Raw genomic sequence first — 144179 nt, forward strand, 5'->3', positions numbered from 1 at the left:
GGTGGCAGGTGAGAAAGCCTGCTATGAAGAGGAAAAGTCTCCCAGGTTTCCGGTGGCAGCCTCACTTCCTCTGCCTTCTACCTCCCGCACCAAGCACAAAGTCTGCGCTCTCTCCAGGTAGTCCCATCCCCAGCTAGAGAGAGAGAGGAAATGGCAGAAGGGAAGGAGCCGGGTAGTGAGATAGTAAGGTTATTTCTCACCTTCCAGATCACCTTGGAAGGATCCTGGAAGTGCTTAGGGAAAGATAATACGTTTCACATGAACAAGCAAGCTACATTCAACTACGATTTAATATTCATCTAGGCTAATGATTTAAATACACTTTGCATTTTAATCTTTAAAGGTCTAAAATATAATTTCAAAGACATGGGAATGTATTCCTGTTTTTATAAATGAGTAATGGGCCATGGCCTGACTTTGGTTTTAATTTTAGGTCCTCAAAGCTAATACCTTGGTTTCTACAGTCTAGACATAAATAGGGGATGGTGGGAATTAATATGGAGCACATGGCAGATAAATACCACACTGATTGTTTAGTCAAAAGAGGTACATACATAATACTGTACTAACAAATCCTATCGGCTGGTTACCATGGCATCTCCTCAGTCTGTGCACATCAACTCTGACGTCGAGACAAGGAAAGCACCGGCCATCAGGCTTCTCAGTATCCCTGTCACTGGCACACGACTGTACACACAAATGCACATTTTTACTAAAATTATTTTGAAATTTTAGGAATTATTTCTTTTCATAAGTATATTTAACCTTTTAGAACCATAATTCCATAAGTCGATTTAAGCAATGATTTCTATCAGATATTTTTCTAATGTGTAAAACAGTCTATCCTACCTCCAATCGGTGCCCATTACACCAACTGATAACATGCTCATTAAAACACTCACAATACAGTACCAATGAATCCAGAAGTCAGAAAAACCCTGTTAAAATTACCAGGAAAGCTTTTATACATTCTATTTACTTTATTGTCTACACAAAATCAGAAATTTGGTGTGTTTCTGGCTACTGGAGTAAAACACACTACAGACCAAAGGGAACAAAGGTGAGCAGAAGAAACGCCCGAGGGCTGCCTATGAGAGGCCCCATCATCTCAGACATCCTGGGTATCCCATGACACCGGAGCACGTCAGAATCACCCACTTTCATAGCTTAGGTCATTCAACAGACTTGAGGTTTAGGTTATTATCTAGGATCCAGGCTTGAACTTTGCAAAAAGTTACAAAATGCAGAAGAAACTAAAACACTGGAACTAAAAACACCAAATGAAGCAACCAACAAAATACTTCCGGTATGAACCAAACTGCTACCCTTTCACGTAGCTCGAAGTCCACTGTGCGTGTCTGGGCCGGCTACACAGCATCCATGGCTTCACGGCTGCCTGCCACTAAGACAGCTTTGAGTTCTCGAGTTCAGCTTCCAGATACGATGCTGTAACAGTCTCTTCCCAGTTCCTGGGAGTACCAAAGCTGTTTGGGAGAGAAAATGGCTCCTGTGGAGATAAAGGCTCCATTTCCCATTTGTGCTATTCCAAGGATGATTAAAAAAATAGGAAATTTGCAATTCATATAAAAGGGAAACTTCAAAGGCAATCCAGTCAGGCGGAGGTATGTCTGGCATTAAATAATAGAGTCTGATTGTTTTTTGAAGATCCTGGAGGAGCTTGACAGCAGAGAGTTCTGGTTCTCCAGCATCTTCTCCATCTTCTCCCCTCCAGGGCTTCTACTCACCTCTCTCTGTTTCTTACTGTGGATCCACGGGATTAAACAGAGCACAATGCCTCCAACAAAGGGAGGGATTCCAGCAAGATAAAAGGCCACATTATAGGAGCCCAGCTTGTCATGAAGTAACCCTGGAAACGGAGACAGCAGCTGTCACTAGGAGAGAACAGGTTTGGCTCCCAGGTCAGTCAACAGGCTTGGAATGTAAACCTTTTCCTGATATGAGGAAAGAAAAAAATATCTACCTAAAATTTTACTACAGAACACAGGTCATACCAAAATATCACCTGTGGAAAGATTTTGAAGCTAAGATTTGGCATTCCCAAAGCCCCTCAGAGGCCACCAAGGATATGCAAATACTTGGTGTAATGGCCCTTGTTTCAGCTGAAGGTGGGCGGAACAACCAGATCAAAGGTTCTAAAACATCTACACCTCAGTTTGATCTTATTTGATTTTAACATGAAGCTAACTTAAACTCTAATACAATAAGATGAAAAGTTATAAATCCAAGAGTTGGGATAAAAAAAGAGACTCAAAAATTGTGTGTGTGTGTGTGTGTGTGTGTGTGTGTGCGCGCGCGCGTGCATACACGCATGCTGGGCAGCAGTGGCATACACCTTTAATCCCAGCACTCAGAAGGCAGAGAAAGGCAGGCAGATCTCTGATTCTGAAGCCAGCCTGCTCTATGGAGTGAGTTCTAGGACAGTCAGGACTACACAGAGAACCCTGTTTCAGAGAAAAAAAATGTATATGGGTTTTTGTCCAAATGTTTGGCTCCAAATGCCTGCCTGGCATGCAAGGAAGACTCTGGATTTAGAGACAGTTGCTCGCCATGTGGGTTCTGAGAAAAGGTCCTTTGGAAAAGCAGTCAGGGCTCTTAACTACTGACCCATCTCTCTAGTCCAAAAGAGAGATTTTTAAATATATTTGAGAAAGATAATAAGGCTTGCCCATCCTTGGGAAGAAAGTATAAAAATGTGTATCTGGCCAGGCCTGGCAACACATGATTTTAACCCCAGCACTTGGAAGGGAGAGGCATATGGACCTCTAAGTTTAAAACCATCCTAGACTACAGAGAAAGTTCTAGTGAACATAGAAAGACCATGCCTCAAAATAAACAGAAAGCCCAAAAGTGGTGTCTGGCACTTGATAAATTCTTGGGCTCTGCTTCTGGAAAAATATTATTTTACTTCTAAACTTTCTTAAAAAAAAAATCCGGGACTACAAGTTCTAAATTTTTTTCAGTGTTTGAACTTTTACTGTGAAATGTCAAGTTATGTAAAATATCCAGGGACATATGTCTAACTTCATTTAATGGACAGCTAAGGATGTATCCAGTGGCACACCTACATACATACAAATAAATGAACATATACAGTTATATGGATCTAAACATAAAATACACAGCCTCTTTAAATATGCAATATTCCTGTCTTCAGAATCCAAACGTCTCACATTTCATCCAGTGAATACTAATAAACAGGATTTTACTGCGATACTATGATGACCCCTGAACCACTGAGGAAATGGGAGTGGTAATTCTGTCGAGCTGCTCATGCAATATTCTTCCTACTTCAGAAATCTCCTGCTACCCGCCCCACTCTTGGTCTCTGAACTAATAAACTACTGGTCCTACTAAAGCAACATTATTCCCACTGAAATGCTGGTGCTTGACTGTATATCTGAAACCTCCCAAGCAAAGCTAAGTGAACAGTGTACTACCTGAGAAAAGAGGAAGGATTGGAGGCTCCTATAGGGATTGCCACCATTAGAACTTAAACTCTATTGCATCTGTTCCATAGTAACTCTTGCTTCCTTGATTCTGGACCAGCAATGTGGTTCCAGATGTAAGAATGAATTAAGCTGAATTTTCACTGAGCCACTATGTCAAACACAGGTGACAGTATATAATGGAAATTTTACCCTAATTGTATTGAAAACTGGTACCCAAGTAAGACATCACATCATCACTTATAAGGCTTCTAAACGTAGAATTCACCTAACATAAAGGTAGCCATTTAAATGTGAACAATAGAGTGTCCCTAGCATGTTTCAGAATCACTATCATGTATCAGTGTCCCTAGTATGTATCAGTGTTCCTAATATGTATCAGTGTCCCTAGCATGTACCAGTGTTCCTAGCATGTATCAGTGTCCCTAGTATGTATCAGTGTCCCTAGCATGTATCAGTGTTCCTAGTATGTATCAGTGTTCCTAGTATGTATCAGTGTCCCTAGCATGTATCAGTGTCCCTAGCATGTATCAGTGTCACTATCTTATTACTTTTATGGCTGAATAATACTTATCCCTATCCAATGCATGGATGATATATTATTGGTTTTGTTTACATTTTGATTATTAACTGACTGGAGTTAAGTCTCATTATATAACCCCAGTACTCCTGGGACTCACTATGTAGACCAGGCTGGTCTTGAACTTGAGATTACAGGTGTGTACCACCATGCCCAGCCACATTGTTTTCATATTCATGGACAACCATGTTCTTCCCACTACATTAACTTTTCTTCAACCATTTCTCAGGGGGTATGCTTCTTAAGTAAAAGTACTATATGCTTAGAAATCTATCAGAATCTTCATTTTTATGTTTCCATTTGTCTAACATAAATTAACAGAACTGGAAAAATTGAATAAAAGAATATTTATCAATAAAAGAATATATTTAGTACATTCCATGTCCAAGTTCAATGTCCAGAACTCACTTCCCAACAAGTAATATTTGTGGGGAATGTAGCTCAGAGGTAAGTGCTTGTTTAGCATGTACAAAGCCTTACCTAGGCTTAATATATACGCACACACACATGCCTGCAGAGTGCCCCCCAATAAACATTTTAAACCTACTATCAACATATAGTCTTATTGAAAATGAGAGAGAGAAAACGCACAGTAACTATTAATATGTTAAATATATTTCACAAAGAGGTTTAGGACCCAAAGTAGAAAACGCTATGAATTAGCAAAATTACTATAGAATTGTTTGATTTACCTGCAACTGGAGGACCCACAGTCATGGGTATAGACATGAATCCAAGAAGAAATCCAATGGCTTGGGAAGCATCCTGAGGACCAACTAGTTCAAAGGCAATGGGAGCCATGATAGAAATGAAACATCCATCGAAGAGGCCCATGACCAGGCAGACAGCAATGAGGGCCCCAAAGACGCTGCACAGCGGAATCATCATGGACATCAGGCCAATGAAGAAAAAGGAGAGCACCTAGGACAGAAGACTTCATGTCAACACTGCTTTGAGGAAAGAGACCCTCTCCTTCCTCTTGATCCGACAGAATCTGTTGGGAGCTATGGATCACTGGCCCCTTGACTTTCTTGCCTCAGACCCTTAGCCTGCTGGAGTGATCTAAGCAAAACAACTTGTTTATCTTTGCCTGCAGCAGCTCTGAGCACCAGATCTTGACGGCAGCTGGTGGGTCTGCAGCTGAAAAACCCCGAGAGCTGGGGCGTGGCCAGAGCCCTATATAACCTTTCCCTCAGCACAATAAACTTGGCAGTCTTGTATCAAGGATGACCCATTTCCTCGTGTCTCTGTCTCTGTCTCTGTCTCTGTCTCTCTCTCTCTCTCTCTCTCTCTCTCTCTCTCTCTCTGTGTGTGTGTGTGTGTGTGTGTGTGTGTGTGTGTGTGTGTGTGATTTTAAGTCTCCAGGCCAGTTAGTTCCTGGCTCGCGTAACCGGCCCTGTTGTGCGGGTGCTATATGACCGTCAGTTTTTACAAGAATCAACTTTTCCGAGAGCCTCTTGTATTTTCTTACTATTTTGTCAGGGAACAAGAATGTAACCATTTTATACAGCAACCTTCCTTCCCAGCCTACACATTCTTTAGACAGAATCTATATATGCTTTACATCTTTGGACTAGATATTATGAGGTTTAGTAAGGTCAATACTGGCAGCCCGCATTTACTCATCGAGTACTCGATTACTTTTTAACCCATGACGTCATTACACTTTCTAAATAAATATTATAGATCATGTCTGAGCACTGAAGCATTAAAGTTCAGAATATTTATTTTGAGTCACCAAACATCTTAAGGTTAGGGTAGTTAATTCAACCAAACCCCCGATTTTGCCTGCCATTTAGTAAGTATTACGCTACACAGAGATTTACACACTGAATAAGGCGTGATTCTTCCTCTTAGGTTCTGGAGAGAAGAACATTTAAATAAAAAGGACAAGTGAAATATTTTAGAGGATGCCATAGTCACAAGTGTAAAATACAGTGGGGAGAGAACACATAGTAACCTCTCAAGAAATAATTAAAGCTGCATAACTGGCTGGGTGTGATGGTTTTATTCAGAATTTCACAAATGGAGGCAGGAGAACCAACAGTTTAAGGCCAGTCTAATATATATTGAGAGCCTGTCTCAAAACTAAAACAAAGAATCAGAGAGACAGCTCAGCAAGTACAGGTTCTTGCTGCCGAAGCTGAGAACCTGAGTTCCAGGCCCAGGACCCTACGGTGAAAGGAGAGGAACAGTTCCTCAAAGTTGCTGTCAGACCCAGAAAACCCTGAATGAACAAGCAGAAGAAAGTTTCTGTGTACAGTATAGCTTACCAAGCTCCAGACACTGCTCTAACCACTTTACCTGGGCTGCTCCACTGCCGAGCTTAGAGCTCTGTGAGTACAAAGCTATCCCCGTTTTACACGCAGACAATGGTGCCGGGGAACACATTCGAGGCCCATAGACAGAGCCAGCCCAGAACTTGTGGTCCATACGGGCAGCAGCTCAGAGTGGACAGCAGAGATAAGAGTCTCCTCTCTTCTGAATTCCCTAGGCCCCACACAGGCATGCTTATGGATACAACTGCTCTAGTTTGCTTCTGCTGCTGTGGTAAACTCCATGACCAAAGCAACTAGGGGAGGAAAGGGTTCAATGGCTTACACTCCAGGTAACACCAACGTGAGAAACAAATCGTTCTGGTCCAGCTTCAGTATGAGGTGCATTTAAAGCTCATCAAAGAGTTACAGAAGAACAGGAGGCACTGGGCTTCTCACCCCGAGGTACTACCTGCTTGCCTGAGAACACTCAGAGCTGGCAAGTTGTGGGCAGTCTACTATGTGGCTAAGCCCCAGAAGATTCACTAGCTAAGGCTTTGTGTCCTGAATCAATAGAATGGGGAATTTGGGCAAGAGGCTATGCTAGAAGAATGTGAGGTTGTGGGTCTCAGCTGACATAAAAAGAGAACAGGGATTTCTCAAGGTCAGGGAGCTTAAGACACTGTCTTGTACAGCTATGGTGTCCTTTGCTGCAGAATGTTGTATTATAAAATGGCTTTATTTTCACTAGAACTCTCTTGAATTTGTTGTTATAAAATGAAGACCGTGTTTCCTATACTAAGAGAAGCCAAGTGGGAACTCAAGCATGAACCTGGAGTCAGGAACCAAAGCTGAGGGCAGCTGAATGCTGCTTACTGACTGGCTCTCCTCTGCAAGCCCACTGGTATATACAGTGGGCTGGGCCCTCCCATGCCAATCATTAATTAGAAATTAATCAAGAAATTACAGAGGCATTTTCTCAGCTGAGAGTTCTTTTCCCTAAATGACTCTAGTTTATATTAAGTTGACATAAAAACTAACCAACACAACCAGGCTCTAGCCCTCTACGATCCTGAACAAGCAAAAGACATGCTTATTCTTGAGACAAATAGAAACAAAATGTGGAAATAAAACGTCTAAAAGGTAACAAGTAGGCAAAGAGTTAAGGAGTTATTTTTAGTCAAAAAGTTAACCAGGCGTTGTCACGATGTGATGCCTCTGCTATATTAAGAAGTACTGAGAAATGACACCAGGAGCCAGCCAACATCACAGACTTCCCATCCCCCAGAACAGTGAGCTAAATAAAATCTCTAGTCTCTCCTAAGAAGGGGGAAGACAAGGTAAAGCACCGGGAGAGACAAAACCTACTAACCATAGTTACAGATATATTTTTGTTCTGTTGGTAACTATGAGAGGAGATAAACATGAACAGTCTCAGAAACATTCACAATCAAACAAACTCCAGGAAATCTAAACTACTTAATTAAATCTTGCTTTCTTGTGCGTGGCTTGGCTGAAACAGATCGTGCCATAAACCCCAGGCTGGTCTTGAACTCACAATCCTACTGCTTTCAACTCCTGAGTGCTAAGGGTTATAGGTGAGAATTATCATGCCTGGTTTAAATTTGGTGCCCTTCACTGATAAAATCACAGACCAGATTTCCAGCCCCCTCACCATAATTATAAAGAAAGGACACACATACACACGTACCTTGTCTCTCTTCCTATTTTGTTCAATACAAATTTCTGTCAAGAAAGCCAGCTCTGGGGGTTAAACTCACCACACTGACAGCTAGTGAGTACTTGGCACTTGATAGCTTCATTCAGTATCAGGCACAAACTGGATTTTGCTTAATAACAAATGCTTTCATGGAACAATTAATTTAATATAATAAGATCCAGGCACTTTAATTTTGTTTGTCTGCTTGTTTGTTAAAGTATTTCTGTACACCTAGGGCATGTCTCAATCTTTTCCTAACCACAAGGCCCTCTTCAGTTTAAACTATAGTAATTTATGTTCTTTCTTTCTCAGTTATTTGAAAAGATTTATTATTGTTGTTGCTCTTTTAAGATATAGTACAGCAATATATCCTCAAACTCAAAATCCCCCTACCCCAACATTTTGAGTACAGGATGACAGACATGCACTGATATGCCTACCTTAAGACATATTAACTTGGAACTAGGGAGACAGTCAGAGCACTGGTTAAGAGCACTGACCGCTCTTCCAGAAGACCTGGGTTCTGTACACACACGGCCGCTAACAACAGCCTGTGACTCCAGCTGCAGGGGATCTGACACTGTCTCTGGGTTCTGCAGCTCCAGGCACATATGTGGCACACAGATAAGCATGCAGGGAAAACACCCATACATACAAAATGAAAAAAAATCATTTAATTAGAAAGTTTTTTATTTTCCTTTGAGGATTGAACCCTTAAGTTCATTCACACAGACAGCTTATTCTTTACGCATTTCAGAAAAATAGTTTCTTTTACCTTATTTATTTATTTATTTATTTATTATGTATACAATATTCTGTCTGTGTGTATGGCCAGAAGAGGGCACCAGACCTCATTACAGATGGTTGTGAGCCACCATGTGGTTGCTGGGAATTGAACTCAGGACCTTTGGAAGAGCAGGCAATGCTCTTAACCACTGAGCCATCTCTCCAGTCCTCTTTTACCTTATTTGTATTGAAGGAAGATTCTTGGGAAGAAGTTGCCCCCACAGAACCTTCATGGCCCACTGACTTATTAGAACTTCAACGATGTTGAAGAGTTCAGAATATTACAAGTCCAGAATCAAATTATCTTGGGCCATCTTTAGCCCATCAGTAGCCATTTTCTGCCCACTTTGTGTGTGAGCTAACATCCTTGTGGCCATTGGGAAAGTGCTCTTCAGTGTGGCAGTACCACCAACCAAACGGCTGAGTTCCATCACAGCGCCTAAGCCTCCTACTTCCTCACTTCGCTTTAACACACTTACCTAATGTTTCTACCAATGCATTTGAAAAGTACCTCGATTCAAGGCTCTGTCACTATATAAACCTCGCCAAATGGTCACCACTTTAGAGCACAGTATTTGGAGTAACCTAATCTATGTTCTGGAGCCATGGTCACTCACACTTGGCTCCAGAATAAACTCTTACTTTCTTTGAGGTGAGAGCTGTGTTTTGCATCCAGCATAGCTGCAATGATGGGAAACAAGGCCGTTTTCCAGTACGTTTTACCCCCGGCTGGTCAGAACATCACTGCTGTGAGGAATAAACACTGTCCCTTATAAACTGGGATACCTGGGCCACACATGAGGACCACTGCTTCCTCATCACTTCCAGATAAATACCAGATATACAGATCAAATATTGATCTGTCAATTCCAGAACCCAGTTTGAAAGATAATGTTCCATTACATAATCTTTTTCTTTTTTTTCCTAAGCACAGCAGTTCTGCGGCAACAACATAGGCCCTTCCTACTCAAGACATTGGACTCAAGAGGAAAGCCAGGGTACACCTGAATAAGCATAAGGAATTTTTGGAGGCAGAAACATAACTGGGCATGGTTGAATTCCAATGTTACCGCCAATATACCTATTTAACATAATAACATAACTTTCTCAGCTTCAAGTCCTGGGCAACTTGCACTAAATGAATGGAATGACGAGGCCACGGGACTTGAGGGCTGGATTCTTCTGAAGCATGCAGAGCCTGTAGTGCTTCACAGGAGAGGGAGAGCTTGGCTTTCTCCTCAGAACTGGGCACATTCACAGCAGTGCAGTCTACATGAGACTGTGGTGCTTCTGAGTCCTCATTTAGACTGGGGATATTAAGTATTTGGCTACTACCTTAAAGTAGTCGGTAAAGTCCATATCTTCATGTAAAATGCTAGTAGTCAATGAAATGAACAGCAAAGCAAAGTAGCACTGACCAGTTCAGTCTTTACAACAGAAGACAACATTTACACATGAAGAGGGTATGGACATCATTCTAATTACATATGTAACCCATGAACTTATTCCCCTAGCCATTCATATTTTAGAGAAATGTCCACAGTAAAGCATGACAGGCTTTCTTCAATCCCTCAGGCCCTCAGCTTATACTGTGCTTCAGAATGACCACTCAACAGTCCCAGGGCATGCGTCCACATGCATGTGGACACATTTCTACATATGGATATGATGTCCATACGAGGGACTAGAAGTTAGATAAATTCCATGGTAGGCAGATATATGGAAGAGGGATTGGATCTAGGTAATAAAGGTGGTGAACTTCCAAGATGGTTGGTCTTCCTCAGCCTCCAGACCTGAGACAAAATTCTGACATCAGACAAAGACCTGGAGGCCCCTTTATCCCCTTCCTCCCCAGAAGGGCCTCAGCTGATGGACTGGCTCAAGAATTTCAAGGCAGATCAGGACATGTTTACACAACAATTGTGGGCCAATCAGCCACCGACCCTAAATTAAGGAAGGAAGACCCTTCATAGACTTAAAACCCCATCCTTGGATGGAGTGTGGTTAGTGGCTCCTAACAGCCACAGGATACACAAATGTGTGTTCTTGACTGCCTTTGTTGAAGCAGTCACCCCTTCTGACACTTAGCAGGTGCTCAAACACCTCTCCATCTGGATGAACAAACTTAGACAGCAGCCATGGTGGTACACATCTGTAATCCAAGTACTAGAAAGTCTGAGGCAGGAGGACTACAGTGAGTTTGAGGATACCTTGAGCTGCGTAGTAAATTGAAGACTTAGCAAAGACCCTGTCTCAAAAATAACAAGCTACCACCACACCCAACAATCTGGACAGAACCAAAACACAAGGTAAGCCACAAAACAGCAGGTGTCCTCTCCCACACTTTCATGTCCTTCCCTGTAAAACACGCACACACAGGTAAGCCACAAAACAGCAGGTGTCCTCTCCCACACTTTCATGTCCTTCCCTGTAAAACACACACACACAATCTATAGTGACCTTAAATTGATAACCATTCTCCAACAAAGAAAAGCCTCTAGGCTCTGAAGTCCTGGATAACTGGCCCCTCCCAGCTTTCCAGCTTCTTCCATGTCAGTCTCCTTTGTCCAAACACTCCCAGATTTTCCCAGCTATAACCCTGCTCTAGGAACTCAGGAACCCTGTCTATTCTGTTTGTGTCACTCTACCTGGGCTAATACCTAAGAACGCAGAAGTACTCAGAATTGTTTTTACAAAATGAAAACTGAAAGTCGTCAATACAACCGATATCCAGAAGAGGGCACCTTGACATTAGAAATCAAAACTAACTAGTCAGCTAAAAGCTAGATAAATAGATCTACAATGAAGTATTATAAAAGGTGGAATGATTATCACATAATAAATAAATACTTTCATTGTTGAACTTGAGACAGGGTCTTGCTCTGAAGCCCAAGCTGGCTTCATGCTTGTGACAAGCCTACATCATAAGTATTGGATTACAGATGTGGGTTACCATGCCCAGTGGTAATCTGGTGTGTGTGTGTGTGTGTGTGTGTGTGTGTGTGTGTGTGTGTGTGGTGAAGGGGATACATGCTGCAGAACACATGTGGAGGTCAAAAGACAACTTAGAGTACCATTCTTTCCTTCTACTATTCTGGGCATCAAACTCAGGCTTTTGAGGCACACAGCCTTATGCAGGGAGCTATTTTGAAGACCCTACTTTTTTTTGAGACAGGGTTTCTCTATGTAGCCCTGACTGTCCTGGAATTCACTATGTAGACCAGGCTGGCATTGAACTCAGATATCTGCCTGCCTCTGCCTTCCAAGTGTCGGGATTAAAGGAGTGGACCCCTATGTCTAGCTTGGCTCTACATTTTATAAAGGAGTACATAAACATTAACAAGGGTCTCATTTTACTCCCAGCACTGGTGGGAGGATAAGAAGCACCAGTTACTGTTTCCCCTTACTTCTAGTTGTATAACAGGTTCTGGCCTGGACCCCACAGTTCCTCTTCTTAAGTGTTCCCATCTGTAAGAAGAGGTAAAGAACTATACCTTCCTTGAAGGGCTGGTCCCAGGACTGGAGATGGTGCATGTGGAACCCAGTTCATCATCTAGCTCATCAAAGTGTTCAGTAAACAGTGCTTGCCATTTCTTATAGCCAACTAAATGGAAGTTCCTTTATCTGTAATAAACTTGTTCCACATAGTTTCCTGTTCCCAAATTTCACCTCTTTTATGAGCCTCCATCTATAGGGGATGGAGAGGGTAGAGGACCTGCCAGTAAGCCTCCATCTATAGGGACCGAGAGTGTAGAGGACCTGTCAGTAAGCCTCCATCTATAGGGAATGGTGAGTGTAGAGGACCTGCCAGTAAGCCTCCATCTATAGGGAAGGAGAGTGTAGAGGATCTGCAGGTAAGACTCCATCTATAGGGATGGAGAGTGTAGAGTACCTGCCAGTAAGCCTCCATCTATAGGGAAGGAGAGTATAGAGGACCTGCAGGTAAGACTCCGTCTATAGGGAAGGAGAGTGTAGAGTACCTGCAGGTAAACCTTCTTCAGTCCGGGCACATAGTCTGCAATGCGGCCAAAGAGAAGGCGTCCAACTCCAGAAGTGATGCCAATGCACATGAAAAGCACCTCCTTGTTCTTCTCATCCTGGAATCTTTCCTTTACATGGTTCATCTGCAAGTCAAGGAAAGAAACCATGCTGAATAAGGTAGGGAAACCTCACACTGTCTGAGATATGCACCATTAAACATCAGGTGTGGTTTTTCTCTACAGTTACTCCAACTTCCCTTCAAGATCAAAATTAAAAGATTTTAAAGCATCTCCTGCGATGATTTTCAAGACCATATAAAGAAAATCTACCGTGATTTAGCTTGCATGGAAGGAATGAGTTTTGAGGGTGGTGGCACACGTCTGTAAACCCAGTCCTCAAACACTAGGGCAGGATTGGGAATGTAAGGCCAGCCTGGGCTACAGAGTACAGCTCAGGGCAACCTGGATCATGCAGTGTACCTGGACTCAGAAAACCGAAAGCTTTGTTTAAAAATGAGCTATTCCTATACTTATTCTTCAGTAAACAGATCAGCACACACTAACAATAAGCCAATCATCAAAGAACAGAGGCCTGGAACACTACCTGTCCCCTAGAAGGGAACTAAAGGACATCTTTGGGGTCCTATTCCTTCCGGGGGACCAGAACAAAACTGATGCCCTTGAAATAAGTTCTACCAGAGCTTCCTGGATGAAAGTGTAAGGTTCCTGTGTGACATGCCAACAGATATAGATAAGCAAACGGTTTATAGTGGTCAAATCTCTTAGACCTCCAGATCCAAGTACTGATTCTAACCTATCAATCCCTGTGGCTGAATTATTTTTTTAGGATCTCAGTTTGTCTATAAAATGGAAACAGTGGCAGCATCTCTCTCTCAAGGGTGGTTATAAGGATTAAGAAAAATGTCTACATAGAGAATTTAAGAGTTAGGGTGTACTTAAGCCCCGGTCAAGCTTGTGTGAGGTCCTAGGTTCAAGCACCGCCTTAGAGGAATGACTGGTATACAGTTAATGATCAAATATTAATGTCGGCCATCCTTTTTTACAAAGGATCTTTTGAATGCTGGCTATGCTGAAGAGAAGATGGGGGTGGGGGAATAAAGGGTCTTTGCCTCCACGTAAAGCCTAGTAGAAACAGTGTCTCCAGTGACTCTGGACCACAGACAGGCAGCAAGCAGAGTTTGACTTTCCCATAACCACCCTAGCATGCAGTGGAGTTCTAGGAGACTGCAAGCAAATTTCCCACCAAGCTCAGCAGTCCAAGTAACTAATATGGCAGTGGGGGTCTTTTTTAGATGGCAGATCCCTCCTTAAGATACTTCCACTTAACTTGCTTTTTCTACTTTCCATTTTTAAAATCCAGTTGTCTATTTTTACACTACCTCATCTCTTTTCAATAAAAATCAGTAATTGGGGCTGGAGAGATGGCTCAGCAGTTAAGAGCACTGCTTGCTTTTCCAGAGGACTTGGGTTTGATTTCCAGCAGCAACATGGCAGTTTAGAGCTGTGTCTAACTCCAGTCCCAGGTGATTGACAGCCTCTTCTGGCCTCTGTAGGCATGCATATAGTGCACAGGCATACATGGAAGCAAAACACTCATACATATAACAATAAATAACTAAAATTTTTTAATTAAAAACGGTGATTTTTTTTCTAACTTCTCTTTTCACGCTGCTTCAGAATAATCTTCCTAAATAGGACTTTAATCTCACCAATCCTGTCTTCAAAAGTTGCTTGTTACTGCATTTTATACTCTGTCTGGTATTTAAAGCTCTCTATAATCTGTCACTAATCTATTTTTGTATGTTTATTAACTACTGATCCTTGGCTCTCAAGTAGAGAATTCTAGTCTGCTGAGGCTGTAAAAAGCGAAGCAGATGCGTGTAGAGAAAAGGCACACATTCCAGAGGACTGTTACTCCCCATGTTCTTGGATGCTTCCTCCCAGGCCTTTTATATAAAACCTGGGGCTTGTGTAGAAATGTTGGCACCTAACGTAAATTTAGAAGACTGTGTGATCCAACGCTACCCAAGCCAGACAGAACATGGCTGCAAACTGCATCAGACCAGCTTTGATCTCGGTCTTAATCCCGTTCAGTTCAGCAGGGAAGCTGTGTTCAAAGGTGGACTGTGTATGCTAGTATGTTCCCTCCCCTCCACTGCATTGAGCAACTGAGCACTAAAATATGCCAAGTCTAAGCTGAGATTTGCTATGAGCACAAACAGGCAGAGAACCAGAAGACATCAGGGAGAGGAAGGCATGCAAAGTAGCCTAATATTGCGTGTCTGTTGAAACAATACTTCAGCCATACAGCCAAGTACTAATTTCATTCCTTTTTTGCTTTTTCTTTTACTACAACAAGCAAAAAAAAAAACTTTTCTAGTTTAAAGCACAAAGTAGTTTAGATTGTATTTCTTAAAGAGTTCACTGGTGGCGGCAAGCACACAACAGGCGCTGAAGGCACCGGGAGCTAGCAGAGAAAGAAGCTCGTTCTGGAGGAAGAGGGCCAATGTAAGACAGATGTGCTAGAGTGGGGTGCATTAGAAAGCACCCATCCTCGCGGAGGAGCGAAGCCAGGGCCTCAGTCTGCTAGGCATGTGCTGTGCCTGGCTACATGGACAGCTGTCATAGCTTTCATAGAGACACACTTTACTTGTAAGACTGAATCCATCCGTTATCCTTCTGATGAAAGTAAGAATACTAGCCTGATATACTTCTATCATTCTTTGAGGTTTTTACCTTCCCCCATCTATTTTGTAATGTTTATAAGAAATAATAAGGGAAATATTTGAGGTTTTTTTTTTTTGAAAGAGGCTAGGTAACACAAGTCTGAATATGCTAGAAGTGGACAGAACACCAGATGCATACAAAATACATTCATATTTTGTACAATGAATATACACTAGTCATTTTTAAATAAATTGGTGAAATTAAAAGTATACCTAATTGGAAACTTAGCTCTTTAATAATAAAGGACACTACTACATCAAATTTGTGTCACTGACACTTAAATAAAGCAAAAATATCAACTTCTAAAATTTCCTCTATACATGCTCTAACAAAACTTCAAAATAAAAGCATTATTTTGAAAGTATTAGCTGAGGAAGTGTGTAGGACAGGTGAGCCCACTCTGTGGATGCTGGGTCTCAGGGTTCTTCCTCACGGAGAAAGCAGTACCAAGCAGGCTTGGCCTGAGCCTCGGATGACGGCTGTGTGGCTTATGGAGTTAGGCCATCTCTCCTCTCTGGGTACCGGGTGTGTGGCTTATGGAGTTATGTCATCTCTCCTCTCTGGGTACCAGGATGTGCTGCTTCACACAAAGCACAGCATGGGGCAAAGTGCTGTTTCTAATACTCATGTGGGCAGAGACTAGACACCGGGACAGATACTTTCATATTTAACCAAGCTCCTCATTTATTAATCAAGCAGAAAGCTTATACTGGAGCCTAGTGTTTATCCAGGGGAATATTATTTTTAGCTCAGCTGTTTAAAATTAACTTTATTGGGAACGAGAGGTGTAAGTTCAGAGATAGAACAGACTTGATTTGTAACACCAATAAGTATTCTTTTAAAGGGTCTCACTATGTGGCACAGATTGACACTTCAAACTTCCATTCCTGCTATCTTGGCCAAACTTGGCTTAAAACATTAAAAAAAAAAAATATTGTGTGAATGTGTATAGGGGTGCACACATACCACAGCGTATGTGTGGAGGTCAGAGGACAACTTTCAAAACTAAGTTCTCTCCTACCACCATGTGGGTTCTGGGGATGGAATTCAGGCCATCAGGCTTGGTGGCAAGTGCCTTTACCTGCTGAGCCATCAATTTCCTGGACTCCACACTGGGCTTTAGCTTTAGACTTCATCAGAATGCATAGAGATTTTTAGGGAAGAAGCATATCTTTATTGAGAGAGATCTCAAGTTTAATCTGGAAGCATCTTAAACATCGCATGCTCATAAACATTGTTCCATCATTCAAGCAACAACAGCTTTGGCTGACCACAGAGGCTGTTTTCACGGTGTGTGAAACTTACTGTTTGATATCCAAAGATAACCGAGAACTCACATCCTAGACTATGAGCTCATTCTACATCTGTGAGTCAACAGGACCAAGTACTTCAGTTTCCCCTTCCCCTAACCACCTTCAACTAAATGGTGGACTTTTCCTAGAATAGAAGACATTCTTCTACTCAGACAACTTAAGGCAAAATAGATCCCATCTTCTCTGAAGAGGTCAAGAGCAGCAGTCTGTGAAAATCACTCCTCTCACTAGAGTAGCCTCTGCTCTGGCACCCTTCCCCACACCTCTCCTGCAGGGGAGTCACAGTACAAGACATGGAGACAGGGCACCTGACACAGAAAACATTTAGTCATGAATGAACTAAATGGATAGCCGCTGGACAACCCAGTAGCGCTACGGTGAAATACAGTAGCTGTGCACACCAGCAAACACAAATGTCATGGGCCAAAAGGGTCCAAACAGCTTCCTCATCTGCACTACTCAGCTATGAAACGAGACCACTAGCAATCACTGACCTTCCTCCACACACACACACACACACACACACACGCGCGCGCGCACGTGCGCGCGCGCACTTTTAAGGGCTCAAGTGCCTTTTGCCTATAATCTTCCATATAATGACTATATGACATGTCACACAAAGATGATAAAATAGCGTATATAATTTAGACTATATTTTGCTGAAGAATAAAGACAGGAATGACTGGAGACCTTCCAAACAGAAAAAAACAATTTGGACAGCAGACTTGAACAACTGACTGGATCACCACAAAGTGGGAGGTAAGGAAACACGAGAAAGCTCCAGTGCTGCACTGCAGGCTGCGAGAGTGAAAAAATTATCTTTGCATACACAGAAAGACAATTAAAACAAAAACAAATTCTCCAATTTTTATCATTTACAGTTGTTGCTCCTCAATGTGCTCTCCGGAATTAATAAAGAGATTTTGATCACCTGTCACAAAATGTCTTGTCTGTGGCAATTGTGATTCCTTGGTCATCTATCTGCCCTTGCTCTTTGAGATATACACCATCAAACTGGAAAGAATCCGTAAGCATGTACATTCACTTAATTTCTAGAATAAATTACTTGCAGGGGAGAGGACCCGTATCTGTGGTTTCCACGGCATTAAAACTTGGCTTATAATGACTCTGGAATTCAAACTGACTTTGACTCCCTATTCCCTAATAGGGATCCTATTTCTCCTCACTGGATCCACACCAAAGAGTAGCAGTATGTTCCTGCTGCTTCTTGTTTGCATGTGGTTGAGAATAATTTCTGAAAATATATTCACCCTGCAGGACATGGAGGCTCATGCCTGCATCTCAGCATTCAGGAGGGACAGAGGCAGGAGAACTGCCACCTCTTCATGGCCAGCTCTGTCTACTTAGTGAATTTCAGGCCAGTCATGGATATAGTCCTTGTATTAAAAACCCAGAGTGAGGGACTGAAGAGATAGCTCAGCAGTTAAGAGCTCCCTTAACTCTTGTTAACTCACGTGGTTCAGTCCCCGGCACCCACATGGAGGCTCACAACTATCAATAACTCCAGTTTCAGGGCATCTGACGCCCTCTTCTGACCACTCAGGCACAAGGTTGTATAAGTACAACAAGATGTGCTTAGCATACATGTAAGAAAACATGCATACCGTAAAATAAGAGAATCTACCAAATAGACAAAAAATTTAAACTTAAAAACAATAACATATGTGTGTCTATCTCCATCCAAAATGTGAGAAAGATATCCCGTAACTTTAGAAGACCATTCAGTTTATTTTCTTCTTAGCTGTATTTGGCAGGAAGGGGAGGCAAGGTTTAACTGTCTATATGGTCCAAGCTATCTTTACACTGGAATTCTTCTGCCTCCCAAGTTCTATGCTTATAGCCTGCACTACTTCTTTAACAGGCAAAGCCAAAGAAAGAGCCTGGCCCCTTTAAAAGACAAAACAAAACAAGGTGCACCTTTGAGAGGAAGTAGAAAGCCTTCTGGAGTTGTCAATAGTTAATCTCAGAATCAGTCACAAAGCAAAACCTCCTGCTACGCTTTGCTTCAGAGCTGGATTATCAGAATCTGGATGGGTAAACTTAGGGCTTCCTTTGGCAAACTTGTTTTCTCTATCTCTGGTCTCGCTCTTTTTAAAAAGGAAATTTAAAAGTAAATTAAAAGGAAGTTTGGCAAGAGCACTACATACCAGCCAGCCAAGTGACGTGGCTGCAAAGGTGGCCCTCGGTTAACTGCACAAGTCTATGTTGCTAAAATTAAGCCTTTTATGCCAAAACACGGAACTGAAACATGATGAACAGAATGGAGCTGATAAGTCACAAAATGTCACGTTGGGTCTGTCAAATCAGAGCAGCTATACTTTGAGATTAACATGAAGAGGTGCTGAGAGGGAGAGGCGTCCATGCTTGCTGCATGTTTAAGGTCCACCGTCTCTAGGTTGCCCAGGAGGGATTTTCAGATTCAGAGTACGTACTGCCTCCTCAGCAGCTGGCTGGGATGGAAGTTGACCTTTGGCCTACCGGACTCTAGTAGGCATCTCTGCTGATTCTGTTTGTTTTCTTAAACAACCGCTCTTTCCATTTCATTAAGACGGGTTTCCATGGTATTGATAATGACACAGCACCATTAAGACCGGAAAACAACTGGGTGGGTGGGAGGGGAACCTTTCTGGAATAAATATTACTTAATAGCCAGCCACCAGTGGGTAAAAAAAGGAGGGGTTGCTTTTAAATCTAATTTTGAAAACCTTTTCTAAAGAAAAAAAAATTTAAAAGCATTTGCTATTTTCCCCTGGTAGTCTTTAAAAAAATAATTTTCTGTGTGTTAAAAAATATATATAAATAATAAAAATTACATAATATATCTAACACATATTTGCATATGTGTATAATACTGTACACATTATACATGATACTGTGTACACTTCTTTGACAGCTTCACTTAGATAAGATCAAGATTTAGTAAAATTCTGGTTGAATTCCTAACTGAAACCAATTTGGACTTAGATGTTAACTAGTCTTTAATTTTGAGGATATAGCTCACTGGGGACTACTTGTTCAGCATTCGAAATCCAAATGGTTCCATCTCCAGCACTGCAGGGAAATGATGAATACCCTTGGATTGAAGACTTCCTGAATTTTAGAATTTTAAAGATTTTCATCTTAAAATAGAAAATAGACTAGGATTTTTGAATAATCTGAAATTGTTCTCTGACAATTGATACTCTGTTAATATTTATGCCATGCATTTTGAAAGTTACCAAAAACAAACAAATAAGAACTCTTGCTGAATGTGGTCACAGACACTGTAGCCCTGTGCTCAGAGGAGAGGCAGTGGGATGTGGAGGGCCAGGTTACCCTGGGCTGTGCAGCAGCAACCCTGGGCTGTGCAGCAAGCCCTTGTCTCCGAGGAAGACACTACACAGTTTCCAGCTCTCTGTGAACACTGAAAGGTGTTTAATACATCGATCCAGAGAGGGTCATTGATCCCACCCAGCTCTGATTTTGATTCTGAAGTTTCTTTCTCGGTGCCCATTCTCAGCACATCAGATTCGCACCCTTGGATTCCGTGTTCCTAGCTAGTGTACAAGAACACAATAGGCTGTGAGTTAAGATGCCGCTAATCTGTGAAAGAAGGTGGCCTGCCTCCATGGTGACTATCAAGATGGCAGCAGGCCCAGCCAGGCTATGAGGAGTGCTCCAAGAAGACAGAACAGCTACAAAGACTGCAGACAGGGATCTGGTGGTGTCCCAGGCTCTTGGGGCGTCACATGTTTCCACACTTCACATGGAGAGGGGAGAGGAGTATGCTCTTTCAATCTATTCTTGGATGACCTGGTGATAAAATCTCTTACTGACTTAACAAATCAATCAGTATGGGTTATGGGACCTTTAATCAATAGTGGAATCACAAGAATTTGGAAAAATAGTCCAAAGCGAACAAACACAACAAAAGCTGGTCAGATGGTTAGATTTTAGAAGTGAAGACAGGCTGCACCTTAAAATTGGAAAGGATAAAAGCAGAACTCGTTGCCCAAGTCCCTGGGATTTAGGGCAGCAGTATCTTTACTTATTTGATGATCCTGGCAATGACATCAATAAGCAAGTTTATCACATAAATCCTCCAGATTAGTTCTATTTCTCCTTGAACAGTACAAGATTTATAAATACTGTTAGCTTATTAAAATATTACTTAGTTAAGGCTTTCTTGGCTGGGAAAAATAAAGAAATTGGAAATTAGTTCTCATTGGGTGAACTGGTTTTTAATTTGTTTCATTGGTTTGTTTGGTTTGGCTTGGCTTGTTTTGGGTCTCACTATGTATCCAAGGCTGGCTTTGACTTTGTGATCCTCCTGCCTCAGCATCCCAGGTACTGAGACTACAGGCATGTGACATCATTAACTGCTTTTGAGGAATATTTTGTTTTCCCAACTGGAAACAAAAGGTTAGCTCTCCTCACCTTCCTGTCTCCCCCTGCGCTGCTCTAGAAATTACTGCTATGTCTCCTATTTATGATTTGACTCTCTAGGGATGTCTAGAGGAATAGCCTTTGTCCTTTGTGTCCGGCTGGTTTCTCTGAGCATGATGCCATCAAGTTTCATGTATGCTGTAGAATATCACTAAATATTACCTTTTAAACTTTTCTCTGATGTCAGAGGTTCACTCTTTCATTCTTTTAACCCTGATTAGGGCCTGGGAGGGTAACTGGCCTGCTTGAGGCCCTGGGTTCCATTCCCAGCACCTATAATCTCAGCTCAGGAGGTAGAGACAGAAAGGTTGGGAACTGGAGGGAATCTCCTGCTACCCAGTTCCAGACCAGGTTGAGATACAAGAGACCTTGTCTCAATAATAGCATGAAAAAAAAAATGTAAAGGCAATTAACTCATAGGAGAAAAGGCAGTAGCGGGTCTGCCATGCAGCCTGGGTGCATCACGGCATTGCTGTGAAGATGAACATGGTGCATGGCTTACACAGTGTCTCTGGGAGAGGAGGGTGGAACCAGGTACTGGGATTCCTAGTCAGGAGCAATTCTAACCCCAGGTTCAGGGAAGGCCTGGGCTGAAGAGGGGAGAAAGGAGACACTGAGAAACACAACTATGCTTAGGACACCAACAGGAAGTTAACAATTTTCCTGAGGAAAACTTGTAAGGACAAAGCCTGGGCTTGTGAAAAGACAACCATGTGCTCACACAAACAGAAAATAATTACATAGTTGAAGCCCTAGATTTATACTGAAGACATTACAATGAATACCAGTTGAACCATTAATGTATAGCAGCATTCAGTTATCTGGAGGTTGTGAGGTTTTATTTTAAAGACACAGTTTTACTATGTGACCTTGAACCCATGACCCCCATCTTGACTTTTTGAGTACGGGAATTGGGGGCGTGTGCCAACACATATGTTGCTGTAAGGCAACATTTTTTTTATTCAATTTTTTGTTTGTTTGCTTTCAAGACAGGGTTTCTCTGTGTAACAAAGGAACAAATTACAAACTGAGTTCTGGTATACAAAGTGAGTCTCTTAGTGTCCTGTAACTTGCTTTGTAGACCAGGCTGGCCTGGAGCTTATAGAGATTCATCCGACTCTCCTCCCAAATGATGGGATAAAGGCATGTACCACCACCATCTGGCAATGGCAACACTTTAAATTGCTCAGTTGTATGCTTGGGCCAAGAGGAGCACAGGCATCTTAGCCCACTTGCGTGTCTACAGTCACCCTGGGGATGCAGGAGAGGAAAGGTGCAAGGCCCAGGGGATAGTACTTCACTTGAATAAGACTCTATGTCTCTTGTCATATATATATATGATATATATGACAAGAAATGCATTCATTATTGTTGTGTTGCATTATGTGTGGGAGGTGTACAGACTACAGCACACACGTGAGGTCACAGTACCACTCTGAAGCAGTACTTCTAACTGTCCACCTTTATATTTGGTCATCGGGTTGGTGTGGCAAGCACCTTAACTCTCCGAGCCATCTTACCAGTACCATTTGTAAATCTTTAAAATGCTCTAAAGTTGGAACTAATCTATAGCTTACTAACTTCTTTCTCTTTAAGACAGAGATAAAAGGTTTAATACCTTGAGAGTGTGTGCGTTACATATAAAAAAAATAAAGAAAAAAATCTAGAGTATTATTAAAATGTAAAGTCATCCTAAACAGAGATAGTCATAGGACTCATATTTCAGCAGTGCAACAAGCCTATATTTAAGTTCAACCTGAAATCTACCTAAAATAAATTAGTATAAGAATGTGTTAGGCAGGGGTCTGCTGCACCTAATGGGAGATTCTGACCTAGAGGTGCGGACATCTATTCTCCCTTACCTCTTCCTTCTTTTCCACTTCCCTACTTGCTATGAAAGTCCTCAGGATACTTTTGTAGACAAATCTAGTTTTCACCAGACATACCCATACTTACATTAATACAATGGACAATCAAGGACGGAACAAAACTGCACTACCGCAGTGTTTCTACTTCGGTTCGGATTAGATAGTTTAAAACACTTGTAGATTCCTTTTTTCCCAACAAATTTTAAAGCTTTTAGATGTCGGGGCCTATTTCCTAGGAATAATTTCATGCCAGAGCAATTCATGCAATAGTTCTAAAAACTACTATAGAAAAACCTGTAAATATTGATTTAGGGCAAACCACAATTTGGGGCACATGGCAAACTTGTCCTGCCTCGCCAATAGTAGCCAGTCAGTTTTAATTCTTGCATTTACTTATTTTTTTTTTAAAGACAGGATCTGACGTGGCCCAACCTGGCCTTGAACCCCTGACTCCTGCTTCCACCTCCCAAGTGCTGGGAAAACATGCACACCCGCCTAGTAACAGGTCTGCTTTTATCTATTTGCAAGCAATACGTTTTCTAGATTCTTCATTTACTAATCATGCCTTTCCTTCCTACCAATTTTTAATTTTCTTTTCTGTGCATTATTTTATTTTTTGAAATACTTTTCTGTTGTTTTGTTTGCTTTTCTCTGTGTAGCAGCCCTGGTTGTCCTAAAATTCATTTTGTAGACCAGGTTGGCCTCGAACTCACAAAGATTTGCCTGCCTCTGCCTCCCAAGTGCTGGGATTAAAGGGGTGTGCCACCATCTGTGGTGATATTTTGTTTGTGAGCTAACAAATAAAGCTTGCCTGAAGATCAGAGAAGCAAGCAGCCAGCCACTAGTTCTTACCTATATCCCATCTCTACAAATCCTTAGACTAAAATGCCTGAGCTCCTGTCTCCTCCCTCCTCATAGTCCTCTCTCTGCCCGGCCATATCCCTTCCTGCTCCACCTCCCTAGTGCTGGGGTTAAAGGTGTTAGTGCCACCACCACCTGGCTCTGTTTCTCTTTTAGACTGGATCAATCTCGGTGACCTTGAACTCACAGAGATCAGTCTGCCTCTGCCTCCCAAGCGCTGGGATTAAGGGTGTGCCACCACTGCCTGGCCTCCATGGCTAACTAGTGGCTGGTCCTGCACTCTGATCTTCAGGCAAGCTTTATTTGTTAGATCACAAACAAAATATCACCGCAACCACCCCTTGGTAAGTGTTTTGTGGACATTTATTAACTTCACCATTAATAAATCACGGCAGGCAAAGGAGTAAAGACTCTGTTCTTTCCGAGCAGGAGAGTAGAAGAGAGTTGGCGACACTGCCTGTGTCGTTAAACTAAAAGAACGGGCAAAGCGGCACTAACCTGAAAGCCAAAGCACAGCAGATGTGGAGATCTGAAGGGAAATAAACGCAAGGTTAGAAAGGCCAGAAAAGCAAAGAAGGCACAGACGCCACTGCAGGAACAAGACAAGAGGCCATCCACATAATCACCAACAAAAACTGAGCAAAACTAGAGGATTTTCCAGAGAGTTCACATATATGGAGAAGAGCTAATGTAGGTAAGATTTTGAAATTTCAACATTCAGGTTTTTAATATAATACACCAGAAAAAAAATTAAGTTGAATAAAAGGTTTTAATTATTGTCTGGTTTTAAAGACAGACTACAGATATACTGTCCTAGGCTTTGCAAGTCCTCTGAATACAAACACAACACACAGAATGTGCTGTCGCCTCACACGAGGTCTCTGAGCAACACTGGAGCTACCTCCATTAGAGACACTGCAGCCATTCACACTTGGGATCCCCACACCCGTGTGCTCGCGGCACACAACAGGCACGCTCTATTTGTTCAACGCATGAGTGCTTGAATCTGTTGAACCAACTTGTAATTAAAACCAGGTCACACGAGACAAGGGCAAATGACACTGGCAGAACGGAAAACCGTCCTAGTGCAGAATAGAGCCTTGCAACCTGTGGGCAAAGGGAAACTTCTCTGCACCTCGAAGTCCTGTCACTAGTGAGAGAAGCAGCTAGCATTCTACCCTCACAACGGCACTACCTGGGCACAGTCGGGCGTGGTGGCCTGCAACTTTAATCCCAGTAGTTGGAGAGATGGGGGATCTCTGGGAGTTGGAGGCTAGCCTCAGTTACACAGTGAGTTGAAGGACAGCCAGGAATTCATAGAAAAACTCTGACTTAAAAAAACAAAACAAAAAGGAAAGAAGAGGGAGGAAGAAGAGAGGGAGGGAGTAAGAAACAGAGGGAGGGAGGGAGGGAGGGAGGGAGGGAGGGAGGGAAGGAAGGAAGGAAGGAAGGAAGAAGTGGAGGAGAACGAAAAGAAGCTGCAACACAATCAGTCCTGGCATGCAGAGACTACTAGTTTAAAAGGATTCTGCTAGGTCAGCAAGATGGCTCAGTGGTAAAAAGTGCTTGTGACTACAGGTGGTCCCCTGAACCCACCGTGGAAAGAGAAAAGCACCTTTCAAAAGTTGTCCTCTAGCCTGCACATGCATGGTGCGAGCATGCAACACAAACACACACACACACACACACACACACACACACACAGATGAAGAATGAACAACAAAGCAAACAACTAAAATAGAAGGGTGCTACTGTGAGCCTTGTGTTCCCTGGAAAAATCTATCACACAGCAACCTGAGTTCTGAGTATATCCAGGAGAAATGAACAAGGCACCTGCTGCTAGCAGCACTGAGACCTGGACCTCCGACTGTGCTGGCCAGTGAAGGGTGGATGTACACTTCACTCCTGATAGCTCCACTTCCACGCCATGAGCATTTACACCTCAGGCTACAAAAAGGTTCTATTTTTCCCCATAGGTTTAAACAAAAAAAGCCACTACACTTGGTTCCATTACTTCTATGAAACTTTTGGCAAGTAGTTTAGCTCTCTGTGCCTCTGTTCCTTTTCCTGCCTTAACACAGCAGCTGCAGTGGTGGCAGCATACACTTATACAGCCTGGACAATTTCTGTCCCTCCTATACCACTGCTATGCATTTCTGACAAGCATTTAAAGATTTCATTTGAATTCCACACACTTCAGAATACCTGGCTTAATTTGTGGCTATACAGGCACTAGCGTGGCAACCCTGAGCACATCATCTCACCAACCCGGTTCTGTGGCCAAGTGGAAGCTCTGATGCTGTGCACACATTTCAACAGGGTGGAAACCAAATGTGAATAGAAACAGGGACGTAAAAACAGAAATGTGGAAAAACAGTATCAATCAATGTTACATTTGTTTAAAGAGACCATTGGCTTACAGCAAATCCTTGCATGGCTCTGAGAACAGACTAGCAGAATTAACTAAATTGTGCTCTGAAGCCTAGATGCCACAGCTGTTCTGCCATGTTATGCCAAGAATGCGTTCAACTGACGTGGTTGCAGATAGCTGGATTGCATAACTGTCCATGCTTCAAATTTATACCTCCAAATTGAGCTGTTCTCCAGTGTGTTATGAAAGAATGTAAAGTTACTGTTTATAAGTGAGCTGCCAAGGAGGGCAGGATAGAAAGATACAACGGGGAAAGAAGGGAGAGAGACACAGTGGAAAAGAGACAACCAGGGGCTAACAGCTTTTAAACTTCTGTTGGGTGTCAACGATTCACTAGGGCTCAACTCCAGAGGAAGGCCCGTTTCCCTTCTGTCCTGTACTCCTGTCTGTAACTTAGGAGATAAGGCTAAACTGGCATAAACATGTTTTCAGTCTAAGCAACCTTAGCACCCCAGTAAAGCTGGCAAAAGCCAGTTACCAAGCAGAGTCTTGCAAAGGAGAGATGCTTCAAACTAAGATTTCTATCCCTATTCATCCTACATCAAAACAATTCATTTTCAGTTTATATAAAAATATGAAAAGACCCTTACCTTATAAGCACAATTTAGGTTCGTAAAACTTGAATGAGTTTTGATACTCTCTGAAGGATTTGAGGGATGAAATCTGTTATTATCCAGAAGCGTGCTACATTTTACCAAATGAAGCCTGATATATTTAAATACAAATAAAGAAAACAAAAACCCTGGTGAAATCAGCCAGTTATTCCCCAGCTAACTCTACACTAATCCTGTAGGCCCTTTGCTTCAGGCAGTGGCCTTGGGTAAATGGATGTGACTCTAAACTGTGGCCATGTACGTTTTTATAATTTTTTAACAATAGTCTCTTGTTAATCAAATTTACTCTATTATCTTACTGTAAATTTGTATGTGCCTACTTTTTGTTTTGTTATGGTTGACATTTTTTGTAAAAAAAATGAAAAAAACCAAAATTGAACATAAAGTATTATAGTTCATAGTCTGCTTGCTTGTGGTGGATATGACAAGTAACTTGATATTGATCTAATTTTCTCATATTCAATGACCTGCCCATCAGAAGAGAAGATCTAGGGGTCAGGAATAAGGTCACGTGGGTCCTCTTATTCCTGTCACTTTAGAACAAGAACTGGTTCCTTTCAGTGTCCTCTCTAGCTAAAGACCATGTCCCAGCACTAGGACAGCTAACCATTGCGAGAACAAAAATCTGCAGGGCAAATGAAGCAGTCACATAGTGTGGCTGGAAAGGGCAGCTCCAGGCTGCTTCACTGAACAAACATGGGTTTTATCACATGTTTGACTCCCAGTTCAAATCTCAATTCTGAGCCTAACTCAGTGAACGTCCCCAAAGAAGCACAGCTTTATAGACGCACTTCCTCAGTTCGATGCTCTTACTGCGTTCATTGTGCTTGCTGTATGTATTATGAAAACATTCGATACAATCCATTCTTCATGCCCTGAATCTCCCTCTAGGAGAACCACAAGGAGATTAAAGACTGCTTGTTTCCCCTGCTTGCATAGCTCTGCACCACATGATCTGACTGGAGCTGAGTGGTCAGAACCGCTGGGCCCCTAAGTCTCCCAGTCATGCGATGCCAGTAGCACACCCTGGTAACATTTGGCACTATCTGAATCAAAAAGTAGCTTTTAAAGAACTTCATGTCCCATTTATGGTCTTGTTTGTCCTGAAAGTTGATTCTAGTTTGAAAGTACAACTTGTTTATTCCCAATTACGAGTGGACTTAGGAATCCACTTAATTGCCTGGTAAGCAGGCAAATGATCTACCATTACTCTTACAGCACATAAATGGGACATCTCTTCCAGGTCAAAGTTTCTATTGGAACTATCTGCCACAAAACCAGTCCATTTATATATTACCATATATTAACACACTTTTCTTCAAAAAAGAAAAAAAAAAGACTAATGCTAGTTGTCCATGATCCATGCCTGTAACCCCTATATTTGGAAGGATAAACTAGGAAGATTAAGAATTTGAAACCAAGTCAGACATGGTGTCACATAAATAATTCCAGCTCTCAGGAGGCAAAGACAGGCAAGTTGGAGGCCAGCCTGGTCTACAAAGTGAGTTCCAGGACAGCCAGGGCTCTGTAGAAAGACTTGCCTCAAACAAACTACCTTAAACCAGCCGGTGCTACATGGTAAGATCTTGTCTCAAAACATTTTGTAATGTAGCTAATAATGATATATTACAGATTTTCTACATATAAGTCAATCGTCTTCATAAAAATTTTGTGACTTTAGCTTTAGCTAAAAACAACTCAGCCGAATGACCAGTGTTTTAGATTCAAAGAAAACTGGTCCTGAACTGCTGGGTTTCAGAGTGAGGAGTAGTGAGAGATGATGACAACAACGAAATTAAATTGTCGTCTTCATACTCAGGACGGACTAGTTCACACCAGTAACAAGAGCTACAAAACCACTGCCATCAGACTGACACGGCCCAGGTTATGCTGATCTGTGGCCAAGATCTATTCTTACAGACACCATCTCTGGCTCTGTGAGAGTCTCAGCAGGCCTGATGACACGGCTCCTTTAGAGACAGAAATGTCTTGCGGTATCTTGTAGTTCCAGCACAGACATATAAAGTGAGAATTGGAGCACAGGCGCCACCTCTCCTCTCCCATGAAATGACAATACTGGTAGTTACTTCATTATTCTGAGGTTTTTGGAGTTTGAGCTCATTTGGTAAATACTAAATGGATATCATTATGACATGGATGTAAAGGAGTTTAAAGACCCGAATGGTACAGCTTTAAATACTATGTGTCTCCCCTTAGACTTATACATAACATAACTCATCAGCCAGCCAATATGTGAGCACCTGCTGTGTGCTAGACACCATGCTATTTGCTTTGAGATCTATCATCAAACAAAACAGAAAAAGACCCTAACTTCATAGAATCTAGCAAAATATATAGATGTACAATAATAAAAATAAAATAGTTTAGAAACTATTAAATGCTATTTTAAAAAAGAAAAGAGGGCCGGGCGGTGGTGGCGCACGCCTTTAATCCCAGCACTCGGGAGGCAGAGGCAGGCGGATCTCTGTGAGTTCGAGACCAGCCTGGTCTACAGAGCTAGTTCCAGGACAGGCTCCAAAGCCACAGAGAAACCCTGTCTCGAAAAACCAAAATAAAAAAAAAAAATTTAAAAAAACAAATAAATAAATAAAAAAGAAAAGAGTGGGTGTGCGGAAGTTTGGGGATGCTGGGTAGGGGAGAAATCGTCACCTGTGGCTGCTTTACTGCCCTATACGCAGGTAAGTGGGAAGGTGAAAGATGCAGGAACTCAGTGAGCCTGGCAGGCAGGTCAGGAGAGACCCCAGTGGCAGGCAAAGCCAAATCATGGAGAACCTTGCAAGCCACTTTAAGGTCATTAGATTTTTTTTATTCCTTTTAGGATTACATATGACGTATATTTTTAATCAAAAAAGGAAAACTGAGTGAATTGTAGGCATACTAAAACTATCCCTTGGAGGTAAAAAGCTAAAAGGAATTTTTATCAAAAATCCCTCATTTAAAACACTGCATCAGAATTAACTTCTTATAAATTCCCTCTAGTTAACACAGAAAGCAGGAAGTACAACATATTAACCAGAGACTTTGTAGTATGCAGTGGACCAGAATGTTAATCCTGCAACTACTGCCCTCATGGGCATTGAAAACACTTGTTAATTCTCCTATAATAAACATCCAAGATCCAATCTCAAACCACTATTAGCATTCTGTTATGAAAAGCACAGCCACGCTAATGTCAACACACAAATATAATCCAGCACCTATAAAAAGTGGAATTAGTGGCAGCTCATTGCCTTATGCGAACTTAATTAACTTGGCAATCCATGACAGAGGAGTTAAAACATTTTTAGGACCTATGTAACAGACAGCTCAAAACGATAAAAGTGTAAGAACCATCTGTGCATCGAGTGGGCGAAAACACTGATGAAGCAAATGGAATGGCAGGGCCACGGGATGGCGCAGTAGTGAAGGTGCTGGCGGTTTGAGTGCAACTCAGGAGGCCACAGATAAAGAACTAATTCTTCCAAGTTGTCCTTTGACCTCTACACAAAGGTGGCCCGGGCGAGACAGTGAAGAGTGGCCAGATTCCAGATGCACTCTGAAAGGCAAGTCACCAGGGCTCCCTGACTCTATCAGGGGTGTGATGTACAAGGTGGGGCTAAAGAACAATGGGGTTTGAGGCCTGACTCTCTGCAAGGATAAAGTGACCATCTCCTGAGATAAGCGCAGTAAGGGGCAGAGCAAGTTTGGGGTGGCTATTCATATTAAGTCTGGAACAGCCAATAGTCATGCAAATGGAGATATTTAAGTGAGTGAGTGCACCTACAGCTCTGGTGAAAATTCACCAAAGGGCCTGGGCTAGAGATACCAGAGTCGTGTGTATTGTCTGAACTCAGGAGACTAGAAGAAAATACTCGTGGACATGGATAAAAAGGACCAAAATATAAGGCTTGGGACATGGGGTAGGGCGGGGAGAAGCCCAGCAAAGAAACTTTGAAATGACAAGATAGGAAGTGATGGGGAATATTAGAAGGATGAGAAGCTAACCAAGAAACAGCTCTCAACCAAAGAAACTGGTTCCTTAGACATTAACATATCCTTAATCTGATCCATGAGACTTGTGTCCATATAGTGAGACTATATGTGGATAGGTTTAAAAGAGAGGTTACTGATTATTCCCTTTTCAAAAAGTCAACTGCAAGCAATCATGGTGGCACAGACCTGTATCCCTGTACTTGAGAGGTGGAAGCATTGGGACCAGAAGTTTAAGGTCAACCTGAGCTACATTTAAAGTTTGAGGCCACCCTAAGCTACATGAAATCCCCTATACACACATCAAAATACAAAAAAAAAAATTTAAATTTCCAAAGTTACTCTGAGAATAAACATATACATTCTTTTTCAAATCATGGACAGAGCCATGAGAACACGCGTTACACTTCTAAAGTTTAAAGAAAACCAAACTGAAAAGTTCAACACCCAAATTGATCAAAACCCCAGTTTTAACAAAACACTTCAAGCTCAGGGCCCAGCATCAACACTTTCTCTACTTCTCTAAGCATAAAATGTCTGTCTCCTGTGAATCTGTGGACCAGGAGTTACCGTGGTTTATTTCACTCACTTCACAGCTTTATGGTGAGAGCCAGATGAAGTGAAATGCAAAATTGGTTAACTGATACATTGCAAACCTTGTTGCCAGAAACTGCCCATTTCTCTGCGTGTTTTCATCTTTTGGTACCAAAAAGAATTAGAAAAGAAAATAAGAAAAGCTGGGCTTAGTGACACACCCCTGTAACTTGGGAGGCAAAGAAGGAAGATTCACAAAGGCTAGCCTGAGCTACACGTCTCAAAACGGAGAGGAGGGGGGATACACAGTAATTATGTTCGTGACTGAGAAGGGGTAGGCTGGTAACACTGATTCTTTCTCAACAGACCCATAGCCAACAGAAACTAACTCAGTGGTTTTAGAGACAATGTAAGAACGAAAAGGACGATCAGATCAGGTTTTATCTACTATGAACGCCGCACGGCTCAGGTGACTATCCCTAGTCCTTCCCCGTTCCCTCCTACCTCCAGCCCGGCTGCAAGAGCACAGTATGGAGAATTCAGAAATCAAAATTATTCTTTTATCCAGACATGCTCCTCAGCTCTCATCACCACACCTTGGCTTGGTTACTTTCTGAACGTGCACTGGGAACTACAAAGGACTCCTGGCATCGTTATTAGCTGACCCTCTAGACCCAGTCATTTCATCAGCCACTGCTACTTTTACCAGAACTTTGTAGATATCCCTACATAGGCTAGAAGCTTTAAAAAAAAAAATCCAAGTCTTCACATGTAGTTAGTACATACACAAAAGAAAAACCAAAGTAAATTTCATTTTTGTATTTATTTTCCACCACAAGCAGTAAAGAAGAAAAAGAGGAGGAAGAAACAGAGCTCCTCTGAGGACATTTTCCTAAGTGTGAATCCCTCAACGCTGCTTATTTTCATTGCAGCATAAATAGGCTGAATTTTAACATTAAAGGAAGCAACATTAACTGCTTGAGCACTTGAAATCCTAATTTCCCATAAAACTTTAAGGCTCTTCTCTCATTTAAAACTTCCCTATCGGTTCTCCAATTCTTCTCTCAAGAGAATTCCTGTTTTCCCAGAAGTATCCCACAAACGGATAGAATGTTTCTTTGTGTCCGTCACTGGCATTTTGTTAAGCATTTAATTTCTGCATCCATCTATTGAAATTTATTAATATTAACAAGGTCGTTACACTAGCTTTATCCCTGAGTAAGATCAGCACGCTACTTTTAGATCTTTCTTGGACACTTCTTTTGGGGAGGATTCACACTGGCCGCAGTGGAGGTCAGAGGGCAACCTTCATGAGTGGGTTCCCTCCTCCCACCAAGTGGGTTCCAGGCTTCAGACTCAGGCTGCCGGGCGTGACAGCAAGTGCCTTTCACTACCGAGCCATCTTACCCATATCAAATACCTTACCTTGATATGACTCCTTCCAAGGTAGCAATTGTCCTTTCAAAATTGCTTTTGTTGGGGACTTCAAAATGCTGAAGCACACCATCAGAGTCTCTGTTTAGCAGTCTGATGGGGAAACTGTCCTTGTTTGAATGACCTTAATTCCCAGAGTCTGGGGTCCCAACCAGGACAATGCCTAAGGCCGACTTCAGCCTGACCTGTCTTGCTCCTCACATTTATCTACAGACAGAGCCAAAGATGCATACTCACCAAGTGGACATAAGGCACAAAGTATCCAAAGAGTGCGAGTGGAATTCCCGCGGCCCACACTGCATACGCTGTCACCTTGAAGATGGCAAAATTGAAAAATTTCTTTGGAGGACTAAACTTCCTCCGGGAAAAGAAGGAGAGCCTGCTGCCCTCACTCTCTTTCTCTTTGGTACTGGGAACAAGAGGTCGGTAAGTAAAGCCAGCCAGGAAGAGCACAAACATGAAGATGCAGAGGACTCTCAGAGTGTAAAAGAGGCCCACGCTGTTGGTCAGGTTCCCTAAAAGCAAAGGGAGCAAAATTGTGAAGACACTGCTGCCGGCCGTGACGATGCCATTAACTAGTCCCAGGCGCTTCTTGAAGTAGTGTCCCAAGATAACCAATGAAGGCTGGTATGCAAAGGAGCAGCCGCAGGCAAATATGATTCCATAGGTAAGATACAGAGGCTCGATGGAGCTGCATAAAGAGGAGACAGACAGAAAGCGGCTTTAATCTTCTGCATGGTGCGTAGTAGAATAACACCTCGTATAGGGGCTGGAGACACAGCTCAGCAGTCCAGAGCATCTGCTGTTCTTGCCTGACTCGGCTCCCAGCACCCACAAGGCAGCTCACAACCACTGTGACTCCAATCCCAGGGGTTCTGATGGCTTCTTCTGGCCTCTGTGGGTACTGGGTATGCACATGGTATATGTATTTAAACATTCATACACATGAAACAAAATTAATCCTTAAAAGGAACTCCCTTAGTAAAAACAGATCTTACCAACACGTTTTCTAAAATAAAAAAACAAAAATGGGAAAGGCTTAATAAACCAGGAATATAGCAATAAGTTATTTTAACGTAATCTAAATGTGTGAAAAAATGACCATTAAGGTCATAGTGACTCTGCTCGCCTTTGCCTGCCAAGGATTTCTGGTGAACCATACATAGCGCTGAGTAAGAACTATGTTCTCCACAGCTCAGAAACAAAGACAGCTGCTAGGAAGGGACAATAAAATCTTGTTCGAATCACAATTTAACTATGTACACACATTTTTATGGCCTTTTCCCAGGTGCTTACTAAGCAATACAGCGGAAGAAAAAACTGGTGCTGTCTCATCAGTGTCTTATCAGGAGTATTTGCATGAGATCACAGTTTTGCTCCCGCCACCCCAGCCCCCACCCCCGCTGTCCTAGAGCCGTCAGCCAACCTTTGCCCTGGATTGCGTGGTTCCCAGCATTGTGCAAGATAAGAAGAAATCATATTCAGATTGCATTAAGACTGAATTAAGTGTGCTCAGCACTGATTCCAGTCTGCAAGCTTTTTAAGTAACTTACTACTTACGTCGCAAAAGAATAAAAAGAATACAAGGAGTTTTAATTTAATCAAATAACTGCACATCTCTTAGGAAGGTGAAGGATTGTGTGCTTGGAGACAATTGTGGTAAGGACTGAAAGGAAACAAGTTAAAAGTTGTCTTCTTTTTCTTTCTTTCTTACTTTTTTTTTCGAAGTCCAATTCAAAAGACTATTTATCAGTAGATAAAGCTGGTTAATAATTAAATTTTGGACAATAATGCCCTCCTATCAGCATACTGAGGGAATCACAAGGAACTCGAATCTGGTCAAATAAAGCATGCTGGCATTGCTTTTTTCAAGACAGGGTGTTTTGGAACTCTCTCTGTAGACCAGGCTGGCCTTGAGCACAGAGATCCACTTGCCTCTGCCTCCTGAGGGCTGGGATTGAATAGACACATTAAACAGAAACCTGGTAGAAAAGTATTGGAAAGTGTTTGCTTTGTTCAAGTTACTCACAGTCTGCACAGAGCAATCCTTCCTTCCATCCCTGTTCCTAGCAAGAATTACACAGAACAAATAATACTTCATTTCAAAAACATTTATTAATATTACTTTGTTTTATGTGTATGGTGCTTGGCCTGCATGTACATCTGTGCACCATGTGTGTGCCTGGTGCTCATGGAGGCCAGAAGGGTGCCTTGGATCCTTTGGGGCTGGAGCTATAGACCACAGTGAGCCACCATGTGGGTGCTGGAAATGAACCCAGGTCCTTTGCAAGAGCCATCTCTCCAGTCCATGCTCCATTCTTTTTGGTTGGAGGGGAGATGTTGTCTGTTTTTAGGTCTCTCACTATATGGGACAAATTAACCCTGAGTTCACGATGCTTCAGTCTGTACCAAATTTTCCACATAAGCAGTTTTCCAAATAATTGCAAGTTCTTAAATTCTCAAAATTTCAAAGGAAAAAATATAAAATTTAAATCCATTTCTCTGCCTCCTTCAAAATATTTATTAAAAATAGTATTGATAACATCATTATCACAAACATCAAGTGCCCCAGCTACTCCACAGTAAAGCAGAGAGCCATGAACAGCACTCTTCTGAGCATAAGCTGAGGTCTCATGTACTTGGTGAGAGTGGTTTCCCATCTTTCCAGGTCGCTGTCACTGTCCTCACTGAACTTGTGTCCCTTATGTCTGTCCTCACGACAAACAGCTGGGTTGGGTGGCTGGCATCTAACTGCAGTGTAAGGCAGGAAGGTTAGAGGAATCTAGCCATGCACGTGGGACTCTGAGTCACCCAGGGCGCTAGAGAATCAGACCACCTCATGCTGGTGACTTATGCAGCTTCCTCCAGGATATGCTATGTTGTTCTGACAGCTTTTGACCAGCAAGTGAAGCAAACTGAGTCATGTGAGGATATTACACATAGTAAGGTAGATGTGGCCGCAAGAATTGCTTCCCCAGGACTCTGAGATGCAGAGATGGGAAAAGGAGGGACAAACTGGGCTACAATATAATTTTCTTTGCACTAGTCAAAAAGGTTGTAAAAACAAATGCTTGGTGTTTGTGTGTGTGATTTCCACTGAATGTATAACAGGTTCTGCGGGCTTTCACTTGCTCTCCACACCCTCGGCAAGGGGCAGAGCCGCCGGTTCAGCTAACCAGTGCCTGGAGAATTCCAAACTTCTTTTCTTTTTAAATAAAAAGTTTAGAAGCAATCAGAAAGGCTCTTTAAAAATGAAAATCTGTTTTATAATAAGAAATATAATTTTAAACAACTTGAATAAAATTTTAAGTGGACAAGTATAAAAGCTAACTGCCTACTTTATATTGAGGAAGATGAATGTGTGTGTGTGTGTGTATGTGTGTGTGTGTATAATAGGAAGTGAGGACAGAAAAGCTAAGGATTCTTCTGACTAAATATGAAAAAACTTAAAATAAACAGGGTCAATTTTGCAAGCTAAATCCCTTATTAACTCCACCCATGACTAAGTCATGCCTTTCAAACAAGGAAACATGAGGGCAGGCAGGGAAGTGAAAGAGGCGGGAAATGATGACAAGCAACTAGCCAGAGGGTGGCTTCCAACTGCATCCGGCTACCAGCACTGCGAGCTCACAAGCGTCCCTCTAACCACACAGAGAACTGAGGACGACAGCTGCTTCACCCTGTAATGTGTCCTTTGACCTTAGGAGGCCTGCATCTTTTCTTCTAATAGATGTGGTATATGACCTTACGTTTTAAAATATATTTAGCCACTTCATCTTGTTAAGGTATTTAAATACTTTAATATGCTCTTTTTATTTTGCATTATTTTTTAAAACATAGACTGGAAATCTCTACCTGGGTTGGCATTGATTTAGATCCTATTCTCATCAATAAAACAATTTTCCTATCAAGCCTATTACTTAAAAATATCACTTACTGAATCCTTGAGATTTAAGAGGGTAGCGACTTTAAACTGAAGCCGTAGCTTTAGATAACTAATAGATATAACTTGATTCCTTTAGGAGTTTTATGTAAATAGATTAAGACAAAAGGAAAAACATTTTTCTGGGCTCAGGGAACACATGCATCCTAACATCTAAAAATGGCTGCCAAGAGCAGGTATGTTTCACTGTTCTGCCTCGGGTGTGCCGCTGAGTGACATTCTGATCTCCAGAATGTTGTGTTTTAAGAGGACTTTCTTTTGCAAAGGCCTGGAAGACATTTAGCAGCTCTTCAAAAGCAGCATGAAGCAGCCACATCCTTACCTTACGAAAGAACTGGACATGAGGCCGATGAATCCCACGGCAGCACCCACGACGGCTGTTTTCCGGCAGCCGAACATGTCTGTGAAGACACTGACTATGGGGCAGCAGAAGAAGATCATGCCCATGGACAGCGAGCCTACCCATGCTGGAAAAGAGGGAGAGCATTACGTCGCAAACCGCACTCACGCCATTCCATCTAGAAAGGGGGTAATCCGCATTGAGGAAGGGCGCTGACACACACTGAGGAAGGGCGCTGACACACACAACCAGAGGAAGTCTGGACACCAGCTTAACTACTTGGCCAGTGGTGATTCATACTCAACTGTATTCAATTGAGTTCTTGAAAAGATTTTGGCCATGATTTTAATTCTCTTCCTTTATCAGAAAGAAGACTATCTTCAAACACTATGTGTATGCTGATACCAAACTCAGGCCCTGCAAGAGCGCGGGTGCTCTCAACCACAGAGCATCTCTCCAGCCCGTTGTACTGTACTATTCTGGAAGCCCCAGCATCAGCACTATGCTGAAGGGAACATCTCCAGAGAATACAAAGAGTGACAGGGATCCAAACTAAACAGGACACTACAGGACAGTCTGCCAGACTGTCAGTGAACCTGCTCCCTCCAACCCAAAGCCTAAACCAAGAAAAACATCTGCTAAGGATGAACCTAGAACAAACATTAGCAGAGGCTCTGGAGGAGGAAAAGCTAACTGGAAAGAAGGTGTCGGTGTCATCTGAAGGGCAAGAGAGAAGCAGAAAGAGACAGAAAGCTCAGTCTGCAGATAGCACGGGAGAGGGAGCTGTGGGAAATCTGGGGCCAACTTTTCAAAGCTACTTTTACTAAGGAGTTTATGAATGCTAATTTTTAGGACTCCAATAATTGGATTATCCATACATACACTCTCTCTGAGTCCTTTTTTTTTTTTTGGAAAGTTCTACCACCTTAAATAAAATAAATATTGACTTAATGTTGTAAGCCACATATAAAGCTGATTCAGCATTCCATATATGTGCTTTAAAGTTTTAGTCTCATGCATATGGTGCTATTTTTATGGTACATATTTGAATTTTACATAGTTTTTCTGGAGCAAAAAAACTGTGATTTTTTTTTTAACCTAGGTTTTATGCTGTTTTGGTGAGACATTGGTAATCATGGCCACCTGCTAATTATTTGTGGTTTAAAATAAAAGGATTTTGCTAAGCATGGTGGCTCACTTGTAATTGGGTGGCTGGAGTAGGAGGATCACTGTGAGTTCAAGTCCAGCCTGAGCTACATAGATATTGTCTTTTAAAAAAAAATCACTCATCAGTAATAATTTAATCCCATTTTAAAAAAATCTTAGTAATCTATGTTTAAGAAATGACTTTCTGGGCTAGGTATGGTGGTGATTACCTTTAATGCCAGCACTCAGAAGGCTGAAGCAGAAGGATCTCTGAGTTTGAGATTAGCCTGAGCTACATGGTTACAGGACAACCGAGGCTACACAGTGAGATGATGTCTCAAAAATAAATAAATGAATGAAACAAACGATATGACTAAAGAAACAATACACTACCAAAACCCAGCAGAATAGAGTACTGCCGTCCATTCTTGACAGAGGAACCTCTACAATCAAGGAACTAACATCAAATAGTGAACCACACCAAGAAATCTAAGAGCTTATGTTACATGCAATGTTCACAAGTCAAAGTACACTTTGCCTGCTCCCCCAAAAACAACTAAATAAAAAACAACATAACCACAAACAAAACCCTTGCAAAAGTCTTTGGCTACTGTGGATTTTGGTAAAAAACATACATAGTTTTACCTTTTCTAAAAATATACTATCAAAAAAAATAAAATAAAATAAAAAAATAAAAATATACTATCTTTTACAAGAAAAAAATCTTGAAAATTAGAAATCACACCTTCCTGTTGATTCTGCAAGAATACATACAAAAAACTCAAAAACTTAAAAATAAGTATTAAATAGTCGTAATAGTCATAATTCTGCTAAAATAATGAGTGTTATTATATCTATGCCAAACATGATAACTTACAGGCTTGCACATTTATTAAATTGCACCAAGAGCAAGGTATAATCATATGCAGTTTCTTGATTATTCTCTCAACATTCCTCTGTGGAAGGAACAGTTTCCTCTGCCATCGATGGGCACTTTAGCAGATCTGAGTGGCCTTTTTTGTCTGTGCTAAATAACAGGAAGCCTGCAGTCACTCCAGCTAACATTCCAGTCTTCATTTAGTAACTGAATATGTTCTAGACCCAGGGATGGACAAGAAAGACTTGGGATCAGCTGCTTCTCAGCTCTCCCCATCCCTTGGTATTAGTTCTCTCCAAGTGGGTATAGGAGAGGAGGCTGGGGGAAGGAAAGCAAGGACATTATGCCTTCAGTGGTACTACCAAAGGATAGTGGATGCTGACTGGAAAAGATGTGGGTTCTTCAGAGCTCCTCTTAGCCATGTCACTACTGACAGCTTCTGGTTGTCATTCACAAACCTACAGGAACCTTGCCGTCCCTCCAGGCAATCTATTTAGGCTGGAGGCAGAACAACTAAGGAGCTACCTCTCACCTACTCAGCCTCCTCTGATCTGTAGGAAGCACTCACAAATCCTTTCCAATCCCACACCAGCCACCTCCTGTATAGCTCTCCCCTTGCCGGAGCTGTGAGCTGCCTTGTGGGTGCTGGGAATCAAACTTGCGTCCTTTGGAAGAGCAGTCTGTGCTCTTAACCATGAAGGCCTCTCTCCAGCCCCTCCTAGTTTCCAGGGCTGTCTCAATCCTCTGTGCCCCACCCCCATGGACGGAAGTACTCTTCACTCTAGAGACTCTCTGCGGGACATCAAATGTAAGGGCATGTCCCTTGTGCTTCTTCCAGGCATGGGGAAGAAGGTACAACATAGAGTTCTGAAGGAGCTTCACAAACTGTTCTTTCTTACACGAATCCTTCCCAGGATTCCGAGTTTTCAGTACTATTTTAAAGCTTCGCCTCAACCCCTGAGCACCTATCACATGGAATAGTCACTCCTGAAACTTTAGTCTAATTTTAGTCTATTAAAATGAAAAGATTTTATTTTTCCTTCCGTTACCACATGCGGCTTTGCTGGGCATGGTATTCGGAACTGGCAGCTGTTATCTTTCAGAATCTGATCTACATTACTCCAAGCCCTTCTAGCTTTAAAGGTTCTGTTCGATAACCTGGCTTACTCTGATGGGCCTGCCTGCTGTAACTTAGCATTTCTCTCTCGCCACTTTCAGCCTTTGTTCTGTTTAATTGATATTGTAGCTATAACATGGTCTATCTGTTTGGTGCACTTACTGCCTCCTGTATACGTTTTCCCATCTCCAGGAAATTTTGTTGTAGTCCTCTTGAAAATGTTTTCTCTCCCTTTGGTGTGAGATTTTTCTTCTCTATGCTTCTATAACCCATAAATGTGGTCTTTTCGGTGCTGTATATATCTTGGGATTTCTACCGGCTCCACCCTATCATTTCATTTTTGTCATTGCTGAATTGTCACAGTTCCCCCATCTTGTTTCCAGGCTCAGACAGTCTGTCCTCTCCTTGACACATTAAGGAACCGACGTTGGTATTGTGTCCTTTATTCACATTTCTCTAGATTCACCTAATGTCAGATTTTGCTCTGGGACACCACACTGTATTTAACAGACATGCCTGCTTAGGCTCCCTGACTCGTGACAGTGTGCAGGCCTGAGTATTTCTCAGGAATTTGATAGGACGTCCCTGGATGTGGCTGCTGTGCAGCTGTAAGTGCCCCAAAGGAACAGCACGGTCATAAACTGGCACATTATCAAATCACATCAAGGCCACGTCAGGGTCACATAGCCAACGTGACTTATCACCTTTGCCCACCTCGCTCAGTGGTGTCTCCAGGATCCTCACTGTGAAGTTGCCTTCCTTCCCCTTCTTATACTGCGCTCTTGGAAGGAAGCCACTAAGTACAGCTCACCCTGCAGGAATGAGAATCAAGCTTCACCTTGGAAGCAAACTGTCTGCCTACATAAGCTGTTTGGAATTCCTCTACATGAGAGATCAATGTGTTCACCCACATCCACTTCTACAGACACAACAGGGCTCGCAAATAGTTATTATATGATTTTGATCATATTCAAAGCTTATTGACTACCGGAAGCTCTGTGGGGGTTCTTTCATTTGGCTCTGTCACTCTTTGACATAAGCCCCCACTTACAAAATTGGGTGGCGGTTGTTTGTTTCTTAAAGGCAGGGTTCTATGTAGCCTAGGTTGGCCTCAAACTCGTAATCCAGTTTCCCAAGCCGCTGGAATTATAGGCATGCAGCACTATACCAAGCTTCTGTGTCTGTAACCATCAGGATATACATTAAGTCACCCTTGAACTAATATTGGTGTCTCCAATTCCATCATCGCAGGACTTGTCTAGGCTTCAGCCTGTCTTGGTTGAAACCTTTCATTCCAACAGTGAAAATTCAGAAATATGCTTTTCATCTCAGAAGTTAGGAAAGTATCACTAGGTGTGGTGGTATATGCGTGTGATCCAGAAATCAGGAGGCTGAGGCAGAGGCTTGTAAATTCAAGGATCAGACTGGGTCTCAGCAAATTTGATGCCAGTCCAGACCTATACAGCAAGGCCTTGTCAAAGTGGATGGTGGGGGGGAGGAAGAAAGGTTTTTTTTTAATTAATTTATTTATTTATTAAAGATTTCAGCCTCCTCCCCGCCACCGCCTCCCATTTCCCTCCGCCTCCCCCGGAAAAGAAAGTTAAAGTAAAAAATGAAGGAGGGATAGGAGGCAGGAGATGGGAAGGAATTATAAAAGTAAAATATGACTAAGGTATAGAGATAATAACTATACTGCTTTGTCCACAATATCAAGACTCTGTAAGAAGTGAACTTCAAAGTGATACTGGTCACATCAATTCCCAGCACTCACAAGGTAGGTGGCTCACAATTATCTGTACCTTCAGTTCCAGGGACCCATATGCCCTCTTCTGACCTTCCTGGGAACCCAGCACTCATGTGATATACCTAAATACATGCATATTTGACACTTTTGTATAAAATAAAATATGTAAATCTGATTTAAAAATTGAAAAAAAAATGCAAAACAATTTTTTAAGTTGTTCATGTATTTCCAGTATGGTTCCCTTACTGTAGGCCAGACAGGAAACCTATGCACCCAGATCCTAGGATCCGGGCCCTCACAGAACTGCTGAGATGCTCTTGGTGCTGCTGCCTCTGCTGGCACTGACAGGCATTAGAGCAGCTGCTGAGTTTCTTCCCTTGAGAAATGGAAGTAAAGTGCAGCCTGCAGCTGATGGAGGAGAGTAATCTGTCTATGTGTTTCTTTCATTGGTTAATAAAGAAACTGCCTGGGCCCCTTGATAGGACAGAAAATTAGGTAGGCGGGAAAGACAGAACAGAATGCTGGGAGGAAGAAGGCAGTGAGGCAGACACTATAGCTCTTCTCTCCAAAATGGATGCAGGTTAAGAATCCTTCCCCAGTAAGCCACCACCTTGTGGTGCTACACACATTAATAGAAATGGGTTAATCAAGATGTGAGAATTAGCCAATAAGAAGCTAGAACTAGGGCTGGAGAGATAGCTCAGTGGTTAAGAGCATTGCCTGCTCTTCCAAAGGTCCTGAGTTCAGTTCCCAGCAACCACATGGTGGCTCACAACCATCTGTAATGAGATCCGGTGCCCTCTTCTGGCCTGCAGACATACAGACAGAATACTATATACATAATAAATAAATAAATATTTAAAGAAAAAAAGCTAGAACTAATGGGCCAGGCAGTGTTTAAAAGAATACAATTTGTGTGTTGTTATTTCAGGTGTAAAGTTAACCATGTGGGAGCCGGGTGGGACGAAAAGCAGGCCTGCCCACAGCTCGTCACTACATGCAGCCATTTCAAACTGTTAGTCCTTCAGTACGCCTCTGCCCACTTCCTACTACGTTTTTGTTGCCATTGCTTTACAATAACCGCATGGCTATGGTCGTCTATAATAAAGGTTACTTCCACCTGGTCTGAACATCACATTCCAGATCTTATTTTTCACTGTTTTAGGTTGTGCTTTCTGATGCTGAAAACCACATCAAATCCCTGTAGAATGAGGCAACATAGAATAATACACATATAGTCTTATTACTATAGATATTTAGTTTTAGAAGTACTAACTGTTGGCCTTATAATAAGTAGGAAATATGAAAATTTACTGAGTCCTTATAAAAGCACTGAAAATATTCTTCAAAACATAAAATAACTAATGGTTCTTCACCTGAAGATCAATCATTTCTTCAGAAGACTCTAAGACTAAATTCTCAACTGTCAAGGAAAAACCACTCTCCTGTACCCCGCGCACTTCCTCGTCCTGTGGTGACTGCAGGAACCACCGCCCTGAGACCATTGGCATCTAGATCGAGACTGAAAGCCACGATAGTGACACTCAACACACACTCAGGGCACACAGCTCTGCCTTTGTAAGGAAAGCAGAAACCAGTATTAGGTGAGCTCTTGCCATGTGGCCGACACCTCATGGGCTCTAAGCTCAGTCTTCAGCAACCCCAGCTCAAGCAGCCTGAGTGTGCTCACCGATGCAGACGGAAGCCCTGCCCTGAGCATCACCCCTATAAACACCCGTGCTGCCTTTGTAAGTTCTGGTCAGCACACCCACGCTGACAACTATAAAGCAGAACAAACAAACACGCACATAACCCTTTAATATAGTGCTTTAATCTTTGAAAGCATCACAACGGGACTGATGGCCAAGAGTGGGAAAGTGGTTAACAAAAAATTTTCAACTGAGTTTTTACACGAGGTATTGAAAAAATGTCCTCTCAAACAGTGAAGAGACGGCCAGTTGTCCTTCACCCAAATGTTACCTGTTTTGTCAAGCTTTTACAAGCTAAGACATATTTTTTAAATTCTCAAAAGCAAGAAAAAACAGCTTCTGAGCCAATGAGAAGGCTCAGTGGGTCAAAGGAAACTGCTGCCAAGCCTGACCCCCACAACTCCTGCAGGTTGTCCTCTGACCTACACACGCACACCACAGCTCATCCAGGTCTCATGTGCGCGCTAACACACTAATGAATAAATAAAAATGTAATTAATTTTTTTTTTTTGAAAAAGAGAGGTTGCTTTCCTTAAATGTGGGAGATTGACTTAGTAGCTCTTTCAACTAGCTAATTAGGACCCAGCAAAGCTGCTTATGGCACCTTTCTGTGAAGAAACATCAGAGCCAGCTTACTCCAAGAACGTTCTACTAAACTGCCTCAGAGTTCACCTTCTCCAGCACTTACCATCCGTGCCCCTGGCTACACACATGCACACACACATGCACGTGCACACACACATACACAGTGGCGGGGGGGGGGGGTCTGAAAACTTGTCTCTCCAAACCTAAGTTTCTTTTTTTTTCCATTTTTTTTTTGTTGTTTATTGAAAAAATTCCCGCCTCCTCCCCGTCTCCCATTTCCCTTTTCCTCCCCCCAAAAACCTAAGTTTCTTAATGGTACACTACACCTTGAATGTATCTCTCTCTGTTATTCTTCAAGTCCTTACTTACACACAAAAAGTAACTAATCTTTACTCTTTGAAAGTGAAGTTAGTACTGGATACTTACTGCCTCATGTCTTTATCTTTCTCAAAGAGGGGCTGAATCTAAACTATTTCCTTTGTCCACAGTACAATGCTCCTCTTCCCTAAAATAACTTGCCCTACAAAGACACACACACACACACACATTCTTGCACATAAAACTGAAAACACTTATAGCAAGGTATCAACCATTGGAAATTTAAATACAATGAAGCAGTCTTGATTCCACCTAAGTTTTCCTTGAACTTTTCAATATAGCCTGTTCTGCTTTGTGAATTACAAAATAAAATCATATGTAATGATGAAATGTTCTAAATTTTGTCAAATAAAAAATGTTGGATGGAATGGAGCTAAAGAAAGGAGCTGAAAAAAAAAATAACAAAAATTCCACTTGCCAGATTTTTAGCCCACACATTCATTCACTCAGCAAGTACATAGGGACTGTAGCATGTGTGCCAGTACTTAGCCAGGTCTCAGAAGGTGGAGGGGATATCATGAATGCCAACCTTTACCCACAAAGAGGGGCTATTCTATGGAGGGACAAAAACTAAGAATAAAAATGATATCATGATTGGCAAAATTAGATCCCCAAGCCCACGATAAACAGAAGGCTAAAACTGATTAAATACATAAATAAACTTCAAAGGTGAAAAACCAATCATTCATCTAGAATTCGGTAAACTCGATGGACAGTTGTAACTGGGAAGGGAATACACAGAGTGCTGGTCATGCCTGAGCCATTTGAGCCCAGACTCGCTGGACACTGGGGTCTTAAGTAACTGACCTCTTGCAGCTCTATTCAAAAAAAGCAAACAGGAAGAGGGAAGTGAGCAGTGTGGTAACTGAGCTATGGGACTTAGGGAGGGGTGCAGGCAGATGTGGGAGGACAGGAGAAGTCGAGCACTCCTTGCTCTGGGTACCACCCAAACTATCTTGAAGTATAAACAGGCTTTCTCTGGCAAAGACTAGAGGGAAGAAGAGGCAGGAGCATGCTTTTAAAGGGAACAACACATGTAAATGAACGCCTGCAATGGTTCCCTAAGGATGTGGTCAGAATCACAGCGAAGTCGTGCTTGGTTAGCCTGGGAAGGACCCAATCAAATGGTATTTTAGAAACTCACTCCGGCTTCGGAGAAAAGACTATTCATATGGAAAACTGGGAAGAAATCAGAAGACTACATCAAGTGATAAGTGACAATGATCCAAATTCAGAAGCAGTAAGGTACCAAGAGGATGGGCATGGTGGATGTAAGAGGAGATCAACAGGTTTGAAATTCACTAGACAGAAACAGATACAGATGTGACAATAAAGGGTCTGGGAGAGTGACAATGGGCGGTGAGAGGCGGAGTCTAAGAACAAAGAAAACAAACAGATCCAGGGATGGAGTAAAGGAAAGATGGTAATTCGCTCGAAAATGAAAGCAACTTACTCAGTATCCTGAATATACAGCAGACGTCTCTTTCTAAAACTGTAGCTCAGAGCAAGATTCCTAGGTGCTGGGAGCAGGCTCGGTGAGTAAGGGCCCTCGCTGCTCAAGCATGAGGACTTGACTCAAATCCCCACCGTGCATAGAAAGTTAGGAATGCCATGCACACCTGTAACCCCAGTAGAACAGGCAAAATGGGGGGGGCACGAAGTGGGACAGGGGGCAACAGGGCAGAGACACGAGGATCAACTGTCTGGGGCTGGCTGCCAGCCTAGCCACAGGTTCAGTGAAAGACTGTCTCAGAGGAATACAGCAGAGCACTATAGACAAAGGGCCGACACTGGATATCCTCCTCTGTCTAGTTCCCATGAGCCCAGAGACACACAGATGGACAGACAGATAGACAGATAGACATATGGACACAGAGAGAAAATAAACACGTACATAAATAAAATAATTTTAATGCTAAAGAGATCTTTAGTTGGTAAAGAATCAGTGTTGGATCCCCAGACCAATGTGGAAAAGGCGGGTGGGGTGGCACATGCTTTTATAATCTCAGGACTGAAGAAGTGGACACAAATGATTCCCTGGGGCTCACTGGCCACCCAGCCTGGTCTAGTAGATGAACTGCAGGCTCAAAAAAGAAAAAAAAAGTTCTAAGGAATAATAGCTGAAGCTACACACACACACACACACACACACACACACACACACACAGTTTCAAAATTTGTCTTTTTAATTTTTAAAAATTTTTATACGTGCAGATGTTTTGCCTGCATGCATGCCTGTGCACCGTGTGCATGCAAGTGCCTACAGTAGACAGAAGAAGGTGTTAGATTCTCTGGAACTGGAGTTACAGACGGTTGCAAGCCACCAAGGGGGTGTCAGGAACTGAACCCAAGTCCTCTGCAAAAGCAATAAATGCTCTTAACCACAATGCTATCTCTTTAGCCCTTTAAAGTTTTTTTAAATCATGGAGAATTTTATAATTTTCTGTATTTTGAGTGTTTGTTATTGTTTGGCTAAGTTTGGTTTTTTGTTTTGGTTTGGTTTTTTTTGAGGTGGGTGTTCTGGTTTTAATTACTTCCTTATTTATTTGATGTATATAGGTATTTTGTCTTTGTGTATGTCTATATGCCATGTCCATGCCTGGTACCCACAGAGACTAGAAAAGGGCATCAGAACTAGAGTTACAGACAGCTGTGAGCTGCCCCGTTAGTGCTGGGCATTGAACCTGTGTCCTCAGAGAAAGCAACCAGCGGTCTTAACCACTGAGCCATCTCTCCAGCCCCTTTTTCTGTTTTGAGACAAGGTCTCACTGTGTAACCTGGCCTGAAAGTCACTCTGTAGACCAGAGTGGCCTTAAACTTGAGCTGATCCCACTCTTCTGCCTGAAAATGCTAGAATTACAGATGTGGTCACCATGTCCAGAGAATTTCTCTATTTTGAACAAATTTGAGCAGAAGACAGCAAGTAAAAAAAAAAAAAAATCTCAAAGCGTTGCTGGATTTGGCCACTACTTGCTGGAAGTAAAGGAGCAGAGAGATGTAACACAGATAATTTTCCTGAAAAAGATACCTCCCATTTATAGCTTTGGATGTCACACATTTTAAAACGCAGCACAGTATGCTGTTGTTGTGGGAAGCATGAATATGAGCCCACAGAACAACTCTCCTGATGTTGCGCAAGTAGAGATTGGTAACACGAAACCTCCCTCGTCACTGGCCTCTGACCCAGTCAGGGACTTCCCATCTGAGCCAATGCAGCAACTGTCCACACAGTCTCAGGGACTACTTTGGGGCAAAGGACCTGCTGACTGGTGCCTTTGGTAGAAGAAGCTGAGTCAGGTTAGCCAACTCCTCTGGGCTTCTGTATTTCACAGTGGCCCGTCTTCAGGGGTTCCAAATTCTGTTCTTACCCATACCATAAGCTTACCAGGCAAGGCCCGGAGGAAAGGTTTGCAGCTGACCCGCTCACCACGGTCACACCAGTCTCCTCCACAGGATGAGGTGGGAGATAATAACGGACCAGACGATGGTGGTGATGACAATAGGAATTTATTTAAAACTCTATACCAGACAGAGTCTAGATGCTTCCTATTAAGTATCTTAGCTTTGTTATGCTCCAATAACAGAATAACATGAACTGGCCTACATACTAGAGAGACCATGTCTCAAAACCACAAAGAATCTACTAGATGAACTTTGGGGAAATAAATTCAAACCATAGCATTAAGCCCTTCCACCTGTCCAGTTGAGGAAACTTAGCAGCTAAGATTTAAAAACATTCACACAAATGCTGAGTGTAGTTAAGACTTGAATTTGAGTAGAGTGCTTCATTCAGTAAACATTAACCTGCCTTTTAACTGATTCAGCCAAACACAGACACAGCCCGTCTTGGAGACTGAGAAAAGAGCGGAGGAGAGTGAAATCTCCAGCTTCCACTGAAGGCTATGCGTAGAAGCCTAGGTTTGAAAATTCAAAATGTAGATATATCAGCATATCATTTAAAAGTACAAAGATAAGAAATAAGAAGATAAGCATGAGAAATAAATGAGTTACAAGCCGTTGTCTTTGTAATAGGAGCGCCAAAGAGGGGGGAGCATGGCAGGCAAATGCCGTTCTTGCATTATAAGCAATCTAGAAATCTAATCCTTTATACTAAAGGTATATACAATCAATAATGACAAAAATTAACTTTAGCAGGCGGGAGAGATGGCTCAGAGGTTAAGAGCAGTTAGTGCTCTATCAAAGGACTAGATTTACAATCCAGCACCCACACTGGGTGGCTCTCAAATGCCTCCAGTTTCAAGGAATCTAACCCACCTTCTGGATTCCATGAATATAAGCATATGCACTCATGCACACACACACACACACACACACACACACACACACACACACACATGCACTCACACGAAATAAAAATTTTGTAAAGAAAACTGACACCAATGTTAGTGAAACCAATCAAGGTGCATGATCAAATCTTTAAAAACATGAACATAGCAGTAAAACCTCCTAGCAAACAGCACATAGAGAGCTCTGCTGCTAAGGGTCATAAAAATCTGTCTCAAGATTGGAAGCTATGATCAAAATTCCTAGGAACAGATTGACTTTGTAGATAAGTCTACAAGACACAGGCAGATTCCCTAAGGCAAGTCAGAGCACAGCTTCCTCAGGCTGGGGCAGATGTGGGAGGCAGCACAGGTTTCGCGCTCATAACTGGTCCCTCTTAGCCACAATCACAGCTTAATTAATAACTGGCCAGACCCTTGAAAGTCAAGACATCACGCCTGTAGTAACGAGGCTGTTTGCAAGGCTAACTAGTAGCACAAGGAACTGCAGGAAAAGAGACTACAGAAACCCATAAAGCTTTATCTTGCTGTTTCTTCATAACAGCATGTGTTGCTTAAAATTTCAAAAGGAATATTACACCTTACAGGGCTCAGGGCAAATATTAATGAGCTTGTTTGAAACAGCTACACTGCTCTCCCCTCTAGGAGGGTGGAGAGGGCTGGTTATTTTCAAAGGGGTTTACATGAGTACAAGTAATTGAAGTAGGTCTAGGACAAATTCCAAGGTAAACTCTTCTGTTAATCTCAAACCACTGTCCTGTACCCCAGCACAGAGCTCGGAAACTTTTATTAGGTGCTGCTTGTGTCCCAAGCACTGTCTCAGAACTGTTTGTGCACTTGTGGCTCTTTCAAAGACAGTTCAGGCCCATGACGTCTGAACCATCTCTCCAGCCCCACAGGGTTTTCTTGATAAAGATGCTCATAATCATTTTTGAAGATATATATATATATATATATAGTTTTTATATATCCCTGTACATACATAAGTTTTATACCTTCATATGCATACACAGTAAAATGACAAAATCATGTCAATACCATAGCTTGTGAGCCCAATAGATATATATCATTGGCAGCTTCTAAACTTGGTGTGAAGTGAGAAAGTGGAATCAATCTACTCACTCTCCTTTAATTTTATTTATTTGTTTGTTTGTTTATTCTTTAGTTTTCTGAGAAGTTCTCCTGCCTCAACTCCCATGGGCTGAGGTTGCTATGGGCAGGCATGCCTGTGACCAAGTCCAGCAGAGATGCTCACTTTGCTCACTTTTGGCTTTTCAGAGATTTGAGGTAAGCCCTGTAAAGCTCCTGGATTTCCCTCCCCACACAACCAGGCAACCTGAAAGGGGAAAAGAATGAATCTAATTCCAAAGTTGTCAGAGCTTAAAGAGAACCAACAAGATATCCCCCCCAAAAAAATACCCCAAAAGGTCAGGCAAACAGCCACCAGCTTTGCATATGCGGATGTCATTAAGTCTTTGCAGCAATCCTGCAAAACAAGGAATAGTAACTATATTTCACTGGCAAGACAGGAGTGGATCACAAAGATGAAATAATTCTCCAAGGGGCCACAGAGCTAGTTAGGAAGAGGAGTCCTCTGAAGATTCGCTCACCAAATGGATCAAATGTGGCAGAGGAATGATCTAGGAATTTTAAAAGATTTTTTTTTTCTAAGCAAACCATCCTGATGAACAAAACAACTGAGTTAGAGGTTCAGAAATTACAGTCTTACTTCTAAGATCATGCCTCCCTGCACTCCTGTCACCCTCACAGAAGCAACCAACCATTCATTCATTCCAATTCTTGATAACAATTTTTTGAATTCTATACATATTTAACCATGTATTACTTTTATTATTAGAAAAAAATCTGGCTTGTATTATGCTTTACCATAAGGCAGGTGGTGCTTTGCAAATACCAATTCCTTTAATCCTTGGAATAACTTTATCAGTATCCTTTTTTGCCTAGGGAAACCAAGGCATTGAGAGATTTCACCACTGATAAATAACCCTACCAGGATGCCAAGACAGTCATAATCTAGGACATGTTCTCAGTGTTATTAGTCACTTACATTCCTGGTGGTTGTGCAGGCATGAGAACCTGCATTCAAATCCCTCGAATCCATGCAAATAGCCAGCTAGGGCCACATGCATATCTGTAAACCCAGCCTTGAGGTAGGAGAAATGGGGACAGGAGAACCACTGGGACCCCAGGTTCCATGAGAGACCCTGTCTCAGGGAAACAAGGTGGAGAGCGACAGAGCAGGGCACCTGACATCCTCCTCTGGCCGCTATGTACAAGTGTAGGTGTGCACACTCACACATATTCATGGTGGGGAAAAGCTAGTCAGTTATCACAGCAGATCAGTTTAGAGAAAAAAACAGCAAGTGACTGTAGTTAAATGGAACCCAGGTCTGAGGGAGAGAGTGGTCTGTAGGCACTGGTAAGTGGCAACAGCAAAAGTGAGGGGCCTTTCTGTAGGGTAAACACCCAGGTCAGGTTAATACCTCACACTGCAAGGCAGCTCTACGCATGCACCCAAAAAATCCAGTACTAAGAATATGATAGTGATCAATCAACAGGAGCTCCCCAAAACATACAGGCCAACCCCATGCCCCACCCAAGCATTTTTATATGCAAACACAAAGGAAATGAAAATGGCAGGAGAGACTCACTGAATATGACTCAGCTGTCTTCCAGAGGCCACATCCACAATTACTACATTTGTTTGGAGTGCTACAATTGCTTTGAAGTCTGCAGATGTGTAGAACATTGCCTGGCATGCATGAGGCGATGGATTTTATCCCTAACACCACACACACACACATGCACACACATGCACACACGCACGCACACACACACAACAACAACAAAACCCCTTCTACTGGTGTTGTACAGAATTAACAAGATTTCCACTTTCTTCCTCTGTTCCACTGAAGTTATCTTGTCACATCCAAAGGTCCAAGAGAAAAATTGGAATTAGAACCAGGAAAAATGGCTCATCAGATAAAGGCACCAGCCACCAAGTCTGACCACCTGAGTTCGACCCCCAGAGCCCAAAGAGAAGAAGCAGAATGCCATACAGTCCTGAATATGGGATTTCATCCTGAGGGTTTTATATTATGAAAGCATTTGAATACTTTATGGCCAGTGTACAATAGATCCGTTTGAAACTTTAAGACCACCTATAGTTAAACTAAATTTACATATCGAATAACAGCTTTAGCACGAAAATAGCATTTTTCAAGTATTTTGTTCTTACCCCCTGAATAAATTATTAAACATAAAGCCATTGAGAAGACCAAACTGCTGATAATTCTGATAAACTGTGTGGCACTGCCTATTGTTAAAGTTTAACCACAATTAAAACACGCTATGAGGGACCACGCTTCCTCTTCTCTCAGAGCCCCACCAGCTTGCTAGGTGCATAGGAGCCTTCAATCACTGTATTTTTCCATTTCCCTCTGGCTTTCTTGGAAGCCTGGCAGACTGTCTGGGAAGATGAACTTTCCAACAACGTCCAAATACACAGCTGCTCCTTCCAAGGCCAGATCCGAAACTGACGTGTGCTGCCTGGTAAGCATCGCCCAATCAATTATTAATGCCTGTAACCTTTGCCTGGCCCAGTCTTTCCTCTTCACTGGAGACTGCTCAACTCCAAAGTCTGTGATCTTAAACAATGCTAAAGGGAAAATGAGCTGCTATCTCACAACCATTTACAAATTATATGCACACAGACAAAAGAAAACCTGAAATTAGTATTAAAAATATCAGGGTAAAAGTTTTCGTGATTTATAGAGTTACTACTGTTTAATAAAAACAAAACAAAACTGAAGAGGTATGCAGTTTGTCATCTTAAAGGCCCTACTACAATAGACAAGACACTTATTTTAAAGAAAGGTACAGCTCCCTGCTCGATAAGCAAGCTTCTTCAATGCATTTCAATTCTATGGCCTACAGACAACTCTTCAGAACATACAGTACATGTATGCTATGAAGTACATGTAGCATACAGTATGCTGCTACAGAATTTACTTCTATAGTTCTTCTATTTATTGATTTGAAAATATTTTATGGGGCTAGAGTTATGGGTCTTTTAAGAGCACTGAACGTTCTTGCAAGAGGTTCAATTCCCAGAAACTCTGGCAGTTTATAACCATCTATAACTGCAGTCTCGGGGGATCAAGTATCCTCTTCTAGTCTCCGTGGTTACCCAGCGTATGTGCCATACACCTACTATACATGCAAGCAAAGCACTCATACATAAAATAAAAATGAGGAATTTTAAAAATTTTACTTACTGTTATTGTATATGTGCGAGTGTGGGAACAAGCATGGGATGGCAGGCATGCGGAAGTCAGAGGACAAAGTTCCAGTCAGTTCTGGATTTCTAGGGACCCAACTCATTTCATCTTGCTTTCTTTCTCCTGCTAAACCATCTCACCAACCATCATCATCATCATCATCATCATTGTAAAACAGTCTCACGTCCTCACGTAACCCAGACCATCTACAAACTCACTCTGTGGCCCAGGAAGACCCTGAGCTCCTGATCTTCCCTCACCCCCCCCGCCCCCCCAGTTCTAGGATTAAAGGCTGGAGCACGCCAGCGTTCCTGGCTGATATTTCCTAAATAAGTCAGTTGCTACTCCATCAGACAGGCTCCCTTCTCCACAAGGAAGGGCACCATTCCTCCTTATCACAACATTAAGTAACCAATAAAAATTACTGAACATATGATTGTGAAGAAACAATTAAGAACATGGCCTCTAATGGATGGCTAAACATGGTTTGGAGGCTGCTATCACTGACCAACTGTCAGGCCTACAGGAGATTCATCAACCTCTCTGCAACTCATTTTCTTTACTGTTAAATGGGAACGGATAAGAGAATAATGGGGTACAAGAGCTTGGAACTAGTTCTTAGTAAGCACTCAATAAATTCTTGTTACTGTAATAATCATACATATTATTGCAAGACAAATTGATCAATTCTAATATCTAAACTTACAGGGTGATTCTGAGGAGCTAGAGCCCTTGCAGAGAGAACTCACAGATATCACTGTCCCTTCCACCCTCGGGGGAAATGAGAAGGACTCAGACAGAGGCAACAGCAGCAGGGCAAGGAGAGATGTACATGGTCCAGCCTCACTGGCCCTGAGCAGCTAGGAGGAGCCATGGTGTCCACCGTGACCCATCTTCACGGACTAAGGGACCTTGCTTTTTCCTTTCACTCCCTACTACCTAATCCCTAGTTTGTAACCAAGGCTCAGATACTCTCTGTTTACCTCCCTACCCGAGGCCACTTTATGCAGTTAGAACAAACAGATTCGCTCACAGATAGGAAGCACCGTAAGTTATTTCATACATGACTGTTGAGAACACGTGATAAGCATCACCAATTATCAGAATAGAGCACTCGCAGATCAGCAGAAATGCTGTAATTGCTGACCTACAACACACAGAAGGTTCTATATGACATCAAGAGAGACATGCCTTCTATGCATGTGTTTCCGTCACTGCTCCTCGCCTAGTGTCTGTTCAACTCGAACACGTTACTGCCTTGTTCAAAATGATCATGAAGAAGAAAGCCAGCTTTCTGCGATAGCCTACAAGCCCCCACCATCTGGTCTCCACACCTCTCCACAACAGCCAGCAGTGACAGCGGTCCTAGCCACCAGCCTTCCCCGCTCCCTCAAATCTTCATGTAGTTATATAGTCAGTCACTCGGGTCTCAGACCAAATGTCACTTCTTGTGAAATGATGTCTTGATTGACAGCATCCTTCTCCACTCTACGAAATTCTTAGCCATTCAATTACCATTTCTGCCACTAAAATGCAGCTTCTTGAACTGCAGTTCACAATCTCTCAGGGAGACACAACTAAATGGGGGGGGGGGGGGCGGGCAACAGGGTTTGAGTGTGCAGTGATCAAAGATCAGTCCAAAATCAAACACTTAACAAATCCTAGGTGTTTGGGGCAGTGCTTCCCATGTTACTTGCAGCATTGTTTCTGAACACACATGTGCACTATGTATAGTGCATGCCATCATATCACACAACACCAATGAGTACAGTCTCAAACGCCTCGGCTCAGATGCAAGACCACTGTGTGCTTCTGATGCCTAGCACATAGGAGTTCTGAATTTTTGTTAACAAAATGAGTGATGATCTCTTGAGATTTTTTTTTTTGGTTTTTTTTTTTGTTGTTGTTGTTGTTTTTTTCGCAGTTTAATGTAACAGTTTATTTTTTTATTTATTTATTAAAGATTTCTGCCTCCTCCCTGCCTGTTAATACTGCCAAATTCTTATTGGGTGCCCGTTACATGCTTCCACTATTTTTATGTATATGAGTGTTTGCCTTGCATGTGTGTCTGTGTACGACATACATGCTCTGTGCTTGCGAAAGTCAGATGAGAGTGTCAGATCCCCTGGAACTAAAATTACAAATGGCTGTGAGCCACCACATGGGTGTTGGGAACGAAACCCTGGTTTTAAGGAAGAGTACCCAGTGCTCTTAACTGCTGAGCCATTTCATCACAAGACCCTGTTTCCACCATTTAAAATACACTTTATCCATCACTATTGTTAAAAGTGCCCAACAATCCCAGGATTAGAGAGACATCTCAGTTTGTACAACGCCAACCCTTCAAACATGAGAGCTAGGCATGGTGGCAGAACTGGGTCTGGTGGCAGAGCTGGGCATGGTGGCAGAACTGGGCATGGTGGCAGAACTGGGCATGGTGGCAGAACTGGGCATGGTGGCAGGTGCTTATAATCTCAGCACTGGGGAACCAGAAACAAGCAGATCCAAGAAGTCCACTGATCAACCAGACTAGACTAATAAGCAAGTCCTTGTTCCAATGACAGACTCTTCTTTTTAAAATGGGTAGGGTACAGCTACAGATAAGGCTCAGCAGTAAAGAGCACTTGTTGCTCTTGCAGAGGACCTGACTTTGGTTCCCAGTATCACATGGTGGCTTTCCACCATCCATTACTCCAGTTCCAGTGAATCTGTTGCATTCTTCTGGCCTCTATGTGCATCAGACACACACGTGGTACATCTGCATTAAAAAATAAACAAGTTATAAGCCAACAAAAAGCCTCAACAAGTAAAGATGCTTGCACCAAGCCAGAATTCCATTCACAGGACCAAGATGGTGAAAACAATTGACTCTTACGAGTTGTCTTCTTTTTCACATATGTGCCATGGCACACGCATGCACATGTATGCACAAAGAACTTAGATAAAACTGCTACAAGGGTACTCTGCTAGTAACTGGTGGAGCTGGGCTGGGGAGAGTGACGTGCACCTGTAACCCCCAGCACTGAGGAGGTGGAGCCAGGAGAATCAAGGGGCCAAGGTGGGCCTTAACTACACAGCAAGTTTGCCTGGGTTACATGAGACCCTGTGTCTCAAAAAAACAAAAAAACAAAACTTGGTAGAGCTAGTCTTATAGTCTGATTCATATAATTCCTGTAAATGTAACATGTATTTTAACCACATGTTACACTACCTCCTAGCTTGGTTTCGTCATGTAATACAAAAACAACATGTCATCTCACTCAACAGGTTTATGAGAAGCAAATATGTAAATACAAATTGGAAAGTGCTATGTAGATGTAGTATAACATCCTAAAATAGCTACAGACTGCCTAACATGAATCTAACTAGGTCAAGAAGAAATGTGGTAATCAACAAAATTATCTCATGCTTCATCTCTGGCACAGTTATAAGCAATGGCATTAATCTGACACTCCTAGACACACTTCAGCCTAAGCTAATGTATTCTACCCACTTACCCTTCACCTGCAACTGTGTAAGGCCAAAGTAGAAGGAACAATTAACCAATGGATCAGTATCCATTAAAAAGACACACCAAAAAGTGAGGAGCCTGTTTGCTCCTCACTCACCACTCGTACAGTCTTCAAACTCTTAAATCCTTAATTCTACAACTTTAATTATCAGTGAAACAGAGAAGATGCAAATCTAAAGTAATGCACTGGTGCTTGTATTACTGACATTTATGACAAACACCTCAAACACATACGCATACAGTATAAAGTCCATCTGTGTCTGAGTAAAGTCATCAGGACTGCATGCGTCTCAGTGCGATGCTATCTTCTCCAAGAGTGTAAGGCAAGCATGACAGATCAGCATCATACAGTAAAAGGCAGGACCATGTGGAATCGAAGACCTAGGTTTGTCTCCTAACTGTTCTAGAGATCTATTTCATCTAGTCAATCTCAACCTTCGTTTCTTCATGTATACAGAAAACGATAGCTCTAATATCATAAAAAAAAAACTAGCAGGATAAAGACTTCATTTTCGAAAAAAACAACTGAATCAGTTCTAACAAATATTTTGTATGAACGATCATTGACATTCAAGAATATGGAAAGTTGTAAAAGATACATATTTAGCATCATAAATTACATCCCCTTATTCTTATGTCTAGAAAAACCTAGAGTTGAAAGGATCTTAAAGACACTGTGATGAGACACAGAAAACAGCCTGGGAGTGAATGAATCCAGCTGAATGAGTTTTTCCCTGAAGTTAACCTTAGTTCATAATATAACAAGTTTTACAAAGAGGCAAATGATAACCTCTTTACACCAATACACATTTATGAAAACCAGATACCATCTCTAAAGAGGTTTATCCCCAAATATTACCATTACTGATAGAGAGGGACTAAGGAGTTGTCTGCAGTATAATAACATTGCTCATAAAGTTGACTATGGTTAAGGAGAAAAGAAGAAAGAGCTTCAGGTTAAAATACATTGCATAACAGATTTCATGTATTAAAATGTCACTGGAACCAAAAACTAGACTTGCAGTTAAATTAATTTTATTGATAAAATTTAAGATATTTTAATAAAAACCTTTCCTGATTATTTTCTCAACTTTAGTTTACACTCCCAGCCCAACTGTACTGAGGTTAGGTAAGCCATGTTTAAAGATGTGCCACTCAGCCACAAGCACCTGATGCAAAGTCTTCCTAATTGACAGACTCTGTACGATGAACTGTTAATGGATGAAGGAATAATTCATAGTTGATAAGCCAAATTTATAGACATTTGCTTTTCCTGTAGAAATCCTGTAAAGAACATGTTCTATTTTCATGGTTTTAAGAGATTTATTTTTATATCATACTAAAGACTATCCGAGAAGGCACACTACTGCTCAAGAGGTTAAGAAGGCAAAAAAAAAAAACAAGGACTTGTGGTCAGCCTGGGCTACACAGCAAACCTAGATCATAAAAAGTAAATTACTCAGGATGTAAGGAAGCACTGGTTTGATCCCCAGCACCAAAAAGATTACACTGCCAAGGCAGTGTAGTTTCAACCCAAATTGGTCTACACAGAGAGGTCCAGGCCAGACAGGGCTACACAGCAAGACTCTGTCTCAACAAAGCAAAAATAAATAAATAAATTTTTAAAGATGACACCAAAAGTTATTGTTCCCTGTCATTCCTACTCAAACGCCATCATAAGGATTTTGCACAGCAGAAGTGTTCTTCAGTGCTCAGTAAGGGCTGAAAACACAGGGCCTATCACATCGCCCAAACCTGAGTTACTTCTAGCCATCGACAAGCTCACTATTCATCAGGAACCCCTCCCCTAATAGCACAATCACCCTGGACTGCCAGCTTCTTTCTCAGGCTCTACAAAGGTTACTCAGCAACCCCAGGAGTTCAACACCTGCCCCCAGGTCCCCACTCCTGCCTGTGATACTGGCGTTCCTGCTCCTTCTAGGACTACCCCTCCCATCGGGGGCTTCCTGGAACGACTAAGGGAGAAATTAAAGTGAGAGTTGTCTATTGTGGTAAGTCCTTCTGTACATGTGTCGTTTTTATTGGCTAATGGATAAAGCTGCTTTCAGTCAATGGCTTAACAGAGCACAGCCAGGTGGAAAATCCAGAGATGTCGAGAGAGAGTAGGCGGAGTCAGGGAGTCACCATGGAGCCGCTGCAGGAGATACACACCAAAACCTTGCTGATAAACCACAAGACTCGTGGTAAAATATAAAATGATAAAAATGGGTTAATTTAAGATGTAAGAGCTAGCCAATAAGAAGCTAGAGCTAATATGCCAAGCAGTGATTTAATTAATACAGTTTCTGTGTGATTATTTTGGTAGTCTGGGTGGCCAGGAAACAAACAAGCAGCCTCCTTTACAGTTGCCCTGATGTATTATCACACAAACCCTCCTCTTTTTCTAAACATCAGCACTTTCCTTAGGAGGGCATTTAGGTTAGAAAGGACTAAGCAGAGCTCCCAGAAGTCAGTGTGAAGGAGAACACCCAAAGAAGCACCTCCACTGAGGCTCACCTCAGAAGTCTGCTGTCCCTTCCTTCAGCAGCATACTCAGAGCTCCTACTGCACGTCACTGGGGTGGACACAAAATCAGAGAGCTGTAGCTAAGAGGCTCAGTAACAGGGCAATCAGCAAGCCAAAACTCTCAGCCAAAGGGTTTCCCGCGGTCAGTCCTATAACTAAATTACACCCTGAAGAAGGCAGCTGATACCAGAGCAAGCCCCTGCCCCTTTAAGGGAGCAAGTGTAGAGCTACCCTTTCGCGTGCTGACACATACTTTAGTGTGGATGTGAATTACACAAGTAAATAAATAATTGATACAGAAAGCAATGATAAGTTGATAGGGAAAGGATTCTTTTACACTATAGTAGACTTCTTCCAGGCTTGGAGACAGACAGCCTTGCTCTTAGGATTACCATGCACGTTGAACATCAAAGAATTATTCTTGACAGATAAGGCAGAATGGACAAGGGGAAAAAAACAAAAACTCCAAAAGCAAGTTCCTATTGAACAAGGCAGCCATCAGCCTGATGGGATGATGATAGACAGGCAGAATGGAATAATATCAGAAAAACTCATTAGAATAAAAGCATACACAGGAAGTAATGAGATCCAGATCACACTTGGCTCCAAGATCAAGTTGATGTTTCTAGAATGAAAGTTAATGATGCAAGTCAAGTGTAAAGACATTATAGTGAACAGATAGGGCGGCGTTTACTGTCCAGATGGGACAGATGGAGAGTAAATACCAACAACAGGACCCAGGGCTTGTGCTGCACACCTCTCGTGGAGATGGGAGAAAACGGGCAGCTAGGGGTAAGCTGCATCCATGTGGAACTGCCTGAAACAGAAGCCGTAGTTCTCTCTGGGGGAGAGAACTCTCTGAGGAAGCCTGAGCGAGCTGAACGTGGTAAGAACAGGAGCCCTCACCTGAACCCAGTGCCAGTGTGCGTAAAAGGGCAGCATCAAGAGGATCTCACATCTTGGCAGCTTTAAAAGTCAGGATTGCTTCCTTGCCAGCCCACTGTGAAGAAAGGACTTCTCAGGGGCAGACCAAATTGTTTCCAAAGCTTCTCTTGTCTGGAAGAACCCATGACCCAGCCCCAGCCACAGTCGGAATTCCTTTCAGAATAACAGTCACCAGTGTCTCCATCTTAGTTCACTTACTTACTTCTGTATTTGTTTCTTTATTTGTTTGTCTGAAGGAGGGATCATGCCGGGGCACAGGTGAGAAAGTCAGAGGACAACTTGCAAGAATCATTCTCTCCTTCCACCATGGGGTTCATGGGGAATTGAACTCAAGGTCATCATCAGGTTTGACAGCAGCCACCTTCACCTGCTGAGCCAACTCACTAGCCACCATCTTTGCTTTTTGCAGTTCTCGAGATTAGAGCCATGGTAAGTGCTTTACCACTGACCTATATCCCTGGCTCTGGGTTCCATCTTTAAAATCTCAAGGCTTATCAGTCTTTGACTATGCAGCTGTCTTAGTTAGGGTTTCTTCTGCAGCAATGAAACCCCATGACTACAAAGCAAGTTGGAAAGGAAAGGGCTTATTTGGCTTATACTTCCATATCACTGTTCATCATCAAAGGAACTCAGGATAGAAACTAGAACAGGCCAGGAACCTGGGGCAGGAGCTCATGCAGAGGCCATGGAGGAGCGCTGCTTACTGGCTTGCTCCTCATGGCTTGCTCAGTCTACTTTCTTATAGAATCCAGGACCACCAGCCTAGGGGTGGCAGTGCCCACAATGGGCTGGCCCTCCAACATGAATTACTAATTAAGAAAATGCCTTACAGTCCTATCTGCAGCCTGATCTCATGGAGGCATTTTCTTCACTGAGGCTCCCTCCTCTCAGATGACTTTAGCTTGTGTCCAGTTGACATAAAACTTTCCAGTACAGCAACTGAGGAGAGTTCCAAGGAATGCTAAGAAACAGGCATTCAAGGGCTCAAGACATGTGAGGGCAGAACACAAAGACTGTGGTGAGAGGGAGGAGCAGAGGGCTATTACAAGGGAGGGCTTTGACGGGTAGTTTTAATTGTCAGCTTGACACGAACTAGAATCACATTTTAAAGCAAACCTGTCTCCAGTGAATTAGCCCGTGGACATGCCTGGGAGTTCGCTTAACTGCGCTACGCAAGTGGAGGACTCATCTGAACGTGGGTGGCACCACTGCAGGGGCTGGCTCCAGGACCAATGGAGTCAACGGAGCACAGCCTGCATAATCGGGACCACAGGTGTCACGTGACCAGCTCCCTGGAGCTCTGGCTGTGGCTTCCCTGTTAGGCTGAACTGTAAGACACTCCCTTCCCTGCTGTGCTTTTGTCAGGGCATTTTGTCACAGCACCAGAAAAAGAAACTAGACGGAGGGCTCAATAAACAATAGAGATGCTTTTTTTTTTTCAATGGGAGGTGCGGGCAGCTGGCATAGTGGCATGCACCTTTAATCCCAAGCTGATCTCTGTAAGTTTCAGAACAGCCAGAACTACACAGTGAGATCTTGTCTCAAAACAAAAAACAACAACAACAAAAAAAAAAAGTTCACAGACTCCCAAAATCAGAAAAAAAGACAAACTTCACAAGGATAGGAAAGGAACTAAGTTCTGGTTAGAAATGAGTTCTAGTGTTGCATGCTCACTTGGGAACAGCGTGCTGAGACTAAAGCACTCCTAGGAGAAAATACAACACACACCAGGAACACAGCACATGGGCTGGAAAAGCAGAGCATCTGGTGGTATTACTCATCTGGCCAAAACGTGCACACAATCCATTTATCATATATCAGACTGCATGCATCTTTCCATGACCCAACTGTTAAGGGAGTTTATGAATCAGTTTGAGTGTAGACACAGTTGCTGCCAATACTGTGCAGGGTCACAAATATAGAAAAAATGCTAACTATTAGCATAAATTCTACCACTTCCTTTGTGCTGTACAAGCCAGTTTTATATGCCACTATAAGACCACTTATATGTACAATCATTGAAATTACAGAATATATACAGCAATTTGATCACAGAGCATAGCTCCAACCATCCAGCAAGGAAAAAAAAAAAAAAAAAAAAAACCTCAGTCAGATTACTCAGTCAGATTAGAATGTTGGAAGAAGATAGAGAAGACACTTCTAAGTTATAGTCACTGCCTCATCTGTGCATTCCTTTGAATGCAAGGATATTCCTAAGAAAAGTACAGCTCTCACTAGAGCTGGAGGATGTCTCAGTACCACAGCTGCCCAACGAGTATATGCTCAGGCAATACCCACAGACTCCAGCCCACCAGACCATCTCTGCATTCCTTGACATACTGTAAACCTCCGTGTCCCCTGGATGGCTGTGGGTCCAGTGACCGAGACCCTCCAGTCAGCTGCCCACCAAACACACAAACACAACTGCCAGCGGAGGTCCTACTAACACTCCCCACAAGACCAAGAGGTTCAAGCACCCTTGCCACCCCAAACCTCAAAGGAAGGTAGAAGGTGTCAACAAAACACTAACTTCTTCCTCCTCCTTCATGTGACTTATCACCCCGTGTGGAAGGGTACAACAGAAGTAGAAGCCAGGAAACAGCAGGCAGATGGGACCTGAGTATCACAGAATAAGAAACCAACACCAAAAGTCCTTCCTAAGGTGGAGGAGCAAATGATGCGTGAACTGAGATCCAAATCCACCAGTCCAGGAACCGCTGTCCCCCTGGGTTTATTACACACCAGGATCAAATAAATATAAAGTTAATAATTGTCAGGCATGATGGTGCACGACTTTAACCCACCTCTCGTGAAGCAGAGACAAGTGGATCTCTGAAATGAAGGCCAGCCTAGACTGCATAGTGAGTGCCAAACCAGACCCCATCGCAAACAAACAAACAAACAAAAAAGAGTTAAGATGTTGGGGCAGGCAAGATACTTCAGTCGATAAAGGCGCCTACCACTAAGTTTGACAACCAGATTTCAAACCCCAAGACCTACATGATAGAAGGAAAGGGTCCATTCCTGAAACCTGTACTCCACACACCACTGCACCCCCACCTGCACCCCTACCCTGCCCCAGACACACACACAGTAAACAAATAAATAAGGATCAAGAATGGCAAGGAGTCATGCTGGAAGAGCCCACAAAGACAGTTGACCTGAGCTCACGGGAGCACATGGACTCTGGACCAACAGTTAGGGAGCCTACACGGGACTGACCTAGGCCCTCTGCACGTGTGTGACAGTTGTGTAGCTTGGTTTCTTTGTAAGGTTCCTAACAGTGACTTTTTGGAACCTGTTCCCATGCTGATTACCTTGCCCAGCCTTTATACAGAGGGAGGAGCTGGGTCCTACCTCAACACAATGTGCCATGTTCAAGACTAGGGGGAGGCCTGCCCCTTTCTGAATGGAGACAAAGAGGAGTGGAGGATGAGGAAGGAGTGGGAGGAGAGAAACGAGGGGGAAACTGGGGTCGGTATGTAAAATAAAGAAAAAATGTTTTTAAAAAAGGGATTTAAAAAAAAATAATTGCAAGGAGCTAGAGAAATGGTTCAATGGTTAAAGAGCACTGGCTACTCTTCAAGGACACAGGTTCAATTCCCAGCACTCACATAGTGCTTCATACCTATAATGCCAGTTCTGTGGATGTATTACCCTTTCTGGCCTCCTAAGGCACCAGGTTCGTACATGCTACACAAACATACATGCAGGCAAAGCACCCATACATATGAAAAAGTAAAATGACCTTAATAAATTAAAAAAAAAAAGCTTTTCCAAGATGTTGACATTCAACAAGTACTGCTTATGGGATATAGCAGAGGAAAAGGTCACTCAACTGAGGATTCAAGTAAGCAAGGAAGTAGAAAAGATGGGATCCCAGTACTCCCCCGGAGCCAGACTGAAGGCATGCACTGACTGCTGCCTCTTGCTAGACCTGAAACTGCAACTGTTGGAAAAGCATATGAAAAACACCTCAAGGTACAAGCGTAGGGAAGGACCTGGTGAAAAGAGCGCTAATGGCTAACGGCGTTCAAACTGACAAAAAAAGACTTGCATCAAATCAAGAATTTCTGCAAAGCAGAAGAATCAATCGCATGAAGAAACAGCCTACAGGATGGGAGAAAACCTTTGCTACCTATACATCTGACAAAAGATTAACATCTAGACTATATTAAGAACTCAAAAAACTAAATACTGAAACTCAAACTACCCAAACAGTAAATGAACTTACGACTGAACAGCCAGTTCTCAAGAGATAAAAGAGAAATGGCCAATCCTCATGTGAAAAAATGTCTAACATTGTTAGCTACTGGGGAAACACGAGTTTAAACTATTCCATCTCAGCCCCGGCAGAATGGCACTCATCAAAGAAAGAAATAGCCAATAAAAAGGACAGAAAACAATAAATGCCAGTGAGGATGAGGGTGGAAAGGCTCACACAGAGCTGGGGGTGTGCACTGGTCCAGCAACTGTGAAAATCAATGCCTCCTCAAAAAACTAAAAATGTACGGAGGTACCATATGACCCAACTGGAGTACTTCTGGGTATATACCCAACTGGACTCTATCCCAAAGCACCATAGAGATCCTTATTTAGGATAGACAAGTTGTGGAATCCACCTACATGTCCAGCAATAGACGAATGGAATGAATAAAAAAAAATATGTATATCGACGCAATAGAGGTTAGCCATAAAAAAGAACAAAATTATGTTTGTTGTTTGAAGAAATGATGCAACTAGAGATTATGATATTAAGCAAAATAAAGCAGACTCAGAAAGGCAAATCTAACCTTTTTTCTCATATGTGAATACTAAATTTTATAGATACATGAAGCCTTTCATACATATTTTATATAAGCATATGCTTTATGTGTACTTGTGTGTGCATGTGAACATGTGTATGTGTGAGCATATGTTTGTGTGTATGTGCTTATTTTCATGCACATGTGTATGTGTGCCTGTACATGCATGTGTGAAGGGGGTCAGGAGGACCACCATACATGCATGTGTGTGATATGAAAGCAGAAGAAAAGCCTGGGGAAGCTAGCAGCACGAGGCAGCATAAGGATGAGGCAGCATGTCCTGGCAGGAGTGCAAGGGAACCCAACATCAAAACAAGAAGTTTTGAGAAATGGTACTTCATGTCCTCAAAGGGTCCGATTTCTATAAAAATGACAGAACTAGTTAAGATTCCACCATCTCAGGGACAGACTTTGGCTCTGTAGAGGATGATAATGGCACTACCGCAAACAAATAGCTTCAAAGCAAATACCCAAATATTGGCTAACGTAGACCCAGTTCAGAAGCTTGGTTTATTTGGTAATGCAGAAGAATAAGCCAATCACATTGGCTTTGATCCTCCCACTTTTTTTACCAATCCTCTTCAATATCCTAACTTCCCAGCAATTGTGCGAGGCCAACTCCCTTCTAAAGGCCAAAATTAAATAGTCAGTGTGCATATTGCTAAATAAAGCAATTCTGGCCTAAGAATGCTTTTCATTTTAGCTTTCCAGCCCCTCTGCTCTACCCACTGCCATCTCCAGCAGGAGAAATCCGAGTTCATCTTTAAAAGAGCTGGCTCCCCCCAAAAAGTAGTGAGAACGGAAATCCTTCTTATCAATATACTATTTAAGATTTTCCCCATAGTCCCTTTTTATGCACATTTTTGGAATTTTATCATGTGATACAGCACAATACATACAGCTCTTCATTGATTTAACCAGCTCTGCTTTTGAAGGCATTTAAAGAGTTTTACTTTTTAGTAATGGAACTGTGAACATCTTTAGGCAGTTAGTTAGCCTTTTCTTTCTTACATTTCATTAGGAGGCAAGAGACTGGACCTAATGATGTGCCTACATTTAATATTTTAAAAACAGATCTTGCCAAGCATCTTAGTAACAGTAAGTACTATTAGTTAGTTAACAGTAAGTACCATTAGTTAACAGTAAGTACCAGTAAGCAAGCTGTAGGTTCATGACTACACTCAGCACTTGGGAGCCTGAGGCAAGAAAACTGATATGCCTTTAATGCTAGCATGTAGCATGGGCTGCATAAGTTCCAGGCTAGCCTGGGCTACAGAGTAAGATCTATTTTTAAAACAATAACAAAGAGGCTAGAGAGGCGACTCTGCTGTTGAGAAAACATGCTGCTCATCCTAAGGACCTGGGTTCAGTGCCCAGTACCCACTTGGCAGCTGCACCAATAACTCCAGCTCCAGTGAATCCCACAGCCTTCTCTGGTCTCAAGTGTTGTGTTCATTTTGCGCGCCCATATACCAAAATAAAATAACAATAATAAGTAAACCACATCTATTAGATACATACATGTGAAGCTAGAAGGATATTATGAGAATATACAAAATATTCCTTTTTCATGGGTGTAGAAGGTGAGGATCCTTTAAGTACTGATAAACAAATACCTCTTTTTCAGGTCCTTAATTCCTCACTGCGCCCCTCGGCCAGTGATAGGAAGATAGTACTGAGACCTCTGCATGTTTTCACAAAGGTATCAAAAGAAAGATTTGTGCTGGGCATGTCAATAGTCTCAGCACAGTGGAAACTGAAGCAGGAGATGCAACTTGAGGTCAGCCTGGTCTACATAAAAAGCCAGGTTGGGGGAGAAAGCTGTAGAACTTGTTCACTTAACTGTCTTTAAGATGTCTCTTGGGTAGGGAGTGGAACTCGGTGGTGGAATACTGACACAGGACTTAAAGAGTATGCTCAAGGCTCTGGGTTTGAAAATAAATAAATAAATGCTTCCTTGTAGGTTTCTAGGTTTTCTTCACCTTGTATAATAAATACATTTCTGCGAGGTAGCCCATAACCTAAGCCTCTCTAGATAGCACCTGTCTGAGAAAGAACAAAGAAATAGCCAGAAAAATTGGCTTCAAGAAAAAAACAAAGAAACATTTTTTTACTGTTTTATTAACAGCAAGAAATGTCTTTAAAACCAACTCTCCCCCTGTTAGTCTTACTAAAACAATGTACAGTACCCCCTCTCACTTATAAACAAGGATATAAGAGCGGTCCGCCTACCTCTCCACAGAACAGGGGGAGCCCACCGGGTGTAGGTTTGTTACAAGGATTACAGGCATGTGCCACCACATCTCACCTTCTACATGCCTTATTAAATATGCTTTTCATTATACAATGTACAGAAAACTATAAGCATCCACCAACTGACCATCTGGCTGACTGTCCAATCTTTACTTGGTCATATTTGCTCTAAATCCCTTACAAAGTATAGTTAAAGTCCTCTGTACAGCCCTGCCCACTCTTCCCCCTCCTCTCTTCATCAAACTAATCACATTTTGAATTGGACAAATACCATTTTATGCATGATTCTCTGCTTTTATCCCAATAATAGACTTACCTCCATTCTAAGATGAATACTTTTGATATTACAGCATCATTAAAATGTGGGTCCATCTTACAATAGACAGCAAGTGTTATGTCAGTTTGTCAGTCTTCCTCCTTGATCAGTGTACATAAAACAGCATCTTAGTGTCGGGAACTTTTTACAGTCTTTGAAATATGGCAGAACTCTCTTGCCAAGTTTTTTTAAACTGTGTTAATTTTTAGTTATATTATTTAAGACTCTCCTATATCTCAGTCTGCCCTCAAATTTGCCATGTACCTGAGGATGACTTTGAACTTCCGATCCTCCTGTCACCACCTCCCAAGTACTAGGATTACAAGCATGTGCCACCACACCTAGTTTTGTGTAGTACAAGCGATCAAATCCATAGCTTTGCACACCCTAGGCAAAACCAATTGAGCTACATCCTCTCGGTCCTTTTTTTACATACTCTGAGGAAATATATAATATCTTACGAGGCACTCTCAGTCTCATATTTTCACTTAGCATGATTATGTGAGGAGAGCAGCGGAAGACAGTGTCTTCTGGGCATGACCGGGCCTTTGCACAGCAGCTGGGACTGCCTATTCAAAACCTGCACATAATCAAGCCAACTAACTCTCCAGCCTGGGTGCAGGAAGGGCTCTAACTGTGGAGGACTGGCCATTGATGACTGCTGGAGGGGCGAGACTCAGTTTTCTTTGGGGTCTGACCCCTCATAGGCTGACCAAGTTCTAGTGCATGGCCCACACTCATGGACATACAAGCAGCACTAATTAGACTCGGTGACTTATTGTTAAAAGAGAGAGAGATGAAAATGGGAAAGAGATGAGGGAGATTCAGAGAAGTTGGGGTGTGAGGCATGGGGTTGAACATCATCAAAATTATTCTACGCATGAATAAAATTCTCAAAAAAAAATAAATTAGTACATTTTAAACACACACACAAGGTGGATGACTCCTGAGAAAGGACAACAAGGCTGTTCTCTGTCTGGGCTCTATATGCGTATACATGTATACACACACACACAAAGACCAAAACAGCATTGATGAATGCCTATCACATGCCAAGCACTGTGTTAGGCCGTAACAGCATTTGCCATTGCAGAGGATCTGGGTTCAATTCCCCAGCACCCATATGATGGCTAACAACCATCTATAACTCCAGTTCCTGGGGGTCTGGTGCCTTCTGACCTTCAAGGGCACCAAGCACATATGTGGCACACTAACACACATTCAGGTAAAACACTCATACAAAAATAAGATGAGTACATTTGTTTGTTTAAGTAGCTTTAAAAAGAAGAGTTTTTAGGAACCCCCTGTATGGTGGTCAAACCCTAAAGGATGGTGGTCTTCCTTTGAGGTGCTGTGCCCCAGGGTAAGACTGGGACAAGGACTTTCTCCTAATTCCTTTATGAATGAATGGTATTCTTTCTTTAATAACACTCCAGCCCTATCATAAATAAACAGTGTTTAAACAAAAGTGACTCCTAAAAATAATATACAAATAAGCAGAATTACTGCCATAAAACTTTTAATCTACAGCCAAATCAATTTCATATTATCTTCCTTTCTTCCTTCCTTTGAGATAGTGTCTCACTATGACCCAGGCTGGCCTGAAACTCAGTGTGTAGTCCCACTTGGACCACATGTGTGCCACCAAGCCTAAGTCTGTCAGTCAAAGACACAAGCATGGATCTGCAGGGCGGCAGAGGTTTATAATCCCAGCATTTGGGAAGCTGAGGCAGGATGATTACCAAGAATTAGAGCCTAACCTGGATTACATGCTGAGTTCCAGGTCAGTATCAGCTACAGAGTGAGATGCTGCCTCTAAAAAAAAAAAAAAGTAATGTTTACAGCCTCTCCTTTGCCTAAACTAGAGGCAAGTCTGAACTCTGGTTAAGCCCACAAACTCGCATATTAATGCACTTCTAGCACTTCACAGTTTCCAGAGTTAAGGAGTGAGCTTGCCATGAGGCAGGAAGGCAAGGCTAAGGGAGGTTGTTTCTGGTCACTTACTATTAGGTTGGGAAAAGCTGATCAATTCTGACAGTTCCTCCGGCTCACTAACTTGCTTTCCAAAAAAAAAAAAAGAGAGAGAGAGGAGAGGAATATTTCCAGGTCAGTGGAGTAAGTATCCCAAGATTAGTAGCCAGTGATTAATTTATCCTCTTAAGTGACCATAAATAATGGGGATTACATTGCTTTGACATTTTTCCACCATCCATTCTCAGTTGCCACCAGACACCCAAAGCCATCATGATGGATTAAGATGAAAAGAACATTCTAATTTGATTAAAGATTACTTCCTACCAAACTTTTTTTCCAAAATTAATCTGCATTTTAAATAGCTCAGTATTTGTTTCCCAGTCAAAGATGTTAAAAGAAAAAGATCTACCACCTAACAAATTACGGCAGCGTTCACATAACAACTAATGCTAAAAGCTGCTCATCTTAGCCGCCGACCTTTGCTGTCTCTCTGCGAAAGCACAAGCCCAAAGCCCCTCTGTCTCTCAAACTCCTCGGAGGAAAACGCTTTACATTACTCTTCCTTTTCCCCACTTCCCAAATGCACTAGACTTTATATTTACCAGGAAGAAAAGCTCATCTTAGCTCCTCCCAGCAAGCACAGAGGAACATAAGAGGCAGAGGAACATAAATCCTGCCGTATGCCAATAGTTGCCTTCATACTGACTTAGTAACTGATAGAAATGATATTGAAAGATAAAAATGATTACTGAAGGGAAAGAGGGCATCATCACTTGCAAAATGGAGACGGGGGTAAATGGTGAGAAGGCTTTGTGAGTAATGGCCAAACCTAATGACCTGAGTTCAGTCCCTGGAAGCCCCACAATGGACGGGGAGAACCAATTCCCACAGGTTGTCCTCTGACCTCCACATACACAAGGTAGCGTGTGCACACCAATACATATACACAAAAAGATTACATTTAATTTTTTTTTTTAAAGGCAAATGCTCTGGTTGCACAACTTCCAACTCCCTTCCATCCACCCCTTGCTTTGACTGGTTCTTCCTCCCGGGTCACTGTACTTCCAGCACCTTCAATTCAGCTATAGCCACAAGAGAGCAACTCAGGACCAAGTCCAAGAGATTACAACACAACTCGAGTCAACACACTTCGCCCAATGCCAGGTGCCCAGCCAATGTGTTCAGTAACAGGAGTGGTGGGCATATCTTCCAGTAACTCCAAGAGCTCTTACTCTAGATCTGTTTGCCTCCCTGCTCATTATCTGCCAGGAAACTAAATCAAAATTGACTTGAATGTAGCCAGGCAGTCGGTTATTATCTCTGTTAGGACTGCTCCATCCTCAGCCAATGGTGCCACAAAATTATACCTTCTTCCAGTGTCTGCATGATTTTTTTTTTTTTTGGTTTGGTTGCTTGTTTATTTGGGCGTTTTGTGTTTTGTTGGGTTTTGGTTTTTGGCTTTGGTTTTGTTTTATTTTGTTTTTTAAGACAAGAGCCCTCCCAGGTCTGCCTAAAACAGAATTCTTGGTTCCTGTTGTGCGGTGCTCCCTGGAAGGCATGTGCTCACCCCTAAGCTCTACTGCTGGCCTCAGCTTTACTTTCCAGCCATCTCCGGTTTTCACTGTAGTTTTGAGACACTGCAATTTTATGATCCTCTTACTTACAATTCTCCTGCCTCAGCCTCAGGGTTTTAGGATTTAGATGTGTAAGCGACCGTGCCCAGCCTCGTTTGCAGTTACCTGTGACATCACCTCCTTAAATCCCTCTGCCCTTTAGTAGTATTACACATGGCAAAAAATGCAAGCCAGTGCCAGAAATGGTGGCATAGAAAAGGGAAGCAGAGGCGGGCAGATCTCTGTGAGATCCAAGTCTAACCTGGTCTACAAGGCAAGTTCTAGGACAGCCAAGGTTGTTACATAGATAAACCCTATCTCAAAACCCTAAAAGAAAAAATCCAAGCCAGCTTTTCCCTGGCAACAGCTCCTCCTCATTCCCCCAGAGTCCCTGGTTCCTCTAGTCCTGCTGACATAATCTGGGGATCCTAGTACATAATAAAATTGTGGGATCCTGTTAAAAAATTATTCGGTTTTACACATAACATTTGCATTTATCTAAAAAAAATGTTTCTGAAACAGGGTCTCACTATATAGCTTAAACTATGTAGATTAAGCTGGCTTTGAACTCACAGACACCAAACTGCTTCTACTTCCCAAGTACTGGACTTTAGGTGTATACCACCATGCCTGGCTAATTTTTTTAAAGGCACATACATATGGAACTAGAGAGATGGTTCCGTGGTTAACAGCAAGTACTACTACTGGAGAGGACTTGAGTTCAATCCCCAGCACCCACATTGGGTGGCTCACAGCTTCCCATAACTCCATCTCCAAGAGGATCACATTCTGTTGACCTTCGACATGGCCTGCACTCACATGCACACACACACACACACACACACACACACACAGTTAAAAATTAAATCTAAAAACAATCACATGCTGATTTTTTTTATAGCACTATACCTTTTCAACAGACTATGGCCACTCTTTACTTTGGAGACCACCAAACAATGTTCTAAACTCCCAGCTGGTTTGGTTTTAGGTTTGAGCTGGTTTGGAGCAGGTAGGAAGAGTTTTTTGTTTGTGGTACCAGAAATTGAATACCAGGACCTCACTCATGTTGGCAAGTGTTTGACCAGTAAGCCCAGTCCCCAGCACAACACTCTAGTTGGGTAAGTTAAGTGGCTGGTTTTTTACATATTCTTAGTCTTTGATTATTTATTTCCTACATGCACACAATGTATTCAAATTTCAACTGTGTGTTTGCGTGTGTGCATGTGTGTGTGTAAGTACAGGCATGTGTGTGCCAGAGCACACACGTAGAGGTAGAGGTTCGTTCTCTCCTACCTTGTTGCAGCATGGTCTCTCTTGTTTCTGCCATGCTGCCCCCTCCAGACTAGCTGGCCCACAGCTCCTGGGCAATTCTCCTGCCTCCATTTACCTTTGCCATAAGAAGCTCTAGGATCACACGAGGAGCTGCTGCACAAAGCTCTTTATGCCGGTTCTGGGGATTTAACTTGAGTCATCAGCCTTGCACTGCAAGCACTTTTAGCTGAACAGTCATCTCAGGAGACACACTTCTCTAATTCTTCCTCGTGCTCCATACAGCATTCCCAGATTTCCCTCTGTCTACTCTAAGAGATGTCTAGCAACTATTCTGTCTCTCCCATTTCCACTGTTTCCCTAAAATCTCACCCAGTTGCTTTTCAGTCATGGATTTTGTCAATTTAGGGCCCCTCCCATTTCCTTCTTCTGAAACCCAAGCCACCTTTTTAAAAATTTATCTTTATAAAGTGTGTGTGGGGGGGGTGTGGGTGAGAGAGAGAGAGAGAGATAGAGAGAGAGAGAGAGAGAGAGAGAGAGAGAGAGAGACAGGTGGGAATGCAGTAGTTGGTTCTCTCCTTCCACCACATGAGGTTACCAGGATCAAATTCAGGTTGTCAGTTTTAGTGAAAAGCAACTTTACTGGGCTGGGCCATCTCATTGGCCTCCAGCCACCTTTTCAAAGCATTTCAGAAGCTCTAGAGAAGCCCTCAATAGCTCTCAGTGCCTGTCTATCAATAGGCAAACTTCTGAGATCAGCATTCAGATCTTCAAAGAACAATGTAATAAACATCAACAGTTTCTTTGTTCATGTATTTGTTCTTCTTTTTTAAATCTAAAATCTGGGATTGGGAATTTAGCTCAAAGCACTTGTCTAACAAACATGGGCACTGAGCTTGGACTCCAGAACTAAAGTGGGGAATCACACACAAAAGAGAGAAAAAGAGAAAGGAAGGAAGGGAGAGGAAGGAAGGGAGAGGAAGGAAGGGAGGGAGGAAGGATGGAGGGAAGGAGGGAGGGAAGAAAGGAAGGAGAGAGGAAGGGAGAGAGGGAGGGAGGGAAAAAACCCACAAGGGAATTAAATCTATAATTTATCATGTACAATTTTGAAATTCTAAACTCAAAGTTTCTAAAACTGGCTGATGCTGGAAAGATAACTCAGTTATTTAGTTTACTGTTCTTGCAGAGGACCTGGGTTCAGTTTCCATTACCCACAGCTACACAGAATTTGGGGCCAGCTGGGCTACTTGAAATTCTGTTTTTTAAAAAAGCACAAGAACCATGCACAAAATTCAAGTCCAAATGGATCAAAGACCTCGACATAAAGCCAGCCACACTGAACCTTATAGAAGAGAAAGTGGGAAGTACACTTGAACGCATTGGCACAGGAGAACACTTCCTAAATATAACCCCAGCAGAACAGACACTAAAAGAAACAATTAATAAATGGGACCTCCTGAAACTGAAAAGCTTCTGTAAAGCAAAGGACATGGTCAAGACAAAATAACAGCCTACAAGATGGGAAAAAGAGGGGCTGAGAGATGGCTCAGAGGTTAAGGGCACTGCCTGCTCTTCCAAAGGTCCTGAGTTCAATTCCCAGCAACCACATGGTGGCTCACAACCATCTGTAATGAGATCTGGTGCCCTCTTCTGGCCTGCAGGCATACACGCAGAAAGAATACTGTATACCTAATAAATAAATAAATATTAAAAAAAAAGATGGGAAAAAGAAATCTTCACTAACCCCACATCAGACAGAAGTCTGATCTCTAAAATATACAAAGAATTCAAGAAACTGGACACAAAAAATCCAAATAATCCAATAAAATATGGGGTACAGACCTAAACAGAACTCTCAATAGAGGAATCTAAAATGGCTGAAAGACACTAAGGAAATGTTCAACATCCTTAGTCATCAGAGAAATGCAAATCAAAACAACTCTGAGATTCCATCTTACAACTGTAAGAATGGCCAAGATCAAAAATATTGATGACAACTTATGCTGGAGAGGTTGTGGGGAAAGGGAACACTTCTGCATTGCTGGTGGGAATGCAAGTTAGTACAACCCCTTTGGATGTCAATGTGGCGATTTCTCAGAAAATTAGGAAACAACCTTCCTCAAGACCCAGTAATACCACTTTTGGGTATATATCCAAAGGATGCTCAATCGTGCCACAAGGACATGTGCTCAGTTATGTTCATAGCAGCTTTGTTTGCCAGAACCTGGAAACAACCTAAATGCCCCTTGACAGAAGAATGGATAAGGAAAATGTGGTACATTTACACAATGGAGTACTACACAGCAGAAAAAAATAACTGCAGCTTGAATTTTGCAGGAAAATGGATGGAGCTAGAAAACATTATTTTGGGTAAGGTAACCTAGACACAGAAAGACAATTATTACATGTACTCACTCAAAGGTGGTTTTAAACATAAAGCAAAGAAAACCAGCCTACAAACCACAATCCCAGAGAATTTAGACAAAAATGCGGACACTAAGAGAAACTTACATAGATCTAATCTACATGGGAAGTAGAAAGAAAAAGACAAGATCTCCTGAGTAAATTGGGAGCATGGGGACCTTGGGGGAGGATTGAAGGAGGAGGGGAGAGGCAGGGAGAGGAGCAGAGAAAAATGTAGAGCTCAATAAATATCAAAAAAAAAACACACACACACACACACACAAGAGCCAGGCATGGTGGTCCACTCCTTTAATCCCAGCACTTGGAAGACAGAAGCAGATGGATTTCCGTGAGTTTCAGGATAGTTTGGTCTACAGAGCAAATTCTAAGACAGCAAGGACTAAATTGAAGACCCTGTCTCTAAAATCATTATATATATATATATATATATATATATATATATATATATATATATATGTTCCTTTACCAGTTCCAACCTATTGCATAATGAATGATTCTCCAGAAGGAGACAAAACCTAATTCTTAAATGTTTTATTAAAGTTCCATGGATTTGTCATTTATATAGTCCTGCAGAACAGCTTTCCGTTAGAGCGAGTTCACCGTCATAAGCAGCCAAAGGGCTGGGCGGACAACAGTAACTCTTTACACCATTTGTACAGAAATAATTAACTCTGTGAACCACTCTTCTTCATACACTCTCTGACAGATGTGAATCCTTCCAGATGCTGTCATTAGAAATCCCACATGAAGCTTAAATAAAAGGCAAAGGTAAATAAAAATAATATAGCAGATGAAAAGGCTTTTACTGTTAAAACCATTGCATGGGGCTGAGAGCAGAGAGTTCAGTGGTGGAGACGGGAGCGGAAGCACACTCTACCCATGAGTTCAATCCACTGCAGGAAGAGAAGAGTCCTGACTCAACTAGGCATTGATTCTCATCTATTCAGAAAACTCAGTATTCAAGAGTGATTTTTCTTTCCACCCTTCTTTCTTTATTCTTTGTTGTTGAGACAGGGTTTCTTTGTGTAGACCAGGCTGGCCTCCAACTCACAGAGATCCTCCTCCCAAGTGTTGGGATTAAGGTATGTTCCACCACTGCCCGCCCTGTGGTTTTCTAATTTTGTTTTCTTTTTTCTTTTCGTTTTTTTGAGTCAAAGTCTCACCACATAACCCTGGCTGCCCTGAGACTCACGATACAGACCAGGTCGGCCTCGAATTTGTGACACTTCTGCCTCAGTCCCTGGAGGGCTGGGATTATAGATTCAACCCAACTACTTCTGCCATAGTTTCCTGTTTTTAATTCTTTCAACTGTTATTTTTATTTTAAGTGCATGGGTGTTTCGCCTGTATGTCTGTGTACCATGTGCATGCAGAGTCTGCAGAGGCCAAGAGGGCGGGGATCTCCTGGGACTGGAGTAGTGATGGTTGTGAACAGACATGGAAGAAAGCAGCTCTGGTCCTCTGCAAGAGAAATGTTCTTAGCCTCTGGGCCGTCACTCCAGCCCATGGTTTTCCATTTTTATAAGTAGAACAAAACTCAGCTCCCATCTGACCTGTGTGTGTAATGGAGATAAATTTCAGCTTTCTGAACTGTTGAAGAATAATACTAAGCCATTTTCCTGGGAGTGGGAGGAAGGGAAGAACTAACTGAAATGTGGTCACCTTAGAACATTTCCCTGAACTTTTCAGAATGGGAAAGAGGCAGGGTCTTGCGATGGAGCCCTGAATTTGCTATGTAGACCTGGCTAACCTGAACTTCCTAGATAGACAGGCTAGTCTCAAATTCAAACTAGCCTGCTTTTGCCTCCTGCGTGCTGGGATTAATGGTGTAAACCACCAGGCTTGATTCATTTCCATGACATTTTACATTAATTTAGCTAATTATCTTTTGCTTAGCTTTAACTATCTAAGGCATACCTTGACAGTTTTTACTAATTTACTGTTGTTGCTACTGCAGAGCTGGAGGTGAATCCAAGGTGCCAGGACCTCCCACGTGCTGGGCAAATGCTACAGGATATCACTGAACTACATTCCCAGCCTTGTCAATTAATGTTGAACTCCACTTTATGATTCTCGAGTCAGGAGACTATAATAGAATATATCAAAATTCCAGAGAGGCATAAAAGTATATGTAATATTAAATCTTGGTAATTACAGAAAAATGAACAGAGGATCCTAATTGCTTCCATAATACAACTAAAAATGAACCCTGACAAAGCTTTGCCTGGTGAATAATGCAGAGGCACAGCTTCGACTTCTGAGCCCTAAAAATGCTCACTCGTGAGAAAAGCAAACTCCCTTTGAAGGTGAACAGAGACGTTTTCAAGAGCATGAGATGTTTATGTTTGCTAAAAGGAATAAGGAGGATGGGTAGAAACACGGCTTTGGTCCATACACATTATTTCAAATCAGAAGCTCACAAATATGCCTGTGTTTTTTTTTAAAAAAAGAAAGAAAGAAAGAAAGAAAGAAAGAAAGAAAGAAAGCAGTGCAATGCAAAAGACTTGGGAATAAGGCAGTCACTGCCTCAGTTCCTTAGTTCTGGTTCTCCATCAAGGGAGAACGGCTTCTGCTTCTGCTTCTGCTTCTGCTGTTAATAAAGATACTGTGTGGCCGTGGACATTCCGCGCAGTCTGGGGCATCTTTCTCCATCGCTGCAGGCTCTGACAGGCTGTTTCTTCTGTGTGGTAGGTCTGCATGATTCTCAGGTGTACTGGAGCTGCCCATTCTGACTCTCTGCCAAACAAAACACCCAGAGTCCCTGCGTGGGTGGTACCAGGCTAGGCAGGTGCCTGGAGCTTTGGCAAGCTGACTTTTCCAGTTATGTTTGGGGTTTAGTTTGTTTTTGTTGAGATTTGTTTAATTTGAATATGAGGTCAGGGTTTTTTTTGTTGGATTTGTTTGTTTGTTTGTTTGTTTGTTTTATTTGGGTTTTTTTTTTTGAGCTATCATGACTCAAAGTGGAATTCTCTTCCAAAAATGACTTCACAAAGCTTCTGATATTTAAGCAGAAAACACTATTGAGGTATTGAGGATTTTGATAAAAAGACAAGTAAATATGTAAAAGAAAGTACTGAAAAGGGAAAAGGGCAGAGTGTTTTACTTTCAGGAATAAAAAAAAAAACTATGTAAGTACAAAAAAACTGCCCTAGTTCAAAAGATACTCTAAAGTCCAGCTCAGCAGATGTGAGCAGTGGTGTCGGGCTGCCCGACCCAAACTCTGCCAGCTGCAGTTTCCTTATCTACAGATTGACACGGGACAAGTCTGTTCCAAGAAAGGAAGCCAGATATGGTGACATGTGTGGAGTTCAGATATGACCGAAACTGAAACAGAAGCATCACTTGCTCAGGAGTTTGACACCAGCCTGGGTAACACCACAAGATCCTGTCGCAAAATAAATGAAAATTCACAATAAGGTAACACAGGAAAGCCTTAGCTTCGTGGTAAAGGACTATACACATTATTACTTAAATAACGTGCCATCTTTAAAATCTCTAAGCATGGTGGTACATGCTTGTAATCTACCATTCCAGAGGCAGAAGAATACAACAAGGCCTTGTTTCAAAAAAAAAAAAATTTAATTAATTTAATTCCTTTTACAGATTGCTAGTTAACTTAGAATAAGTTGAAACTGGCTTCCTGAAATCTGTCTTCTACTTCAAGCTTAATTCACAATTCACCTGAATTTAGTCTCAAGTCTCTAAAATGCAGCAGGCCCAAGTCATCCCAAGTGCTTAAAAATGTAACCACAATTGCATAAAGTTTCAGGGTTGCACATAAAGAAAAAAAGAATCAATCATTTCACTGGCATGCTCTAAGGCCTAACAACCACAGTAAGGAGAGGAGCCATACACATGAGGGACAGAAACAAGGACGAATCTGGATATACACAAGACTTCCAGCTCGGGGTGAGTCAGGCATGGAGGCAGAGGCAGGTGGGTCTCTGTGCAAATGAGACAAGTCAGCTCTACACAGTAAGTTCTAAGCCAGCCAGGGCCACATAGGGAGATCCTTCTTCAAAAATAACAAGAGAAAGGAAGGAGGGCAGGCAGGCTGGCAAGGGTAAGAGGGTCAGGAGAGGGCCATAACTTACAGACCTCAGGAATCAGGAGTCTGGTATTTTCCTACAAGAGAAGGGTGCCACTGATGGCATTTAAGCAGGAAAACGTATACAATCCACAATGTGATTCTGGCAAGAGGCCCAAAGTGACGAAGGCATAGGGATGAAGGAGAAGGGGAGTGATTTAGAAAGTAGGAAGGATGTAAATACAAATGGAAGGGGCAAATGAATCCTGGGTGTGTCGGGTAGATTTTTGTGTCACCATGACCAAACCCCTGAGAAAAAGAACATAAAGGAGGATTTAGTTTGGCTCCTGGTTATAGAAATATTAACCCATGGTGGAGAGTCTGGAGGAGCAGAGCAGTTCACACTACAGAGGCCAGGAAACAGAGAAAGGGGGATAGAGGAAGGATGAGGGCAAGCAATCCCCCTCAAGGGTATATCCCTAGTGACCCAACACCTTCTACCGGCTCCAATTATGCCATAATATTGTCTATCGGGGATTAATCATCAGTTACGCCAAGGCCCTCATAATCTTAGGAACACCATCACACCATCCATGTCTGACTTAAGGAACCAGAAGTTCTCCATACTATGAGAACTCAGAAAAGACATGTCTGTCTGCAAAAGTTCTGATATTTCTGGTGATGTGGGAAGGTTTCCTAGGCTGGCTAAAAGGCAAATTCACACCGGGTAGGTGATGCAGCACTCGGGAGGCAAAGGCAGGCAGATCTCTGTGGGTTCAAGGCCAGTCTGGTCTATAAGAGCTAGTTCCACAGGACAGGCTTTAAAGCTACAGCAAAACCCTGTCTCAAAAAAAAAAAAAGGCAAATTCACTTTCGTTGAGTATGTACCTTTGTACCCAAATGGGACTGTCCAGAAATTGCAAATATTCTTCTTAATTTTAGAAATAATGGCCCCCAAGAAAGTAACTGGAGCCATAGGTTTGTGAAACACCCAGGTAGGCAGGAAAAGCAAAGCACAGGGCTATAGGCTTAGCCTCAAGGAACGGCAGCATGGGCTCAACAAGGACAAAAGGAAAGATACAGCAAATCCCACCAAGAGCTCAGCCTTTGCCTAGCACGTGTCCAGCCCTGGGTTTCCTCTCCTGAACTGGAGAGAGAACACAGAAGCACAGTCATCCCAAAGGATGTCTCAAAACCTCCCCACAAATCGCCGGATATGCTTTCAGTTTTGGTTGATTCGGCAGTGTAAATGGAAGAAAAGGAAATGGAATAACCATGATCATACCATACATATTTTTTTCCCTTAACGTAGGGTCTCGGGTCTCACTACCTAGGCCTGGCTGACCTTAAGCCTGCCTTCTGCCTCTCCCTCCCAAGCACCAGGATGGCCCAGTCCCATACTCATCTCTTCTGTTTCCAATTCCATGAATCACGTTTGTGCTCTGCTGACTTATGAGCTAGTAGCTCAGATGAGCTATTCCACAAGTAAAGCTCCTTGGCTTACTCTTCTACCTCCAATGAAAGAAGGAACCATGTCCTGCTACTACAGTAAAAGATGTAGGAACACGAACTGGGTGCTTTTCTACTGTCTGTAATCAGCTCATCAAAGCGGCTATTACTTACTTCGCTAAGACAGCAGGTTAAAGGCAAGTCACAGCACCGGGGATTAACTCTGACTTCCTCAAAGGCTTTGGTAGTCTAAATCCCCGGTAATTTAGGCATAACACAAAACCACATTGTGGTTCCGGGGCCTAAAAGACTAGCCCAAGGTGAGCTCAAAGGCAGTTCCTCCCAGGTCCACTCTGGCTTTCCTCTAAGGCTAACTATTACAGCTTGAATTCTCTCCCTCCCATCCCCAAGTAGGTAATAACAATTAAAGCCCTTTTCCTCAAAGCCAGCCACAAAAGCTAAAAAAAATAATCCTCTAACAACCCCCCACTACATACTACACAGGTTCTGTGTAAGAGCTCTCTGTAGAGAAATTCTTGGACCTCTCATATTTGGTCCCTAACACTACAACTGAAGACTGGAGAACCATCTAGCCAGTCAAGCCTTGTAGGTTTCCCTGTCGTCTGCAACCCTTAGATTGACCAGACCCTTCCTGTTCCCTGGTATTTGTACACAGTTGACCAAGCTTCATCAAGCCTAAGAATTAAAATGGGACAGTTAACTTTGGAAGGCAATGTGAAGGTTTCTACATCACGTGAAACTATAACCAAATAAATGTGCTTTTCTCTGGCTAATTGGTGAACTGCCAGTTCAATTCAACGAAGTCAGAAAGGGAAAGTATAGAGTCTACAGTAGATATCGGTGTAAGGGTAAATGTGAAAACTTGGGGTTTGGCACTAACAGCTTGAAGATTCAGAGGCTGATGAGGGTGACGAGGTGACACAACATGCCTTCACATCTGAATGCTCCCCAGTTCCTACTCAGTGGGGTAACTGTCCAGAGAATATACCTTTACCATAGGGGAAGGTGGTGTAACATTAAAGGTTGTGGACAAAGCCTCTCTTTCCACATCTTTTTGACAGCTCTTTTTAAATAACTTAATGTTGACTTGCATTTTAAAAACCCTAGAGAGAAGAACATTGTGTGGTGTTTCCCAATCTTAAACACAGACCTCCACTTTCAAGAAAGACCATTAAAGAGCATGTTTGGGAGGCTGGGGAAATGGCTTCTGGGTAAAAGCACTTCCTGCTCAAGCCTGATAACCTGAGCTCAGATCACAGGAACCCATGTAAAAGTGGATGGTGAGAACCAACACCCAAAGTTGTCCTCCAGCCTCCACAAACACACCTTGGCATGAATGCACACTCACACATGTATGCACACACACACACATACATCCTCCAACCACAACAGACACACCATAGCATGAATGCACACTCACAAACACATATGTGTACACACACACATCCTCCAACCTCCACAGACACACCATGGCATGAACACGCACACAAACATGTACATGCACACACACATTCACAAAAATTCTTTAAAAAAAAAATAGGGCTGGAGAGATGGCTCAGAGGTTAAGAGCATTGCCTTCTCTTCCAAAGGTCCTGAGTTCAATTCCCAGCAACCACATGGTGGCTCACAACCATCTGTAATGGAGTCTGGTGCCCTCTTCTGGCCTGCAGGCATACACACAGACAGAACATTGTATACTAAATAAATAAATAAATGAATATTTAAAAAATAATTTATTGGGAGAATTATTAAAAGCCAAGCCTTTGGTTCAAAAACAGCAATTTCTTCAAAAGGTTAACATTAATCCTAACCTAAAAACAAATTCTAACATACTTGTTTTTAATAGATAGTTTTAAAAAGCAACCAGACACACCATTAAAAAATTTTCTTCCCCCAGGAAGAAAGCAGCAGATAAGATTAATACCCTGCTTGATCCCAAAGAGTGTCCATGACACTTATGAAAAGACAGAGTGCTAGACTTATCAGTTCCATGGTTTTCCAGAGTCCAGCAGCTAAAACAACGGTGCAGATTCTAACGGAAAACAATGCTCCAGTTAATTGTGGTACCCACTTTATTTTCCAGAGTGTCTGATCCCACCCATGAGGCATTGACAGGTAAAACCGTCATGGAAAAGACAACTCGGGCTCTGTCTGTCCTATCAGCATCACTTCTGACACGTCAGGATGTGTGCCACGTTGTCTTGTCATCAGTACCTGGGCACCACTGCAGGAGCTGGCCTGCTGTATACTGTGTTGATTTTACTGCCCAACTTGGAGTTCAGCTAGCATCCCCAACCAGTGCCTCACTTTCAGAGACTCTAATCACCAGAGAGAAAGACTATCAGTTGTCCTTCCCAGTTCCCACTGTGTCCTTTCGTAGGTATGGAGTTTCAGACTTCCAGAACAGGATGGAGGATCTTTACAGTGCATATGCCTCAAGTGAGAAGTCTAATGCTTTCCCTGGTGTGCTCATTTGCATCTCAACAGAGCCTAAACTCTGAGAATAACGGCCATTGCTTCTTCTTGTGTCACTGGCTCAAAACAGCAAGTTTTACAACAGTACAAAAAAGGGGCGGGGGGGGGGGGGGAGCGTGGAGGGGAGCATGCTGGTACACACCTTTAATCCCAGAAACAGAAGGGGGACACAGGTGTACCTTTGAGAGTTCAAGGCCAGTCTGGTCTACACAGTGATTTTAGGCCAGCCAAGACTACATAATGAGATCTAGTCTCAAAAGAGAGAGAGTGGAGGACAGGCCCTTTCGTGTGAAGTTTGGCTAGATCATACATTATTTAAAATTAAGAGCCAGGCATGGGGACACACACCTTTAATCCCAGTACTCAGCTGGCAGAGGCAAGGGCTGAATTGAGTTTGCGGCCAGCCTAGTCTACATAGCAAACTCCAGGACAGCCAGGGCTACACACACACACACACACACACACACACACACACACACACAAACCGTCTCAAAAAAACATAAACAAAAAACAACACCTGAAAAAAAAAAAAAGAATTCAAAGAGGAGAGGCATTCTGAAGGCAGAAGTAGAGGCCACCCAGAGTTACACAGTGAGATCCTTTCTCAAAAGACAAAAACAAAACAAGATACTCTTAAGGAGAAGGCCCCAAGGCAATCTCCTCTTGGCACGGCCAGGAAGAGTTTCCAGGCTATGTACGGTTCAGTCTAACCAGGATTTTGCATGAATGCCATTTTAAAAGTAGGTTTTACTATGGAACTCTCTACAATTCAAAAATTATTTGGCAAGACATAAACAATGGCCATTGCTTACTAGTTGAAAAAAAAAAAACACCAAGAATCTTTTTTTTTTTTTTAAAGAAGGGTCTCTTGTAGACCATGGAAGCCTCAAACTTGCTTCGAAGCTGAAGGTCATATGATCTGGAACTCCTGCTCCTCCTGCCTGTCCTTCAGAGACTGCAGGCAGGCATAAGCCACCAGGCCTGACTTTATGCAAATATGCTATGCAGGTACTACTCCACCAGCTGAGATAAATGCCTAGTCTTTCAGATGTTTAACCCAGAAGCACTGTGTGAACATGGAAATATTAAATTTTCAGAATGTTTTCTAGCCAGTGCAGTATGATCAGCAGTGAAAACCTGGGCCCTGGAGTCAGACAAATCTGAGGCTGAAATCCTTGTGAGCCCAAATTTCCATGTCTGAAAAGGAAGCCCAACTCATGGAGTTGTCAAGAGATAAAAGAAATAGGATACATGAAGTCCTTAGACACAGATGTATCAAAACTATGAAAAATAATTTTTGTTTGCTATTGCATCTTCATATCTATCCTGTTGTATGTACAAGGGTTGCCTACCTCCATTCAGTTAAACTAAGAACATTTTAACATACTGTAACTAACTCTTTGACCTGCCAAACATAGCAACTTCCACAGCCCTTTAAGGAAGAGAAATTCCCCATTAAATATGATACATCATTATTCACATGGAAAGAGTGTACAATAATACTCAGTGCATCAGCTCTTAAAAGTATTTTTGTAAGTTTGGAAAGCAATCTAAATGTCTATTAAGGGGAGAGTGCATCAAGTACAATATATTCAAGGAATGAAAATCATGTTAAATTTAGAGAAGTGGACAGCCCTTGAGTAGCATGCCCAGAGCCCTGGGTCCCACCTAGCACTGAAGAAAGAAAAAAACTATTGTGTGAGGCTGTGGTAGTACATCTCTGTAATCCCATCTCTTGGGAAGCAGAGGCAAGTGGATTTCTGTGAGTTTGAGAACAGTCTATGTATTAAGTGCTAGGCCAGCCAGGACTACATAGTGAGATACTGTTGTTGTTGTTGTTGTTGTTGTTGTTGTTGTTGTTGTTATTGCCCAGTGTGTTTCAGAATGTTCTTGTAATCCCACCAGAGGCAAGAGGATCTCGAGTTCAAGGCCAGGCTGGGCAGAGAGAAACACAGAAATTATTGATCTTATGAAGTGTCCCAAAAGACAGTGGTAGCCTGATTTAGCAATGAGAATCGCTCAGTCTTGAAGTCGGGTGATGGGGTCTATCTTTATTCTGCTCCACACCAAGACACTTCATTTCACCGAGCTGACAGCACCTGCCGTACAGCATGAGATAAAATAGTGAAAAAATCTTACGCATCAGATACTAGACTTGGGTATTGCATAATCAGTCAAGAAGTCGGGCAAAAGCACTTGACGAGAATGCCGAGTCTGCACCTTTTGCATTTTATTTCCACAAGGTAAAAAAAAAAAAAAAAAAAAAAAAAAAAAAAACCATCAGGAGACGCAACCCCTTCTCCTCTCACGTGGCTCTCTCCTATGCTTTCTATATTTAGAACTCAGACTGAGACTTTTGATGAGCTGCCTTTTGGGGCTCCCTGTGACCTTGGGATCCACTTTTCCATCTTGCCAATCTCCCGCTCCTGGCCGCGCCGCACCCATCCGAACACACACACACATACACACATCCTTCTGCAGCACAACAAGCGAACAATCTCTCCAGCGTGGCGGTCACAAAAAACGACTGTAAAAACCCATGTTGTTGGTGCTGGAACGTTCGTTTGCTTTCCAACACTTAGAGGAAAGTACTGTGGATTCTTGGCGCCCAGTCTGCCGAAAGAAGCCTAGGGCTGGTACAACTCTGCAACTTGCTTCCAAACGCACGGTCCTTGCGGATTCCATACAAAGACCGGCACACGGAAGCCCCAAGCTGCAGGCTGCAGGCTGCAAGTGCGACGGGTCAGACTCACGGCTCTCACCCTCCCAGCACCAGAGGACGCACCAAGCTCCCGCGGAATGTGTTGCCACCCCCCGCCGTGCCCCCCTCCGCCCGTCGCAACGCCCCACCTGTCTTGAAGGCCATGTTGTCACTGTCCTTGCCCCCGAAGGTGTCCTGCATGGACACGAAGAGCACCCCATAGGCGTTCTGGATGCCGAACACCGACCCGTTGCACCACATGGCCGCCAGCATCACCAGCCAGCCCCAGCCTCCCTCGGGGGGAACGGGGGGCTCGTCGCCCGTTGACCTCGTCAGCTCCACCTCCACCTTCTCTGAAGACACGTCGGGGCCGTCCGAGGGTCCCTGGCCGGGCAGCGGAGCGTCCTCCGAGGGAGCGGGCCCCGGTGGCTGTGCCTCGCTTGTCCCCTGTGTGGCGGCGGCCACGGGCTCCTCCTGGGACGGTACCATGGCCGGAGGCAGCCCCGTCGGGCGGGCGCAGGGAGAGCTCGAGGGCACAAGGTCCGGGGTGGCTCGCGGAGGCTGCGAGAGCCGGGCGGGCGGACGAGGGAGGCCGAGGTGAGGGCGCAGGAGCCGCAGGCGGGCGAGCGGGAGCGAGCGGGTACAAGGCGGCCGGAGGACTTGACACACCGCGGCCCCACACACCTGACAGAGTGGCGCGGCCGCTTCTTAAAAGCGCCCCTCCCGCGCTGACTAGGGGCGTGGCCTTTGGAGGGCCATACCCCCTGAGCCCACAGATGATTGGACCTTGGAAAGCAGGGGCTCCGCCCCGTGGCCCCGCCAAGTTCGGTGACTGCGCGCAGGCGCGCGCTCTGAGCGCGCTTGTGGAGGCCAGATTAGCTACCCTGTGTCTGTCACCTCCTCTGGGTATTATTAACCTTACAAGTTCTGGGCAGCCTCTCCGAGGGTCATCGATCAGCCGCCCTGGGCCTTTAGAGTCTCTAGAACAGAGTCATAATTGACACTCATTAGACTGTTTGTTGTCCTTTCTGTGCTAATTATAATACAGAAGATTCCTTATACTGCACACCTACTTAAAAGGCAATTCGAGAATCAGAGGCCTTGTTTAATTACTTAAGTTCCGCTCTCTTCCCTGAAAACGCAGTTTGTTTTGAATACTTGGCACACTGAAGATGCTCACTTTGGAAGACAGACTGTGAGTCCAAATTTCTCAGCTAACAAACATTTTTGACAGGCAGCTAGAAAGCAATACTTTTCAGCTACACAAGCTGTCACACACACACACACACACACACACACACAAAGAAGTAGAACCGGCACTTAACTCCTCTGACCCCCTGAAACACGGCATGCCAATATAGCTTCTTAATTGCTCTGATATTTATATTCCTCACTCCAAACAAAATCAAAATATGCTAGTTACTTAGGTGCCTATCTGTGTGGTGAGTATACTGTGACAATCACTTCTTGTGATTGGCTTCTCTCGGTCCTAAGCCAGTAAGCAAGCACAGGCTGGAAATACAAAGTGGGGTGCAGGGGGTGGGGTGGGGAGAAGGCAGGTGGAGGGAGGGGACAGGAGGACAGAAGACAGGGGGAACTGGGATTGGTATGTAAAATAAGATTGTTTTAAAAATAAAAATATAGACAGATATAAAAAATACAGGGGCATCACACATGGAATAAGGTCCAAAACACCAAAGAATGTCTGCCGAAAATGAGTTTGAGCTGAGTTCTGCATTAGCCATGTGATTCTAGTGGACAAGGCGTTGGTCAGGAATCTGGGACTATAGTTCACATGTGGAGTGCTTTAGAAACCGAGTCAAAAGGTGCACTGGCTCTCACTTGGAATATCTCTTTAAAACCCATCTTCCGTGTCTCAAGTCACTGCTCCGTTGCTTTGAGGAGACACGGTGACCAAGGCAACTCTTACAAAAGCTGTATACAATTTCAGAGGCTTAGTCCACTATCATCCTGACAGGGAGCATAGGGCGTGGCTCTGGACCGGTAGCTGAGAGCTGTAGCCTGATCAACAGGTCCAGAAAGAGAGACAGGGCGTGGCCTGGGCTTTTTGACACCTCAAAGCTCACCCAGTGGCACACTTCCTCCAACAAGGCCACACCTAATCCTTCTAATCTGCTCAAACAGCATCCTAACTAGACCAAGGATTCAGTGAGCCTGCAAGTGCCTTTCTTATTCAAATCACCACACGTGAGCCTCAGGCTAAGAATTAGTGATGCTGTTGGGAAGTGGTGGGAATGTTAAAAGGAGGAGCCTTGGACCGGTTTTTCGGTCAGCTTGTCACAAACCAGGGTCATCTGGGAAAGGGAATTTCAATAGAGAAAATGCTTCTATCCTATTAGCCTGTGGGCAGATCTGTGGAGCATTTTCTTTTCAATTGATGTAGGAGGACCCTGGCCTCTGTGGATAGGGGCACCCCTGAACAGGGGATCCAGAATGATGTAAGAAAGCAGGCTGAGCCAGCCCTCAAAAGCAAGCCAGGGAGCAGGGCCCCTCTAAGGCCTCTGCTTCAGTTGCTGCCTCCAAGTTTCTGTCCTGAGGAAGGGTAGCTGGAAAATGAGATTAACCCTTTCCTCCCCCAGTTGCTTTTGGTCACAGTGTCTATCATCTAAGAGAAAGCAAGCTAGAACAGGACTAGTGGGAGATCTTAGGTTAATGGAGACTTGCCCTCTGAAAGGCTGTGAGGGTCTGGTCTCTTCCCTCCTCTAGTTCATTCCGGGCCCTAAGGAGAGTGGAGTTCCTCTGCCACACGCACTCACCATAATGCACTGCCTTGCCACAGACGTAAAAGCCCTGCAACCATCCAGCCATGGATAGATGTTTATTAAACTGTGAGCCAAGTAAACCTTTCTCCTTTTAAACTTGATTATCTTGGGTATTTGCTATTATAATAGAAAGCTGACTAACATACATAGTAAAGTAAGAGCCAGGTATGGTGTTGCACATTCTGAACCCCAGCACTTGGGGGTGAAAGCAGGAAGATCAGTACTTAAAGGTCATCTAGAACTGCTTTGCAAGTTTGAGACTACCCTGGGCTGTGTAAGACCCCATATCAAAGAAAAGGTAAACTGAGGAATAGGCACACCAGTTCACACCGAGAGTGTGCAGGAGGTCACAGCAGGATTCTTGAAAATAAGGAAATTGAGAGCAAAATGTACTTCTGGTAGGTGTAGTGGCACACACCTATAATTCCAGCACTTGAGGAAATCGGGCAGGAAGATCACAGATTCAAGACCAACCTGGATTAATAGCCAGACCTTATCTCAAAATAAGTAAATTAGATAGATGATTGACAGATAGATAGATAGATAGATAGATAGATAGATAGATGATAGATAGATAGATAGATAGATAGATAGATAGAAGATTGATTAAACAGACTAAAAGTTATGTTTATACAGGTAGACAGTTGATTATAACAATGAAGTCCTAGAGGTAGGACTTTGAGACTGGTCAAGCTGCAGCCACAGTTAGGAAGCAAAGACTACTCCATCAAGCTTATTCTCAGATAACTCTGTCCTTTTAATGCAATGTGTGACCCACATCCAGGGAATGGTACTGCCCCACTGTTTTGGAGAGGAGGGGATCTTCCCACCCCAGTTAATCTAATTAAGATGATCCCTCACAGGCATGCTCAGAAGCTAACCAAATCAAGACATATGTGTGGATTATAACCTAAAGGCAAATAAATATCCATGATTTCTGGTACAGCTATGTGCCACCACATCTGGCTTTGTTTTACTGTTATTGTTGTTTTATTTGTTTTTGGGAGACAAAGTCTCATATTATAACCCAGGCTGTCCTAGAACTAACTCTGTAGCCTCAAACTTGTGAAAGGCCTTTGCCTTGTCTTCCCAAGTACTGGGATTAGAGGCATGAGCCACAAAACCTGGTTTATAGTGGGATTTTTTCATCTGCAATATTAAATTTATTGTTTGCTGACAAAAATGTCCTTAAGTGACCGTTCATAAATTCAAGCATTTCCTCTTTAAAAGTCTCACTTTTAGCTACATATTAATTCATTTTCACTCTCCTAATTTTTCTCCAGTTAGCCTAATCCATCAAAGATGCTCATTAAATATGTGAATTAAATTGAATATACAGAAGACTGGAGAGATAGCTCAGTGGTTAAAAGCACTTGTTGCTCTTCCAGAGGACCTGAGTTTAGTTCCCAACTCCCAACTATCCATTCCAGGGGATCAACACCTTCTGATGTGTGTACATGTTCTGGTGGACGCTCCACCTCAGTCCCTGACATCCATATACACAAAGAGTCTGGAATGTTCTGGTGGACGGTCCTCCTCAGTCCCTGACATCCATATACACAAAGAGTCTGGAATGTTCAGGTAGACGGTCCACCTCAGTCCCTGACATCCACATATACAAAGAGTCTGGAATGCTCTGGTGGACACTCTACCTCAACCCCCATGTCCCATCTCTCTCAGAAAGCTTATCAAACAATGATTCCTTCCCCAGAAATGCTCAAGACCATTCTCACAGGGTATTTAAACTGCCCCCTAGAAAACACACATGTGGTTTTGGGGTCTCTCTTCCCTGTCTCCTCTGGAGGGGGAGGGTAGAAAATCACCCAGAAACGTTTTGCCCATTAAATCTGGTCTTTTTCTAATTCGGTTTGATTTGGTCTGATTTGCATTGCTGAGTTGGCGGCGAGGCTGATGGGGTACAGAGACTTTTCAGTACAAATAGGTGAAACACTCATATACAGATAATAATGCCTAAAACACAGACTTAAAAATAATTAAATCAATAAATAGAATATAAAAGCGCTGAAGTGCTGACCATGTGGTCACGAGATTCCAATTGAGCTACATGTAGGTGCAGTTTCCAGCTATGTTACACAATAAAGGCTGCTTTGATGCCATTTTAATGACCATTTTAGATCAAACAGTCAAATGTAACTTTGAGATACTTCAATGACTATGGAGAAATTTCTAAAGCATCCTCTTTCCGTGATGGACTCTATAAGTCATCAAATCAAAATCACACTATAACGGTGATTATTTGGTAGGCGTGCTCCTGAACGTCTGGGAAGTCATATAATCAGACATGCACAAACACACTACCTAGAAGCCTTGTAGTGGGCAACTTGATTAAAAGCACATGCGTGAAGGCCGTGCATGGTGACTCACACCTTTGATCCCAGGACTTCAGAAACAGAGACAGACAGATCTCTGTAAGTTCAAAAGCCAGTCTGGTCTACATAGTGAGTTCCAGGACAGCCAGCCAGAGATAGGTAGAGAAACCCTGTCTTAAAATAAATTGGTTGATTAATTAATGAATTAATACATGCCTGGGGCCTGGGGCTGGGGCTGGGGTGACAGCTGAGTTGGAGAGCACCCAGTATATGTGAGGCCCTGTGTTCAGCCTCTAAACCACAAAGACAAAAAAAAATCTTGGAAAAAAAAAAAGCAAGTACAAAACAAAACAAGTGCCCAGAGGAGCTGGATATGCGGAGTATTTGCATTGCTTGTGCAAAGTGCTGGGTTCAAGCAAAACAAAATTTTTAAAAAATGCATAGAGTTCTTGAACGTTTCTTTGCACAAAGGATAAATGTGATATTTTGTACAAAAACTCCTTATTTCAGAAACAAGACTGAATTATCTCTGGTTTCTCTTACGAAGTCCCCTCAACCTTCCATCTTCTAGTACCCCCACCTCAGTTTTCCAAAGTCCAAACTAATCTGCCAAGATCCCTCCTTCATATGCCTCTTCACAGCGTCCCTAAATACACTGCTGTCAATCCTGGCTTGAGAGCCACTCTAGAAGCTGGTTCCGGCTGAGTCCTTTCCTCATGGACCATACTCTCCTAACTAGCCCTGCTGCCAACAAACTGTGGCTCCCCGAGTCCATCCTCCACCCTGCACCTCCTCAAACCCTGTTCTCCAGTCTGAAGTCTTGCTCCTCACTTCAGGCCCTGTATAAACACCTCCAAGCCTTCCTGAAGACCCTGTTTCTAACATGATCCCATGCTATCGTTTAGAGGTATCTCCCAAAGTTTATCCCTTATAAACATCGACCCTAGTTCAAGAGTACAGAGAGGTGGGAACCTTCAGGAAGTGATTAGATCCTGATGGCTCAGCTTTAACCAGAGGGTTCCTGCCTGTTGTGGGGGAGGATTCCTGATAAGAGGATGACTCATGCCCCTCCCCTTCCCAATACTCAGGTGAAGCAAGGATGAACAGGCACTATCTTGCCCTTCTGTCCTCCGCCATGGGATGAAAGGGCAAGCAAGAAGATTTACACTAGGTGCTGGCTCCTCAGTCTTGGTCTTCCTGACTTCCTGCTCTATAGATAATCTTCTATTCTTTACAGCTACATGTGCTTTTATAACAGTATAAAATAATGAAGTTGCTTCCTTTCCTCTTTTTCTGAACGATGAAACTTTTTCCAATGTGAGGGTTGAACCTAGGGCCTCACATATGCTAGCCCAAGTCCTAAGCTGTATCCCCAGCTTTCTTTAAAGATCTCTTTTCTATTTTGAAGCAGGGTCTCGATAAGCATCTTAGTCAGCGTTCCATTGTTGTGAAGAGACACCATGATCACCACAACTCTTATAAAGGAAAGCATTTCACTGGGGCTGGCTTACAGTTTCAGAGGCTCAGTTCATTATCATCATGGCCGGGAAGACAGAGGCATGCAGATAGACATATTGCGGGAGAAGCAGTTGAGAGCATTCTACATGTGGATCTGCAGGGAACAGAAAGAGAGACACTGGGCCTGGCTTGAGCTGTGGAAACCCCAGCACCCCCTCCACCTCTCATAAGACACTTCCTCCAAAAAAGCCACACCTACTCCAACTAGGCCACACCTCCTAATTCCTCTCAAGTGGTGCCACTCCCTGGTGACCAAGTATTCAAATCTATGAGCCGAATGGAGGCCATTCTTGTTTCAAACTACAGTAAATTTCCCAAACCGACTTTGGACTTTCAATTCTTTGACTAGGACTCCCAAGTAGTGGAGCAGTTTGATGGTGACCTGCACCACCAAACCTGACTTAAATAATGAAATTCTCATCTCTGAAGTTCAACTTGAAAATGGAATTTACCACTCTGTAGACTTCACGGACCCTTTCCTCTAGGCTTCCGTGCTCTGTTTATAGAAACCTTCTGTTAGTAGAGTGTTATTCAGTCCTCTTTTTTTTTTTAATTTATTTATTGATTCAGGATTTCTGCCTCCTCCCCGCAACCGCTTCCCATTTCCCTCCCCCTCCCCCCATCAAGTTCCCCTCCCTCATCTGCTCAAAGAGCAATCAGGGTTCCCTGACCTGTGGGAAGCCCAAGGACCGCCCACCTCTATCCAGGTCTAGTAAGGTGAGCATCCAAACTGCCTAGGCTCCCCCAAAGCCAGTACATGCAGTAGGATCAAAAACCCACTGCGATTGTTCCTGAGTTCTCAGTAGTCCTCATTGTCCGCTATGTTCAGCTAGTCCGGATTTATCCCATGCTTTTTCAGACCTAGGCCAGCTGGCCTTGGTGAGTTCCCGATAGAACATCCCCATTGTCTCAGGAACAGGGGTTTTCAGGTAGGGCAGATCATGTCTCGAAAACATTAAAAGTGTAAATCCTCAACAACTACCTGATCAAATAGACTGGAATTCAAGAACGACTTCAATAACTTTTTTTATAGTAAACTATTTATATATTTATAACTTTTTAATGAAATAGTTATAACTTTTTATAATAAAAGGGTGTAAGTTTAGGCACAACAGGTGAAAGGAATTGGGGTGGCAGATTCTCATGACTGCTTCCTGCTCATTTGTGGGCATTGTCTTGTGGGGGAGCCTGAGAAAAGTGGGTGCTGGTCACATCCTGACAAGGCTGGTCTGTTTGTTCCTGTCCAGTGTTTGTGGTATGGAAATGTCTGGTATCTCTTATACCTGTTTAAGGTATTGGCAGAACAAAGGACAAAGTTAAGTTTAGAGGAAAAAAATTTAGGACCAGGAAATTGAGGGGGGGGGTGTATCTGACCTGTTTAAGGTGGATCCTTGGCTCTCTGGAACTCACAAGAATTCTTTGGGTTTGTGAAAACAGAAGTTTTAGACATATACATTGTATAAACAGTAGCACATTTATGTCAGAATGACTGTAACAGATATTTTTGTAGAATGAAAAGTATTTTTAAGGCTATGAAAGGCAGCATGAGAGAGAAATTTGATAACTTGTATTTGTCCTCACACCTTTATAACTTGCAGGTCTTGAATTTGCATTTTGTTGAAATTTGTTTGGTGAGGTTGTCCTTTTAAACTGACAAAACCTCTCAGCTGTCAAACTGCATCAGAGATCTTTGAGAAGGATAAAATTTTTACTTGAGTTATTGATTAAAAAAACACAGAGAACTTACTTGGTAGAGCTACTCCTCAGGGCCATCCATGGTCACTGAAGGTCGTGTTTGCCTTTTGCTGTTTAGCACAGGGCCTGCCAGCTTCAGAAGAGCCTGTGGGCTAAGAAATCTGTAAATAGACAAGCCTACCTTGACCTGAGCAGCTAGGCTGTCGATTCCAACGATTCCTTCCACTGTCTGGTGATCTTCAGTTTAGATAAAAGGCAGTTTTGCCCACTGGTCAGCGCTTGGCAGTTGAAGCAAATTGCAGATGGATGTTGTTCTGTGCCCATTTGTCTTCTGTCTTCTTTGGAGGAAGTAGAGTGTAGCTGCTAGGAGCCAAACTGTCTCTTTTTGTTATGAAAAGTTTTTAATAATTAAATATGTAAATGCCATATTCCCCAGATCTCTGAGCAGTTGAGGGCTATTTATCAGGTATAACTACAGTGTAGAATCTGCCTTGAGAGCTGAGTCTGAGCTTTACTGTACTGGCTCTTAACAGGTAAGAATTACACTCATAAAAAGACAAAAAGAAGAAAAAAACTGCTTGCAAAAGAAAGTTAAGAGCAGAACTGACAGTAGTAGAGAACAGCTTAATATATTTTAAAGCAGGGTTGGATTAAACATAAAGTATTGTTGTAAGAGACTTAAAAGTACATACCAATTTAAAACATGAAACTTATTGCTTTTGTAGTCTGAAATGAGATGAACATTTAACAGTAAACGTAGGTGCCTTTAAGTTGCATGTATAAACACACACGCACACAGAGTGAACAGGAACTGGCCTAAGTGGATGCTCTTGGGGGGCCCTACCAACGGCATGCCACTGCACAAAACACACATGCAACAAAGTCAGCACTGGGGGACCAGACAGGGAATACCTCAGTAAAGATGGCAGAACTTGGTCACCTGGCCTGGCTCTCAGTTAAGATGGTGGTGAGGTCACCTGACCTCAGTCAAAATGGCAGCAGTCACATGTTGTATGGAACAGCCACAATTTTTGAGCTGAGGGGATTTTAAGCTTAATAATAAGAGAGACCTAGAGGTGTGATCCGCCCTGTTGCTGAGCCATCATGCCACAAGTCATGGCAGGGAGCAAAAGCTGGAATTGAAAACAGCCACCTCATGGATCTGACCTATCTTGTTTAGCATCAGTAGCAGTGGCAGGGACAGTTTGAGGAAACTCCTTCCATTTGCCTGTGTGCTGACAGTAGTCAGAAAGCTCCTGTAAAAGTGGAGCCAGCGGGACACCAGCAGAGTGAGGGTAAGAGCTGAAGAAGTAGGGCATTAAGGCCTGGGATTTTAGGACCTCTAAAAGGCTTCCCAGGGGGAGACTGGATTGATGGACACGGATGGTTTGCTACCCATAGCTGAAACCATGAAAACCCGCAAAAAAACGGCAACACCACAAGGCCTACAGGGAGACATCTCCCCTCTACAGGCAGGGTGTAAATCAGCGGCAAACGCCACAGGGCTTGTAGGAAAGCGTCCTCTGCCTACAGGCAGGGTGCTAAAGCCTGACCGACTCCAGTCAGAGCAACTCAGAAGCCAAAAAGGACAGAGGCCGCTCCATAGAGCCTTTCACAGTGGGGAGGAAAGAAAAGAAAAGATAAGGAAAGAAAAAAGGAGAAAGAAAAATCCAAGGGAGCCTGGTCTACAGAGTGAGTTCCAGGACAGCCAGCGCTACACAGAAAACTCTGTTTCAAAAAACAAAACAAAAGAGAAAAAGTAACTATTGTAGCATGTTCACTAACAGCAGTAATTCTTAATTCACTTAACTCATTTCCTAATTTCTTCTGTTATTAAATATTCTTCAAGGAGACCATGTTAGGGTTGGGATGACTTCAGCGTCGGAGAACTTGCCTAGCATGTCAAAGGCCCTGGAATTAATTCTCAGCACATGAAAAATTTGTTTCTGTCTTACTCAGAAGCATTCTGCGATAGAGATGGATTATAATTTAATCATGTTCCTATTTGGGGGACATAAATACTCTGGATCTTCATTATTATGAATACTATTACAACCTTCCAAATCTTTTCCATTCCTGATAATCTTTTAGGAAAATGTTCCAGATGTAAGACTGCTAATGAATAAAAATGTATGAATATTTTGTGCGAACTTTTACTTCTTTGCCTGAGTCTTTTTTCATCACACATTTGAATATTGTAGGTGATGATGCTCTAATGTCACACCGTAGGCCTACAAATGAGCTATTTTAAAAACCTGTCTCTGCAAGCACGTAAAGTGGGGAGGCTGATGTTTCTGTAAGCACTGGTGTCTGCATGCCATGGTACCTGTGCAGAGCAAACTTTTTGGAGTTACTTCTCATTGTCCATTTTACTCTGAAGCAGCGTCTCTCTTGTTTCTGCCACTTTCTATGTGTTCCAAGCAGGCAGGCCTGTGAGCCTCCAGGTAATCCTGAGTGCTGGGATCGTAGACCTGTGCAATAGCTCTGGCTTTTTGAGTGGGTTCCAGGGATCAAAACTCAGGTCATCAGGCTTGGCAGCAAGTGCCTTTACCCACTGAATTGCTCAGGTGGTAAAAGTACCCCACTCCCTAAATTATCTTCTTGATGGTCATTCTTTACATTCTCCACCATAAAAAAAATATCACTGTCTTTTGATTTTTTGATACATCATCTTGCTAAGCTCTCCAGGCTATGGGATCTTTTTGTTTCTGTCTCTTAAATGCTAAGGTTACAGGCACATGCCAAACCAATTGGCTTTGAGAAATTGATGTGCTTGCTTGTTTGTTTGCTTGCTTGCTTGTTTATTACAGGCTTTCAGTGGCCAGGCTGACCTTGAACTCTCCACATAACACCAAAAATGAACTTGTACTTCTGATCCTCCTGTCTCCACCTCTGGAGTACTAGCATTATAGGTGTGAGGTAGCACGCCCAGTTTATTTGGTGCTGGAGACCAACCAAACCTGGAGTTGTGTGCACGCCAGGCACACCCTCTAGCAAGCAAGCTACACTGCCCTCCCAGGAGTCTTCATTGGCTGCTAAATGGACCAGACCTCCTGCTTCAGCTGGCAGTCTTCTCTGGAAGTGACAGAATAGTCCTGGAGACCCCAGCAGTCTGCACCAGGGCCCGCATGGATCACACAAACACACAAGGGACCGTCTGGTCCTTACACAGCAGTGGGAAGCGCAGCATGATCTCCACGGCTCCAGCATCTACCCCCATCACAATGAACTCAGAAATGCCCCTACAGAGGGTTTGGCAGGCTCACTGGCTACTCCCTGAGGCTGCTTACAGTTATACCACAACTGAACAACCCACAGTTTCTTGCTGAGATGGGCTTGGTTTTACCTCAGTTCTGCAGTCCAGGCTTGGAATTCTACAAGAGCAGCTGATGTCAGAGAAGAAACTGAAATGCTACCCAGAAATCGGAGCAAAACTCCTGCAGAGGTTCAGGTTTTCGGTGATATCTAGAGGTACTGTTTACACGGGTCCCGTCGTATCCTGTTAGGGTTATCGCCGGGGGTTTTGGTCTCAAGTCGTTTTCGTTCTCTGTGCTGTTGTCTGTTCTGGGAAATGAGATTTTTTTTTTCTACCTGGTTATCGCTACTAAGCAACAAACAAGAATGTTTTATGTGGTTATATGATCCCATCATGATAATATATTATGTGTTTGATACACCAGAAAAAAATTAAAATACAGAGCTCTGATTATAATTGATTTTTAAAAACTAGTCTGGTATTGCCAGTAAAGTCTATTTTACAAAATTAAGATAATTAACACAAGCCTTCAAAGGCCCTTTTTAGAAATCAACTTTATCATTTAGATTAGACCCAAAATATCCTATAACTTAATAGATAAATTTTTAACTGTGAGCACACATTTACCCATTTTACATTTCTTTTTTGTTTTGTTGGGGGTGGCATCGTGTGTGTGTGTGTGCATGTGTGTGTGCATGTGTGTGTGTCTGTGTGTGCATGTGTATGTGTCTGTGTGTGTGTGCATGTGGGGTGGGGGCCTGAAGTTAATGTCAAATGTCTTCTCCAGTTGCTCTCCACTTTAGTTACTGAGTCACGATCTCTGTCTAAACCCAGAAATCGTCAGTTGCCGTGGGTCTCACTAATTAGCTTGCCCTGGGGATTCCTGTCTCTTCCTGAGGTTCCACGTGACTGCCATGCCTCCTGCATTTATTTGCATTCTAGGGATCCAAACTTCAATACCCGCATGTGCTTTATCCACTGGCGCATCCGTCCCCCAGCCCAACTCCCCATTTCTAGCTGAAATAACACCATTTCCTTTGTTCTAATCCAGCACTTCCGCCAGTGACTTATGTCTGTAAACACTTTGATTTTTATCTAGCATGTCCGTAAGAACAAAATGCTGTAAATGAGGTCCTCTGCAACTGACTGTTCCCCCAGGCTGCCTGAGCCCTGTGCTGTGGCGAACAGGACAGAGACCGCCCCAGGCTGAACACTGCACAGGCTGCACGCTGTCCACCTCACTCTGGGGAGCGTGATGAGGACCAGGAGTCTGGTCTTCAGCTCTTTGTGTTCCAGAATCTAATGATTTCCCCGAACCAGGGCCATTCGGCCTCAGGGGAGTAATTCAGTCGAAGCAAATTCACATGAAGCTAATTAAGAACTTGCATTACAGCCTTTGAGTATAATTTCATGTACTGCCAAGCCAACTTGAATATTCTGGTTGCTTATGCAGGGCCTTCCTTTCCCAGAGGGAAGCGTCTGCATGTAGGGGAGCCTTTTAAACAAAAGCAAAAAACAAACAAACAAAAAAACCCTTAAAAGTCACAGAAAAATGTCTCCACCCTGTGATACCACGGTGCTCTATAACCCAAACCTGTTCCATCTATAGAAGATTCGAGCTCTGGAGACAAAAGTGTCCCAAATGAGCTCTGAGGCAAACCTAGTCAGATGCAGGTCTGTAAACCCAGCAGTGAGGCTGAAATGGGAGGGTTCTAGGTTCCAGGCCCACCTGAGCTATAAAGCCCACCTTGTCGAAGAAGACAAAAGGAAGGAATAAAACAGATGAGGGAGTGTGGAAGAAAGGAGAAGGGAAGGAGTGGGAAATTGGAAACAAAACCTAGACTCGCCAAGATAAGATAGATAAGTTTTTTGTTGTTGTTTTTTTTTTTTTTTTTATTTTTCGAGACAGGGTTTCTCTGTAGCTTTTGGTTCCTGTCCTGGAACTAGCTCTTGTAGACCAGGCTGGCCTCGAACTCACAGAGATCCGCCTGCCTCTGCCTCCCGAGTGCTGGGATTAAGGCGTGCGCCACCACCGCCCGGCGATAGATAAGTATTTTTTCTAATTTTGCCAAATGCAAATGGATTAGATATTGTTACTGTAATTCTTATTTAACAACTGTTTTTGTTGTCTATAGTTTATATTAAGGTTTAAATCTTCCTTTTTAATTAGACAAAAGGGAAAATGCTGTGGAATAATCCTCTTGTACACTGTAAAGATTTGCCACTTGAATTGGTTTAATGAAATGCTGACTATCCAGTAGCCAGGCAGGAAGTATAGGTGGGGTGACCAAGCTAAGGATGATGGGAAGGGGAAGGGTGGAGTCAGGAGTCATCAGCAGATGCAGAGGGAGCAGGAGATGACCATGCCATGCTAATAAAAGTACTGCCATGTCGCAGAGTGTAAATAAGGAATATAGGTTAACTTAAAATGTAAGAGGTAGTTAGTAATAACCCTGAACTATTGGCTGAACATTTATAATCAATATAAGCCTCTGTGTGTTTATTTGGGAGCTGCTGGTGGGGCAGAAACTTCTGCCTGCAAGTTCCGATTTTCGCATTTGTGGGACCATGACCAAGTCACTTGCTTTCAAGTGCTGAAGGCCCATTACAATTCTTCAGGATCTGCTTTTCTCTGTCTAGTTTTAGAGTTTGAATCTATCATGCCGTGCATACTAAGCAAGCTCTCTCTCTTCCACGAGCCTTATCCACAACCACCTTCCATTTTTTTAAACTGTTTCACTTTTAAAAGGGAGGGTCTCATTGTGTTATCCAGTCTGACCATGAACTCACTCTGTAGTCTAGGCAGATGTTGAAATTGGAATCCTTCTGTACCTCCCAAGTGGTTGGGATGACAGGCATATAGCATGAGGCCCACTCAACTCCACATCTTTACTTCTTCTCCTTGACCTGGATGAGAGTTAAAGTATACATTTTCAAATGTCAGTATCCCAGTAGTACTGGCACTATCTTATATACAGAATAGTGTAGAGACCATCCTTACCTGGCCCTGTCGTTTAAAGGAGCAAGGAAAACAAACATGGATGTTGTGGAATATTATTTTTAAATGTATTACCTTTGTTTATGTTATGGAATTTTTTAATGATTCAAAGATGCGTTGTATTTTTTTTTGTCGCATTTGTTTAACTCTGTGAAGCTGTGTTACTCTACCTGCCAAATGATTGGTCTAATAAAGAGCTGAATAGCCAATAGTTAAGCAGGAGGGGGTTAGGCAGGGATTCCAGGCAGACAGAATAAATAGAAAGAAAAGCAAGAGAGGATCTAGGAGAAAGAGGAGGAAAGGAAGACTCCAGAAGCCACCCAGCTACACAACAAACCATTGAGAAAGAAAAAGAAGAGGAGGAGGAGGGGGAAGAAGAAGAAGAAGGAGGAGGAGGAAGAGAAGGAGGAGAGGGGGGAGGAGGAAGTCAGGAGTAGTCGTGGCATGAGTTTGTAAACCCAGCACTTAGAAAACTGAGTCTGAGACCACTGAGACCAGGCTACATCATTAGATGTTACCTTAATTTTTAAGATTCCTCTACCACCTACAAAGGAAGGAAGGAAGCAAGGAAGCAAGGAAGAAGAAAACTTTTTCCCTTATGTGCCAAGCATACTTGGAAGGCAAATGATCGTAGGTTGGTTGAGTAAAGGAGCCTGGAGAGAAGGCTCAGCACTTAAGAGCACTTGCTGTTCGTCTAGAGCACCAAGGTTTGTTTCCCAGCACTCACACGGTGGCTCCTAACTGTCTGTAACTCCAGTTCCAGGGAATCCAACATCCTCTTTGGGCACCAAGCACGTACACAGTGCACATGCATACAGGCAAAATATTCATACACACAAAATAAAAAATTAATCTTTTTTTAGACAGTATGGGACATACAGAGGTCCTTGTGTCCACAGGTAAGCACTAGGGGGACCAAGAATGGTAAATACATAGGGTTGTTCCTTCAAAGTAAAGAATGCATAACCTGTCATCTGCCTATGAGGCTGGGAGTGGACATGGTTAATACATTGGTGACATTGTTCACTATCTGTGTGACCATAGACCATACTGGATCTTCTGTCAATGACCTTGTCAATCTAGAGAAGCCATCTTTATAGAAGATGTCACATACGCTTTACAAAGAGTTTCGACGTAGTCACATCTTAAGCTCTGTTGTGTGCACAGGACTGAATTGATTATCATCAGGAATATCTTACCAAATTGTGCTGTGCTTAAATGCCTAAAATAAACTACCCACGGTCAGGCTCCCAAAAGTTGAACCAAACTACCTTCTTGCTTCCTGTTAATTGTTACACTGCTAGCTGTGGTGGTTGCAGAAACCCCCACAAGACAGGGTCTCACTTTGTAGCCCAGGCTGACCTTGAACTCCTTCTGTAGACCTGGATGATACCTGCCTCTCATTCTGAGTGATGGAATCAAAGGCATGCACTACCATGTCCATAAAATTTTAAAATATCAAATAACATTCTTACAGATAGAACATCTAGAATTGTGTTCCTGGTATAATAACCATTAATCATGAGCAGCTATTTAAGATTGAAATGATTGAAAGCAAGTAAATTTAAAATTCACTTGTCCATTCTCATTAGCCACAATTCAATGCCTGATAACCACATGTGACCAATCGCTGCCATGTTGAACAGTTATGATGTAAATACAGGCACTGCCACAGAAGTTCTACTGGACAGCACTGCCCTCGGGAGCAAGGCCATGGTGGCTCTTTCTGCCCTAGGCTAATCACTCAGGCCCACATCCATCTATTGCTGGTGGGAGCACAAACTTGTACATCTACTTGGAAATCACTGTAGCTATTCCTTAGGAAGATGGGAATCAATCCACCTCAAGACCCAGCTATATCACTCTTGGGCATATACCCAAAGGATGCTTCATCCTACCCCAGAGACACTCACTCAGCCATGTTCATTACTGCTCCATGATAACAGTCAGAAACTGGAAACAACCTAGATGTCCCTCAACAGAAGACTAGATAAAGAAACGTGGTATATTCACACAATGAAGTATTACTGAGTCGTTAAAAAAAAATGACACCATGAAATTTATTAGGTAAATGGGTGGAACTAGAAAAAAAAAAGCATCCTGAGTGAGGTATCCTAGACCCAGAAGGACAAATATGGTATGCATTCCCTTGTATGTGACTATGAGTTGTTAAGCCAGTGATAACCATGTTACAATCCATAGAGCCACAGAGGGTAAGTCAAGAGTGAGGGACTTGGGGGAACAGTTAGGAGATGTTAGGAGAGGGAAATAGAGTAAATATTTATGGGTGGATTGTGGGGGCTGGAACAGGAAGATCAGGTGGGGAGGGAGGGAGAGAGAGAGAAGGATGAGAGAAGGAATACAAGAACAGACATCTAAATTTAAGAGCCACTTGAGGGGTAGTATGGAAACCTAATACATAATGATTAGAAATATATATATATGTATGTATGTATATATATGTGTGTGTATGTATATATATATATATATATATATATACATTTGAAGGTGATCTCAATGTAATCACCAAGCAATGGCAATGGAGAAGAGAGAGCTGCAACTGGCCATCTCTTCTCACCAAACGAAGTTACAATACCAGTATTGGGTTACATCTAATAAAATTGTTGCCCTAAGGGGTCTTGTGGGAATCCTTAAAGAACTCAGGCCATACAATTCCAATCCCAGAGAACCTAGGCAACAATGAAGACACTAAGAGATACATACATGGATCTAATCTATATGGAAAGTAGAAAAAGACAAAATCTCCTGAGTCCATGGGGACCATGGGAGAGGGTTGAAGGGGAGGGGAGAGGAAGGGAGGGGAGCAGAGAAAAATGTATAGCTCGATAAAATCAATTAAAAAAGGGGGGGTTACCCAGGCCATTGTAAAGACAATAATAGGTTGCTCTCCTCAAACTGATACCAAGGCCCCAAAGCCCCTCTACAACTCATTGAACATGGAGAAGCTGAAATGATGCCTACACAGAGCCTTCACCCCTATGCTCCAATATCTTTGGCACAAGAAGGTATTCTTCATGCTCTCAAAGAAGAAACATAAACATCAAGCCAGTCACAAACCCTTTGATCTACAACGGTGTCCTGCTTACAAGATATGCTTAGGGCGGTAGTGGCACAAAGCTTGTGGGAGAAACCAATCAGTATCTGATTTGATTTAAGAACCCATACCTGACACGGCTTAGGTGACAAAGAACCAGAGGCTAGATATCCCAGGAACCTGGGGTAAAACCAAAAAATATTGATCTAAAAATTAAAAAGTAGTGACAAGACAATTCCTGACGACTTTCTGATATCCTCATAGATCAGTGTCTTGCTCAGCCATCAGAGAGGCTCCCTCCTGCAGCAGATGGGAACACAGAGAGAGACCCACAGCCAGACAACATGCAGAGAGTAGAGACATTGAAACACTCAACCCTAAATTTGATGTCTCCATCAAATCCCTCCACTCAGGCAGGGCTCAGGGAACCCAGGGGAAGAAGAGGCAGAAAGAGTGTAAGAGCCTGAGGGGATAGAGGACACCAGGAGAACAAGGTCCTCTGAATCGGTATGACTGATGCACATACGAACTTTTAGAGACCGAGGCAGCATGCACAGGTATGCACAGGTCTGCACCAGGTCCTCTGCATATGTATTACGGCTTCCAGTTTAATGTTTTCATGGGATTCCAGGGTGCAAGTGAGTGGGTCTCTGACTCTCGTGCCTTCTCTTGGGCTCTTTTCCTTCTGTTTGTCTTGTTCAGCTCAGATACAGCTTCCATTCCTGTCTAGAGAGAGACTGAAAGGAGTGGATCCAGATGGAAGAGGAGGTGGAGAGGAACTGGGAGGAGTAGACAGAGGGGAGAGTGTAATCATCAGGGTACATTATGTGAGAGAAGAATCTATTTTCAATAAAAGGGAGGGAAACTTTTTAAAAAAAAAAAAGACCTGTCAACTTGGCACAGTCTAGAATCACCTGAGAGGTGTCTCAGTTGCATGATCATCTTTATCAGGACATGTCTGTGAGGGAAGGTCTCCACTGTTAGTAAATACAGGACGGCCTGGCCCACGGTGGGTAGCGCTGTTCCCAGGCAGGTGGTCTTGGGCTGTATAAGAAAATTAGCTAAACATGAAATCTGTGAGCCAGCCAGAGCATAAGCCAGCAAGCAGTGACCCTCATTGATTCCCACCTCCAGGTTCCTCCCTTGAGTTCCTGCCTGGCCTCCCTCAATGGCGCATTGTAACCTACAGTTGTGTGATGAAATACACCTTCTTCACCCCCCAAAACAAACAAACAAAAAAAAGCAGTACTTAAGTTGTTCAATATTCAGAATTCAGAGACGTTGCATGAAGAAAGCTGGAAAACAAAACCAGAAAGTGCTGATTTTGTTCAGATCCCCACTCTTGGTATCCATGCACGTGGCCAAGATATTTTTTTTCCTATTCACTGTTCAAAAAAAAAAGCCTGCATTGCATTAGGCTCATAGCTCATAAAGGTCTCCCATGTTGATGCTCTCAGGCAGCATGTTTTGCAGTGGTTAGCAATAATCCTACTAAGGGACTTATCTATGTAGAATTTGTCTAACGGAGCCAGCCAGTGCTAGGCATGTAGAAGTTATTTTCATGTGATCTTGTTTATTACAGTCAGGGCCACCATGGATGCAGACCCTCAGATTTGCTTAGGTCTGAATCTTAGACACTGAAGGTTATTCCCTTAGAACAAATATCACAAAGGAATGAAATTTTTGATTTTGATTTTTTGCAGAAGATTCCGGATGCCCTCACCCTCTGAAGGCATTTCACCTGAGCCCTTCAGAGCGCAGGAGCTACAGGGACGCAGCCCGCCAGCACGGTGGTTGGGAGCTTGTGGAGGGTGAGCAACACAGAGGAAGTAACTGCTACTTTATCATAGCAGCCAACTTCGCAGGATGTGGTTTCCTGGCCATCTGTACCACAGGCGAGAACCATGAAGCCATCCAGCAATTCACACGAGAAAGCCACAGCCAGCACCTGCACCCAGTTCTGGCTCATGCCACAGCCAAATTATACCTGTTTTGGCCCTTGACTTTACAAAGCCTGAAAATCAGCCGCCTCCAAATACTCCACGAACTCTTTAAGACCCTGAAACTTTCCCTTCATCCACCATCAAAATAGTTTTGGCCCATAGGAGGTGGGGTAGGATTACCTCCTCATTTTCCCTTTGTTGTTCATGTATTTATTTATTTATTTATTTGGGGGAGGGACACACACATGCCACTGTACATAAAGGACAATGTTCAGGAGTCAGTTCTCCCCTTTTACTGTCTGAGTGTTGGAGATAGAACTCAGGTCCCCAGGCTTTGCGGCATCACAATGCACTAAACCTTTCTTTCCTTGACTTTTGTTTTATTTTGTTTTGTTTTTTTAGACAGGCTCTCCCTGTGCAGCACTGACTGGCCTGGAATTCACTTTGTACCTCAGCCCAGCCCGAATCTCTGACAGATTCTCCTTCCTCTGCCTCCTGAGTGCGGGCAGTAAAAGTATGTGCCTCGCATCCAACTCCGGTAGCCGTCCACTCAGCCCACAGTCCTTTGTTTGCCCAGCTTGTGAGTCTGTCAACTTCAGCTCCACTTCTCTGCAGATGCCATTTCTTCCAGGACAGAAAAATGAGAGCAGAAAATGTTGAAGAATGTTATTTTAAGATATGTTACATTTGCTTATGCTGCTGGACATTTGTTTCAACGATGCAAAGATGTGTTGCGTTCTTTTATGTTGCATTTGTTTAGCTCTGTGAAGCTGTGTTACTTGGCCTGTCTATAACACCTGATGGCCTGATAAAGAGCTGAACGGTCAATAGCAAGGCAGGAAAAAGGATAGTCCACTAGAAACAAACCAAGCTAAGGCCAGGTATTTATGAGTGTGTGTATATTTATGTGGGGGCTGGATGGCCGCTCCCCGCACCTACAAAAAAGCCAAAAGAGTAAAACAAACAACTACAAGAAAATTTGAGCCCAGTTTCTACTTTTTCTTTTATAAACAGTATAATTCCTCTTCCTTCTCTCCCATTCTCCCTTCCTGTACACGCATGTGCGTGCGTGCATGCGTGCGTGCGTGTGTGTGTGTGGACACACATTAGGAATTGGACCTAGGGTCCTACAGGTGCTGAGCTAGCATTCTCTCCCTTAGCTGTGGTCCTACTTTAATATCTCTCATCTTTGTAAGGATGGGCCTGTGGCTGAGTGTTGTCATCCTTTTGCTTATTTTATGCCTTCCAATTCTCCCATAGTGAACTTTTATTTATTAATGTTATATAAGATATATAGAAATACATCACTGCAAAATAGATCCATAACCTACGTATAATTATTTTGTCCTCAAAGAAATCTCTCTGTGGGAAAGCTGCTATTAATTTCTATATATCTTTCCACCTGACAGTTTTTTGGGGTTTGGGAAGGTTTTTTTTTTGTTTTGTTTTTAGTTTGTTTGTTCGTTTGTTTGGTTTTTTGAGACAGGGTTTCTCTGTAGCTTTGGGGTCTGTCCTGGAACTTGCTCTGTAGACCAGGCTGGTCTCAAACTCACAGAGATCTGCCTGCCTCTGCCTCCCGAGTGCTGGGATTAAAGGCATGTGCCGCCACTGCCTGGCACCACCTGACAGTTTTGATTAACAATTACAGTCATAAAACAGTGCTGGCATTTCGTGGAGATGGAACCCAAGGCCTTATACTTACTAAATAGCTCTACTTCTGAACTAAATCCCCAACTACTTAGTAGGCTTTTTCTTCTACCTATTACTGTGTGTGCACGCCATGGCTGGACTGTGGAGGTCAGGAGACAACTTTAGGGAGTAAGTTCTCTCTTTCTACCACATGAGTTGCAGGGCTCAAACTCAAGTCACCAGGGCTTGGCTGCAAGCACCTTTGCTCACTGAGCCACCTTACTAGTCCCAGGGGTAAAATTTGCAAGGCTGAATTTGACTTCTTCCTGATTCACTCTTGGAAACTGGAGCCAACTGTTGAGTTTCTTTGCAATGTGGTTTCTGGCCATATTTCAGTTGAGGATTTCTTCTCTGACCTGACTCAAATTGGAAATGATTGGGGATTTGATAGTCAAACAGCCTTTGAAAATTATTATTTATATATTCACTGTCCTGGTTAGCTTTTATGTCAACTTGATGCAAGCTGGAGTCATTTGTGAGGAAGGAACCAAGAAAATGCCTTCCTAAGATTGGGCAGGAGACAGGCAAACCTGTAGGTATTTTCTTAATCTGTGATTGATGGGATCCCCAGTTCATTAGAGGTGGGGATACCCTTGTCTAGCAATCCTGGGGGCTATAAAATGGACAAAGCAAGCCATGAGAATCAAGCCAGTAAGCAGCGCCCCTCCCCTCCTCTGTATCAGCTCCTGCCTCCAGGTTCCTGCCCTAACTGCCTTTGAGGATGAACTTGGCATTCGTGGAGACCGAACTCAAGGCCTTATACTTACTAAATAGCTCTACTTCTGAGCTAAATCCCCAACTACTTAGTAGGCTTTTTCTTCTACCTATTACTGTGTGTGCACGCCATGGCTGGACTGTGGAGGTCAGGAGACTTTTGCTTTTGGTCATGGTGCTTCCTCCCAGCAATAGAAACCCTAACTAAGACATTCACTAATAGCCACTTCTTGATTTTGAAAATGTGACGGAGTTAGCCTGGCACGTTTTCTAAAGGCCTCTCCAAACAACCTTCAAAACTTGACAACCTGATTCATTTTCAAATTGGACACGAGATCGTCATTGTAGCTGCCTGAGGGTCAGCAGGGCAAGAGTGGCTCACGTAAGCGTAAGGTTATAATTTAACCAGTGAATCCCATTCGAGGTGACCACATCCCTACACAGAAAACAAAGTGTTTGTTCAACAAGCTTTATCTGGTTTCTTCTTTGAGATACGGAGGGATTTACAATTGAGTAATAACGAATTGCTTCAACTCCAGCTTCTTTCTTCAACTTGAGAATGGATCCCACACCACGGGCAACAACAGCACAATTGGCTGCCCTTTAGCCAGATGGTTGGGGTAGATCATCCAAGCTCACGTGCTTAGGGAAAAAAAGCAAGATTTTAGAACATAAAGTTCTCTAGACGAACCAAGGATTCCCAGTTGGTGTTTTGCAGTCTCACCAATTCCCCTGGCTGCAGTTTCCAGTCTCCAGGTCTCACAGCTCCTTATCCCCTCCCCTTCCTCACGCGTTCCTTTTGCTCCACGCTGACCTGCATTAAGTGTAGGCAAACAACAGCTTGTGGCCTTGTGCCATTTACAAGACCCTTTCACCAGCGCTGACTCGCTTGGCCGCGTACGAGCAAGCTGTTTAAGGCCAACAACTCATCCTCACGCTGTCTCCCTGCTCAGTGCACACCTCCGAGTGGATTAATAGGTGCCTCAGAGAATGAATGAGTGAATTTAGAATGCCTCCCAACTGTGTTGTTTTGAGTTTTCACTAAGATTGTCAAATGTCTTTTTTTTTTCAAGACAAGGTTTTTCTGTAGCTTTTGGTGCCTGTCCTGGAGCTAGCTCTTGTAGATCAGGCTGGCCTCAAACTCACAGAGATCCACCTACCTCTGACTCCGGAGTGCTGGGATTAAAGGTGTGCGCCACCACCGCCTGGCTGATTGTCAAATATCTGTGTTTCTCTGTAACTTTTTTGCCTGAAAAGCTTTGCTACTCACTCCTTTTTCCTGCATAAAGCAACACTGATGGCGGCCAGAAGCAACACTCCTCCTTCCCCCAGGAGTCCCCAGTGACCTCCGCTCTTCGGCTGAGATTGGTTGGGCAAAAGCGAGCTCTGTATGAGGCGACACCATGTCTCAGCCCTTCTCTGCACCTATTTAAAACCAAACAAGTCCTTATGAGGAGTTTGGCGAGTGGATCACGATGTAGAGTTTATCATTCCTAGCACTACTGTTAGACAAAAATTTTAAATGTGATTAAAACGTTATTGAAGTAAGTTTTCCTTTTAGATTCAAAACCAAGAAGGCAAGAAGCCGAGAAAACAGCTGGGGGAACCACAAGGTTTCTGATGTTCTTTTGGGGCTTAGGGGAGCCTGGCAGGCAGAATCAGGAAATGAACCATGACTGCTAAAAGTACTTCAAGGCTTTCTACTAGCCCCCACAGACAGATCGGCTTCTGCAGGTGAGCGGTGCTGAGCTGAACCCAGCTTTCAGGCTTACTGAGCTTGTGCTGTGCTGATGGAGTAAACACTCAACCCCCGTATTTATTTTCAAACTTTGTTCCTAATAAAATTATGAATCCCTTCTAGACCATCCCAATCTTACCCCTTCCAAGAGTCACTTTGAAAGACCACTGTAGACAAACAAGAGGCCCCTAAAACAAAAGCCTCCATTCCGACCTGTGCTCACTCACCAAGTCCACTCATTTTTAACAAGAACTGTTCAGGCTTTACCTAAATTGTCACATTAAACCTTCACAGAAATGTGTCTCCCTATGTGTCTGTGTCTCTGTATATGTGCGTTTCTACATGTGTGTGTATCTGTATCTGTGTGTCTGTGTATGTGTGTCTTTGTCTGTATGTGTATCTATATGTGTGTGTGTCTGAGTGTATCTGTGTCTATGTGTGTGTATCTGAGTGTCTGTGTGTGTGTCTGAGTCTATATATGTCTGTCTGAGTGTATGTGTCTGTGTGTGTGAGAGTGTGTCTGTGTGTGTCTGTATGTGTACATGTGTGCCTGAGTCTATATATGTGTGTCTGAGTGTATGTGTCTGTGTGTGCGAGTGTGTCTATGTGTCTGTACGTATACATGTCTGAGTGTATATGTCTGTAGTGATGTATGTGTCTGTGTGTATATGTCTGTGTGTGTCCATATGTGCTGTGTGCGTCTCTGTGTATGTCTGTGTATCTGTATATGTGTATATGTGTGTATGTATTTGTGCCAGTATGTGTGTCTGTGTGTGTATCTGTGTATGTGTCTGTGTGTGTACGTGTGTGTGTGTGCATATCTGTATATGTGTGAATGTGTTTGTGTGTGTGTGATGCTGAGACTTGAACACAGAACCTTACTGGGCTACTGATGTAGCACTGAGCTACAATTCCAGTCATGATGAAAATGTTCTTTGTGAAAGTTACCAAAATTATTTTTCCTTTTTTTTTATTTTACATGTATGAGTGTTTTGCCTGCATATATGTGTGTGCTTAGTGTCCAAGAAGGCCAGAAGAGGGTACTGGATTCCCTGGAGTTGGAGTTATAGAGGTTATGCGCTGCCATGTGGGTGCTGGGAACCAAGCCTTGGTCCTCTGCGAGAACAGCCAGTGCTCTTAGCTGCTGAGTCATCTCTCTGGGTCCCATTACTCATCTTCTGACATCAGACTTCATTGATCTTCCAAGCGTGTTGTATACACAGAGTTGCACCTCTCAGACAATATTCCGGCCAGGCTCACCATGGGGAGCAGTGTGGGGAGGACCTGTACCAATGGCCTGTGTTGGCAGACAGCTGCCTACAGACAGCTGCAGATAGGAACGCCTTTGATCAGAACATGCTTCCAGCAGGAGAGACATGCAAACACCACAGCCTAACCCTGTCCTCAGTCAAGCTAGACGGACTCTAGCAAGAGCTTCAGGCTGTCACTCTGCTTTAATCACCCTGTTCCCCCTAGACACTTTCCCCAACACACACACATGCACACACATACACATACAAACACACATACACACACAAACACACACATACACACGCACATACACACACCACACACATGCACACACACGCACATACACATATACACACATGCACACACACATACACACCACACATACACACACACATACACAAACACACACATACACACACATACACACCACACACATACACACACCACACACATGCACACACACGCACATACACACCACACACATACACACACACAAACACACATACACACACAAACACACACATACACACCACACACACACACATGCACACACATACACACCACACACATACACACACAAACACACACATACACAAACACACATACACACACATATACACACATACACACATACACACCACACACATACACAAACAAACACACACATATACACACATACACACACATACACAAACACACATACACACACATATACACACATACACACATACACACCACACACATACACAAACAAACACACACATATACACACATACACACACATACACACCACACACATACACACACAAACACACATACACACACAAACACACACATACACACCACACACACACATGCACACACATACACACCACACACATACACACCACACACATACACACCACACACATACACACACATACACACCACACACATACACACATGCACATGCACACACACACACATACACACACCACACACACATACACACAATTTTGTGATGGTTAGCTGGTGGGTCACATAAGAGAGGGAGAAGAGGCCCAGTGTGCTGAGAACTAAGAGCCACACTGACCTTGCTGGGGAAAGAAGCCTGGGTAGGGTAATGTTCACAGTATGGACGCTGGTGCAGACCTGCGGAGGCATGCTGCTACTCACTGGTCATGTAGTCATTGCAAGAGCGCTCATCTCTCTGTGAAGCAGGAGGAGAGGTCTATCTGACTGGGTTGTCAGGACTATGCAAAGTAGGCAGAGCGTGCAACTGTGACCCAGTGCTGTTCAAGTCCTTAGAACCTGGCAAGTTGTAAGTGTCTGTGGTGGTGTGAATAAGAAATGACCACTCATTGTGTTTTTATGGCTTTGGAGGGAGGGAGAATGCATACATGTATGTGAGTGTTTCTTGCCGTTGTTTTATTTATTTTTTTTTAATTCTGGTTTGGTGTTTGTTTTCCCTTTGTGTCTTTTGTTTTGTTTTGTTTTTATGTATGTGGATGTTTTGCCTGCATATATGTCTGCACACATCATATGAATACAGTGCCCAAGAAGGCCAAAGAGGGCATCAGATTCCCCTAAAACTGGAGTTACAGCCAGATGAGAGCTACCACGTGAGTACTAGAAACTGAACCCCAGGTCCTCTGCAAGAGCAACAATCTCTCCAGCCCTATTTGTTTTCTAAAGAAAGAGGAGAAAGGGTGTGAAGCTGGGTGGATGATGAAGATCTGGGATGAGTTTGTGCGAGGGGGGACCATGATCAAAATATATAGAATAAAAAAATTGATAAAAATACTTTTAGAAAAAAAATATTGAGAAGCATTATTGAATATTATTTTAGCTGGACAAAAATGTGTTTCATTTGTTTATGTTGAAGAATATTACTTTAACTGGGTAAAGGTGTGTTGCTTTTATTTATGCTGCATTTGTTTAATGATGTAAAGATGTATTTTTTAAAAATATTTATTTATTATGCATATAATATTCTGTGTGTATGTCTTCAGGCCAGAAGGGGGCACCAGACCTCATTACAGATGGTTGTGAGCCACCATGTGGTTGCCAGGAATTGAACTTAGGACCTTTGGAAGAGCAGGCAATGCTCTTAACCACTGAGCCATCTCTCCAGCCCAAGATGTATGTTTAATTATGTAAAGATGCATTGCATCTGTTTTGTCTTGCCTGCCTAAGATACCTGATTGGTTTAATAAAAAGCTGGATGCCCAATAGCTAGGCAGGAGAGGGAAGGGCTGGCAAGCAGAGAGAATAAATAGGAGGGGGGAAAAATCTAGGCTCAGGAGAGGAATGAGAGAAGGAGGAGGAAAGAATGAGAGAGGAAAAGAGCACAAGAGAAGAGAAAGTGGGACACGCCCAGGGCCAGAAACCAGACAGCTGCCAGACAGACAGACACTGGAGGAAGCAGTGAAAGTAAGGTATACAGAAGGGAAGGAAAGAAAAGAAAAATAATCCCTGAGGAAAAAGATAAAGAGAAACAGATTGAGTTTAAAAAAAAAAAAGCTAGCCAGAAACAAGCCTAAGGTAGGTAGTATTTATGACTAATAAGAAGTCTCCATGTCATGATTTGGGAGCTGGTTGGTGGCCCAAAAGAGAAAACCTGATACAGAGAGATGGGACCTGGTAGGTGATTGGCACACTAGGTGGTTAGTATAGTTCTCAGAAGGAAGAATGAGCTTCCATCTGAGCCATTGTGAAGATGGGGGCTTGGTGCTTGCTTGCTCTAAAGCTTCTCTTGCTATACGATTTCTCCAGTCTGCTGTTTCTGTCTGCTCCGTGATGCCACATGTCATGCTATGACATGGACAGAAGGCCCTCATCACAGACTAGTCATCTGGGTCTAGCCAGTCTTAGGCTGTGAGTCTTCAAAACTGGGAGCCATACAAATCAATTCTCTTAATGAGAAAAGGAAGAAAAGATAAATGAGATGGGATAGATAGATAGATAGATAGATAGATAGATAGATAGATAGATGATAGGTAGGTAGGTAGGTAGATGGATAGATGATAGGTAGATAGATAATAGATAGATAGATAGATAGATAGATAGATAGATAGATAGATGATAGGTAGATAGATGATAGATAGATAGATAGATAGATAGATAGATAGATAGATAGATAGATAGATAGTAGATAGTAGATAGATAATAGATAGATAGACAAATAGATAGATGATAGGTAGATAGACAGACAGACAGATAGATGATAGGTAGATAGATAGATAGATGATAGGTAGGTGGATAGATGATAGATAGGTAGGTGGATAGATAGATAGATAGATAGATAGATAGATAGATAGATAGATGATAGGTAGGTAGATAGATAGATAGTAGATAGATAATAGATAGATAGACAAATAGATAGATGATAGGTAGATAGACAGACAGACAGATGATAGGTAGATAGATAGATAGATAGATAGATAGATAGATAGATAGATAGCCTCAGTCTCTAGCATTTGAACACTTGGTTCCCAGTTAGTGGCACTGCTTGGGGAAGTTCAGGAGGTGCGGTGGAAGTGGAGACAGCGTGTTTCTGGAGGGAGGATTTGAGAATGAAAGCTTCTCTTCTTCCAGTCTGTTTTCTCTGCTTCAGGCTTATAGTAAAGACTGTGAGCTCTCGGCTCCGTTTTCTCCAGCGCCCACGCCTGCTGCTTGCTGCCTGCCTCCACCATGATGTACTCTGCCCTCAGGAATTGAAACAAGCTCTTTCTTCTTTAAGTTTGCTTCGGTTGGGGCATTTTATCACAGCACCAGAAAAGCAGCTAATACCGTGATCAATAATCAGTAGCCCAGAGAATGAGAAAGGAGACTTGTAGGTGCACAAGAGGGTTATGGGAGGTAAAGGGATGGGTGTGAACTGGAAAGCTATGGTCCCATAAACTACACATGAAGCAAAACCTACGTGTTCATATGTGATTTTATATCTAAGCAAATATCAAGTCGGAGAAGAAACAAGGAGACAACAGGTACCACTGGACGAGCTGCTTCCGGTCCCCTTTCCCCAGTACCATTAGCTGGGAACCAAGCGTTTGAAATACGAGCCTGTGTAGGCTTCTGCCAGCCCTCCGCTGACCGCGGATTTTCCTATCAATCTTCACCTCCCGTTCTTCACTCTGGTTGCTTTTTCTGCAGCTTCTTTTCCTAGGTGGACATAGTGGCTCCTGTTGCCTGCTGCCTCCGTCACTGGCTAACGGAAACTACACTCCCACGAGGATGAGGACCACAACAAAAATCCGTTGCCACCCACAGCTGTAAATCAGAGATGCTTGCGCAGGCTAACGCTTGATCTGAGCTTTGCTGACCCACCTCCTCAGTCTCAGGAATGGACTCCCTACTTCGCGAGAAAACTGAGTGCTGAAGCTTCAGGGATCTGACTCAGGGGCTGCTGTTTGTAGCCAGCCTCAACTTTCTCTAGTCACAAAGCCAGCCTACCCACAACCCTTGTGGCCGCTTGCTCCCTCGAGTTTCTCTGTGTGTCCCCTTAGCCTACATGACTGCTTGCTTACCCTGTAGCCCTGCTGTGACCCCATTTCTTTCTAGCTGATGTCACCTCTCAGCAGTTAAACTGAGTCGTGGGGAGGGTACCTGTAATATCAGCATTCTGGAGGCAGAACTGGGGAGATCTCGAGTTTGAAACTTGCTTGGGCTACTTAGTGAGAACTTTTTCTGTGGTCCTCAATCTCCTTCTATTCCCCATGCAGTAGCCACTTTCTTCAGGAAGCAATCCAGGCCCTTCAGTGGGATACAGTTCCTCCTTCCCCTCTCTTCAATCCCAATTCTGTTTTGTCTTGTTTTTTTTTCTCTTAAGGCTCCTATCTTACTTGGCATTTACTGTTATCTTCTAAGCTGGATTTGTAGTAGAAAGAAGGCAGAGCTTCTGGCCTCATACATCCCCAACATTCTAGTAATATCTAGTTTGTGTGAAGACTATAAAGTCAGTTGGTTCTGGGCCACATTGCGTTCCACTGGGCCCTGCTGAGGCGCCTATTTCCCTCAGGGCCACTGGATGTTTGAAGTGGACTACCACGGCCTTGAGAGAACCGTGGTAACAAGGAAACGTTCTTCAGTCTCCCTGGGTCACTGCCTCCGCTGCTGCTGCTGCTTTCGGTGAACAGCATCACTGGTGACAGCTTGAAGTGAAGAGGGGGTTGTCCCCAAGAGGAAAGAAAGCGTAGGAGTGAGATTGCAATTACTTACTTGTCTCGATGCTTTGACAAAAATATCTGAAGAAAGCTATTTAAGGAGGGGAACGTTTTGGTTTCTTAGAGAGAGAGAGAGAGAAAGCAAGCTGGCACACGCATGCCATAGTGTGGGTACTGGTTCTTGCCTTCTACTTCGCTTGAGACAGGATCTCCTTTCCTGTGGTTTACCAGGCAAACACTAGCAAGCTGGCCCACCTCCAGTCTTGCCATAGGGTTACTGGATTATAGCTATGTACTGTTGCACCCAAATGGACATGGATTCTGAGGGTTCAAACTCAACCCTCACTTTTCATGGTAAACACTTTATCTACTGAACCATCTCCACAGCCCGGGAAGGAATGATTTATTATGGCTTGTCTAGGGGATACAGTCTTCATCATGGTAGAGAAGGCACAACAGAGGAATAGGAGGCAGCTGGCCATGCTGTGTCCACAGTTCAGAAGCAGAGAACAATGAATACCGGTACTTAACTTGCTTTTTGCTTTTTTACACAGCCCAGGATCCCACATTTAGGGTGAGTATCCTCACCTCCATTAACCTAATCCAAATAACCTCCCACAGACATGCCTTGTCTCTTCGGCGATTCCAGACCTTTCCAGGCAGACAGTCTCCAACAGCCACAGTAGAGAAATACTTTGCTGGCATGAAGAGTGTCCCCAAAAAGCTCATATCCACTTAGAACCCCAAGACATGACCTCCTTTGGAAATAAGGCATTTGCAGGTGTATTTAGTGAATCTCTGATTAATACTGGATTAAGGTGACTGCTCTCCTTATAAAAACAGATGTGCTGTGCCCTATGCTCCCACAGGAAGCCATGCTGATCTCCATGACCTGCGCTGGCACCAAGGGCCATGATGGTGCCCGTGATCCATTGCTGCAGTCAGAGGCCGTGTGGATCCCATGGTCTGTGTTACCACTGAAGGCTATGTAAATGTCAAGGCCTACGTTGTAGCCGAGGGACTTGTTGATGACCATGGTCCATGCTGTCGCCAGAAACCTTGTGGAAGTCCATGATCCACGCTACTGCTGACTGCAAAGGGCAAGGAAGCTTCTTTTGCAGTGGTGCTGGTGACTGCAGACTCAGAGCTGAGACTAAGAGACATCGAAGGCTTCTGGGACAACTTCTCTCCCCGACTCCACCCCAACCTCCCTCAAAAGAAATACTCTATATGGAAAGCTGCCGTGGGACAATGGTTTGTACCCTGTCAATTGTATTTTAATAAAACGCTGATTGGCCAATAGCCAGGCAGGAAGTATAGGCTGGGCAATGAGAACAGAAGAATTCTGGGAAGAAGGAAGTCCCATTCTGCAGTCGTGACCCAACCACAGAAGAAGCAAGATGTGACTGCCTCACTGAATAAGGTACCGAGACACGTGACTAACATAGCCATGAATAACGGGCTAATATAAGTTATAAGAGTTAATAAGAAGTCTGAGCTACTAGGCCAATCAGTTTATAACTAATGTAGACCTCTGTGTGATTTCTTTGGGATTTAATGACTGCAGGATCTGGGAAGAACAAAAAACTCAGACAACAGGAAGCCACTGAGAAGAACTCTTAGAAATTCTGCTAGGGATTCTGAAGTGTAGCTCTGCACAGCTGATGGCTTCTTCCGGGGGGGGGGGGGGCGGGGAGGGGGAGGGGGAGGACTCAGTTTTCTTTAAGGGATTAGCTACTGTAGGGAATTTGACCATGCTCTGGTAAGCACATGGAGAGCACAAATTGGACTTGGTATTCTTTATTTTCCTCTTCTTTTCTTTGGGGGAGATCGTAAGGGAGGCGGGGTTGACCTGAGAAGACTGGGTGCCTTATGTAAAACTCCCAAATAATTGAAAAGGCCAGCCTGGGTCCTCAAGAGCCAGGCAGGCAGGAAGACATCCACTGCCAGGTGGGTCCCATGACGATGAGCAGGCTTGTGGCCGAGAAACAGGAGAGAAAGAGAAGCAGAGCGAGCAGGTCACGTGCTGTGGAAAGAGGAGGAAGAGAAGAAGGGAAGACGGTGAGGAGTAGGCTGACCTGGGAGGCCTTTTTGCCACCTGGCACCAGAGTGGTACTGGGCCCAGGCTGCTGCCGAGGATCCTGTCTAGATCCATGGTCCTGCTGCAGCTGGGGTCTGTGTGCACGTCTTGGCCTGTGTCACCTCAGGAGGCCAGCCCTTCACCCTGGCCCTCATAGGAGAAATGCTCCATCACACTTGGAAGAAACGGCCCCACCCCTCACCACAGACAGGGGAGAGCTGACCCTGGTGGCATGGGCATAGGGAAGCTGACTCCACCCCTCCCCTAAGGGGTGTGGTCCCAATGCCTGGACTGACGAGCTCAGCTACCACCTAGGCCCATAGCCAGGCCTGGAGTTGGCCCACCCTAACATCTAGCCCATCTAGGACCTGCTGGAGCTCATGAAGGGACTGGTCCTGTGGAACAGTAACCGCATCTCCATGGCAGCAGAGGGGCGTTACAGTGAGGATCCAGAAATGAGGGTGTCCCAGAAACCAGAGGCCTTGAACCAGACCAGTGGCTCACTGCAACAACATTTGCTAGTAAAGCTGATTGGACCAAAGGGTCTACTGTGTGACACCCTGAGGCTCCCAGTGCCACCAGGACACTGAGAGGTGTAAAAGATGGAGCAGCAAAGAAGTTTCTGTTGTTTTTTGTTTTTATTTCTTTGGTTTTGGTTCATTTGGTTTGATTTTTTTTATTTTTGTTGGGGGGGGCTGCTACGGGGGGGGGGGAGGATATGGAGGGACTGGGAGGCAAGTATGTTGTAATACTCCCAAGGATTCAATAAAGGAATTATGTTAAATATTTAAAAAATAACAGTTTCCCAGGGGACTAGAGTCACGTAGCCTTCTCTCTGATGACGCAGCTCTTCTGTGTTCTCCCAAAGGATCTACGGATGTTCGATAATGAGGAGGATTCTCTCCTGCTTAGACGCGAAGCTGCATCTCACAAGAATTCAAGTTGCTTCTTGTCCTTCAATAATAGTAAAAAACAAAACAAAACAAAATCTAACAACATAGATAAAGCACAAGGTAAATGCCCACTGAGAATATATTCACTGATATTAGATAATTGAAGTAAAAAAAGGAAACTCCTCTCTTCTCGTATGTGCCAAGTAAAATTCTTCTAGAATATATTATATATTTAGTGAATTCTTATTGTAATGAAAGTTTGGAAATGGTATGGAAAATTGAAGGAAATAAAAATTTGACTTTGCAGAAACAAAATTACAACTCCCAAATGATCAATAAAAACATTATGTTGGGAAAAAATCATACGGACACAGAACGGAGAGGAGACGATGTGAAGATCGAAGTAGATATTTAACATCCCATGGCGAACATGTAACGCCTTTTCATCTCCATTAAAAGTAGATGTACATTTATTGCTTTTTTTCAAAGCATCTAAAACCAAGAACATGGAGGATGGCCTGAGGCCCCTGACCCCTAGGAAGACACTGAATAAGAAAGAGCCTTCCTCAGGGTCCCACTAGCTGACATCTCGGTTTGGAACTTCTAGATCCAGAACTGTGAAAGAATAAATTGCTTCTGTTTCAGGCCCCTCAGTTTGTGGTCAGTTACCCTAAGAAGCAAACAGACAGGAAGGAGGCAGCAGTTGAAGGGTTGAGGTTGAGGGCTGGCAGCGTAGTTTCCTTATGTGCTCCCATGTCGTCGGCAAGATCCTGGGACTCGGGGGACTCAGCAGCTGATTGTGTTCTGGGCTCGTAGGGGAGGGCTGGGTACATATGCAGCAAAGACGAGTCAGGTGTGGTGACACCACCCTGACCCTAACACGCAGGAGGCAGCAGCAGGCAGAGTTCTGTGAGTTCCAGGCTAGTCAGGGCTACATCGTGTGTCCCTGTCTAAAAGGAAATGGGAGAGAAGGCTGCAGAGCCACTGAAGGAGAGGTCATGTGCCTCCTGGCTGCCTGGTTCTGGGAAGGGCACGGTTGTCATTGTCCACAAGAAGAGAATTCAGTCAGAAACGTTTTGAAGCCTGGTGTCTTTTCAGGAAAGGGGCCAGCAGGGAGCCACAGCACAGGGTTGGTAGAGGAAGTGAAAGTGGTTAAAGATGAAGTTTCGAGAGTCTTTGGATGTCAGTATGGTCTGGTTAGTTAAAAAGCTACCATGGTGTCTTAGTCAGTGTCCTGTTGTTGTGAAGAGACACCATGACATGCTACTTTTATTTTTTTTTTTTTAAAAAAAAGCATTTAATTGGAGCTGGCTTACAGGTTCAGAGGTTTAGTCCATTGTCATCATAGTGAGGAACATGGTAGCATGAAGGCAGACATTGTGCTGGAGAAGGAGAGGAGAGGCAGATCTGAAGGCAGAAGGAAGAGCGAGCCAGCCACTGGACCTGGCTTGGGCTTCTGAAACCCCAAAGCCCACCCCCATGACACATTACCTCCAACAAGGCCACACCTCCTAATCCCTGTCAAGTAACATCACTCCCTAACAACGAAGCATTCAAATACCTATGCCCATGGGGGCCATTCCTATTCAAACCAACACACGCGCATTCAAAAGTATTGCTTCCATTTTTTTTTTCATTTTCCAACCCAGGTATATTAAACCAGAGGTCTACAATGTAATCTTATAATCTGACTGACTCTGTGTGTGTCTGCGTCTGTGTGTCTGTGTCTCTGTTTGTATTTGTCCTATGCTGACTTGATCAACAAGCCCCAGGGATCTAACTATCTCTGCTCCCCAGCACTGAGTTACAGACACATGCCACAGCGCCCAACTTTCTAGATGGGTGCTGGGGATCTGAACTTAGTTCCTCATGCTACACAGCAAGTACTTTATGCACTGAACCGTCCCCTCTGCCCCTAGTTAGAGGCTTATCTTTGAATCGGCAGCAGACAGTGAACCAGTAGGGGAAGGAGGCTCAAAGGAAGGAACCTATCCTGTGACCATGAGTGTGTGCTGGGAAGATGGGAGGTGCACAGGAGGAGGATCTCTTGGGACCGGGGTATGTTTAGTTGTAGAGTGTGCGTGTGCAAAGCTGCTTCAATCCCAAGTACCACAACCAAGGAAGAAAGAATCTGGGCATCTCAACCCAACAACTCCCCCGATGCACCTGTGCTCCCGGTTCCAGGTGCTGGCTCCCATCCCTACTGTCCCCAGTTTGCCCAGGTGGTAGTATTCACCTGTCTCTGGATCCCGGCCATTGTTCGTCCTGCCTACTGTCTATGCTGAGAACCATCTCCAGATGGGTTATCTGACTCGGACAGCAACATGTAGTTGTTATTGTTGTTGTTATTATTTTTTCTTTGTATGACCTTTTGGCCTACATCCTTGGCACAGACACAAAAGCTTGTTAAAGTCACTACCATGTTTAATGGAGCCTTGAAGATCAAAGCCAGAAGATCAGGGCAGACAAGTCTCTTCCAAGCCCCTGAGAGGCGTGTTCTTCCTGCACAGTTTTGACGTTCTGCCTCCCTTGTTTATTCAGGCAATTCTGAGCTGTAACAGAATCCTCTTACTCTAATGGCAGCCCAACGAAGGGAGACAATGCATGCTTATTTATTAAATTCTACAAAGACCAGAATAAAAATTAAGAACAGAATCAAATCAAAGGCTTAGATATTTTTATCATGCATACCATTGCCCACACAGCACAGGTCTGCCAACTGAGAGGAAAAAAAGGGGGGGCGGTATGGGAAGAAACAGGGAAGATGGCGTGAAGAGAGCTCTCTTTGCTGAGGAGGCCCTGGTCTGAACTCTGTTGATAATATTTGAAGGCAGCAGAACCCAGAAAGGGTACAGAAGTGCGCATCTCAGGGATGGCCAGGTGGCTCGGTGGTAAGGGGCTCACTGCGAAAGCCTAGTGACCTGAGTTCTGCCCCTAAAATTCGTGTCAAGATGGATGAGGAGAGCTCCACAGAGTTGTCCTCTGCCCTCCACACATGTGCATCTACATACATGTCCTCTGCATGCACACAATAATAAATTCTAAGTACATCTTTCCTTCACCAGTCAATGTACTGGCCACCGGCCTATTGTCCAAGGGGAGGGTTCTGGGGGTATAAAGAAGGGGAATATAGAGCCCTTGCTCTTGGATAGTGACCAAGATTAAAAACTGAAGTCTCAGCAAAATTCACAGAAGAGGTGGCAGGAGAGAATGCCTGGGGACGAACGGAGGGTCCAGGGACCCTGAAAATGAGTAGGTCGCTGAGAATGAAAAACGGGGTACACAAAAGCGGGGAGCTGTAAGGAACATATTCTGTTTAAGGAGTCTTAAGAAACTGCAGGCTTACTTGCTGGGTGTGGTGGTGCACACCTGTAATCCTAGGGCTTGGGAGGTGGAGGCAGGGGGATTTCTGTGAGTTTGACGCCAGCCTACGTGGCAAGTTCCAGGCCAGCCAAAGCTACATGGTAAGACCCTGTCTCAAAAAAAAAAGGAGGAGGAGGAAGCAGAGGTGAAGAGGAAGAAGGAAGGGAGGGAGGGAGGGAGGGAGGGAGGGAGGGAGGGAGGGAGGGAGGGAGGGGGGGAAAAAGGGCTGGTGTGATTTGAGCAGTGGTAGGAGGGGCAGACAGGTTGGGAATAGGTTTTGGGAACTCTTTCCTACCACCCGAGAAAGGTAACTGTTATGTGAATGAGGCCTTGCTGGAAGTGGAGAGGCAGTTCTTGCTTAACTTCTGCAGCTGCTATACCAGACTTCATTTATAAGTGACAGGCAGGACTGCAGGCTGGGAGACTGGTAAGGGCACGAGGAGGAGAGCTACCAGACAGAGGGAGAGAGGAGCTGAGGGTGGACACCGAGATCCCGGGTGGGATGGCCAGGTGGGTGGCATTGGAGACACGGAGTACAAAGCGAACAGAGGGTTTGGCAGGGAAACCTTACATTTGCTCCAGACTGTTTGATGTCCCTGGGTGCCTGCCAGCAGATACCAGCAAGGCAGTTTCTGTTTGATGGGACCCAGGACTCACCCACACTCTGTAAGTACCCTGCCCCTGAGCTATACTTACTGACAGAGACTGGAGAACAGGCGGTAGAGGCCAACTAAGGACATTTGGCCCAGGTGGGGACACACCCGCAGGTGAAAAAATAAAACAGTCACCAGCAGATAGTGTATGTTGAGTGTGGCATTTAGAGCTGCCAACAAGAAAGAGCTGAGAAGAATGGGTGAGCCAAGAAGTGGGCACGGACTGGATGGAGATGTCCTTAAAGAGGCGTGGCTCCCCAGGAAGAGCCAACTCTCCCATGAATTGCAAACACCCATGGTGAAGTTGAGCAGCACGGAAAGCAGCAGCAATCCTTTCTGGACCTTTTTTGCAGGACCCTGCGCACACAACACTGCTGCCTTTCTAGTCTAGAGACCTTCTCCTCTGGTTCCTTTCCTCTCGACAGTTCGCTTGCTGTGATCCAGTAAAGATGGCACTGTATTGCTTTAAGAGTCTTAGGGTTCAGTCTTAGGGTTCCCATTGCTGTGAAGAGACACCATGACCACGGCAATTCTTAGAAAAGAAAACATGTAATTGGGGCTGGCTTACAGTTCAGAGGTTTAGTCCATTCTCATGATGATGGAGTGTATGGTGACGTGCAGGCAGGCTTGGTCCTGGAGGAGGAGCTGAAGAGACTGGGGCATCTATCTTGAGCATCTGAGACCTCAAAGCGAAGCATCCCTCCCACTCCCCCGTGACACACCTACTCCAACAAGGCCACACCTCCTAATAGTGTCACTCCTTGTGGGCCTAAAGAAGCCATTTTTATTCAAGCTACCACAAGCTCATTTTCTGCATTTCTGGGGGCTGGAGAGGTGGCTCAGCAGTTAAGAGCACTGGCTGTTTTTTCCAGAGTTCAGTTCTGAGCACTCACATGGCAGCTCAAATCATCTTTAATGCCCATTCTGGGGGATCTGATCCCCTCTTCTGACTGCTGTGGGCAGTGCACATGAGCCGGCAGATATCCAGATGTATAAAAACTACACAAATAAAAATATTTTTATTTATTTATTTATTTTATATTTATTTATTATGTATAAAATATTCTGTCTGTGTGTATGCCTGCAGACAAGAAGAGGGCACCAGACCCCATTACAGATGGTTGTGAGCCACCATGTGGTTGCTGGAAATTGAACTCAGGACATTTGGAAGAGCAGGCAATGCTCTTAACCTCTGAGCCATCTCTCCAGCCTATAAAAATATTTTTTAAAAAATAGTTAATTTTCTGTTAGGCAGTGGTGGTGCACGCCTTTAATCCCAGCACTTGAGAAGCAGGCAGATCTCAGTTCAAGGCCAACCTTGTCTACAAAGCAAGTTCCAAGACAGCCAGCACTGTTTCACAGAAAAACCCTGTCTCAGACAAAAAAAAAAAAAAAGAAAAGAAAAGAAAAAGAAAGAAAGAAAGAAAGAAAGAAAGAAAATTTTCATGTCATTATAAAATCAAACATGTAAACGAATTTGGAAAATATTTTTAAAAAAATAGGCAATCAAATGAAGCTATCTAAAGCCAGGCATGGTGGCTCACACCTATAATACCAACACTCACTAGGCTGAGACAGGAGGATTGCTTTAAATTACAGACCAGTCTGTGCTACAGTGTGAGACAGCCCTCAAAACAGACAGAAAGAGATTCTCTATGGTCTTCAAAACAAACATTTGCTTTTTGGTTTAGTGTTCCCCAGTCTGTGTACTCATGCACGTGAAGGTCAGAGGTCATCGTTAGGCATCCCTCTGTCACTCTCCACTTTTACACACAGACACACACACAGGCACACACACAGACACACACACACAGACACACACACACAGAGAGACACACACAGACACACACACACACAGGCACACACACAGACACACACACACACACAGGCACACACACAGACACACACACAGACACACACATAGACACACACACAGGCACACACACAGACACACACACAGGCACACACAGACACACACACACACAGACACACACAAACACACAGAGACACACACAGACACACACAGGCACACACAGACACACACACACAGACACACACACAGACACACACACACAGAGACACACACAGACACACACACACACAGACACACACACACACACACACACACAGACACACACACACAGACACACACAGACACACACACACAGACACACACAGACATACACACACAGACACACACAGAGAGACACACACAGACACACACACAGACACACACAGAGACACACACAGACACACACACACACACAGGCACACACACAGACACACACACACAGACACACACACACAGACACACACACACAGAGACACACACACAGACACACACAGGCACACACAGAAACACACACACACAAACACACACAGACATACACACACACAGAGACACACACAGACACACACACAGACACACACACACAGAGACACACACAGACACACATACAGGCACACACACAGACACACACACAGACACACACAGACACACACAGGCACACACAGACACACACACAGACACACAGACACACACAGAGACACACACACAGACACACACACACAGACACACACACACACAGAGACACACACACAGACACACACAGACACAGAGACACACACAGACACACACACACACATAGAGACACACAGAGACACACACAGACACACACACAGGCACACACACAAACACACACACACAGACACACACAGAGACACACACACAGACACACACAGAGACACACACACAGACACACACAGGCACACACAGACACACACACAGACACACACACAGACACACACACACAGACACACACACACACAGGCACACACAGACACACACACAGACACACACACAGACACACACAGACACACACACACACAGACACACACACACAGAGACACACACAGACACACACAGAGACACACACAGGCACACACAGACACACACACACACAGAGACACACACAGACACACACAGGCACACACAGACACACACACACAGACACACACACAGACACACACAGGCACACACACAGACACACACACAGGCACACACACAGGCACACACACAGGCACACACACAGACACACACACAGACACACACACAGACACACACACAGACACACACAGAGACACACACACAGACACACACAGAGACACACACACAGACACACACACACAGAGAGACACACACACAGACACACACAGGCACACACACAGACACACACACACAGAGACACACACAGACACACACACACAGAGACACACACAGACACACACACAGGCACACACACAGACACACACACACACAGACACACACAGAGAGACACACCACAGTGCCCTTGTGGAGGCAGGAGAGTGAAACTCAGAAGCTGGTTCTTTCCTTTCATTGTGTGGGTTCCAGGGGTTGAATTCAGGGCATCAACTTTGGTGGCAAGTGCCTTAACCTGTTAACTCATCCCTCTGGCCCTCACCTTCTGCCTGAGGCAGGGTCTCCCTAAGTTACCCGGACTGGGCCTGAACCCATTGTACAGCCCAGGCCCCCTTCATTGGAATCTCAGTTTCCCCACGTGGCTGGGCTAACAGACCTGTACTACCAGCCCAGCTCATAAAGCACCCCGTTTTTTCTTTTTAGAAGGCATAACTTATTAGCTCAGGATACAGCATGTAAATGGTAAATAAATAAATATCCAGAAATATAATGAAAAGTGTGTGGGAGACACCCCTGTAGTCCAGATACTCTACAGGCTGGAGCAGAATTGCTTGAGCCCAGACATTCAAGATCAATCTAGACAACATAGCAAGACTTTGTTTCAAAAAAGAAAGAAAACCATATCTGATCCCTTACCCCTAGGTCTCAAGCATGTTTTCTAGTCTGCTGGCCCTTGGGTGTCCTTCCAAAGACAGTCAGTGTATCTTTAATATGCATTGTGCACACCTCTAATCCCAGTACTCCAGAGGCAAAAACAGGCAGATCTCTCTGAGTTGGAGGCCAGCCTGGTCTACACAGCAAGTTCCATGAAAGCCTGGTGAGACCAACTCTCAAGAGAAAAAAAAAAATTAATCCCCAAACAAATATCATTTTTTTCTTCCCCTATTGGTAGTAAATGATACAACTGCCTGCACCTTGGTTGGGTTTGTTTGTTTGTTTGTTTGTGAGGTTTTCTTGGGTTTTAAATACAGCCCAAACAAGACTGCTTTGTTTCAGCTCCTTCTCCCACTAACCAGGGGGAAGAAACCGCTTAGGCTCCCCCCTTCTTGTCTGTGTCCACCAGGGAGTAACCTTGAACTTCTCTTCATCCATGCGCTTCTAGATCTTGGCAGATTTGGCATCCTTTCCCCTGGCAGTAAGCAGAAAGTCCTTGCTGGCCCCAGTTTTTCAACCCTCTCAACCCCAAAAGCAAAGAGAATGGAAAAGAAGCCTTAATTGGATTTTTCTTTCAATTTTTTTTCACAGACTTGTATGTGGGAGCCTATTTCAGACTGTCAAATGAATGTTGCCTGTTACTTGTTATTTATTATTAATTAACTAATGAGTTATTATTGAGGGGCACATGTTCCAAGGCTTTCAAGTGTAAGACAACTTTATGGAATAGGTTCTTGCCTTCCACCTTTTTGTGGGCTCCAGGGATTGATCTCAGGTCCTCAGTGTTATAATTTTAAAACGGTGGAGGAGAGAGTCATGCCATACAACAGGGCTCACATGGGAGGTTTATTGGAAGAGGAGAGAGAAGGAGCAGAGACTAGTCACTGGGGACAAGAGCGGCAGAAGAGGAAGAGGAAGGGGAAGAGGAAAAGGAAGAGAGGAAGAGAAAGAGAAGGAGCAGAGACTGGTACTGGGGACAAGAGTGGAGAGAGAGAGAGGAGGGGAGGAAGGAAGGGAAGAAGGAAAGAAGGGAGGGAAAGAGGGAAGGAAGGAAGGAAGGAAGGAAGGAAGGAAGGAAGGAAACAGAGACAGAGACAGAGAGTGGAGGTGGGCAAGCCCCACCTTTTAAAAGGGAAAGAAGCAATGTGCACAGAGGTGCTCTTAGTGGCTGCAGCTGAGGACGTACCCTGTCAGGATCAAAAGGACAGGCCAGTAGAGATGCCTGAATACTAACATTCCTCCCTTTGCTTAACATAAGAAGTTGAGGAGTCAGAAAGGGGTAGCAGATGAGATGGGCATGAGGATGCCGTGTTCTCGAGACTGCTCGATGCTGACCTGGGGGTGTCACAATCTTTGGGGGACCTGAGAAAGCTGGGGTGCTGGCCGAGTCCAGGAATATCTGGCTATTTCACTTCGCTGTCCAGGCTCTGTGGGGCCATTCAGTGCCTCTTGAACCTGGCAAGATGCTGTCTGAGGTGGGTACAAGTGGACTCCCTGGAGCTTACAAGAAGAATTACAGTGGTGATTTGCTGCCAGATTAATAACCCGTCAGAATTCCATCATTACTATTAAGACTATAAACTTTTAGACTCAGTGTAACAATAGCATAGTGAGAGAGAAATCTGGAGCAGGTTTCATTCTTTTAAAGTCTGACCTCATGCTTCCTTAGCATCAATCAAGCTTTCTTATCTTTACATAAACCGTAAAGCACCCGATCCTTTCCCATCACCACAGCATCACCTGGACACCCTCCTTCTACCCAATTCACCAGGAGACACAGGTGGTTGATTACTGAGGGCAGTCGCTGTGAGTTAGTACCTTTAAATAAAGGGACAGTAAAGAGTTCTGTTAAAGTCTGTTCTGTGTAGGGCTGGAGAGATGGCTCAGAGGTTAAGAGCACTGACTGCTCTTCCAGAGGTCCTGAGTTCAATTCCCAGCAACCACATGATGGCTCATAGCCCCTCAGATATACATGCAGGCAGAGCACTGTATACATAATAAATAAATCTTTAAAAAAAATCTGTTCTGTGATCTCTTTTCTGAATGTGGGACATGGTTACCTCTGGGGTGCTGCTGGTTCTCACCACCTTGACATGTTTGGTAGTCTTGCACCTCCAGCTCCATGACTAACAGTTGGTAGTCCTATAACAATAGCTGATTCGTTGTTTGATCAGAGGTTTTTGAATGTACCGTTGGAGATGCGTAGAGATGGAGGGTCCAGGCAAGCTGCAACAACCTACTGGTTTCCTGGTTCTCCAGTTCAGGAAGATACTCCAGTAGAATCACATCCTAATATGCTTCTGTGTCCACCAATACCTGGAGGTCTCCCAGTAGATCCAGCCAACCCTAGAAACTTAGGCCCCCAAATTCCCCAAGCTTCCTCTCCCTGCATCCAAATTTCCAGATATCCTCATATATACCCATGGTAGCAGGTTTACAAATGCCTCTACACCCTGCACAGAACCTATGTCTACAAGAGTCTCAAAGTCCCCTAGAGCCCCTAGGAATTTCAGTGCAATCAAGTCTTCAACGGTAGCCAGGTTCTGAAAGGTTCCTAGGTTCCCATGTGTCCCCAGGACTGTCAATGAAACCAAGTCCCCGAATCCATCCAGGTGCCCTAATGTTTCTGGGTGAGTTCTGGTTGCCAGGGTTCCCTAGGCCCTCTGGTGCCTAGAGAGTGGCCAGCAAGTTCATCCCAGCAATTCCAAAGAAACATCGAAAGCAATATACCTTGTACACCAAGGAGCAAAAGCTCCTGCTGAAAGACAATTTTGATCAGTGCATGTACTGCAGCCTGGAGCAACAGGTGGTGCTGGTGCGAAGGATTCATTTGATGGAAGATGAGATCCGGATCTTGTTCAAGAATTAAAGGGCTAACTACAATCAGGAGAACCTCCCAGAATGTTCCAGAGAAACTGCCAGAGATAAGTGGAAGCCCTAAAGTGGTTCCTGGGTCAACCTGTTCCAATGGAGATTCCAAGTCTCCAAACTGTGTGGGCTCCATTCTCAAATTCGACCCCAGCCTGGGTGCTTCTTCCCATGGTGATCAGGCCTGTGAGGCCAAGAGGACCTGCTGGCTAGCCAAGACCCAGCTGCCGCAGCCTACCCAGGTCAACCCGCAGCTGTTGAAGCTGCAACCACAGCAGCTGAAGCTCCAGTTCCCATGACAGAGCCTGAGGCCCAGAGGAAGCTGAAGCCTCATGCCCATCTGCTGAGGGGCTCCATCAGTGAATCCTTGAGGACCTGGAAACACTGGAGGACTCATAGACTCCTACATCCTGACTCCACCCAACCCCACTCACCCCTGAACCAAGACACCTTGGTCCAGGCCAAGAAAACTGTATAGCAAGGAAGGAGTGGCCTTGCAGACGCGGGTCAGGACATTTCTGAATCTGTACAGGTGGGGAATAGGTGCTTCTATGTCCTTAAGAACCGCAGGTCACATCCTGGTATTGGTTTGTAGATTTCAACAGCTCACTCAGGCTTTGGAGTTTGTTCACCTGCCAGCTTGATTGTGTCCTGGCTGAGGTTTTATTTATTTTGTCTTTTATATAGGAGGGGCTGTCCTGAAGTTCCAGGCACTTCTCCCTCCCACTTCCAGAGTGTAGGGGTTACAGGCACTAGCGCTGGCCACCACTTTACCTACCATAATATGCTTTATGGACTCTGGCTCTAATGTATGTCACCAAGGATGGCCTGAAGTTTTCTGTGAACAGCTGCCTTTTGGCCCCTGAATGCTGGGATTCCAGCTGGTGAGTGAGGGTCAGACAGGAATTAGAAATTCCTCAGCGAGTTTTCTTTCCCCAGTCTAATTGACTCAGTTTCTGTGGCATATAAACTGATTATATATCTGTAAATGGAGCTAGTTTTTCCATATGTAGCCCAGGCTGCATGCCTGTTTCCTGAGTTGTTGAGCTTCCAGGCATGTGCTGAATGCCTTCTTTACTATGAACTTCCTTTTTGGCCGAAAGAGTATCTAATTGCTGAAAAGATATCCTAATGTTTCCTTCACCCTTTTCCTGTAGATAAAGTGGTTTGGGGGTTAAAAAAAATTAAGATTTGATATCGGCATTTTAACTATATTTCATCTTTTTTTTTTCTGAACTAGGCATTGAGCCTGAGGGTCTTGTACTAAGCAAGTGCTCTGTCACTGAGTTCTAATCCAGGAACCTGGGACGGGCTGGAGAGATGACTCAGAATGTAAGAGCGCTCACTGCCTTCCACCTGCCTGCGTCTCCAGCTCCAGGAAATCCAACACCACTGCCCTCTCTGCCCACCTGCCCTTGTGTGTACTCATCCACATAACCCACACACACATTTAAAAATAAGATATTTTAAAAACATCTTGGACAAAAAGCTACGAAGAAAAGTGCGAACAGCAGCCTAGAGCCCTGAAAACAAAATGATCCCATTTGTCTAAACTCCCACAATGGTCCTGACCGCCAGGGGTCTCACTTGAACCCCAGATTGTGGGAAGCCCAGGTTTTGTGTGTATCGCAGGAGGGGAGCCCAAAGAGCCACGTTCTCTGGCTCTCGGTCTTAAGGACTATTTGTTCCTTGCCTGGCAGACATCATGCTGGGTACTGTGTATGTGAAGCTAAATGGGCCTGGAGCGCATGGATCAGATGCTGAGACAAGACACTTGCCTGAAAACCAAATACTGCAGCAGTTCTGAGGCTGGTGGGATGGCTCAGTGGGTGAAGGCACTTGTCACCAATCCTGACAGCCTGAGTTAGACGCCCAGATGGGAGAGGTTCCACAGTTGTCTTCTGACCCCCCACACATGCTCTGCAGCACACACGTCCTACTAATAATCTCCCCCCCCCCAAAAAAAAAAGATATCCCTACTACTGGTAACGAAGAATGAGTGCTTTTGTTGAGATGTGACTCGGTTGTAGAGCACTTGCCGGGCGTGTGCAAAGCCCCAGGTTAAATCTTCAGCATGGGTGAGGTGGGGAGATGGGAGAGGGGTAAGTGCTGACAGAATGGCATATGCTGTGACTTTAGACTTTGGGCCTCAGACAGTGGAAGAGAGCTTTCTTAACATAGATGAAGCCTCTCCCACCCTCAACCCCAGGAGATCGCAACTGTTAAAAAATGGCTGTGGGTGGGGGCAGGAGCCAATCCAAAGGAGGGTGCCAATGGAGGGTCGCTAAAGACCCCAGGCAGAATTCTATCTCTAGGCCTTCTTCTAATGAAGTTTAGAGCTTTTGTTTTTGATCTTGGGACTGGTGCATCTCAGTTCCAGTTGCATCTGTAACTCCTGCGATCACTCATCTGCATCTGTGACTGTTACTGTGTCGGGGACCCTCGAGGGCCTTACTTACGCTCTAGGGTGACTGCCATTTTTGGCATCCAGCCTCAGACCTAAAACTGTTACTATCGGGGATCCTCCAATTTCACCTTGCCTACCTCAGGCCTCTAGTCATCCCAGTCTGTCAACGGTACCTCCTTTCCCCAATTGTCATTTCTTCTTTGTCCATCCCACAGAATGAACGAAGTGGTATCCAAGAACCTGGTAACACATGGGCCATATGGTAATTCTGTTTTTAGTTTTCCAAGGATCATCCATATTGATTTCTATAGTGTTGGTACCACTGTATTCTCTTACCAGCTGTGTTTAAGTATTTCTCTTTTTTTCTAAGTATACTAGCATACTTATCTAACTTGTATATAACTACATATACTAAGTATACAAGTATAAATTAGTAAGGATATTCTTACTCTAACATTTGTTATCCTTTATTTTCTTTTTGAAAAAAGATTTATTTTGAATTATGGATATGTATGGATGTCTGTGTTTTCATGTGTTCTCATGAGTGCAGATGCCCACAGAGACCAGATGCATTGGAACTGGAATTACAGGTGATCGTAAACCACCTCATGTGGGTGATAGGATTAAATTCAGGTCCTCTGGAAAAGCATGTGGTGATATTTCATTTGTAATCTAACAAATAAAGCTTGCCTGAAGATCAGAGTGCAGAGCTAAGCCACTAGTTAGCCATAGAGGCCAGGCAGTCCCAGCACTTGGAAGGCAGAGGCAGATGGATCTCTGTGAGTTCAAGGCTACTCTGAGCTACACAAGATTAACCTAATCTAGAAGAGAATCAGGTGGTGATGGTTCACACTTTTAATCCTAGCACTCTGAAGGTGGAGACGGGAAGGGATCTGGCTGGGTGGAGAGAGGAGCTCAGGATACAGTCTGAGGGTTTATAGAGACAGGATCTTGCCCACTTTGGTCTGAGAATTCGGGAGAAGTAAGAACTAGTGACTGGCTGCTGTTTCTCTGATCTCTCAACATTTATCCCTGTATCTGACTCTAGGTTTTTATTAAGAACAATTAGAATTTACGCTACAAATACATGCTCTTAACCACTGAGCCATCTCTCTAGCCCCTTGCTTGTTTTTTTTTTTTTTAATGACAACCAGTCTGACTAGGGTGAGATGGAATCTCAAAGTAGTTGTTATTTGCATTTCCTTGGTAGATAAGGATGCTGCACACTTTTTAAAACATTCATTGGCCATTTGTATTTCTTCTTTTGAGACTTATCCTTAGCTCCGTTGTTGATTGAATTATCTTTTATATTTAATTATTCTAGTTTTTAACGTATTTCAGATATTGCCATCTGTATGATGAGCAGTTGGCAGTATCTTCCCATTCTGCATACTGTCTCTTTGCCTTGCCGATCACTTCCTTTTCTGCGCAGAAACTTTTTTAGTTTTACATAATCCCACTTATCAATTCTTGGTATAATTCCCTACTTGCGTCTTTTTCAGTCTTTGACTAAGTCTCAGTTGTTGGTCTTTTTTCTCTGTTGGTTTCAGAGTTTCAGGTCTTGTATCCAGGTCTTTGCTCCGTCTGACTTGACCTTCCTGTAGGGTAAGAACTACAGAACTGGTTTCAATCTTTTACAGACTGAGGTCCGATTTCCCCAGAATCGTTTTATTGTGGTTGGTTTTTACGTCAGCTAGCCACAGTTAGAATCACTTAAGAAACCTCACCTGAAGAGTTTTTCTGATTGCTTTGACACCTGTAGGGAGACCCACCCTGATTTGTGTGCAGCACCTTCCGGGAGTGGCACTGATAAAGAGTTTGCCAGAAGGAAGACCATTCTGCCCTGTGCTTGCCCGGCTTTCTCCTTTGCTGCCAAACTGATCTACCCTATTGCTGCTCATTCCTTCGGGGCCATCACAACCAGCATCTCCATGCTTTCATCTTGGAATCAAGACCAGCAGCTTTCAAGGAAGCTCTTGAGGTTCCAGCACCAGATCGGGACTACTGAGATGGCCTGCCGTGTGAGTGGAGCAACTATCAGCCGGCACCTCTCAGTGTAGCAAGTGTGGGACAACTCTAACATTTAGCCTCAACGACTGAGTAACTATCAGGTTCTCAGCTCTCTCCCATGATTCTGCCGGTTATTGCTTTAAAGCTGACGTAATAAATTCTTACACACACATTCTCTGGTATAATAAATTCTTACACACACACCTTCTCATCCCCCTTTTCTGTTCCTCTAGAGAGCTCCAACTAATACAAATTTGTTGAACTCACTTTTTTCTCAATAAATACTTTCGATACTTTTGTCAAAAACTTTATGTGACTGGGCTAGAGAGACAGCTCAATGGTTAAGTAGTGACCTCTTTTTCAATTGTGGCTGCCTTGTAAGCCACAGCTTTCCAAACCAGCAACTGCAACTCCACCTCCTTCAGCAGTGCTTATGCTGTAAGAGGCCCTGAAAGAGCCACGGCCAGAGGGAATTGTTCCCTCAGGCACCGACAGCTAAGAGAACTTATCTAAATTTCTGTCCCCCTAAAGAACTCAAGATCCAAAGGTTGAGGCAGAACTCGGTTTCTCAGGGAGTCCTCCCCATCTCACACTTCTCCAGAAGCCCTTGTGCTCCTCCCCTCCCCTCCCTTTCCTAAAAACCCCTCTTACCTGGCTCCTCCCTGCCACTTCCTGTCAGCTGGGTGATGACGCAAGACGCAACCTTATGCCCTCAGGTGAATTTTATTTAATCAAACACATCTTTGCATCATTAAACAAATGTTCCAGAGCATAAGCAAAAGTAACACACCTTGAAATAATATTCCACAACAGTTAAGAGCACTGCCTCCTCTTCCAGAGCACTAGAAACTTCAGTCCTTTGAAGTTTTCCCTGTAGAGGAAGTTCACATCTTTGGTTGGGTAAATTCCTATACATTTGATTTCAGTTGTTGCTATTGTAAATGGGATGCCCCCCCCCCAGACTCCCAATTTCTTTCTCAATATGTTCATTATTGTTTAGAAAGGCTACTAGCTTCTGTGTTCTAATCTTGAATCCTTCTACTTGTTTCTAGGAAAGGAGTTATTAAGATGTGCTCTTTTTCCATATTGGAATTGACCAATATAGACTTGGACAATACCTAACCATTGTGATAAAACCTCATGACCAAGGACACTTAAAGAAGGGTTTATTTGGGATTGTGGTTCCAGAGGAGTAAGAGTCCATCATGGATGGAGATGGATAAGGAGGGGATTAGAGGGGTGGGAACAGGGGATAGGAGGGACTTGGGAGGGGAGGATAAGGGGGAGGCTATAGTCAGGATGTAAAATAGATGAGTTTAAAAAATGAAAGTCCATCAAGGCAGTGACTCATGGCAGCAAGAGGCAGGCCTGGTGGCAGGAGCAGGAAGCTGACAGCTCGTCTTTAACCACAAGACTGAATCAGAGAAAGCAAGTCTGAAATAGAAGAGGATCTTTACTCTCAAAGAGCCAGTGACGTATTTCCCCAGCCAGACTGCATCAGCTCAACCTCCCCCATAGGGGACCAAGTGTTCAAATGCCCGAGACTATGGGAGATATTCTCATTCAGACCACCACATACCCTATCGCTGTGCTGTACCCCTAAAGACTTTTGGCTGTTTCGGGGAGGGATTGTTGTTGTTTTGTTTTAAAATATGGACTCAAAAATCAAGGCTGGCCTTGAATTCACTCTGCTGTCTAGCCTAGAACTTGTGATCCCCCTGCCTCAGCTTCCCCAGTAGCTGGATTACAAACCTGTGTCAGTCACTGGGTCTTCTTAAGCATAGGATCATCTATTGTTGTAGGAGGCTGCTACTGTGTTCCTGGCCACCCTGACTCCTAAAATAACCACACGGAAACTGTATTAATTAAATCACTGCTTGGCCAATTACTTAAGCATATTGCTAGCTAGCTCTTATATCTAGAATTAACCCATCTCCATTATGTTATATTTGACCACAAGGCTTGTGGCCTATGGGCAAAGTTTCAGCATGTTTGTCTCTGGCGGCAGCTCCATGGCTTCTCTCTGACTCCGCCTCCCTTCTCCCAGCATTCAATTTAGTTTTCCCTACCTAGTTCTACTCTACCCTATTACAGGCCTAAGACAGCTTCTTTATTAACCAATGGTATTCACAGCATACAGAGACGAATCCCACATCAATCTGCAAATGGGAATTCTTTGACTTCTTATTTTTATTCTTTTTATTTCTCTTGGCTTAATGTCATCATAGCTAAGACTTTTACCATTATTTCTTTGATTTATATTTGGTACCTGGGAAGTTCTCTGATCACATCTATTTGAGGTTCCAAATGCCTCTTGGATTTTGATATCCATGTCCCCTGCCTTAGATTTGATGGATTCTCTTCTATAATTGTATTGAATAATTTCTGTATGCCTTAATTTAATCTCAATTCTCATCTCTTGATCTTATCCCAGAATTCCCGGATTCAGTGGTCATACTTTTTTTCCTTATTGACGTTTACATAGGTTATGTCCTCAAATTTGTCCTCCATTCCTAATATTCTTTCTTCTGTTTGGTCATGTCTATTGATGCTGTTTTTCTTGTATTGTTTTATACTTGGTTCATTGATTCATTTCCAATATTTCTATTTTTCTTCTTCAAAAATCTTCATTTCCTTAATAGAATAAATAATTATGGAATGGGGGTAAGACTGGAATGAGAGGATCAAATGGGGAGAGGGAGGAAAGAGAGCAGCAGGGGAGTGAAGATGAGGAGGGACAGCTAAAACCGAGAGCCATTTGAAGGGTCGCATGGAAACCTAATACAGTAAAAGCTTCCTAAAATATATACATATATGAAGGTGATCTAAATAGAACTGACAAACAGCAGTGGAGATAGATCCCCAGGTGGTCATCCCTCATCATCAAATGAAGACTCCAGTTCCAGAGATGGGTTCCATCTAATCAAGTTGTTGGACAAAGGGGCTCCATGGGAATCCCCCAACAACCCAGGCTATTGCCAAAACTATTGGTTGCTCTCTACAAATTGATGGTAAGGCCCTATTGTTGATGGTAACATTTACACAACACATTGCACATGGAGAAGTTAAGCTGGTGCCTACTTAGAGCCCCCACCCCTACTGACTACTCCCTGTGGTACTGGAAGGTACTGTGCACGCTACCAAAGGAGAAAGATAAATATCAACTCAGCTATAAACTCTTTGATCTACAACAGTGACCTGCCTGCAAGATGCACTAGTGTAACAGTGGCGCAAGCTCATGGGAGGAACCAACCTCTGTTTGATTGGGTTTAAGGCCCACTCTATGAGATGGAGCACGTCATCCTTGACACTGCTTGGAGAGCCAAGAACCTGAGGCTAGACAGGCCAGGGACCTAGGGCAAAACCAAATACTACTGTTCTGCTAAAGTGATGTAGCAATACAATGATTCCTGATGGCATTCAGGGTCTTGCTCACCCATCATCAGAAAAGCTTCCTTCTGGAGAGGATGGGAATAAATACAGAAACCCACCAGTGAAAAATATGCAGAGTGAGAGACTTTAGAACACTCAGTCCTAGAAGGGATGTCTCCACCAAATCCCTTCCCGCAGGACTCAAGGAACCCCCTGGAAGAGAAGGCAGAAAGATTGTAAGAGCCAGAGGGGATGAAGGACACCAAGGAAACAAGGCCTTCTTAACAGAACAACTGAAGACACATGAACTCACTGAGTCTGCAGCAACCTGCACAGGGCCTGCACAGGTCCAAGTCAGATGGTGATCCCCTGAGACTGGACGTGGACACAAGCCCCCATCCCTAACCCAGAAGCTCTCTTTGACTGACAACTGCTCACAAAGGAAAAGCAGTTTCCTCCAGCTGAGTCTCACTGGGTACACAAGCCACTCTTGTTAGCCCCATGCCCAGCAGTAACTAGCTAACACAACATGAACTCAATTCAGAGATCCGCCTACCTCTGCCTCCCAAGGGCTGGGATTAAAAACATGCACCACTGGGCCCAGCTGAGCTGGGTTTTTTCTTTACCTTACAGGGTTTTTGCATGTGTGTGTGTGTGTGTGTGTGTGTGTGTGTGTGTGTGTGTAATGATTTCCAATTTTGTGTTTTTATGGAATTTCTGTGTGTACAAACATGTGTCTCTGTGTCTATATGTATTTCTTGTGATTTTTCTTTGGCTCTTTTTCTTCTGTTTGTTAGTTTTCTATTATTCTGGTTTGCTTTTATCTTTTATTATTATTTTAGATGCCTGTTTATATTCTAATGAGAAAGAGAAAGGTAAGGAAAGAAAAGTATGGGGGGAGGGAAGATTTGGGAGGAGTTGGAGGAGTGAACTACAATCAGAATATATTATATAAAAAAATCTATCTTCAATTAAAAAAAAAACCTTCATTTCCTTGCTGAAATGTTCTTCATGTTGGTCATTCAGATCACTAATTTGCTCATCCATTTTATTGGCTTCCTTTTGTGTGCTGTCTTTCCTCTCTAGGTTATTGCCTGAAATCATTTGCTTATTTGAATCTTCTTTGACGTCATCAATCATCATCACTAATGAACTTTTGAAGCCTTCATCTATCACTTCATCTAGGAGTTTAGCAATTGAGGTGTTAATCTTTCAGAGGAGTCACATTGGCCTTGCTTTTCATATTTCTCATGTTTCTGTGATGCAATCTGTATGTCTGTTAGTTTGGAAATCTCCTGCTTTATTTTGGAATCTTCTTATTGAGCAATCTCTGCTCTTGGGTGCCTCCCAGTGAGGAACCAACAAGTGTTATAAGAGCAACACCATGAAACCCCAGAGATACGTAGAGGGAAATGCACTCAAAGTGGACTAAAGACTTCATCAACCATTTCCTATTGCCGTGACAAAACACCATGATCGAGGAAACTTAAGAAAGAAGGCAGTCAAGTGGGCTTATAGTTCCAGAGGTGTTAGAGGCTCATGGTAGCAGAGAAAGGCAAGGAGGCAGGAACTCCTCCTAGAGAAGAGCTCACACTGTGAGCTGGAGGGGGAGAGAGACACACTAGAAATGGCTTGAATCTCCTGGAACCTTAAAGACCATGCCCAGTGGCTCATCTTCAACAAGGTGACACCTCCAAACAGTTCCAGCAACTGAGCGTCAGAATGTTAATGTATGAGCCTATGGGGAGCATCTTCATTTAAACGACCACACTCCTATCCATTCATCACCAACAGGCATGAGACAGGAAATGAGAGTGCTGATGTAGAATGCACTGGGAAGTTAAAATTACTTCCAGTTAAAAAAAAAAGAGCATAACTTTTTAAATATATATATATATATATATATATATATATGCTTTGCCTGCATGTATGTCTGTGTACCACATGCATGCAGTGCCTGAAGGCGCCAGAAAAAAGGGTTGGATCACCTGGAACTGGAGTTAGAGACGATTGTGAGCTGCCATGTAAGTGCTGGGAATTGAATCCCAGTCCTCTGCAAGAGTTAAAAAAAAGAAGTTCTTAGCCACAAAGCCATCTCTCCAGCCTCCAGAAAAGATTGTAAAAATAAAACAAAAATATTTCTCAATAATGCACAAGCTTAAAAGCAAAATTAAGGTTTGAGGCCAGCCTGGTCTACAGAGCGAGTCAGGGTTACACCAAGAAATCTTGTCTTGAAAAACATAATAATGATGATGATGATGATGATGATGATGATGATGATGATGGAAAATAAAACATAAAACAAAAGAAACAGAAAGCCAGAAACAACGAGGGCTGGAGCAGTGGCCCAGCAGTTGAGAGCGCTTGCTGTTTTTCTGGAGGACCTAAGTTTGTTTCCCACATCCACATCACGTGACTCACAGCTGTCTGTAATTCCAGCTCCAAGGGATGTGATGCCCTCTGCTGGCCTCTAATTGCACTCTCACACATGTGAAATACACATAAATAAAAATAAAACTTAATCAAAAATGAGCAGAACTAGGGATGCAGTTCAGTTGGTAGACTGCTTACTTACCTAGTATGCTCAAAGCCCTGATTCACCCCGGGTACCAAATAAACACTATACAAACACCACACAAACACCACATAAAAACACCATATAAATGCCACACAAACACCACATAAAAATACCACATAAACACTACACAAACACCATATAAACACCACACAAACACTACATAAACACCAGACAAACATCACATAAAAACACCACATAAACACCACACAAACACCACATAAAAATACCACATAAACACTACACAAACACCACATAAAAACACCATATAAATGCCACACAAACACCACATAAAAATACCACATAAACACTACACAAACACCACATAAACACCACACAAACACCATACAAACACCACACAAACACAACATAAAAACATCACACAAATACTACATAAAACACCATACAAACACCACATAAATTGGGCATGATATACACACCTATCATCCCAGCTCTCGGGAGATGAGGCAGGAAGACCATAAGATAAGGGTCATCTTCAGTTATATAGCGAGTCTGAGCCCCACCTTGTCTATGTAAGACCCTCAAAAACAGCAAAAACAAAACAGGGGACTAGAGAGATGGCTCAGGGGTTAAGAGCACATGTTCTTGCAGAGGACCAGGGCTCTGTTCCCAGCATCCAGATGATGGTTCACAGCCATCTGTTGATGTAGGAAGTCCTACTGTATATGTGTTGTTTTTACTGACTAATGAATAAAACTGTTTCGGCCAATGACTTGGGCATATTTCTAGCTAGCTCTTACATCTTGAATTAACCCATTTCTATTAATCTTGCCCATTTCTATTAGTATTACCATGAGGCTGTGGCTTACCAGAAAGGTTCCAGGTCCTTCCTTCTCCTTCAGCAGTTGCATGGCACCTCTTTGACTCAACCTATTCTCTCTCTCTCTCTCATATATACATATATATATATATATATATATATATATATATATATATATATATTCCAGCCTGGCTACATTCTGCTAAGCCATTGGCCGAAATAGCTTTATTCATTAGCCAATAAAAGCAACACATATACAGAAAGACCCCCCCCATATCAATCTGTATCTCCATTCCCAAAGGATCTGATTCTCTCTCTTCTGACTTTTTTGGGTGCCATGCACACATGCAGGCAAAACATTTGCTCATAAAATAAAATGAACAAATCTAGTAATTAAAAAAAAACCCAATGGGGGCTGGAGAGAAGGGTTAATGGTTAAGAGCATTGCCTGCTCTTCCAAAGGTTCTGAGTTCATTTCCCAGCAACCACATGGTGGCTCACAGCCATCTGTAATGCAGTCTGTTGCCCTCTTCTGGCCTGCAGACATACACACAGACAGAATATTGTATACATAATAAATAAATTTATATAAATATTTTTTTAAAAACCCAACAAGATAAAATTTAAAAATACTAAGATACAGTAAAGAGACAGAAAGAAGGTGGTGGGATAGAAGCAGAAAAGGGGGAGAATTAAAATATTGCCCAACAAATTAGATGAATGTATAAAGAGAAATAAAAAATTAAAATATTTTCTTAGATACAACAAAGTAACAATATTACTAACAGTGCAATGATTTGTTTTCCTTTTTTTGGTGTGTGTGGGGAGGCATTGGAGACAGGGTTTCTCTGTAGCTTTGGAGCCTGTCCTGGCATTGGAGACAGGGTTTCTCTGTAGCCTGTCCTGGAACTAGCTCTTGTAAACCAGGCTGGCCTCGAACTCACAGAGATCCGCCCGCCTCTACCTCCCAAGGGCTGGGATTAAAGGCGTGCGCCACCACCGCCCGGCTAGTGCAATGACTTTAAAGGTGGAGAACACAAGGAGAAGACGATGAAATGTTGAAAGGGCTTTTTTCCAGAGTTCTCAAAAGTGAGAGGCTACCGTTTATGCGCTTCAGTGGAAAGGTCATTTGGACCTGAGAGTTCTTGCCTTCTCTCGGGTTTAGGCTGGCGGTCCATGACCACCAGAGCTGTCCCTTCTTGGGTACAAGAGGCCTCTACTGACCATACTTAGATTTGCACTGGCCAGGGCAAGTTTTTCTCACAGTCTTGATATGCTCGCGTTCACTCCCCCTGGTGGCTACTGTTGTGGGTATCTCCCAATGACGTTGTGACTGTGGGATGTTCTATAAGGGCTGAGGACCTGTCTTCCTTCTTTCAGATCTCCTGTGTATTTACCCCCCTGCTGGAAAGGTGAGGCTGGGGTGCCGGGCAGACCTCTCTAGCCGATGGCTGCTTCCAAAGGTATCCAGCTCAGGACAACCAAACTCCTGGTTGGCGTCAGCCGATGAGGCCTGCAGTCAGTCACTGAGGGTAAGGATGCCTTTCCCTGGAGCTCCACCGCAGTTCAGCTTCCGGCCACGCCCACTTTTCCAGGAGGTCAGTGTTCCCCGACCCCTCGGCTCTCAGCAACTGCACCCAGGCGGTCTCAAGCCTACTTAGCGGTGGCACAAAAAATTCAGGGTCTCTGGCTCTACTTGTTTTTGTTCTCAGGCCCACAAGATAGCCCAGTTTCAAGCAGTGTTTCTCTCTCAAGATGGTACATTTCCCAGAGTGACAACGCGGGATGAGTCTCTTCTGCCATCCGGGGCCTTTGTGTCATTGTTCATCAAAATCCACAGCTGGATTTGAGGCTTCGGAGGGTTGTGGACTTGTCATGAGGGTAGGACAGCTAGGCTCTTCTGGCCAGGTGTCTTAGGGTTTTCTATTGCTGTGACGAGACACCATGACCATGGGGACTCCTATATTTGTTTGAGGCGGCTGGCTTACAGTTCAGAGGTTTAGTCCATTATCATCCAGTCAGGGAGCATAGCAGCTTATAGGCAGGCGTGATGCAGGTTTTATCTTAATCAGAAGACCGCAGGGAAAGGCCTGGGTGTTACACTGGGCGTGGCTTGAGCATGTGTGAGCCCTCAAAGCCCACCCCCACATAACATACTTCCTCCAATTAAGGCCACACCTACTCCAACCAAGCCACACCTCCTAGTAGTGCTTCTGGGGGCCAATTACATTCAAACTACCACACCAGGATCACCTGGTTTACCTTTTTGAGTGTCTTCTACCCTTGCCCATTTAGGCAAGATATCCTAATACCTTCGTGGATTTCTGAAACCCGCTCTTTCTTTCTCTTAGATTTATTTATTTCTATTCCAAGTGAATGAGTGTTTTTCCCGAATATGTGTATGGGAGCCATGCGTGTGCCCAGTTCCTGTGGAGGCCAGAAGAGAGTGTCAGACCCCTGAACTGGAGTTACAGGAGGTTGTGAGCCACCATGTGGATGCTAAGCAACCAAATCAAAGTCCTCTACGGGGACAGCAAGTCATCAACAACCTCTCCAGCTCATCTCTTTCTTTTTCTTTTCATTTTTATTTTATTATTTTGTGTGTATGGGTGTTTTGCCTGCTTGTAAGTCTGTGTACATGTGTACTGTGCCCTTAGGGGCCAGGAGGGAGGGCACTGGATCTCCGGGAACTGGAATTCCAGACAGTTGTATACTGGGAATTGAGTCCAGGTACTCTGGAAGAGTGGCCAGTACTCCTGCAGATGAGCCATCTCTCTCTCCACCCTGCCTAGTTTCTCTTTTCTTTTGGAGGTTTGTTCTATTCTGTTTTGTTTTTTGAGACAGGGTTTCTCTGTATAGCCCTGGCTGACCTGAAACTCACTCTGTAGACCAGGCTGGCCTCGCATTCACAGAGATCCACCCTCCTCTGCCTCCAAGGGCTGGGACTAAGGGTGTGTGCCACCACCAGTTTTTTGCTTTCTTATTCTGATTTAGCTTCAATGGGTCTCATGGAGACAGCTTCTAGTCTGCCATCCTGCCTGCAAGATTCTGTAAATTTAAAACTATCCTATAGTTTTAGCAACTAGATGGGACATTAAAAGCTTGTCCCAATAATTCACTTCACTGACTATGACAAGGAGCCCTGGATCCTGGCTAAACAGGTACATTTAAAAAAAAAAAATTATTTGGGAAACTATCTATAGCTCATAGGAGTTTGGGAAAGATACAGTTAGCAACAGTGATTATGTTATCAAAACCTGGCACAGAAGGTCTTGTTTTCAGATATGACCAGTATACTTGAAGGAACAGGACTGACTTTACGAAGCTAAGAATAGCCCTGGGAGAGCAGACATTAAAGTGATATCGTGTTACCCAGAGCAAAAACCCTAGGAGCCAAGCCCAGAAAACA

At 43.5% G+C, this 144179-nt stretch overlaps 1 protein-coding gene across 1 annotated transcript; it reads right to left on the reverse strand.

The window, feature by feature from the left end:
- Positions 1 to 974: 974 nt before the first annotated feature.
- Slc16a10 (solute carrier family 16 member 10) lies at positions 975 to 86492 on the reverse strand. The gene is made up of 6 exons (XM_041653268.1): positions 85930 to 86492; positions 37293 to 37437; positions 33265 to 33718; positions 12789 to 12932; positions 4740 to 4968; positions 975 to 1867 (listed from the first exon to the last, which is right to left on the reverse strand). Exons 1-6 carry the CDS (start codon positions 86267 to 86269, stop codon positions 1635 to 1637), a joined length of 1545 nt encoding a protein of 514 aa, XP_041509202.1. The 5' UTR covers positions 86270 to 86492; the 3' UTR covers positions 975 to 1634.
- Positions 86493 to 144179: the final 57687 nt, after the last annotated feature.

The sequence above is a fragment of the Microtus oregoni genome, unplaced genomic scaffold (genome assembly GCF_018167655.1).
Source record: "Microtus oregoni isolate MIOR12 unplaced genomic scaffold, Mior012 000006F_ref0000085, whole genome shotgun sequence".
Lineage (NCBI taxonomy): Eukaryota > Metazoa > Chordata > Mammalia > Rodentia > Cricetidae > Microtus > Microtus oregoni.

What these genes read in the sequence shown, in the direction of transcription:
- Slc16a10 (XM_041653268.1), bottom strand. Translation starts at nt 86,269, where the DNA reads ATGGTACCGTCCCAGGAGGAGCCCGTGGCCGCCGCCACACAGGGGACA. An exon ending in TTGTGCCTTATGTCCACTTG is followed by an intron (nt 12,933 to 33,264) that starts GTGAGTATGCAT and finishes CTTGACTTGCAG; the next exon opens with ATGAACCATGTAAAGGAAAG. An exon ending in TGTGGGTCCTCCAGTTGCAG is followed by an intron (nt 1,868 to 4,739) that starts GTAAATCAAACA and finishes CTCCGTTTCCAG; the next exon opens with GGTTACTTCATGACAAGCTG.